Source organism: Lynx rufus, unplaced genomic scaffold (assembly GCF_022079265.1).
Source record: "Lynx rufus isolate CCGP_SWC_20201006 ecotype Redwood Valley unplaced genomic scaffold, mLynRuf1.p SCAF_25, whole genome shotgun sequence".
Classification (NCBI taxonomy): domain Eukaryota; kingdom Metazoa; phylum Chordata; class Mammalia; order Carnivora; family Felidae; genus Lynx; species Lynx rufus.
In genome coordinates, this window is record NW_025814840.1 from 18,368,336 (window position 1) to 18,504,075 (window position 135,740).

The following is a 135,740-nucleotide window of genomic DNA, read 5'->3' on the forward strand; positions in this document are numbered from 1 at the left end:
CTATCAACGTCCCTACCCACTCTTCCCAAGCCACCGTTCTGACGCTTAGAGAGGCTGGTTGTAACCTGTGACAGTGGCATGTAAGTTATTGGCATGGTATAAGGGCTTTTTTTGCAGGAAGTTATGCAAACATCAGCTCAGCCTGAGGAGTAACAGGTTGGTCACAGACAGGGTATAATCAGGGAAGACTGATAAGATCCTACTGTCTCTTCCAGGGCCAATCCTGTGAGCCTCCGGGAACAACATTCATTCACCTACAAACGTCTATCGAGCAACTACGGTGCCCTGGGCACCAGTGTATGTTATGGCACTCAGGAAGAAACCCTACTCGCCAGAAGAAGTAGGAAAGAAGGGGACAGGAATAGACCAGTAAAAAAGTGAGGAGGGGTGCCTGGGTGGCTCAGTTGGTTGAGCGTCCAACTCTTGGTTTCAGCTCAGCTCATGATCTCACGGTTTATGAGTTCAAGCCCTGCAAGGGACTCCATGGTGACCGCACGGGGCCTGCTTGGGATTCTCTCTCTCCCTCTCTCTCTCAAAACAAATAAATAAACTTAAAAAAAAAAAGGAAGAAAAAAATTAAAAACAAAATGAGGAGGAGATTGAAGGTGACATATGACCTCAGTAGTCTCTGTGGCTGCCTAGCACCGACCGGCCATCACTCAGGCTGGGAAGTCACTGGGTGCCATCCCGGGGCTCTACTCACTGTCCAGTGCAACCTCTCCCCTGCTCCTGGGTTTCCTGCTTCCAAACTTCAGAGGTCCTCCAAGGGTGATAGCCTTGCCCCACAAGGACAGCAGGGCTCTTAACAGAACCAGCAGGAACTTAATAAAATCCCTCATTTTAGTATAGGTCGAGTGGGAAATTGGGAAGGAACTTCAACTACTTTGTTTCTCAATGAACTCTGATTTTCTAGGCCACACATGGGCCCAGAAACCCATCAGGTGATCATTCTCCACTTGTAGCTTGAGATGGATTTCAAGGAAGTCATATCACGATCAGCAAAAAGACCAGAGAAAAGGGAGCCCTTGTGCACTGTCGGTGGGAATGCAAACCAGAGCAGCTACTGCGGAGGTGCCTCAAAAAATTACAAATAGAACTACCATATGATCCAGGAATTCCTCTTCTGGGTATTTATCCAAAGGAAACGAAACGACCACCTTGAAGAGATAGCTACGCCCCCGTGCACTACAGCGCTATTCGTAACAGCTAAGACCTGCAAACAACCTAAGTGGATAAAGAAAATGTGATTATATATTATGATTTTATATATATGATTTTTTTATAAAAACATGGTTTTGTATATGTGTATACACATATATATGTATACACATAGGTAGGCACACACACAACCGTCATAAAGAATGCAATTCTTGGGGCGCCTGGGTGGCTCAGTCGGTTAAGCGTCCGACTTCAGCTCAGGTCACGATCTCATGGTCCGTGAGTTCGAGCCCTGTGTCAGTCTCTGGGCTGATGGCTCAGAGCCTGGAGCCTGCTTCCGATTCTGTGTCTCCCTCTCTCTCTGCCCCTCCCCCGTTCATGCTCTGTCTCTCTCTGTCCCAAAAATAAATAAACGTTAAAAAAAAAATTTTAAAAAAAAAATGCAATTCTGCCACTTGCAACAACATGGACGGACCTTGAGGGCATTAGGCTAAGTGAAATACATCAGACCAAGAAACACAGATACTATATGATCCCACTCATAGGTGGAATCTAAAAAAAGCTGAACTCACAGAAGCAGAGAGTAGCCTGGGGCTTGCCGGGGACTAGGGGCTGGGGGAAAAGGGGAGAGTCTGGCCAAGGGCACAGACTTCCACTTCGAAGATAAATAGCCTTGGAGAGCTAATGTATGGCCTGGTGACCACATTAACAATGCTAGATTGTATATCTGAGTAGATCTTAAGTGTTCCCACCACACACACACACACACACACACACAAAAGTCGTTATGTGAGATGGCTAAAAAAAAAAATAAGAATAACCATTCTTTATTACGTTAACCAGAACCATTTTCTAAACTCTGCTCTACACAAAAAGCTAGCAGTCGGTGAGGTGGTAAATAAACACCCACACTGATCCTGTCTTGTTCACGTAGAGGAGGCAACCGCCCTGTGATGGAGGCCACGGGTCCCCAGGTGCCCCCTCAGCACCCAGGCTGCGGGAGGCTGGCCACGAACCCCACCTGAGGTCCTCTTTGAGAACTGCCCCTTCTTGAAGACAGTGCCAAGGCACCCAGGTTACACTTTCCCCCTCGGGGACAGCCTCGTTGTGTGGGAGTCCAAGGGCCCAGTCCCCTGGCCTCAACGGAGGACAATTCAGAGGACCGCCCCAGCTGCAGAGTCCCGGTGAGACTCACGAGGCCTTTGGTAGGATTCCGTCGCTGTCCAGCTTGCTCCTCTGTTTCCCTTCCTCCCCTCACTGGGACTGTTCCCCCGGCACGCACCCCCCCCCCGTTACCCTCCCCTCGACCCCCCGCGTGCTGTCTCCACCTCCCAGTCTGTCTCTCGGCAAAGGACCTTAGACAGCTACCCACCCACACCCACACCCAGCCCTGCCTTAAAGCAAAACTTGGTTCAAACATTTTAGAGTGACAGACAACAGGCACCCTTCAGCCCACAGCTTTCAATGAAAGGATGACTAACCACTTTCTATGTTCAGGTTAGGGTGTGTGTGTGTGTGTGTGTGTGTGTGTGTGTGTGTGTGTTTTAATCCATTCCAGAAGAACCAGAACAAACTGGGTGATGTCCTATATGTAATTGACTATGGGATTAGGTCAGCTTGGCTAATTAAGACTCACTCACTGCCATCTCCTGAGATGAAAGCTACCGTGGGGCTGGCATAGAAAACAATTAGCCCCTGCTAGAGTTCAAACAGCTTCTGTGCGCCCAGAGAGCCCACGTTCCCTTCTGGAGCCCTTAATTAGTGAGTCGACTGCTTTCCCCCATCCCTTATTCTTGTCATAACTTCTTTCACTGGTGGCCTCAATTGTCATTCTGCGCGATTCCCCAACTGACAGCACAAATGCAAATTTGGGGAGAATATCACAGGAAGAGGGCACACTGTGCCCGGGGACGTGAACATCTGTTTCTGCGGAGATGCTCCTTTTGCTCGGGAGCATATCACAGCCTAGCTAATGCGAGGAGCTGTGGTCTTGAAAGACACCAGCAAGAAACCCAGAGGCACTGAAAATCCTCACTAATATAAATGAGTGTGGCTCACATTCGGCATGGGTAGGAAAACAGTGTGTTTTTAAATGAGAAGAACTGAAGCACTGTAGGTAAAATGAGAGGCCTCCCCTCACAGGTAGGGATGTGTACCACTCAGATCCTGGTGATGAATGCTAGAGGCTTGTAATTACCCGCCCCAGCGGCTCTTTCGAATTGACCTGGTTATTTGCAAACAAGGTTACACTGGCTGTCGCTCTCATTTGCACTATTGCCAAAAGAGATGCACGGCTTTCTAAGGGTGCCTTTTTTTCCTCTGTGCCTGGGGTCGTGATGTGAGGTTTCTCCAAAGCTGTAATGGAGAACAAAGAGAGAAGTTGGAAGGCTAGTTCAGCTGGAGATCTCTAGGGAGTCTGCAGACATCAGATCAGTCTCGAGGGGAACTAAGTCACGCCAGCCAAGGCCGTGGGAGACCGAGCTGTAAAGCAGACGCCTGATGGACAGCTAGGGAGTGAGAGTGAGGTGGGAGGAAGGAGAGACACATTTGTATGGACTGGGGCATTCAGAGGAAGCTGACACTTGCTCACCGAGCAAGTTATCTGGAATAGTAATTGGGAGATTAAGCGGAGAATCAGAGCAAAGGGAGTTTTGTAGGTTATTTTATCCAGTCTAGGGAAGGCTGTGAAGAACGATCTCAATGCTCCCCTAGAGGTGACTGTTGTAACTGTAATTTTAATCTCTTCTAAGTTCAGAGTCCCTTTCTCTCCCCCATTAGACAGTGCTAAGCACAAATGCTTTGCTTCTGAGCTCTTCTTTTTTTTTTTTTATGCTCCATATAAACTACCACCCTAGAGTTGGCATTTATACCATAAAAATGTTGCAATTACTAAGATGACTATTTATCCTCTACAGTTGACCTTTGAATAACATGGATTTGAACTGCATGGGTCCACTTATACATAGATTATTTTTTCAATGACTATAGGGCAGTACTGTAAACGTATTTTCTCTTCCTTATGACTTTCTCAATAACCTTTTCTTTTCTCTAGCTTACTTTATAATAAGAATATAATATGTAACATATGTAACATACAAAATAAGTGTTAATCAACTGTTCATGTTATCAGTAAGTTCTCCAGTCAACAGTAGGCTCTTAGTAGTTACGTTTTGGGGCAGTCAAAAGTTACATACGGATTTTCAACTGCACAGAGGATTGGTGCCTTGAACCCCTGCATTGTTCAAGGATCAGCTGGAATAACTAATACACTGACTTTGAATGGTGACAATATCTGTCCTTGTTCTTCAGTTATAAGAGTTTACCTGTGTGACGTCTCTCCACGAAACCAAACACACCCAGATTCTTTTTCTAAATTGTACCATTGGGACCCACGTGGTAGTCTTTAGAATTAGAGAGTACTATTAAAATTATCAGAACGCAAGAAGGGACAGCATAGCAAAAAAGGAGGGTGGAGGAAGGAAGAATGGACAGATCAGTGGATATATGGTTGAGGAAGTGAGCCGAGACTTACACTCGCATGTAAAAGGAATTTGAAAGGCAGAATGAAGAGTGAAGAGTGAGGAAATCCTTGGGGTGGCCAACCTGGTCGCTGTAATTACTAAGCCCAAGGCCCCTTACCCCCGAATTCCATCTATTATCACAGTAGATTCCCACACGTTTCTTAGAATGGAGTTTAGACCCATGCACACTTTTGCCCCAAATCCCTATCGTATTTCCTATACTAGAGAACTAGGCTGTGAAAACCCCTCTAGCCTCCCTAGATTAAGAGCCAATTACTGGTTCCACATTTCCTTTCTCCAAGGAAGAGTCCTTGTTTCCACATGGCTTTCTAAGATGATGGGAAAAGAGGAAGCACTTCTGGACTGGCAAAGTTAAGGACTTCCAAAATCCTGCCCCTTTATAAAACAACTAGAAGAGTGTCAAAGCAACAATAACAACAACAAAACAAAACAAACAAACCCACACGGATCAATGTTTTAAACCTCTGGAAAATAACTAAAGACTTGAAACAATCGACTATTTATTCAAGAAAAACACCTGAATATTAGGAGGAAGAATAAGTTTCGTAGCACTTTAACTTATCCTAATTCCACTATCAACTTCTGAGATCCACAATAATGTCCTTGAACACCAACAGCCTAACAATACAGTAGCTGTGATAAATCAGCAGCCTAACAGTCACTGGAGGGGGCAGAGTGGAATTGGAGTGCCGTCAAAGCCCTATCCCCAGAGAATTATCACTATGTAAAGAGACTGATGGCTCAAAAGCCCCATTCTCAGGATTTGTCTTTACTTGACCTGACTCAGAGCTCACTCAGTGCAGGCAGCTTTATTCCCAGGGTATTCGTCAAAAACCATCAGCAGCAACTGTTTAATATCTTAGCTGCCTGAGTCAGCATTGCCAGTTGGAACTGACAGTAGGCTGACCAAAACACTTAAAAGGAAAAACAGGAGAATGAAATATTTGAGGGGCACTGAAATTTTCTAATATAATACTGGGAATCTAGAAGGCCACACACATATGCAGGGTTATATGCATGCCCAGGAAATATTGGGAGTGCCCTAATTTCTTCCTTCTGGCTAATTTCAGGCTTAGCACAAGCAAGAAGTGAAGACTAAGGAAGAGTTGTAAACTGCTTCATAGTACCATTGATGGCATACCTCAACACACACACACACACACACACACACACACAGCCACACGGCAAAGGCTGGGAGTCATATTAGATCAAAGCTTTTAAAGAAATCTCTGTCCAATCATTAGCTGACCACTAAGCTAACCAAACACAGACCTCAATGGTTTCACATAAGAAAGAATACAGATTTTACAGATTTAGTCTAGAAAAATCAATAAACAAATAGCAATAACAACAAACAGAAACAATAAACCCTGGGAAATAGAAAGAATATTATTTCCAGAGTTACCACATTATATTATTTAATGTCCAGTTTCAAAGAAAAAAAAATTATAAGACATGTAGAGAAACAGGAGAGTATGGCTTGTATACAGTTAAAATAAACAATATCTATAAATTTGGACTTACTAGAAAAAGCTTAAATATTGGACTTACTAGAAAAAGATCTTAGATGGGATATTATTAATATGTTCAAAGAACAAAAGGAAACTATGCCTTAGAATTTTTAAAAATCATGAGAATAATGTCTCACCAAATAGAGATTATTTATAAATAGATAGAAATTATTGTTTAAAGGACCGAAAAGTTCTTGAGTTGCAATGTTCAAAAGTTGAAATGAAAATTCACTAGAGAGGTTCAACAGAAGATTTGACCTGGCCGAATAAAGAATCAGTGAACTTGAAGTCAGGCCGATCGAGATCATCTAGTCTGTGGATGAGAAAGATAAAAGAATGAAGAAAAATGAATACAGCCTGTTAGACATCATCAAGCATACTAACATACACATGAGAGAGAAGAGAGAAAAAGAAGAGAAAGAATATTGGAAGAAATAATGGCTAAATACTCACACTTGATTAAAACAACTAATTGGCATATCTAAAATCTCAAACTCCAAGTAAGAAATATCAAGAGTTTCACACTGAGACACACTACAGTCAAACTGTGAAAAGACAAGATAAAGAGAGAATCTTAAAGGCAGCAAGAGAACCAAGCAACTCATCACATACAAGGGATCTCCAATAAGAGTGACACCTGAATTCTCACCAGGAAACATGGAAGCCAGAAGATAGTAGGATGACATATTCAAAGTGCTGAAATAAAAAAGACAATGAAGAATTTCACATCCAGAAAAACTACCCTTTGAAAAACAAAGAAGAAATTCAGCTATTTCCAGAAAATCAAAAACTGGGAGAATTCATCACTAGCAGACTGGCCCTATAAAAAATTCTAAAGGAGATTCTTCAGGATAAAATGAAAGACGCTAGACAATAACTTAAATTCACATGAAAAAATAAAGAGCACTAATAATAATAACTACCCAGGTAAATATGATAATATGAATGTATTTTGTTTGTAACTGTTTTCTTCTCCTATCTGATTTAAAAGGCAGCAGCACAAAGCAGCAATAATAAAACCGTATTGATGGGCTAACATGAATAAGGACATAATTTGTATTACAATAACAGTACAAAGGAATGGGGGACACAGACCTATACTGGAACAAACTTTTTGTATATTATTGAAATTGAGCAAATTTTAATCTGAACCATATTGTTTCAAATTAAGATGTTAATTGTAATCCCCAGGACACCATGAAAAAATAACTAAAAAATAGAAAGAAAGAATAGAAGGAAATAGAAATAACATATTAGAAAATACCTAACTAAAAAGAAGGCAGTAATGAAGGAATATAAAAACAAAAAATACATAAGACATACCAAAAAATATAAAAACAAAAAATACATAAGACATACCAAAAACAAAATAGGAGATGTCAATTCTACCTCATCAGTAATTATATTAAAAGCAAATGGACTAAGCACTTCAATCAAAAACAGAGATAATTGTCAGCATGGTTTAACAAGAAGCCAAAACTATGGTCCAACTATATATGCTGTGTGCAAAAGATACACCTTAGATGTAAGACACAATACATTGAAAGGTTGAAACTAAATAGATGGAAAAAGATATACCATACAACTAGTACCCGAAAGAGCACCAGAATGGCTATACAGACGAAATAGTATAAGGCAAAAATTGTTACTAGAAGCAAAGAAGGACATTTTATAACCCTAAGAGGAGCAATGCATCAGGAAAACATAACAATTATGAACTCATATGTACCTAACAAGGAAGCCCAAAATACATAAAGGAAAACTGACAGAACTGGAAGGAGAAATAAACAATTCAACAATAATAGTTGAAGACTTTAATACACTACACGCAGCAATGGGTAGAATAACTTCTAGCAAAAAGTCAACAAAGAAATAGAGGATTAGAGCTACTTCTTCCCTGGTTGGAAGACATTCTAAGTATACCTTATCACCCATGTCTTATGAGAGGGAAGAGAAAAGAGTGGTCCAAAGCAAAAAAGGGGATCTGGAGCATCAAAAGGGAGATATTCCCAAAAGAGTACCTCCCTTTGAAGGAACAAAAGCTTTTACCCTTTTTGTTTCTCCTGGAAAAGTCTCTCTACCCCCAGAAATTTACTCAGTTGCTGGTCCTTGATCCATATCAATACTTTTCATTACGGGGAGGAGAAAGCTGGGTGAGAAGTGAGGATCTTGACTTCCCCTTAAAAACTAGAGAGTACCCTGTCCTCAACTTTCTACACAAGATTGGCTAACTATTATTTAGAGAGATTGGGGCACAAAAGAATGACAACAGCCTCCCAGAACTTGTGCAAATGTTAGGCAAAATCATTTACCTAGACAGACAGGAAATACCTGGAAATGGTCATCAGCCTACCAACTTTAATTTAGAACCTTAGTCTGATATATATGTTGGAAAAATATATGAAAGAAAGGAGGGTATGCAAAATGTAATGAGACACCAATAGAAGAAAAAACTTAATTTAAAATTAATTTAAATTATAATAAATATTTTATTTTTATTAATACAAATGAAATAATTTTCCCTCATTTGAAGAGGATTATTTTTCTCTACCCATAAATACCTGAACAAAAGTTACTGCTTTTTTCTCTCCTCAAATATTGCAAACATTTTGCTATGTCACTGGGCAAGGAACGATGGATTGATTTAAGTTCAACACTCCACTGGGGAATGCATTACTGCATAAATTAAAGCTGAGCTTCTGTTACCTTGTAATTTATTGACCAATTCCTTCAATCAAGTCCACTTAAGGGCTTTAATAGATTTCCAATGTAGTTTAATGGCTTTTTGTGCTGCTCTCCTCAAATAGTACTTTTTAGCATTCTTTAAACACCTTTATAATCTTTAATTAGTTAATCTTCATAATATCCAATGAAGTTATGTGAGATTTGTTCCATTTTTACAGAAGACTCAGTGCAGTGATTCCTGTATAAGAAGAGTGCACATCAAAATCATCAAGGTCACTTGTTAAAAGAGAAGATTTGTGGACTCTACCCCCCAAAAACCTTTTTGTCAATAGGTCTGATGGAGACTTACAACCCTGTACTTTAACCAGTCCTGATGAGGATAGCAGAGAACCACATCTTGGGAAACAATATCTTAATCCACAAATATCTAGACAGAGAAATCTTTAGTTTTAAAAAATATAGCAGACTATCTACCTTGACTTCCAAGTAATCTTGCTTTCATGTTACATTGTAAAATATCTTCAGGGCTGGATAATGCATAAGACAACTTTTAAACACAATAAATCTAGAGGGAAATTAAGTGACACCTCAAGAAAGTGACAACTGAAGGGGTAGGTGAGGAATTAGGGCCAACTTTCACCTTGAAAGCATTTGCTAGACCAGTGAATTTTAGTGTCAGTTTTTATGCTCTGAAAGGACCACAAAACACAAGAGAAAAAGACCAGGGCCTGCCCAGGTGGTAAATTTATTAGGAGACGTCCCCATTATGCTAGGATCCCAAAGGGCTGTAGTCTCAATGCAAGGGTGAATCAGAAGTAAATCTGTCCTCATTCATAGCAGACTATAAAGAAAACTGCTAACTCACATTGGCTGTTGATGAACAAGGGGGAAGAACTACCCTAAGATTTATACCTTCATAATACTTCTCACATAGATGCAGCTCCAATCCATACTACCTGTACAGTTTGAAAAACCTCAAACTAAACATTTTTAAAAACCAGGTCCTGGGGTCAATCCAACAAGAGGGTATAACACTTCTAAGTATTTATACAACGAATATACAAAGCAAATATTAACAGACCTAGGCAAAGAAAGAAATAATAATACAATAATAGTAGGGGACTTAATACCCCACTTTCAACAATGGGTAAATCTGACAGAAAATCAACCAAAAACATGGGCCTTAAAATACTTCATTTAACATATGACTTAACAGACACATACATAACATACCATCCAAAATCAACAGAATACACATTTTTCTCAAGCACACACGGAGCATTCTCCAGGACAAAACGAGTCTTAATAAATTTAAGAAGATTTAAATCATATCAAGTCTCTTTTCTAATCTCAATGGTGTGAAACTAGAAATCAACTACAAGAAGAAAAAATGGGAAACTGTGCAGATATGTAGAGATTAGACAACATGCTACTGAACAAACAATGAGCCAAAGAAAAATTCAAAAGAGAGATAAGAAAAAATACCTTGAGACTAATGAAAATGGTAACACAACTAAAACTTATTGGATGCAAGTCCAGGACCAGATAGACTCACAGGTGAAGTCTACCAAACATTTAAAGAAAATTAGTATCCATTATCCTCAAACTATTTCAAAAAATAGAAGGGGAAGGAAAGCTTCCAAATACATTCCATGAGGCCAGAATTACCCTGATACCAAAACCAAAGACACCACACACACACACACACACACACACACACAGAGATTAAAAAGAAGAAGAAAGCTATAGACCAATATCCCCAATGAACACAGATGCAAATATCGTCAACAAAATATCAGTAAACCACCTTCAACAATACATTAAAAGGACCATTCACCTGATCAAGTGGGACTGATTCTGGATGCAAAGATGATTCAATAATCTCAAATCAATCAATGTAATAACATCACATTAACAAAACAAAGGATAAAAAATAATTTTATCTCAGTAGATGCAGAAAAAAGCATTTGACAAAATTCAAGATTCATTCATGATCAAAACTTTCAATAAAGTGAGTTTAGAGAGTATATGCCTCAACCCAATAAAGGCCACATATAAAAAAAAAAAAACTCACAGCTAACATCATAGTCAATGGTAAGAAGCTGAAAGCTTTTCCGGTAAGATCAGGAGCAAGACAAGAATGTCCACTCTCATCACTTTTATTCAACATAGAACGGGAAGTCCTAGCTACAGAATCAAACACACACATGCATGCAAAGGGAAAGAAAGAAAGAAAAGACATCCAAACTGGTAAACAAATTCAACTTTCGCAATTTGCAGATGACATGATACTATATATATAAAACCCTAAAGACTCCCACCAAAAAAACTACTAGAACTGATAAATGAATTCAGTGAAATTTCAGGATACAAAATTAACATACAGAAATCATTTGCTTTTCTATAGACTAATAATGAAGTAGCAGAAAGAGAAATTCAGAAAACAATTTGATTTATAATTGCACCAAAAAGAGTAAGAGACCTAGAAGTAAACTTAACTAAGAAGGTGAAAGGCCTGTACTCCGAAAACTGTAAAACACAGATAAAAGAAATTGAAGACAACACAAATGGAAAGCTATTCCATGCTCATGGATTGGAAAAACCAATATTGTTAAAATGTCCATATTACTCAAAGCAGTCTATAGAGTCAATACAAATCCCAACCAAAATACCAATAGCATTTTTCACAGAACTAGAACGAATAATCCTAAAATTTATATGAGAGAACAAAAGGCCCAAATAGCCAAAGCAATATGAGGAAAGAAGAACAAATGGTGATATCATACTCCAAATTTCAAAACATACTACAAAGCTAAAGTCATCAAATTACTATAGTAATTATAACCACTATTTACCATAGTAAATATAACCACAAAAACAGACCTAGAGATCAATGGAACAGAATAGAGAGCTCAGAAATAGGCCCATACATATATGGTCAATTAATCTATAACAAAGGAGGCAAGAATATACAATGGAGAAAAGACAGTCTCTTCAATAAATGGTGCTAAGAAAATTGTACAGTTACATGTAAAAACATGAAACTAGACCACTTTCTTACACCACACACAAAAATGAAATGGTTGAAACACCTCTGGGGTGCCTGGGTGGCCCAGTCGGTTAAGTGTCCAACTCTTGATTTCAGCTCAGGTTTCGTGAGATCAAGCTCCGCATTGGGCTCCGTGCGGGGTGTGAAGCCTGCCTGAAATTCTCTCTCTCCCTCTGCCCCTCCCTTGTTAGCTCATGTGTGTGCGCGCACATGCTTGCCCGCTCTCTGTCTCTCAAAAATAAATACATAGAGAGATAAGTAAAATAAAATAAGATAAAATAAAATAAGATAAGATAAAATAAAATAAAATAAAATAAAATAAAATAAAATAAAATAAAATAGATTAAACAGCAGCATGTGAGACCTGAAACCATAAAACTCCTAGAAGAAAACAAAGATAGTAATTTCTTTGACATCAGCTATGGCAACATTTTTCTAGATATGTCTCCTAAGACAAGAGAAACAAAAGCATAATTAAACTGTTGGGATGACACCAAAATAAAAAGATTTTACACAGTGAAGGAACTATCAACAAACAAAAAGGCAACCCACTGAATGGATAAAGGAACTTGCAAATGGTATAGCCAATAAGCGGTTAATAGCCATATAAAAAACTTACACAACTCGGGGCGCCTGGTTGGCTCCATCGATTAAGTGTCCAACTTCGCTCAGGTCATGGTCTCACGATTTGTGGGTTCAAGCCCTGTGTCGGGCTCTGTGCTGACATCTCAGAGCCTGGAGCCTGCTTCGGATTCTGTGTCTCCCTGTCTCTCTGTCCCTCCTCTGCTTACTCTCTGTCTCTCAAAGGTGAATAAATGTTAAAAAAAAATTAACAAAAAAAACTTACACAACTCAACACCAAAAAACACAAATAATCTGAATAAAAATGAGCACATCATCTGAACAGACATTTTTCCAAAGAAGACATGCAGATGGCAAACAGATACAAGATGCTCAACATCACTAATCATCAGGGAAATGCAAATTAAAAAGCACAATGAGAGATCACTTTACACTTGTCAGAATGGCTGGAATCAAAAAGACAAGAAATAAGGGTGCCTCAGTGCCTCAGTCGGTCAAGTGTCTGACTCCTGATTTTCCTTCAGGTCATAATCCCAGGGTCATGGGATGAGCCCATCATTGGGCTCTGAGCTGAGAGTGGAACCTCCCCCCTCTTGCTCTCTCTAAAATTAAAAAAAAATTTTTTTTTAAGACAAGAAATAACAAATGTTGGCAAGGATATTGAAAACAGGAATCTTCATGTGTTTCTGGTAGGAACGTAAATTGGTGCAGCCACTCTGGAAAACAGTGTGGAGGTTCCTCAAAAAGTTAAAAATAGAAATACCATATGATTGAGTAATTCCACTACTGGGGTATTTACCCAAAGAAAACAAAAACATTAATTCAAAAAGATATATGCACCCTATGTTTATTGCAGCAGTATTTACAATAGCCAAGATATGAAAGCAACCCAAGTATGCATCAACAGATGAATGGGTAAAGAAAATGTGGTGGAAAATGGATAAAGATAATACACACACACACACACACACACACACACACACAATGGAGTATTACTCAGCCATAGAAAAGGTGACATGTTGCCATTTACAACAACATGGATAGACCTAAGGGATATTATGCTAAGTAAGTCAGAAAAAGATAAATACTATGTGATTTTACTTATATGTGGAATCTACAAAACCAAAATAAGAAAATAAATAAACAAAAAACAGAAGCAGACCCATAAATAAAGAGAAATAAACTGATGGTTACCAGAGGGGAGAGGAATGGGGAAAACGGATGAAAGGGAGTAGGAGATAAAGGATTTCAGTTATGGAATGAATAAGTCATGAGAATGAAAGGCACAGCATCGGGAATATAATCAATGGTATTTTAATAGCATTGTATGGTAACAGACAGTAGCTACACTTGTGAACATAGCATAACATACAGAGTTTTTGAATCACTATGTTGTATACCTGAAACTAATGTAACACTGTGTATCAATTATACTTCAAAATTAAAAAAAAAACTTATGGGATGGATGCAGCAAGAGCAGTTTTAAGAGGAAAGTTCATAGTAATAAATGCCTACACCAAGAACAATCTCAAATGAAGAACCTAACTTTAGACCTCAAGAAACTACCAAAAGATCAGAGTAGTAACAAATAAAAGACTTAAAAAGACAATAGAAAAGATCAGTGAAGCTAAGAGTTGTGTTGTTTTTTTTTTATTTCAAATTATTTTATTTTATTTTCAAACCCAATATTTTTTTATTTTTTATTTATTCTTTAAATTTATTGTCAAGTTAGCTAACATACAGTGTATACAGTGTGCTCTTGGTTTTGGAGGTAGATTCCTATGATTCATTGCTTACATACAATACCCAGTGAAAAGCTGGTTTTTTAAAAGATAAACAAAATTGACAAACTTTTAGCTTGACTCACCAAGAAAAAAAAAAGAGAGGATTCAAATAAATAAAATAAAGAGTGCATATATCTTTTTGAATTAATGTTTTTGTTTTCTTTGAGTAAATACCCCAGTAGTGGAATTACTCAATCATATGGTATTTCTATTTTTAATTTTTTGAGGAACCTCCACACTGTTTTCCAGAGTGGCTGCACCAATTTACGTTCTTACCAGAAGCACATGAAGATTCCTGTTTTCAATATCCTTGCCAACATTTGTTATTTCTTGTCTTAAAAAAATTTTTTTTTAATTTTAGAGAGAGCGGGGGGGGGGGGGGTTCCACTCTCAGCTCAGAGCCCAACGATGGGCTCAATCCCATGACCCTGGGATTATGACCTGAAGGAAAATCAGGAGTCAGACACTTGACTGACTGAGCCACCGAGGCACCCCTATTTCTTGTCTTTTTGATTCCAGCCATTCTGACAAGTGTGAAGTGATCTCTCATTGTGCTTTTTAATTTGCATTTCCCTGATGATTAGTGATGTTGAGCATCTTGTATCTGTTTGCCATCTGCATGTCTTCTTTGGAAAAATGAATCACAATACTTAGAATACTAGCAGGGGTTGGAGAAAAGCATAGAATCCCTTTCTATGTGGTTTGCCACATAGAAAGAAATAAAAGAAGCAAAATCCAGTCAGGACAAAATTTAAAATGCTATAACCGACATGCAATCTCAAATGGATGCCACGGAGGCAAGGATGGACAAAGCAAAGCAGTAAATCAGCAATATAGATGGCAAAATTATGGAGAATAATGAAGCAGAAAAAAAGAAGGAAACTAAGGCAAAAGAACATGATACGAGAATTAGAGAACTCAGTGACTTACTTAAAAGGAATAACATCTCAATCATAGGAGTCCCAGAAGATGAAGAGAGAGAAAAAGGAGTAGAAGGTTTATGTGTGCAAATTACAGCGGAAAACTGTCCTAATCTGGGGAAAGACATAGACATCAAAATCCAAAAAGCATAGAGAACTCCCATCAGATTCAACAACAACAAAAAAGACAATCAACAAGGCATATCATAGTCAATTTCACAAAATACACAGACAAGGAAAGAATTGTGAAAGCGGCAAGGGAACAAAAGTCCTTAACCTATCTATAAGAGAAGACAGATCAGGTGTGCTGCAGAACTAGCCACAGAAACTTGGCAGACCAGAAAAGAGTGGCAGAATACATTCAACATGCTGAATAGGAAAGATATGCAAGCAAGAATTCTTTATCCAGCAAGGCTGTCATTCAAAATATAAGGAAAGATAAAGAGTTTCCCAAACAAAAACTAAAGGAGTTGTGACCACTAAACCAGCCCTGCAAGAAATCTTAATGGGGACTCTCTGAGGGTAGAAAAGATGAAACAAAACAAAAAAGACCAAAAGCAACAAAGACTAGAAAGGACCAGAGGACACCACCAGGAACTCCAAACTCTATAGACAACACAATGGTAATAAATTCATATCTGTCAGTACTCACATAACTCATGTCCCAATCAAAAGACATAGGGTATCAGAATGGATAAGAAAACAAGATCCATCTATATGCTGTTTACAAGAGACCCATTTTAGACCTAAAGACATCCTCAGATTGAAAGTAAGGGGGTGGAGAACCATCTATCATGCTAATGGGCACCAAAAGAAAGCTGGAGTAGCCATACTTATATCAGACAAACTAGATTTTAAAATAAAGACTGTAACAAGAGATGAAGAAGGGCATTATATCATAATTATGGGGTCTATCCACCAAGAAGAGCTAAGTTATAAATATTTATGCCTCCAACATAAAACACTCAAATATATAAATCATTCATCACAAACATAACAGAAATTCATTGATAATAATACCATAATAGTAAGGACTTCAACACCCCACTTACAGCAATGGACAGATCATCTAAGCAGAAAATCAACAAGGAAACAGTGGCTTTGAATGACACACTGGACCGGATGGACTTAACAGATATATTCAGAACATTTCATCCTAAAGTAGCAGGATGCACATTCTTCTTGAGGACACATGGAAAATTCTCCAGAATAGATACATAGTGGAACACAAATTAGCCCTCAACAAGTGCAAAAAGATCGAGATCATACCATACATATTTTCAGACCACAGTACTTTGAAACTCAAAATCAATCTCAAGAAAAAAAATGGGAAAAACCATGAATATTTGGAGATTAAAGAACATCCTACTAAATGAATGTTAACCAAGAATGAATGAATGGGTTAACCAAGAAATTAAGGAAGAAATCAAAAAGTATATGCAAGCCAATGAAAATGATAATGATAATACTGTATTTATATTTGAAAGTTGCTAAGAGAATAGATCTTAAAAGTTCTTATCATAAGAAAAAGAATTTATAACTGTGTGTGGTGATAGATGTTAGCTAAATTAGACATACTGTTGTGATCATTTTGCAATATATACAAATATCAAATTATTATGTCGTATACTTAAATCAAGTAATATAATGTTAATGTCAAGTAGTGATAATGTAATAACAAATAATATAATGTTATATGTCAATTATATCTTAAAAAAAACAGGTTCTGAGTTAATAGTGCCCCAGGCAACTGACATATACAAACCTTTCCCAGAGAAAACAACTTTCAATGGAGGACCCAAAGAATTTCCACAGGTACAATCTCAACAATCAAGAGCTCACAAAGAAAAATATCATTTAATACCCAGGAAACAAGTCTCCATGAGTTAAAGCCAGAAAAAAAAAAACAACAAAACAACAGAATCAGACCCACCAAGAATTCTAAAATTGGAATTATTAAACATATAAAAGCATATATGTAAAATATTTAAAGAATAAAAATTGTATAGGACCGAGGTTTGGAAAATTAAAAAATACAAGAATTAAAATGTGAAGAATTACGTTGGGTTTAACTGCAGATGAGACATATGAAGAGAGATTTATAGAATGAAAAATAAATCTGAAGGAATTACACAGAATGAGGTGTGAAGAACAAGAACAAGAAAATCTGAGAGATCAAAAGAAAAGATACTAAAGTCTAACAAATGTCTAGTTGGGATTTGAAAAGAAGAAATAAAGAAACAGAGTCAGAGGTAGTATTTAAAGTGAGAGTAGATTAAAATTCTCTAAAACTCATAGGATAACAAGCTTCATATTCAAGAATCTCAAAGAATCCCAAGCAGAATAAATCAAAAGACCCCCCGGGGGTACCTGGGTGGCTCAGTCAGTATAGAGACTGACTCTTGATTTTATCTCAGGTCATGACCTCAGGGTTATGGGATTAAGCCCTGTGTCAGGCTCTGTGCTTAGCGTAGAGCCTGTTTTAAGATTCTCTCCCTCTGCCCCTCCCTCCTGCTCACACTGGTTCTAAAACATTAATGAATTAATTTAATTTTAAAAGATACATCATAGTCAAGTTGCAAAACACCACAGACCAACAGCAAGCAACCTTCTCCTGAATAGGGTTAATTAGTAACAATTTTAGTTTTTTGGGTGAGAGGTGGTGTGTGGGCTAGTTTGCTGACTCCTGACACAGGCAAAAATAAATTAAACACAACTAGAGAGGAAAGACAGATTACCTATAAAGAAGTGACATTTAGTTTGGTATCTGACTTCTCAATAGCAAAAATTAAGACAGTGGAACCAGGTCCTCAACATGTTAACAGAAAAAAACACCAACCTAAAATTCTATCAGTCAAAATAACTTTCATAGATGGAAAGAAGAAAAAAAAGTTATTTCAGTCCAAATAACTTTCATAGAGGGAAAGAAGTAAAAAGCCATCTATTAAAAGCAAAAACTGTGGGAATTGCCAGGGCGGCTCAGTAGGTTAAGCATTCGAAATCATGAGCATTAAACTATAAGAAAATGATTGGAAATATGACAAAATTTGTCTTATGGCCCAGAATATAATCTATCTTAATGAAATTTGTTTGGGCTATTGAAAAGAATATGAATATGTACTGTGCTCTTCTGGGTGGAGTATTCAATAATTGTCAATTAGGTCAAATCTTTGGTCACTGTATTATCTATTGCTGCATGACAAATTACCCTACAAGAATTAACATTTATTATTTCACAAAGTTTCTAAAGGAATCTAGAAGTGGCTTAGCTAGGTAGTTCTGGCTCAGTGTCTCTCATGGAGTTGTCTTTCAAGCTGTTGCCCAGAGCTGCAGTCTCTGAAGACTTGCCTGGACCTAAGGATCCATTCCCAAGCTCTGTCACATGACTATTGGCAGGAGGCCATAGTCCCTTAGTTCCAGGCCCTCCATAGGGCTGTTCACATGATGGCTTCCCCCACAGTGAACAATCCAAGAAAGAGAGAACATAGGCGTGCAGGGTAGAAAATATAGTCTTAAATACAGAGAACAAATTGAAGATTGTTGGGGGAGGGGAGAAAGTCGGGGAGAGGGGGAAATGGGTGATGGGCATTGAGGAGCGCATTTGTTGGGATGGGCACCGGGTATTGTATGTAACTGATGAATCATGGGAATCTACTCCCAAAGTCAAGAGCACAATGTATACACTGTATGTTAACTAATTCAACAATAAATTATGGAAAGGAAAGAAAGAAAGAAAGAAAGAAAGAAAGAAAGAAAGAAAGAAAGAAAGAAAGAAAGAAAGAAAGAAAGAAAGAAAGAAAGAAAACACAGTCTTTAGCAACTTAATCTTAAAAGTGACATGCCATCACCTCTGCCATATGATATAGGGCTCTCAGATCAACACTGGTATGATGTGAAGGGGACCACACATAGGTATGAATACCAGAAGGTGGGACCAGACCCTGCAACTGAGTTGTTCCAGTTTCTATATCCTTACTGATTTTGTTTGGTCTGCTTGTTCTACCTATTACTGAAAGAAGAATGTTGACATTTCCTACTATAATTACGATTATGTGTATTTCTCCTTTTGGTTCTATCATTTTTTGCTTTATGTATTTTGGAGCTGTGTTTTTAAGTGCATACACATTTGGGATTGTTACATCTTCTTAAGCTACTGTACCCTTTATCATTATAGGAAGTCCTTCCTTATCACTGGGTTAGAAATTGGCTTTGTCTGATACTAATATAACCAGACTTGATTTCTTTTATTTACTCTTCTCATCCATTTACTTTGATCCTATATATGTCTTGACATTTACAATGGGGTCTCCCACATTCCCTGGCTTGTGATCCCCCTCCTCCATTTTCAAAGCAATGGTGGGCAGAGCCTTTCTTGTGCTGCCATTTCACCACTTCTCTGCAGCCAGAAAAGCTTCTCCACTTTTAAGGGCTCATGTGATTATATTCGGATAATCCAGAATAAATCCCATCTCAAGGCCCTTAAATTTGAGGACCTTCATCTCTCCAAAGAGCTTTTTGTGTGACTGATACTCCTACCTTCTGATCTCTCTAAGGTATGGGCAAAAGGTTGTGCAGCCACACCCTCAGTTTACCTGCAGTATTCAACAATGTCAGCTTTATGAAGAAGGCCTTTAAAAAGTTATAATTTTGCAGGTTATCCGGAATTTTCTCCTCAAGGTAAGAGCAGTATCCTTTTGCAGCTTTCTACATTTTAATTAATGGTGGAAACTCTACTTAATATTTAATAATAAAAAAAACACCTTTTTTAAAGAAATAGGAAAAAAATGAAACTATTGAGTGTGAGGTGAGCCAGGGTAGGTGCTAATCACATAACTGAGAAGTTGGCTACAAGACATACAAATACATTTTTTTTTTAAAAAGATAAGACTCTGGTAGTTTACTTTTGATTCATTTTTTTTTTTTTAAGCTAAATACAAAGATATGATTCCTGGTTGAACCATCACAAAGACTGGCATATTTGGAGGAGGGGCCAAGATGGCGGAACAGCATGGAAGTTTTCTTGCGTCTCTCATCCCTGAAATGCAGCCAGGCCAACACGAAACCATCCTGCACACCTAGAAAACTGATTGGAGGATCAACACAACAATCCGCACAACCTGAACCACAGAATTCAGCAGGCACCCAGCGCGGAGAGGTGAACTGGGGGAGAGAGAAGCCACGGAGGGCAGGGAGCTGTTTTTGCTTGCAGAGAGAGGACAGAGATGCGGGGGTGGCAGGGCGGGGGAGGGAGGGGAGTTCGGGAAAAGAACCCCCCATAAAAGCAGCTGGAAAGCAAGTGAAAAACTGGAAACGGCTACAGTCGACGCCGCAGTCCCTCAGAAGTGAGGGGTTGGAGAGAGGAGCAAACATGGCAGAGAAGTAGGGGGACCCGAAGTTCTCTCCTCTCTCAAACAAAGCAGTGTTGAGTCCAAAGGCCTTTGAACTCCAAGAATCCAGGAGGCAAAGAAATAGAGTCACTTCCAGGGACTCATTGGGACAACCTGATGGGCCATATGTAGGGCTTCAGGGAATAGACAGTAGGCCCACGGTGCAGGCGGGACATACCTACACCAAACCACGCCCCTCCGTGCCTGGTGGCTGAGTATCCACTAGAGTGGGATTGACGCTGAAGAACCAGACAGCCCCTCCTCCAGACCAGCGCTGTTGGATTGCCTGATTTAATTCTCCGCCAATTCTTATTATATAGATATATTCTTCCATCCTTCTTATCGCTTCCCTCCTCTAATCTTGTTATTCTGGTTGTTGGTTTGTTTGAGCGGACACATATTTAATCCATTCTGTTGATATATGTTCTACACCTCCTTCTTTATTTTCCTTTCTCTCTCTCTCTGGATTAAGCCAAATAGTTTCTCTGTCTGGTCAATTTTTATTTTTTCCCCACCCCTGTCATTTCTCTCTTTGTATGGGGTAAGGTCTCTGCCATCAGCTTCTCCTCGACCCTGTTGTTTACTTGTAGCTGGTGTTTCTGGTTTTTTTGTTTTGGGGGATTTTTTGTTTGTTTGTTTCTGTGTGTGTTTACATGTTTTTGTTTTCTATTTGTATTTTGTTTGTTTGTTTTCCTTTCTGGGGCTACTTCAATGAACAAATCAAAGTACACCTGGTGAAGGGTCCAAAACATCACTAAGAGTAGGGAGATAAAGTATCCAAACAACAGTGAGCAAGTAACATTCTTCAAAAAAAAAAAAAAAAAAAAAAAACCTCCTGAAGGGCCAGGCCCTGGACAATGTATGACCCTCTTTAATATAGTAATGCTATTAGGTGAGGGGCACATAACAAGCTTTTAAAACACATAAGGGACAGAAAACTAGCCAAAATGACAAATCAGAAGAATTCTCCTCAAAAGAAATTCCAGGAAGAAATGACAGCTAAAGAATTGATCCAAACAGATATAAACAATATAACTGAACAAGAATTTAGAATAATCATCATAAGATAAATCACTGGGCTTGAAAAAAGCACAGGAGACAGCAGAGAATCTATTGCTGCAGAAATCAAGGAACTAAAAAATAGTCATGATGAATTAAAAAATGCTATAAATGAGGTACAAAATAAATTGGAGGCAGCGACAGGGAGGACTGAAGAGGCAGAGGGGAGATTAAGTGAAATAGAAGATAAAATTATGGAAAAAGATGAAACTGAAAAAAAGAGAAAAAAATTCTGGACCATGGGTGGAGAATTAGAGAACTAAGTGACTCAATGAAGCAGAACAATATCCGTATCATAGGAGTTCCAGAAGAAGAAGAGAGAAAGGGGCCAAAGGTGTACTTGAACAAATCATAACTGAGAACTTCCCCAATCTGGGGAAGGAAACAGACATTGAACTCAGGAGGCACAAAGAACTTCCTTCAGATGTAACAGGAATTTATCTTCTGCATGACATATCATAGTGAAACTGACAAAATACAAAGATAAAGAGAATTCTGAAAGCAGCTAGGGACAAACGGGCCTTAACCTACAAGGGTAGACACATAAGGGTGGTAACAGACCTAACTACTGAAACTTGGCAGGCCAGAAAGGAATGGCAGGAAATCTTCAATGTGATGAACAGAAAAAAATATGCAGCCGAGAATCCTTTATCCAGCAAGCCTGTCATTCAGAATTGACAGAGAGATAAAGGTTTTCCCAAACAAACAAAAACTGAAGGAATTCATTACCACTAAACCAGCCCTACAAGAGATCCTAAGGGGGACCCTGTGAGACAAAACACCAGAGACATCACTACAAGCATGAAACCTACAGATAACATAAGGACTCTAAACCCATATCTTTCAATAATAACACTGGATGTATATGGACTAAATGCTCCAATCAAGACATAGGGTATCAGAATGGATAAAAAACCAAGACCCATCTATTTACTGTCTACAAAAGACCCATTTTAGACCTGAGGATACCTTCAGATTGAAAATGAGGGGATGGAGAACTATCTATCATGCTACTGGAAGTCAAAAGAAAGCTGGAGTAGCCATACTTATATCAGACAAGCTAGATTTTAAACTAAAGGCTGTAACAAGAGATGAAGAAGGGCACTATATGATATTTACAGGGTCTATCCATCAAGAAGGGCTAACAATTATAGATGATTATGCACCGAATTAGAAAGCACCCAAATATATACAACAATTAATCACAAACATAACCAATCTTATTGGTAAGAATACAGTAATTACAGGGGACTTTAATACTCCACTTACAACAATGAATAGATCATCTAGACAGAAAATCAATAAAGAAATAATGGCCCTGAATGACACACTGGACCAGATGGACTTGACAGATATATTTAGAACTTTTCATCCTAAAGCAGCAGAATACACATTCTTCTCGAGTGCACATGGAACATTCTCCAAGACAGATCACATGCTGTGTCACAAAACAGCCCTCAATAAACATAAAAGAATTGAGATCATACCATGCACATTTTCAGATCACAATGCTATGAAACTTGAAATCAACTGCAGGAAAACGTTTGGAAAACCTCCAAATGCATGGAGGTTAAAGAACATCCTACTAAAGAATGAATGAGTCAATCAGGCAATTAAAGAAGAAATCTAGAAATATGTGGAAACAAATGAAAATGAAAACACAACAATCCAAACCCTTTGGGATGCAGCAAAGGCAGTCCTGAGAGGAAAATACGTTGCAATCCAGGCCTATCTCAAGAAGCAAGAAAAATCCCAAATACAAAATCTAACAGCACACCTAAAGGAACTAGAAGCAGAACTGCAAAGACACCCCAAACCCAGCAGAAGAGAAATAATAAAGATCGGAGCAGAAATAAACAATACAGAACCCAAAACGACAAACAAAGAACAAAAATCAGTAGTACAAATCAATGAAACTAAGAGCTGGTTTTTTGAAAAAATAAACAAAATTGATAAACCCCTAGCCAGACTTCTCAAAAAGAGAGAGGATCCAAATAGATAAAACCACGAATGAAAATGGATTTATCACCACCAATCCCTCAGAAATACAGGAAATTATCAGAGAATACTATGAAAAATTATATGCCAACAAACCAGACAACCTGGAAGAAATGGACAAACTCCTAGACACCCACACACTACCAAAACTCAAACAGGAAGAAATAGAAAATTTGAACAGACCCATAACTGGTAAAGAAACTGAATCAGTTAACAAAAATCTCTGAACAAGTAAGAGTCCTGGGCCAGATAGCTTCCCAGGGGAATTCTACCAGACATTTAAAGCAGAGATAATACCTATCCTTCTCAAGTTGTTCCAAAAAATAGAAAGGGAAGAAAAACTTCTGGACTTATTCTATGAAGCCAGCATTACCTTGATTCCCAAACCAGACAGAGACCCTACAAAAAAGAAGAACTATAGACCAATATAATATCCCTGAGGAACACAGATGTAAAAATTCTCAACAAGATACTAGCAAATCGAATTCAACAGCATATAAAAAGAATTATTCACCACGATCAAGTGGGATTCATTCCTGGGCTGTAGGGTTGGTTCAATGTTTGCAAACTAATCAATGTGATTCATCGCATTAATAAAAGAAAGGATAAGAACCATATGATCCTATCAATAGATACAGAAAAAACATTTGACAAAATACAGCATCCTTTCTTAATAAAAACCCTCAAGAATGTCGGGATAGAAGGAACATACTTAAACATCATAAAAGCCATATATGGAAAGCCCACAGCTAATAGCATCCTCAATGGAGAAAAACTGAGAGCTTTCCCCCTGAGATCAGGAACACGACAGGGATGTCCACTCTCACCATTGTTGTCTAACATAGGGTTGGAAGTCCTAGCATCAACAATCAGACAACAAAATGAAATAAAAGGCATCATAATAGGCAAAGAACAAGTCAAACTTTCAGTTTTCACAGACGACATGATACTCTACATGGAAAACCTGAAAGACTCCACCAACAGTCTGCTAGAACTGATACATGAATTAAGCAAAGTCGCAGGGTACAAAAATCAATGTACATAAATCAGTTGCATTTTTATACACCAGTAATGAAGCAACAGAAAGAGAAATAATGATGCTGATCCCATTTACAATTGTAACAAGGACCAAAAAATACCTAGGAATAAACCTAACCAAGGATGCAAAAGATCTATATGCTGAAAACTATAGGAAGCTTATGAAGGAAATTGAAGAAGACACAAAGAAATGGAAAAACATCCCATGCTCATGGATCGGAAGAATAAATATTGTTAAAATGTCAATACTACTCAAAGCAATCTACACATTCAATGCAATCCCAATCAAAATTGCACTAGCATTCTTCTCAAAGCTAGAAAAAGGAATCCTAAAATTTGTATGGAATCACAGAAGACCCCAAATAACCAAAGCAATATTGAAGAAGAAAACCATAGCGGGAGGCATCACAATCCCAGACTTTAGCCTCTACTACAAAGCTGTAATCATCAAGACAGTATGGTATTGGCACAAAAACAGACACATAGACCAATGGAATAGAATAGAGAATCCAGGGTCAGACCCACAAAAGATGGCCAACTCATCTTTAACAAAGCAGGAAAGAGTATCCAATGGAAAAGACAGTCTCTTTAACAAATGGTGCTGGGAGAACTGGACAGCAACATGTAGAAGAATGAAACTAGACCACTTTCTTACACCATACACAAAAATAACTCAAAATGGATGAAAGACCTAAATGTGAGACAGGAAACCATCGAAACCCTAGAGGAGAAAGCAGGCAACAACCTCTTTGACCGCAGCTGCAGCAATTTCTTACTGGACACATCTCCAAAGGCAAGGGAATGAAAAGCAAAAATGAACTACTGGGACCTCATCAAGATAAAAAGCTTCTGTACTGCAAAGGAAACAATCAAAAAACCTAAAGGTAACTGATGGAATGGGAAACAATATTTGCAAATGACATATCAGAGGAAGATCAGAGGATATTTAGTATCCAAAATCTATAAAGAACTTACCAAACTCAACAACTGAAAAACAAATAATCCAGTGACAAAATGGGCAAAAGACATGAATAGACACTTTTCCAAAGAAGACATCCAGATGGCCAACAGACACATGAAAAGATGCTCAATGTCACTCCTCATCAGGGAAATACAAATCAAAACCACACTGAGATAGCACCTCACACCAGTCAGAGTGGCTAAAATGAACAAATCAGGAAACTATGGATGCTGGCAAGGATGTGGAGAAATGGGAACCTTCTGGCACTCTTTGTGGGAACGCAAACTGGTGCAGCTGCTCTGGAACACAGTGCGGAGGCTCCTCAAAAAATTAAAAATAGAACTACCCTACAACTCAGCAATTGCACTACTAGGTATTTATCCAAGGGATACAGGTGTGCTGTTTCGAAGGGGCACATGCACCCCAATGTTTATAGCAGCACTTTCAGCAATAGTCAAATTATGGAAAGAGCCTAAATGTCCATCAACTGGTGAGTGGGTAAAGACGTGGTTTATATATACGATGGAATACTACTTGGCAATGAGAAAGAATGAAATCATGCCATTTGCAGCAATGCGGATAGAACTGGAAGGTATTATGCTGAATGAAAGAAGTCAGTCAGAGAAAGACAGATATCCTATGTTTTCATTCATTTGTGGATCTTGAGAAACTTAACAGAAGACCATGGAGGAAGGGAAGGGGAAAAAATAGTTACAAACAGAGAGAGAGGGAGGCACACCACAAGAGACTCTTAAATACAGAGAACAAACTGAGGGTGAATGGGGGGGGTGGGGGAGAGAGAAAATGGGTGATGGGCATGGAGGAGGGCACTTGTTGGGATGAGCACTGGGTGTTGTATGGAAGCCAATTTGACAATAAATTCTATTTTTAAAATAAATAAAAATAAAATAATAAATAAGTTTTGTTTTTAGAAAAATTAACAAAAACAAACAAAAACAAAAAAAATTTTTTTACAAAAAAAAAAAAAGACTGGCATATTCGATTCCATCTGGTAAACAAGATAAATGGTCCCTGGAGGGGCCTTAGCGCCACTTACCCTCATTTACCAGAATTAGCACAATACAAGCATGGATGAACATACAACACATCCTTCTTCCTGCCCCATTATGGACACCACCTGCACCCCAAGGGTGGGGACAAGGTGAGTCCAGCATTTACAACAAAGGACAATACATGTTGACAGCTAGCAAAATCTATCCTAAAGTCTAGGAACCAGAGACGATACCTTCCCTCAATCCTATTTTTTGTCCCTAAAAGGAGACAAAGCATCACATCCTAATCCATTACCAAAAGGGGCAGGTATTCGTTTCTGTCACAGAAATAGGGTTCGAAGGAACCCCAAATGTACTTCCTTGCCCCAAGCAAAGTCAACATAAATCGGTTTGTGGAATACCTAGCAAGACTGGAAGGTGTGTTTTCTATACATATAAAAATAGCAAATTTGGGGGCGCCTGGGTGGCGCAGTCGGTTACGCGTCCGACTTCAGCCAGGTCACGATCTCGCGGTCCGTGAGTTCGAGCCCCGAGTCAGGCTCTGGGCTGATGGCTCAGAGCCTGGAGCCTGTTTCCGATTCTGTGTCTCCCTCTCTCTCTGCCCCTCCCCCGTTCATGTTCTGTCTCTCTCTGTCCCAAAAATAAATAAACGTTGAAAAAAAAAATAGCAAATTTGTTCCTCCTTTGGGCTGCGTCTCTGTGCAAAAAGAACTATTTGTTTTCATGGCATCCTTTTTCTGCTATTTTTCCACATTTTTAATGGAAATAACTAAAATGTATGTAAACTATAATCAGTTATTACACGACCTCAAGTCATTGCTACACGGCGGGGACTTTTTTTTCCTCTTAAAACTTCCAAGACCCTGTTGGGTCAAGGCAAGGAACAAAGAAACAACATCAAAAATTAAAGAGGGAGTTTAATCTCTGCCAAGCATACTCCTACAAGTCACAATCAGGGGCCCCAGCTGGCCTGAAACCAGTAAGTGGTTCTCACTCATTGGTATGGAAATTTCTTATTTCCTCAGCATTTCTGCTCCTGGGGAAGCCATCTAGCAAGGGGCTCTCAGAAGTCCCGGGGGACACAGGGTCTTGTGCAGCATGTGTTTACAAAATTGAGGCCAGCCAAGGACGAGGGTGTTTGAGGTCACCTGGGTCCGTGCACAGCATAACTTGGAGGATGTGTCTTCGGTCCCATGGTCGTGCCTGGTTAAGTCTGGCCTTGCGTGGGGTCTCAGAGGAGGAAAAACTTTCAAAGGAGGAAGGAGATACAAAACAAGAACACCTCCTCCCTGGTGCCCCCATGATAGGCTTGCCAGCTAGTGCCCAGGGTGTGTTGGTTGAGCTGTCCAACTCCCTACAATAAATGTGTGGTCCAATGCTGTGAAAAGGACATAGCCCGTGCAGATGAGGGAAAGCGGGATGCCAGCACTACCTGCTCCATGCCAGGCACGGTGCCCATGTCTAGATGTGTCTGAACTCTAAATCCAACACTATCTAATAAAACTCACACTGTATCCCTATTGCACCAATGCAGAAACCAGCTCCCAGAGGGGAAGTCACTTGTACAGGTAATACAGCTAGTAAGCGGCGAAACAAAGATTCGGCCCCATGAAAGCCCTCCCAGCTGCCTCTCTCCTGAAGAAGTACGTTTCCACTCTCACCTCCCCGAAGCAGCTCTATCCGACCAGGAGAAAAGCTGCATATGATCCTGTATCGGCCTCCCTGGGCCGGTCAGGTTGTGCCTGGGGTATTTTTTGGGGTCTCCAATGACGCGGTCTATCGTCTGTCCTGTTTGAGGCACTCTGTCAAAGCTAGTGTTTCTTCAGAAAATGTCAAATGCTAGCTTTGTCCCGACACTCAGTTAGGAAATGAAGTTGAGACGCTTGGCCCCAAGATCGCTCTGCTTCTAGTGAGAGAGCCCCTCCTGAGACCCAAGGCTCCCGAGTTCTCCAATGAAGCTCCTGAGGGAGCCTCCCACAGCCAGAAGCCTCAAGCTTCGGGCTGCCTTCTGCAGGATGTCAGATGTCAATACCAGATTGAGTAAGAAAAATCTTTCCCTTCGAACTGGAGCTGTTGCGTGAAGTCTCAGCTTGGGAGGTCTTTGCCGTAGTAGAGCTGCCTAAGAGCCTTGAGGACAGCCAACACCTGCTCAACCAGAATTCTGCATTCCTTCCTTGGTAGAAGGCAATGGGTGCCTTAGGCACCCACCTCCACAGCAAGGACTAAAAATCAGGTGGCGACTTGAGGAATGCCCCTCCCAGCTTCGCCTACCTGAATCCTATCCTTTCTTCAAGACCTGGGTCAAGGTTTGCCCCTTCCTGATGTCTTTCTTGACTAGCTAGACCTTTTCAGTGACTCCTCCAACCTCCAGCTACATGGCTTGGGGCAAAGCCTCACTTTTGTTTCCTCGTGTCTAGACTGTCAGTACCAATGGTACCTCCCAAATCGGCCTTTTGGGAGGGCTAAAGGACATAATTCATGGGAGTGACCTGCACAGAGCAGTGTTTGATTCGCCTCCCTTGCATGTATCATTGTTTGCCATTGTATATTCGTTTGTGTGGTCGTTTGACTAATACTGTCTTTTCCGTTAAAAGACGTGCGTGGTGAAGCCAGAAGCTCTTCTTTGCTCATCTCTGTACTTAACGAGTCCCAGCACACTATCTAGCCCATCACAGATAATTGGTAAATATTTGGTGAAGATATGAATGTATGAGTGAATAGAAGGCACTTCATAAGTGTTTGCTGGATTATAAGAGCACGATGCCCCTGGAAATGTTGCTAATGTTATTTCTTGACTTAGGTGATGGCCGTATCCATAAGGCAATACCCGTGTTTCAAAATGTAGGTTTTATTATTATTCAGATGGGCAAGTCCAGAAGATCAGGAGATACCTTCTATTGAAAAGATACTTTGTTACGGTCCCCAAGAGGAAGGGACTGGCCGTGGGGAAGGGGAGCACACGGTTGACCTTTGAGCACACTGTGCACAGGGCTTTCTGTGATGGAAATCAACCCAGTGAACTTTACCAGATAAGGGAGGAGAGCACCTACAAAGTTTCCAGGAAACATGACTCCTGACCTGAGTTTTGAAGGATGCATAGGAGTTCTTCGGGCACGGGGCTCGTTAGGGTGAAAGTGATCCATGCAGAGAAAAAACATGCACAGAGTGGAAATGCAGGGCAGGCATATGCCTGGAAGACCCCAATGTGTCTATGAGATATAAGAGATGATACTAGGGAGGTGGAAGGGGCCAGGCCGTTCTCTAACAGACTCTAGAAGAGTCCAGAGTTCATTTTCAGTGGTCAAATTCCATTATTTAGTATACGCTGGCCATTTGAAATAGCCAAATTCCAAACACAAACACGAGATTACTTTCCATCGCTTGTCCTTTCAGGTGCCAGCGGTCAAATCTTAAAACCAAAAGGCTTGCCTTTGGCTTTGATGGAAACACCCGAAGCGCTCTGTCTCTGTAGGACCAGACGTTCGTCACACCCAACTGTCTCTCCCAAGAGAGACACTGCTCACCAAGAAGCAGGATTCTGCTGGGGACAAAGGGAGGCAGGGGGTGAAGGCTGGCCTGACCCCTTCCCACCGCACATCAACCCTGGCATAACCACACCAACTCACCATCTGGCAGGGCCACTCCAACAGCTGCAGGTTGTTAGTCCTGATGACATCTCTGTCCTCCTGGTTCTCATCAGTGTGACTGGCAAAGGGGAAGATGGGCATGTTTCTGTGCTCAGCGCGGCGCTCTGGCTCTTGCTGCCTCTTCCTTCGGCTCTGACTTCAGCCTCCACCTGCCTCCCAGAGTTCTGCCCTCAAAGGAGACAGAACCCCAGAACAGGTTCTCATCCCTGGCCTCCTACCAGCGCCCAAGGACCTTCTGATTCAGAGGGACTCGGTAAGCAGAGCCCCTCTGGGTCCTTAAAGCACCACCGTGATTTGAAGCACAGCCAAAACTAAGATCTACGTTTCCCCCAGTCTCTGTATCATCCTCCAGCCGTCCTGCCAGTGTGCGTCTTTGACAGGACAAATGGGAAAGAAGTTGGCCCTGTCCGGCTCCCTCCAGCCAAATACAGTTCCTCACCTATCTGAGGATAACACACGCTGCGCTTTTTCAAAGAGCTTTCGTATACTTGTCTCATTTCACCTTGTGCATCAAAACCCCACGCTGTGGGTAAAGCCACCGGTGCTACAAGTCAAGAGCCAGTTATAGGCGGATTTGGAACCGGGCATCTGGTGTCCCCGGCTCCTGGCCTGGTACATTTCATAGACCACCGCACAGCCATGTGTCGACTCTTGGTACAGCTGTGCTTTGAATTAATGACTATCTCTTTGTGCGGAAGGCAATCCAATGGCTAATCCAGAGCTTATGTGGAACTGCCCGTAAGTGGCATCGACCGGAGTCTCATCAACCACAGAGACTTCTCCATGTCTGCGGGAAAAGTCAGGGTCACCGCCTCCAAGCCCCGGTCAGGGTTAAATGCCTTCACACCAGCTAGGAAAAGGAATTCACTGAGGGCTGACAGACTCTCCCTCACTCTGAGGGAAAACATCAGCCACTGGGCCTGGGGAGAAACCGATGTGCACCGGACGGAATCGGGAGCAATTTTCACGGAGGGATCAGAAGCCCACAGAAGCTAAGGCAAGCAAAGGGTTCACTGTTTAAGATACAGAGAAACCCGGGGGCACCTGGGTGGCTCAGTCGGTTAAGCTCTGACTTCGGCTCAGGTCATGATCTTGTGGTTTGTGAGTTCGAGTCCCACATCGGGCTCTGGGCTGACAGCTCAGAGCCTGGAGCCTGCTCCGGATTCTGTGTCTCCCTCTCTCTCTGCCCCTCGCCCACTCGGTCTTGCGTACTCTCTCTATCTCAAAGGTAAATAAGTATTAAAAAAAAAAAATTTTTTTTTTTTTTTTTTAGATACAGAGAAACTTAAGAGAACTCAGCTTGACCAAAGAAGCACAGCTGGGCCTCAAGGAACACAGAAGAATGAACAGCAACATCTCTCTCTCTCTCTCTCCTCCTCCTCCTCCTCCCCCTCCTCCCCCCACCCCGTCATCTTTCATCTCAGCCTCTCTCTGTATGCCTGGTCACTAACCTTCTCTACATACTGGTTTCTCTGGTTGCTCAGGGCTCCTACTCTATTATCCTTTCATCCTGTCTATTGCTTTGTCTGACCTGCCTCAGCATGAAGCTTTGGCTCTATCTGTACTTGACCCCTACAGCTACCAAATAAATCCTGTAGTTGGGCATGTCCCAACTCAAGAACTGGGAGAAAGGATCCAGGGGTTCCGCTAGGCTGGCAAGGCCCACCCCCAATCCACTCATCTGATTCCCGGGGCACTGAGTCCCATGGGATGCCACCAAGACCCCCCCCCCCTTCAGGAGAGACCGATTTCTTAGGACTGAGCCTAGACAGGCACGCCCACGGGTCTCAGAAAGGCAAGGCCTCATTTCTAGAGGCCACCAAGCTAAAGTCTGCCAAGCAGTGTTGGAACATGGGTCATAACAATAGCGAGTAATCCGTTAAAGACCAGAACACGGAGTCTATTAGATGACATCCTCACCAAGGAAGTGGTTGTCTAGAACAGTGATTATGTAATCGCTTTTAATAAATGAAATTCTGCGAGTAGAGCAAAATGCCACAAAACTTACTAGGAAAAAAAAAAAAAAAAAAAGCCCCACCAGATTCAATGAGAAGACAGGTATGCTTTAGGTGAAACTCTAAAACTTGGATAAGCACGAAACATCCTGAACCGGGACTCAGGCAACCCGAGTTTTCATTCAGGCTGTGTTATGAACCTTCCACCTGGCAGTCCCTCCTGCTCTGTCTTGCTAACTCCTAATTGATTTTATTTTCAAGACTCAACCCCAGAAAGTCCCTGCTCTGTGCTCCCCTGGGGCCCTCCACATAACCCCATGATGGAAACTTCACATTGTCCTTAAATGGTTGGCTCACCATCTGTCTCTCTCACCAGAAGTAAGTTCCTTTAGCACACAACTGCTATTTGTATCCCCAGTTATATCCCAGTGTTTTCCTGACATACAGCAGGCACTCAATAAATGTTTTTCAACTGAACTGATTTTACAACATGCTTATCTGTGCCGCAAACAAAGGCACGCATACTGCTCCCTGGATGAAACCGTTGAGACCTCTTGGGACAGGCGGAGGGTCATCGCTGGATGGACATCGCAGAGGTGGTGAGACAGCGGGTATTCTAGAGCACAGCCAGCCCTTCCTGGACGTGGAGGTCTCCGCCTGTAATACCAGGAAGAAATCGCATATTCCTAAGCTCGAAATCAATGCAGTTCTTTCCAAGGCACATTTTATTACAAAAGGAAAGCCTGCATGTAAAAACAAATAGCAGAGCAATGTCAGAAAAATGACAGATAGGAAGCCCCAAGCTCTCACCCCTTCCCCAGAAACATTAAAAAACAAGCAGAAACTGTCAGAACACATTTTATAAGAACTCTGGAAAACGGTCAAAAGTTTACAGCAACCAAGTGAAAGCTGGATCAAGAAAAAGGCACTTCAAAATTCCACACATCTTTTCTGCTTATTTTGGAGGCCCTTCCCCCATCCCTTCCCCCTTGACTGGAGTCTTAAAGTGGCAACAGCCTTAAAGTGGCCCCAGTCTTAAAGCAGCAACAGTCTTAGTGACGACGACGAGCTTAAAGATGCAGTAGCCTGATTTCCCAGGCTGGGACACTTTTTCTGGTTCTGGGAGGGAGAAGAACACACTTTATTTGCAAATTCTTGTGTAGGTCACATATATGTGAGCCACATGTGTCTTCTTTTTTTTTTTTAATTTTTTTTAATGTTTATTTATTTCTGAGACAGAGAGAGACAGAGCATGAGTGGGGGAGGGAGAGAGAGAGACACACACACAGAATCCGAAGCAGGCTCCAGGCTCCGAGCTGTCAGCACAGAGCCTGATGTGGGGCTCAAACCCACGAACCATGAGATCATGAACTGAGCTGAAGTCAGACACTCAACTGCTCAACCGACTGAGCCACCCAGGTGCCCCCTTTTTTTTTTTTAATTTTTTTTAATGTTTATTTATTTCGGAGACAGAGAGAGACAGAGCATGAGTGGGGGGCCACATGTCTCTTCTAACCTGTCTGAAGATTACCTGAAGGGCTGATACAAAGTGCTTCTCTCTGCTTGCCTAACTCAGAAATCAGACCAAAAGAGCTCAACAACATGACAAGCTGAATTAACAACCTTCAGACGCCTGGAAAAAAAGATTATAGCCCAACATACAATAGACAACATAAGGCAAAGCTGTAGAGAGTTCTTCTAGGAAATTAGGACATTTAAAGCAACCAGGCATCTATACAGGCACACGGATTCCTAAAGCAAGATGCAATCTCAGAAAAACCTGAGAAGATTCTAAGCTTTCACCTTGAACTGATCTTTAGGCACGGTGCGGGCCTGACTAAAAGAGGAGAACCCAGGCACAGAACCAATTTGCAGAGTCAGAGAGCTCCTGGCTTTTAAAGAATTCTCCGTCAAACCATCAGCTGAATGCAAGCTAAGAAACAGAGACTTTGGTCACCACATGAACACGAAACAGTCTTTGAAATAATACTTTGAGAATGTCACTAATGAAATAGACTACTACAGCCTTCAACAACTGAAAAAGCCAGCAAATCCTTGGGAAGGGGAAGAATTTGGTTTCCAAAATCACCGCGTAATAACAGCCAAGTGTACAATTTTCAGTGAAAAATCATAAGGGCATGCAAAGAAACATGAAAGTATGGCTCAGCCAAGGTAATAAAATTAATTGAAACAGTCACTGAGGAAGGCCAGAAAACAGATTTACTAGACAAGCATTTTTTTAATGGTCTAAAAGATCAAACCACCAAAGGAAAACATGGACAAAGAATGAAAGAAAATCAGGAATACAATGTATAAGCAGAATGACAACATCAAAAAGGATATATAAATTATTATTTTTTTTAATGTTTATTTTTGAGAGAGAGAGAGAGAGAGAGAGAGACAGAGTACAAGCAGGGGAGGGGCAGAGAGAAAGAGAGACTAAGAATCTGAGGCAGGCTCCAGGCTCTGAGCGGTCAGCACAGAGCCTGACACGGGGCTCGAACCCACGAACTGTGAGATCATGCCCTGAGCCGAAGTCGGACGCTTAACCGACTGAGCCCCCCAGGCGCCCCAAGAGATATAAATTATTTTTAAAAACTGAAATTTTAGAGCTGAAAAGGACATTAAACTGAAATGGAAAATTAAATAGAGGGCTCAAAAGCAGATTTGAGCAGACAGAAGAAAGAATCAGCAAACTTGAAAATAGGATAATTGAAATTATCGAGTCTGAGAAGCAGAAAGAAAAAAGAATGAAGAAAAGTGAATAAAGCCTAAAAAAACCTTAGGCCTTACACTATCAAGTAGAGCAACATACACGTTATGGGAGTCCCAGGGGGTGAAGAGAGAGAAAGAAGCAACAATATTTGAAGAAACAGTTGTTGAAAACTTCCCAAATTGGGGCGCCTGGGTGGCTCAGTCGGTTGGGCGGCCGACTTCAGCTCAGGTCACGATCTCGCGGTCCGTGAGTTCGAGCCCCGCGTCAGGCTCTGGGCTGATGGCTCAGAGCCTGGAGCCTGCTTCTGATTCTGTGTCTCCCTCTCTCTCTGACCCTCCCCTGTTCATGCTCTGTCTCTCTCTGTCTCAAAAATAAATAAACGTTAAAAAAAAAATTAAAAAAAAAGAAAACTTCCCAAATTCAAGAAAGTCAAACGTTAGTAGGATAAACCCCAAAGAGAATATTAAAAGAAAAGAGAGAAGTGACTCTCTCTCGATTTAGCCCATAATCACACTAGAGAGTAATTCAAAGCCATTAGAAAAAATAAAAAGCATCGATAAAGGTAACTACAGAGATAAATATGAGAGACCAATAACTATAAAACCCAGTATTATTGTACTTTTGGTATGGTTTTTAAATTCTCTTTCTCCTACATGCTTTAATAAGCAAATCTATTAAACAATAGTTATCATTCTATGTTAATGGGCATAACAAATGCAAAAAGATGTAATTTGTGACTTTCGCGATATAAAAGGGAGAGACAGGTGCCTAGGAGCACGGTATTTGTACATGATTGAAAATAAGTTGGCAGTATTAAAATTAGGTTGTTAAACGTTTAAGCTATTAATAATAATCCCCATTAATCCAGCGATATCCTGATAACAGAGCCAGATAAAGATATCACAAGAGAAAACTACAGACCAACAAGCTTTACGAATGGTATGCAAAATCCTCAAAATACTAGCAAACCAAATTTAGCAGCATATTTTTTTAATGTTTATTTATTTATTTTGAGAGAGAGAGAGAGAGAGAGAGAAAGTGAGCAGGGAAGGGCCAGAGAAAGAGAGGGAAAGAGAGAGAGGGAATCCCAAGCAGGCTCCACAGTCAGTACAGAGCCCAACACAGGGCTCGAACTCACATTCAAAAATGGGCAAAACCCTTGAACAGACATTTCTCCAAAGAACATATACAAATGGATGATAAATACCTAAAAGGTATTCAACATCATATTCATTAGGAAACCGCAAGTCAAAACCACATTACAACGTCTATTATTAAATTTTACAAATACAATTAGTGTTGACAAAGCTGTGGAGAAAGCGGAACCCTCTTGCACTTCTGATGGGAATGTAACACGATGCAGCTGCTGTGGGACACAGGTTGGCAGTTCTTCAAACAGTTAAACATAGGCTTGCCATGTGGCCCGGCAACTCAGCTCATAGGTATGTACTCAAAGAATCAAAAGCAAGTGTTCCAACAGATGCTTCTCCTCCAATATTCACAGCAGCAATATTTACGACAGCCAAAAGTTGGAAACAACCTAAGTGTCCATCAACAGATAAATGGACAGACAAAATGTCATATACACATGCAATGGAATATTATTCAGCCTTAATGAAAAAAGAAAAGAAGAAAATTCTCAGCCATGCTACAACATGGTTGTACCTTGAAGACATTTTGCTGAGTGAATGAAATCAGACACGAAAGGACAAATACTAAATGATTCCACTTATAGGAGGTAACTAGAGAGGTCAAATTCATAGATAAAAGTATAATAGTGATCACCAGGGGCTTCCGGGAGGGAGTAATAAGGAGTCATCGTCTGATGGGTATAGAATGTGAACTGGGGATGTTGAAAAGGTTTTGGAAGTAGATAGTGATGATAGTTATACAACCCAGTGAATGTACTCAATGTCCCTTATTTACACACCTAAAAATGGTTGAGATGGTAAATTTTATGTTATGCGTGTTTTACCACAATATTTAAAAATTAAAATAGTATTAAAGGATCACCCCAGGTGGAAGAGTGGAGGTTGGTGCTTCTTCTCAGGACTATTCAGGGCACAAAAAAGGCATCTGTGAGAGCAGGCTGCTGACTCAGTCTGCAATCAGGGAGCTCTGCGCTTACGTTGCACCCCACGTTTCGGCTGTTGTGAATAATGTTGCCATGAACATTGGTATACAAATATTTGAGGCCTGTCTTCAGTTCTCTTGGGTATATACCTTCCACGCTTGAAGTCAAGTGGGGTGTGTGTTAGGATCTTTCAGGTTATAGCACTCACCAAAACTAACTTAAGACACGTCCATTAATGCCTCAACTATACCCTTACTAAGGGACAATAATTGGCCTACATTAGCTGCCTTCTTCTGGTCCAATTACCTGTAACAGGGAGACAGGATTATATAGCAGAGAGCTACAAAGAGCCCCCCATGGCTATTGTGTGTATTTGAGGGCAAAACAGACAAACCAAGAGGTATCCACAGCGGTGGGTGGGAGGCACCAGAATATAATTAATAACACAATGTACTAAAGGTTGGTGGGAGCACAGAGCTACAGGACTGTATCAGAGGGACTCTAGAATTTACATAGTAGGGACAGAAAGGAAGACGCCATATTGAAACAGCAGCTACATACAAGGTTGAACTATATTTTTGTTTGTTCTTTATTTTCCAAAGCCAAAACCAAGAAGGACAATTCTAGCAAGGTGGAGATGGGAAACAACAGGACCTGAGGTGGGTCAGAGGGACTTGGAAAGTTTCAATTCACATAGCTAGTAACAGGCAGATTGAACACGAAGACCAAATGTATCCAATCCTAAAGCCTACCCTCTTCCCTTTACTTATCCAAAAGCCTACCCTCTTCCCTTTACTTATCACTGTAATTCTTTGGGTAGAAAAATATTTTGCTAGTCTGAGCAAGTGTGAAAAAGAAAAGCTCATGTAGTTACGATTTTGTTTGTCTGCTGATATATTGCCTTGTGTTTATTAAGTTTCTGAGAGGCACATAACAATACATTGTTTTCAAAAATAACTAATCAAACATTGACCATGTGGCAAGTACGTGCTAAAGCTTTTACCTATACTGTTATATTTGATCTGCAGTAACCTTTTACAGTAGGAAGTATTATTATCTCCATTTTTTGGATGCAAAAAAACTGGGATTTGAAAAGTCTTTAAGTAATTGCACAATGTGATACAGCTAATAAGTGGTAAGCTAGAATTCAGGTCAACTATGAGCCCACAAGCTCTCAACTGTTATGCTAAATAGTTGAGAAGTCAAGGTTAAGGGAAACCATGATTAAGAAATTACATCCTGATGGGGCGCCTGGGTGGCTCAGTCGGTTGAGCGTCCGGCTTCAGCTCAGGTCATGATGTCACAGTTTGTGGGTTCGAGCCCCGCATTGGGCTCTGTGCTGACGGCTCGGAGCCTGGAGCCTGCTTCGAATTCTGTGTCTCCCTCTCTCTCTGCTCCTCCCCCACTCATGCTCTCTCTCTCTCCTTCAAAGATAAATAAAAACACTAAAAAAAATTAAAAAAAAAAAGAAATTACATCCTGATTATCCCCTAGAATTATATCCCATAGTGTCCTGATTAGAAGCCAGGAATAAGTCAAAGATATTAAAGATTCCTAGTAGACAAATAAAAAAGGGAAGAATACTAGTTTTAAGAGTCACAATATCCTTAAGCTAAATTTAGGATAGCCCCAATTTTTCTGATACTGGGAGAATTTTACCCATGAGTCATCAAAAAGAGAACACAGTGTGATATCATAGATAATGTCCTGACGACATCTTTACAGTTAAGACTATGATGAGTTTTAGAACTCATACACTTGCAACTCACACACTTAATTGTAGTCAGCATAAAACCAAAGAACATGTGAGTTTAGGAAGTTTTTTATAAGGCCAAACTAATGGGGTCCAGTTCACAGCTCCCTGAAGAATTAGTTAGAACCAGTGTGTGTGTGTGTGTGTGTGTGTGTGTGTGTGTGTGTGTGTGTGTACATGGGTTCCTCCAGGGACTCCTCCACACATATTTGAATAAGAATTATACAGAGAATGCTAGTTGGGATTTCTGAGATGAATCCGGAGTGGAGTCTATGTTGCTAATTAAAAGCAGAGCCCCAGAGAGGGATGTGGGCTAAAATTATGGCACTAAGACGCATTTACCTGGATGGACGGTCACCCTACCTACATGGAATAATTTGGGTTTGATCAATAGTATCTCATAAAAAAATGTTACAAAGCAAAATTCTATGGAAATTATTTTAAGAACGATATGTGAAGTGCAAATTTACATGCCAATGCTACTTTGTGATCCCTCGAGTGTTTTGAAAATAAACACGGTGATTCTTACTGTTTAAACGGCAAGTAGGAGAAAACATTTTAATAATCTAATAAACAACAACCAGTTCCTACCATCAGAACACAGACAGAAGTTAGTAAGGCAGCTCCCCGTTGACGCCATTTTGATCACTCGATACAAATCTGTTGTTTGAAAGATTGTCCTCTCTTCTTTAAAGTGGAAATAAAGTGCCTTATAAATGAAGTTTTCATTAGGTATTGAAAGAAAGCGATGACAATTTTATAAAGAGCTTCGAATGAGGTGAAATTGGTAAGCAAGGAGTATTGGTGGCACATACATCAAAATACATGAAGACGTCAAATAAAATATTACTTGGAATGTCAGCCAGGTTAAAATAGAGAACGAAATATTCAGATGTGTCTATTTAAGCTAGGAATGGGATGGACAGTCAACACGCCTACTGCTACAAAGAATTCAATTTGGCTCATTAAAACGTATCCCTGGATTGCAGCATAAAAGCTGAACTGTTGAGTCCATTTGAGAATCATCTGTGATAGTTCTTGCTCGTGACAAGATTTTCATGAGACGGTTTGAAATTAATGGTGGCTCAATCCAAGGACTCGGCCAAAAAGGAATGTTTTGCGTGTACATCTTAATGAGAGAAGAAACCAGGATGATACAATTAGTGAAAATTGGTTCTTTATAGAACTAATTAGAGACACCAGAGAAAGTTCCCTAAGGGGAAATGGGGACCTGTCCCAACGTTTTACAAACCGTTTTTAGTGCCGTGATAGAAAATGGTACATCAACCCATTGCCTCGCAGCAAGATAAGCTCCATGAGGGCAGACTGGTCTGTTTGTACTCCCAGCACCCACAACAAACAGCATGGCACCTAAATGCTGCTCAAGAGGTATCTTTTAAGAGAATGAATGCTTTTGAGCGAGTGAATGAATGTCGTTTAGATGCAGAAGTAAATGCCTGCCAAACCTTGGGAATAAGGTTACCCTCTGGGAATTAAACTAATAATAAGATACACTAAAGATCGGGGGCGCCCGGGTGGCTCAGTCAGTTGAGCCTCCCACGGCGGCTCAGGTCATGATCTCGCGATTTGTGAGTTCAAGCCCCACATCAGGCTCTCTGCTTGTTGTCAGGGCAGACTCCACTTCAGACCCTCTGTCCCTCTCTCTCTGCCCCTCCCCTGCTCGCGCGCACTCAAAAATAAGTAAAACAATTTTTTTAAAAAAGATATACTGAAAGTCCATAGCTATCTGTAAAAAAAAAAATCCAAAAGATTGCCTAGATAGGGGAGGTGGGGATTTGGGACTTCTAGGTATAATTAAGCTATGTGGGATAGTATCAGGAGTCATGATATAAACATGATTTCAACTCAGAAAATAGAAGACTAATTTTTTATATGCTGCTGGGGAAAAAAAAACTATAGAACTGAATGGGATCTGGGAAATAACAGATCAGAGATGAAGAATTTTTAATTTTTCTGTTGAATCACTGTATTGTACACCTGAAACTAATACCTTAATTATATTGGAATTAAAAAACAATACAATAAAGAAAAATAAATAAACAACCACGTTTTACAAGTATATTTGATGACAAAACAGTCACCATCTAATGGTAAATAAAATTGGAGATTACAGATGGTATTTGCTTAATTAAATTAAATTAAACCTACACATACCTTGAAGGAAAAAAAAATCTCAAATTATGAAAGTGATAATGTCTAAATATTAAAAAAAAAGGGGGGGGGCACCTGGGTGGCTCAGTTGATTAAGAGTCCGACTTCAGCTCAGGCCATGATCTCGGAGTTCACGAGTTCGAGCCCCGCACCAGGTTCTGCACTGACGGCTCAGAGCCTGGAGCCCGCTTCACATTTGTGTCTCCCTCTCTCTCTGCCCCTCCCCTGCTCGCATTCTGTCTGTCTGTCTCTCAGAAATAAACATTAAAATTTTTTTTTTAATAATAATTTTAATTTTTCCAAATCCCTTCCTAGCCAGAAAGTAGGCTCCACGAGGGAAGAGATTATTTTTCTGTCGAGATGGATGGGTCGGCGGGTAGGCAGACCAAGGGAGAGACCGTCCTTTCACTCGTTTCTTCACGCGTGGACGAATTAGTCCCTGTTAATCCAGCCATGATCCGGGAGAAAGAGTTACTGACTCTGTGCAACAGAGGACTTCTCACGTGCATCTAGACCACATTGTGGCTCTGCTCCACGGAGGTCAGGGTGCTAGTCGGGTTAGACGAAGCTATGCTGCGGGGAAACAACCCGGAAATCTCAGTGGCCGAAAAACTACACGTTTTCCTGGTTCTTTCCCCCTGCTCATGGCGCAGCTGCCACGGGCCTGACTGTTCTCTAGGGAAGCTACTCAGGCAGTCGTACGAGGATCCGGATTGAATTCATCTTTTGGTCAAGCACCAGGCCAAGGCAAGGCCCAAGGCCTGGCGGGTCGGCTGGTAAACCAACAAAGAGCTCTTTGTCGATTCTGACAGTTTGCTGCTTGCATGGACAGTGAGGAAGCAGAGCCAAAGCCTGGACCTGTCGCAGAAGAGACCAGGGCACGGCAACACCAAGCTGTGGGACACCCCGTGGCTGCGGAGTTAACCGGAGAGGGCAGAAGCCATCACAGATGTGTCGGGATCATTTGTAAGGTATTCTCTGGGTACCCGTAATCTGGCTACAGCAGAAGTTAAAATATTGCTGTTTGTGAAGGATCGTTTGCAATTTGCAGATCACATCCCCCCCTCTCGTGTTTGACACGATTCTGAGCGAAGCACAAGGCACGGAGCGGCAGCCACCACATCCGGGTAGACGAGCAGAGCTTTGGTGGACCCGTGAGCTCCATCAGTCGAGTAGGCCACAGCAGGGGCAGGGGGGTGGAAGGGGGGAGGTGGGATAAACGCAGTAAGAGCTTGGGGGCTTCCTTAATAGATCGAATCTGGTAGTCACTGTCGGTGGCTCGCGTCCGTGGTCAAGCTCTCTCAGGTTTGGTGATGAGGACGTTATGAGCGAGACCCGAGAACCTGGCGAATGCCGGGTTCACGGGTACGGCGGGGTTTCCGGAACTGCTAAGTGAGCGCATGTTACCAGGACCTAGGGATCCTGTTATTGGCCTGCCCCATACAGCTAGCCACGCGGCACCCCCTTAGCGTTTCTAGCACGGGCACGTCTCACGACAACAGGCTCGCCTGACAATATGCGGTCTCGTGGCTTTCATGTGTCTGTTCACACCAGAATGACTGCCTGAGGACTAAAAGGTGCGGCCATGTCCATACAGCTATGCATTTGAGACAGAAGGTGCTACTGAGGTCACCAGGAATCACAGAAACTCTTAGGGCAAATACGCACAGAAATCCCCAAGTGCCTTTTCCCTAGCACTCAAAAATAAGATCACCAGTATTTGGGTGTTTTTTTTTTTTTTTATGTTTATTTATTTTTGAGAGGTTGGGGAAAGGCAGAGAAAGAGAATCTAAAACAGGCTTTGCACCGTCGGCACAGAGGCCGATGCGGGGCTCGAGCTCACGAACCTTGAGATCATGAACTGAGCTGAAAGCAAGAGTCGGGCGCTTAACCGACTGAGCCGCTCAGTCGCCCCGAGACCACCACTATTCCCGATTTAACATCTCTGATTTGTAATTCATGTTTCAGGGGAGAAAAGGGGAACAGATCTCCTGCCAATAGCTACAATGGAAATAAAATAATAAAACTTTACAAAAAAACAACAAGTCAGAAATACATGGTAAATATAATCAAAGGTACACCGTGCCCTGCCTATCAGTTTTCTTAAGTGATCTTTTCATGTTTGGTAGAGATTACAGACATAGCTATTCTCACAAATGTGTGATTTGGATGGAGAAAAGCCCAGAGGTGGGATAAAATTCATCTCTATCAGTTGGTGTTTAGATCTTTCTAAAATGAAATAGAGCAGAAACAATTTCAAAGCTCCCAGAAAGTGAGTTGTTTCGAAGAAGTAGCAAATAAAAATCAAACACTTGCAAAACCTTCAGGGAAACATCTGTAGCATCATAAGCTCCCAGCCACCTCGGAGGATATTTTGATTCCAGTAGGATTGTGTCCACGTCAGGAAACCAAAGAGGCTTTCTTTTTCTGTATTAAAATATCCTTCATTGGGGCGCCTGGGTCCCTCAGTCGGTTAAGCATCCAAGTTCGGCCCAGGTCATGATCTCGCCGTTCATGAGTTTGAGCCCCGGGTCAGGCTCTGTGCTGACAGCTCGGAGCCTGGAGCCTGCTTCGGATTCTGTGTCTCTCTCTCTCTCTCTCCGCCCCTCCCCACTCGTGCTGTCATTCTCAAAAATAAACGTTAAAAAAAAATAAATAAATAATAAATAAATAATAAAAATATCCTTCATTGCTTACAGCAAGGGATATAAACTAAAGTCTAATGACTCAAGGGCAAAGACCACAAAAAGAACAATGGTTAAGAAGGTCAAGACTCTTTAGGGTCACCTGGGGGACTCAGTCGGTAAAGCATCCGACTTCGGCTCAGGTCAGGATCTCACAGTTCGTGAGCCTGGAGCCTGCTTCAGATTCTGTGTCTCCCTCTCTCTCTGCCCCTCTCCTGCTCACATTCCGTCTGTCTCTCAGAAATGAAGAAACGTTAAAAACAAAATAAAAAAAAAAGTCAAGACTTTTCTTAAATTTTACTATGTATTTGATTCTTGCTGGTGCTCTTATAAACCCCGACTTCTATCAAGAGTGGCTTCGGTCTCCACAATGAAAGCCCACCAAACCCCACCTCCGTGTAACGTGAACTCTCAACATAAATGTCCTTCTCCTCTGTCACTCTGTCCCAAGGGAAGGGGATGAGCTTGTCTGATCACCCAGAGTTTCCCAATCCTTGACATCGTCAAACATCAGCATCCCCATTTCCAATGGAAATCTCAAGAACCAGATCTAATAATAAGCCCCTACTAGATACTTGAATTGTCTTCATCAAAATACAGCGTCTAGTCCTTGCTTATCTTTAATAACAATAGCTTGTAAAAATGCCCCTTATGACTTACCTGGCGATGAGACTGGGGAGATGTTGGGTCTTTTTTGTTGTAGGGTCTAATCCAGATCAAGGATTGCTTTTTCTATCTCAGCAGTCTAAAACAACCCCCTTGTCTTTTTCTTTCTCTCATGACACGGACTTTCTGAAGAGTTTGAGAGAATGCCCCCGAGACACACGTCTCCGTTCCCTGACCTGAAAGTCAGGTCTAGAGCAATGCTGTCCACTAGAATCATGATGCATGCCATGTATGTAATTAAAAAATTTTAGTGGCCATAGTTTAAAAACTTTAAAACAGCTGAAGTTAATTTTTATATTATTTTACTCACTGTATCTAAAATCTTATCATTTCAACACTTGATCAGTATTTTAAAAGTTACTCATGATGGGGCGCCTGGGTGGCTCAGTCGGTTAAGCGTCCGACTTCGGCTCAGGTCACGATCTCGCGGTCCGTGAGTTCGAGCCCCACGTCGGGCTCTGTGCTGACCGCTCAGAGCCTGGAGCCTGTTTCGGATTCTGTGTCTCCCTCTCTATCTGACCCTCCCCCGTTCATGCTCTGTCTCTGTCTCAAAAATAAATAAATGTTAAAAAAAAATTTAAAAAAAAGTTACTCATGAAATATTTTACATTCTTTCTTCATAATAAGTCTTCTAAATGTGGAACATATTTTATGCGTAGAACACATCTCAGTGGGTCCTTGTCACAGCTCGAGTGCTCAGGAGCACACACAGCTAGCTGATGGCTACCATATTGGAGAGGAGGTCTAGAAGCCTGATTACAGGCGAAAATTCTGGTGGCAGTATCTCTTGCGTGATGGTATGTAAGCAGACCATCGCTAATGATACTATGCTTTTTGTTAACGTGGCCGGATCGCTCTATGATAGAGACACCTTCTTCCTTCTTTGTACTAAGTAATCCCTGAGGTGCTACTTTGGTTTCATACAAATATTCTTGGGATGACTGGAAAATCTGAATATAGACTGGACGTTAGATGTTTTCAGGAATGGAACATCATGAGGTCGGCAACTTATTTTCACGCTGTCTTAGCAAAACTTTTATGTAGGTGTATGCACAGCTATAGACAAGTTGGTATGTTTAAAAAGAGATAAAGCAGTCATGTCAAATGCTTACAATTTTTAAAAATCTAGGTACAGAGTATATGGGTATCTATTGTGCTATATTTCCAATCTTTCTATAATTTTGAAATTCTTTACGCTAAAAGCTGAGGGCAACATTTTTGAGTAAATAATAGCGCCTATTTTTTTCCAGGTTCTGTACAAACAAGTGCTAAAAGTCTTTCACACATTATCACATTTCATCCCTTAACCAACCAATCGAGGTAGGTGCTCTAATTACCCCACTTTTCCTGACAGAGAAAACAAGGAACAGAGAAGTTAGGTGATTTGCACTACGTCACACAGAGTGTGGAATGGAAATGCCACGACTGAATCAAGTGACTTGGAATCCCAGTTCTGAATCACAAAGGCATACTGTGTCCTCAGCATTCAAAAGAAGGAATTCTAGTTCAGGAAAGTCCTTTTTTCTAGGTCTTTCCAAGCTCAATCTTTCTCCTAAAGACCCAGAAACAGCGGGATGTGAACTCAGAGAAACTATAATCTCGATTCGGGATCCTGACGGTGAGGTCATGGGAGTGAGAGTGCGGACCTACTCCCGGGACCAGACCTCCTGGGTCTTCTCACTTATAGAACAAGCCCCTGGTCAGTCTGATGCCTCCAGTAACTACCATGATTTTCTCCAGGTACCCACAGGCAAAGGGCCAGCACCAGTCCATTTCAAATACTACTGGCAAGGTTGGGTTTCCACGCACTCCTCTTTCCTTGGTTACAGAATAACGAGGATGGTAACTCTAAGCTACTATTTACTGAACGCTTGCTACGTGCCAGACCCTGTTCCAACTGCTCTTCACGCAGGCCCTGACCAAACTCTTCCCACAACTCTGGGAGGCACATTCTAGAAGGAACATGAGGCACAGCAGTTGTGGGTACTAAGTACAGCTTGGATAACATAATCCCAGAGCACATAGTACCTACCACTGCGTGGCAAGGTGGGAGGTGGCCTCCCCGGGGCTTGTACCACTGGAACAGACATGAGGGCGGGCCTGGCCTTGGAGGCAGCCACTGTGCCACACTGCCCCCCGGGGAAGGGAGGGGAAGCCTGGCAGGGGAGAGCATTCACACCCAGTGAACCCCTTCTGCGTGCCGGTGTTGGGTGAAGCCCTTGAAAATCCACTGTCCTGTTTAAGGTCCACGACCATTCCAGGGGTTAGATAATAACTATCTCCATTGCACAGATGAGAAAACAGAACTCGGGAAATTAAGTCACTTCCCCAGAGCCTCACAATTAAGAAAGGCTCCCTGCCATATAGCAAAAGTTATTAAAAAAAAAAAAAAAGTTTGCTAAATGAAAGCACACGTAGTTTCATAAGTTAAAAAATAAAAATACACAGACTGCCGTACGTGCCATGAGCTAGATGTCACCGTTTGTTGAAAGGAAAACCGTGACCCGGAGCTTGCGGGTCCCCCGTCACACCACAGGCTGCCCTGACCCTGGCCGTGCTGGGGGTGCCTGGCTGAAGCAGGGAGTGAGCTGAGGGAAGCACCTGGAAGGAAAAAGAATGAACCTAGGGCCAAGTCCTCACATCGGAGCATGAGAAATCCAGGGCAAAACCAGCTGCCAAGCGTCGGGAACAAAACTCAGGGGCAGGTGAACAGGAAAGGGGGCCCCACGAGCAGGGACTGCTCCAGAGGGGGTATCTGAGCTGTACTTCAAGGCTGGGTCACAGGGTCAAGTGGCTCGGGTGGACCCCTGGTCACTTTGGAAAAGCAGGTGAGCAGAACTCCCCCCGGAGCCAAGGGAATAAGGTACCTGCTCTGGGTGGACACAGGATCCTGGTACGAGGCTCTGCAAACAGAGGTCGGGTCAGAGTCCAGCCCTGTCCTGCTCCCTCAGCCAGGAGATTCTGGGCAACGTGCAAACTGAACAACTGTATATACTGGCCCAGAAATTTGTCAGGTTAGACAGAGATTCTGGATCAGACCCAGAGCTCTGTGTAGATTTCCAACGCTGGGAATTTTGAATTCTTGCAGACACAGCCTAGCCTCCCATCCCACTGCCTCCCTCGATGGATGTCTCCTCCTCATCCCCTGCTTGATGCCCAAACAATGCAGGTGCCGTCCTATTAGCTCTCTCTCTCCTCTGCTTCCCAGTCAGTGCCCCCCAGCCCCTCTCCCTGAGTCCAGACATAAGACCATACACGTTCTCTGTCTCAGTCTGCTTTCTGGGGAGCCCAGGCAAGAGAATAAATGAAAGCCACAGAGCCACTCCTCAAAAAAGAACGTGGCCTTGAAGAGAAAGGTAGAAAGGGTACCTGGGTGGCTCATTCAGTTAGGCATCCAAGTCTTGATTTCGGCTCAGGTCAGGATCTCACGGTTCGTAGGTTCGAGCCCCGTGTTGGGCTCTGCGCGGACAGTACAGAGCCCGCTTGGGATTCTCTCTCTCTCTCTGGCCCTCCCCTGCTCTCTCTCTCTCTCTCTCTCTCTCTCTCAAAATAAATAAACAAACTTTAAGAAGTAAAATAAAGAGAAAGCTAAAGGTTACGCATTCCACGTAGAAGCACATTTTCTTTTTCTTATCCTGGGACACACCAGGACATCCAGGACCTCTGACTCCAGGAAAACTCAAGTTGGTCATGAAGAAGAGAGCTCAACCTAGCACACAGCAGCCTCAAAACATCCACCGGAAGCTAAAACCCAAGGAGAACGAAGCACCTGTCAAAAATCCCCGAAGAACCGGTTTTCGAGGTAGGAGAGTGTCTCTCTCCCCCACCGCTCCAGCTCTTGACCAGCGGCCCAGTCTCAGCTTATCTAGTCTTTTCCCCAAATGCCCTCTGTATTTTAGCAAAAAGGGTCCAAATTTTTCAGGAAGATAAAAAGTTCTTAAGAAAACCTTCCACGGTCCAGAAGCCCAGGGGCAGGAAGAGCTACTCACCCAGATCGCTGCAGGCATCTGTCCCTGGAAGGCAGCCAACTGAATCATCTCACTTGCCCCTCCCCCCCAACCCCACCCCTGCACAAGGAAGGAAAAGGCCACCGGGGCTCAGGGGGGGATTTCTGTAAGTCACCTCCAGCCCGGGTATCCTGAAAGGAGAAGCGTCTGCCCTTCTGGAGACTTTGAAAGGAACCTTTGCAGTTCTCCCTCCTCTCCTCTAGGGAGGAAAGGCCACATGCCTGCATCTGCAATGGATATGCATTTAAGGGGCTGGAGAAAACCATTAGCAATCGCGGAACGCACAGCTAATGCAAGTCTTTGGACACGCCTGCTAACCATTTTGACAAGCTGTCCGCTGAGAACCGAGAGTGCCATCCAAATGCCACCTAGGGAATCCTAAGAGGCAAGGAGGCCGTTAGGTCTGTGCGGTGCCCCCGCTCCATGCGAAGGCACGGGGGACAGGGGAATGGCTGCTTTCAATGCACTCCGGCTGGCTCTCTTCGGGGCTCTCATTGCAAAGGGAGCCACCGGTCCCCGCATTTCCAGCACCGCACGCCCGTGCGAGCAGCAGGACGCGTTGCCAGGAGCTTCCTCAGAATATCAAATCTGGCGGAACCGTCTTCCACCTGCTCTCAAATCTGAGTGACGGCCGAAACGAGATGCTGGCAAACAGGTTCCAAAAACCTCAGCCTCTGGGGCTTAAAGCGGCCCTCTTGACACGTGCTGGATCAGGGACGACGCATCTGGGAAATTGTGACTACCGGGAAACTAAAACACAAGAACCGAACACCATGCTAGCGTCGCATTCCCCAGATTTTGCTAAAATGTAAGCTGCGGGCGGTACGTGGAATGAGGACCCAGCTGGGAAGGTTCCCGGCAGTAAACAGCGGCCTCTGCAGATCCAGGCCGCGACGCTGCACCCGGGGGAAGGAAAACCTCATTGGCCACTTCACTTGTTCTTTCAAATATTCTACAGAGACGCGTTCGCTGACATTTAGGAGGCAGGAGGGTGGAGCACGGGTTTTTGAACTGCTCTGCTGAAAGCCCGGCGCTCCCAGGGGGCTCCCTGTAACAAACAGGAATTGAACACCTACTACGTACCAGGCACTGTTCTGGGTGCTGAGACACAGCAAATGAACGGCACAAACATCCCCGTTCGTGTGGCTCTTAACTTTTGATGGGAGAGAGGGCACCAGATGAATTTAATAGGTAAAAGACACCGTAAGTTGGAAAGCAACAGCGATAATAATTAGCAGTAGTAGTAATAATAGGAAGAAGTCACCAAGCAGGGAAAGCGGATAGGATGGTCAAAGGAGGGAGGCTGGGACTTCCGTTGGGTTTCTAGGGAAGGCTTCAGAGAGAAAGAGGCTCTCAAGTAAAGCTCTGAAAGAGAGACCCTGCTAGTCCAGCCGAGCTAGGGAGGGAGGACACGGGAAGGCAGAGCCCGGGATGTTCGGGGCCACGGGGGCGGAGGTGGTAAGGGAGGGGAGGGGAGGGGAGGGGAGGCAGATCAGAGACAGAGGACAAGGGAGGGAAGAGAGCGAGCTCTGCCAGGTGGCCCAGTGCTTCAAACTATGGCAGCCCTATTTTCATCTGTTCAAAAATACTCATGTTCTACATCCATTTTTGTTTGGGGAAAATCATTCACTGCTAAAGAGAGCAGGGGCCAGGGGGTAGGGTTGAAAACAACCCCCCTGTGGTATAAAAAGGCTGGGTTCAATTCTCAGGCCGGTCACTCGTGACCTGAGTTTTCTGGAGCTCTCACTTCTCGTTGTGCGTGCACCCGGCAGAGGGAGACTCGAAGAGCAACTGGAGTAGGGTTTGGAACCTACCAGAGCCCAGTGGAGGGTTTCCCTGTCCCTACTCTGGTTTGGGCTGTGCTTGAGGGAAGTGCGGACACTGGGACCCGCCTTCAGGGAACGCACCAGCCAGTGAGCAAGGTGCAATGGCGCACATGAAAACATGGTGGGAGGCAGCATCGGGCCGTGGCCTAGCTAGAGCTTTCATCTCCAGAAGCCATTATTTTCACCTACAGGGATCAGGAGAGGGCAACCCGGGCATGAGCCTGCGAGCAAAGGGCGTCATTGTAACACAGGATATGAATCAGGGAGGACACTGCGGGTGGAGGGGACAGAACACATGAGGTTCAGGTTTAACAAGCAGGATGTGTGTGAGGGATGGCAGAAAGGCCACTTTGGGGAAGGTCCTTCCTTGACAGCTGGGAAGGCTGTGGAGGGACTGCAGTCTGACCACAGAGAGCCCCCAGTGCTGGGATAAAGGGGATGTTTTTAGAAAAGAAAGGGTCCTTGAAGGTTTTTAAGCAAGACACAGCGATTTAGAAAAATACATGGGATTGATGAGCGGAGGCAGGAAGACAAAGGAGGACAGACAGGGGCCGGTACACCAACACAGATGCAGGGAACAACCGCTCAAGCTAGAAGAGTTAGACAAGAATCTGGAGACGGAGCGGGACAAATCCACTCTCTCCTCTCAGGCAGTCAACTCAAGAAGCAAGACAGGGTGATTCAGTGTAGACATTAGGCGATTTGAGAGGGTCTTGCACAGAGGCAAGTGGTGACGTCAGAGGAACGGAAGGGATTGGGGTGGGAAGAGAAGGTTGAGAGAGAATTGCCAAGGTCTGATCCTGGATCCTGGGTGAGGGAGACACCAGCATTTCAGGGTGGGACTGAGAAAAAGGAGCCAGTGAAGGTAAGAAAGCATTGGCGATATGCAAGTCCCTAGAGACAGAAGAGTAGGAGGAGCCAATGGCGGGCCCAACAAACCAAAGGGACCTCGAGACGAACAAGGTCAAAGATCAACCCAACAGCCATGATGCTGGGTAGTTAAAATTGACCCCAGGCCTTCAGAGGGCAGTTTCAATTATCAAGATCAAGGGTGGCAAGGTATGAACAACAAATGTAGGCTATTCCTTGTTCTTGGCTGGCAGTCAAGGGAAGGGACTGCCAGCGATTTGGGAGGATAACAGGAATAATCAAATTTTTTAGATCAAGGATGTTCTGTGTCTGTAAACAGAAAGTGACAGACATCCAAGAGGCAGAAAGGGTATGGTTAGAAGATTGGAAAAGAGACTGTTGGGCTCATTTCCTCTGTGACAAACAGCTCAAAGAGGACTTAGAAAGAATACCAGCACAGTGAGCCGACAGAACACCGGGCACGGAATGCTGTGGGCATCCACGTTCACGCACGCAAGGCCCATCACCCCAGTCTTCAAAGTGGCCACGGTTGGGAAACGTGAGCATGGCCGTGTCCTCCAGCAGGACACCGGTACATCCCTGCTCATTTATTGGCGTGGCTTCCCTCAGGACTCTTCCTCTGGGGGTGTATCGCCCGTGGGGCATCTGGCCAGGCATTCCCGGGAGGATCTTCCATGGTCCTGTTTTTCTGAATGTGTCTCTCACCCCACCCACACACCAGGTGAGCCTGGTCCCACTGCGTGTGGTGTGGCTGGTGCTGAGTCACGTCCCTCAGGCCCCTTTGTAATGAAAACCCTGCCTCATCACATCGGTTGTGTCTGTTACAGAGCCTGTTCCAAACCTCCTTCTCTCATCTGTAACATTTATGTTACACAATCAACCGGAACTTTGCACTAAAACCATTACAATAATCCAATCACCACTAAATCATAACATCTCACAGATGCTTCTCCCTCTGATTAAAAAAAAAGGAGGGGGGTGCAGGGCGTCTGGGTGGCTCAGTCAGTTGAGCATCCGACTTTGGCTCAGGTCATGATCTCTCATTCCTCGAGTTCGGGCCCCACATCGGGCTCTATGCTAATAGCTTAAAGCCTGGAGCCTGCTTCAGATTTTCTCTCTCTCTCTCTGCCTCTGCCTCTCCTCCACTCATGCTCTCTCTCTCTCTCAAAAAGAAATAAACATTAAAAAAAAATGCTTTCCTCTAAAAAAAAAAAAAAATCTTTTCCTTCAAACAGGTGGACGCAGCTGAGGAGAGAGGAGATTTTATGGCGAATCATCACCAGGATTCTATTACCTTCTCTAGCCACAGAGCTTGCCCCCTTGGAGCGGAGGAAGCAGTGGGATAACCAGGGACATCTCTGGAGCTTGACAAAGTCACAACAGCCAAAGGAGGGAGCCGCCAGATGCAGGAATGGGAATACGGGCATGGTGACACAGTGGCCACAGGGAAGAAGCTGGGTGGGGGGACAACAGGGCAGACAGGCTGAGACCAGGTGGTACAGAGCGGGAGGACACACTGGTCCTTGGAGTGAGGGGAGCCTTGGGGAGACGGATGCTGAAGGAGAGCAGAAGCGGAGGCCCCTGGAAATGTGAGGGCCAGAGTGTCGGAAGGGTGTTCCGCGTGGGTGCTGGGGCTACAGAGGAAGCCAGGAGGAAACAAGAGGGGAAACCGGGTGCAGTGGAAAGGGCTGGGAGCTGCAGGCGTAGCCACGGTCAGCTGGCCAGAGAGCCCGGGGACAGATGCTGCTGAGGGCTGATGCAGAACAGTGTCTGCAACAACCCTGGGGACAAGACATTCCTGCGGCCCCCTGGCCCAGGGGAACACACGTCACACCCATGAAGAGTGACAGTAATCACCTACAGGCTGAGCAGGAGAGGAAGAGCCGTTAAAGGAATAGAGAAGCTTGAGCCCCTCAGAAAGGGAAGAGGAACGAACAAGAAAAAGTAAGAGTGTTGAGAAGACAGAAGACACAACGGGGAACAGCGACTCAAGCCCTGACTCAGCTGCTGTCTCGGCGGTGGATCTTACGAGACTCAAAGCACAGGGATGTGAGCTCATCAGACGCGAGAGACGGGGCTGTAGCCCGGCACCTTGGCAACAGGTCAGTCACCTCTGTGAACTGTTTGGAAGACTCACCCCAGATCCCTTCCAGGTACACACACACACCCTCCTTGACGTGTCTTTTCTTCTTAAGCCTTCACACCCTTCCACGGCATCGGGCAGTTTCCACAAAGGAGCAGCAGGGAGGGTGGGGCAAGCAAGGAGGGGAGATGATGTGGAAGGTCCACATTTCAGGAAGCCGGAGAGGAAGACAGGCTGTGAAGACCTACCCACTGTGGGGCCTGGGTAGCGGTCAAGGTCAAGGCTGGGAATGGGGCCGCTGGCGGTCTGTGTCTCCTTTTGGGCCGCTTGAGGTGCTACCGTCCACGGCGGCTCCTGCGAAGTCACCTCCCAGGCAGAGCCCCCCGCATCAAGCCTTCTCCCTTCCAACTCCCCCCACATCTGCCCCTCCCCTCGGGGGCCTTGTCTCTGCCCAAACACCTGACAAGAGAATTCAGAGCAGGCCTCCTTAAAGGCCCCTGCCCTTCAACTGGCTGGCCCCTCATCTCAGGCAGGTATCAGCTGAAACGTCTCCTCCAGGATGGCCTCCTCCTGCCAGCCCCTGCGCTTCCTTCCTTTGCTTCCCATCCCTGTGACCACCCCCTGGAAGGATCACGGTTACGTGACTGCTGGCTCCGTGTCGACGTTACAGCAGTCCCCGAGCGATGACGGTGAGGAAGGGGGACAGCGTTTCTCAGAACAGGCATCCTGCCGAGGCAGCATGTTGGAACTGTGCCGGAAGGCCGCAGGGTTCAGCCTTCTTTTCCTCATTCCCTTTCCTGCAAGGCAGTGAGCGCTTCACATACAGGCGTCTCCAGGCTTGGGTCGAAGCAGCGCACGGCCTGGAGTTGCGGCCCACAGTGCCACCGTGAGGACGCCGGAGGAACTGCTCCGCCTTGGCCCGCACTCCGCAAACATTCCCAGCGTAGGAGAAAAACAATTACTGCTCATCTCCGGCCTCTGTGAACAGCTGGCAGAAAAAAATAATAGGTACAACTTTGTGAGGGAATTCTGAATCCAGCGACCCTCCTATCTGGGCATGTGACCAAAACGGTAAAAGCAAGAACATGGTTTTAATTCCAGCTTCATTTACAGCCTGTGTCCTTGAAAGGTCACCTGCTTGCTCCAACACATCATCTCCAGGTGTGAACAAGAAATCACGTCACCAACCTCTCTTAGAGTTAGAGGTTCCTGCAGGGAATTGGGCACGGAAACAAAATTTCATCAATACAGAGCATTAAGCAAAAAGATGCCAAGCCACCTGAATCCACTTCTGGTTACCAGAGCTTAGAAGCCTCTACACACACTGTCTAGACAGAGGGAAGGAAGTGGATAAAGCATGCAGCATACAAAGCAGAATCATCTCCCCAACTCAGTCAGCCAACGCAAGAAACAAAAAATCAAATCTGGGGCAGGAAAAGTGAGCTGTTTCTCACAGGTAGCCCAAAAACTCCACTTTATAATGTCTGTTCCAATCATATGTGCTAGAAAAAGTAGGGTAAAAGAAGCCTTTTGTTTAGGGATGACCTTCAAATAATTTAAGTCTGTATTTCAGGAGAATTCCAATAGAAATTCCACAAAGATAGTAAGAAAAAAAAAGCAAATATCCCAATTGAGAAACAGGCTAATATTACATAAGAAACATAATTACATAAACATGGTCTATATAAAAAATAAAAACGGTAAATATGAAAAATGTATAAGCTCTTGGTAGCTAAAGAAATTGAAGAGAAAATAACGTATCTCTATCAAGGAAGCATAAAACCAAGAAAATCAATTACGTTAAACTTGATTCACTAGTAAGAAAATAAATTAGTACACTTTCTGGAAGGCAGTTTGGTAATATTTATATAAATCTTTAAAAGTGAATAGGATTCAAAAAAAAATTTTTTTTAATGTCTATTTGTTTTTGAGAGAGCATGAGTGGGGTACGGGCAGAGAGACAGGGAGACACAGAATCTGAAGCGGGCTTCAGGCTCCAAGCTGTCAGCACAGAGCCCAACGCGGGGCTCGAGCCTACGAACCAAAAGATCATGACCTGAGCTGAAGTCGAACACTTAATCGACTGAGCCACCCAGGTGCCCATGAATAGGATTTTTTTTTTTTTTTTTTTTTTATGGGGCACCTGGGTGTCTCAGTTGGTTAAGCATCCGACTTCAGCTCAGGTCATGATTTTAGGGTTCGTGAGTTCAAGCCCTGCATTGGGCTCTCTGTCAGTGCAGAGCCTGCTTTGGATCCTCTGTCTTCCTTCTCTCTCTGCCCCTCCCCTGCTCATTCTTTCTCTCAAAAATAAACAAGCATTAAAAAAATATTTAAAAAACTAAATAAAACAAAGCAAAAACAAAAACAAAACCTGGATAGGACGTTTTGACCAACAATACAACTATGGGAGATCATCTTACGGAAGTAACGACAGAAGGAAAGAGTCAGCTGCAAGCACCATCTGAAAAGGAAGTTTAGAAAGATCCTGACGTCTAACCAGGGAAGATTCATTAAGTTAAACAACTGTATCTACTCAACGGACTACTATGTAGCCATGAAAAAGTGTGTCAAATGTCTTCATAGACCCAAAGATGTTACTGCAATAGGGAAAAGGCGAGGTAACTAAAACAAAACAAAATTGTATTTAAGATCCAATTTGGCAACTATATATTTACTTACACGAACATCTAGATAGACGCACAGGGATGAAAATAAGGTACTCACGATGACACGTACTGTCTGTGTAGCCGATACTAGGAGTGTTCTAAATTTTTTTCTTTTTCTTTTCTGAGGTAGCCACAATAAAATATATTGCTTAAGTACCTTAAGAAGACGATTAAGAGTATTTCTTAGACTGAACAGAAAAAGAAAATTCTAGAAGAAACTTCAGAGAGCGGAAGCAGGAAGAGCAGGCGGAAGAAGGGAGCCCTGGAGAGGTCCATGCACGTGACACAGGCTGACCACCCCCACTCGGAGCAGGCGCCTCCACTAACGCCGGGTCTCGAAGCTCTGACATTTCCCGGCTCCATCAGAAGGTATACTCCGAGGGAAGGTAGATCAAGGGACAGTTCAAGAATACTTCCCAAGTTACCCGAAGAACATAAAAGGCGATGATATTTACCTGGGACTTAATTACGCAGCCATGTACCTACATAGTGTCCAGTGGGGAGAACAGACATCAACCCCCTAGAACCACATTTGGAACATCCACAATGACCATCTTTTATTAAATTTGCCTTATTCCAGGGTCAATTATCAGGATTCCACAGCAATACATACTGCATAAAAAGACACGTTAAAAAAATATTCAGTTTGCAAAACATGGCTGTAGAGTGTGTATTACACAAACCCACATTATCTCAACATTACAAATTAGGATGTCTGAAGTCTTTCATTCTCCAACTCTTTCAGAGCAGAGGGCCAAAGCCGCCGCACAGGAACACTGGCAGCACTTCTGGAACACAGCTTCAGGCGGCGTATCTTCTCTCGCCTTCGTGTTTCGCCTTGTGGTACTTCGCATAATCGTTGTACAGCTCCTTAAAGATGTCTCTCACTCCCGGCTGCAGTGAGACCCGCAGGAACTGGACGTCTGGCTCAATGCAGAGGTCCAGGATCAGGTAAATGCCCTCCTGCAGGAGATCTTTCACCGCCGGATACAAGGTGACCTGGAAAAGGAGGACACGCCCCTCCGTCAGAGCAAACACACAGAGAACAAGCCCTCGGACAGCCCTACCCTAGCAGCAATTTCCACTTCGGCCCCCAACGTGGGGGCAACATTTTGCACGTAAGTATTCGTATCTTAAAAAAAGTTTGTATTTTAGGGAAATAAAAGCCAACTCAAGTGACAAAAACCTGGAATAAAACATCACAGAATCACAGAGGTAGCTTTGCTATTCAGTAAATGATGCCTACCTACATATCTACCGGGGCATATAAAAACTGGAATCCTTAAATTTAAAGTCTTGTAAGAGCCACATGCACATTGTGCCACATTCTTCAACCTGACCGATCACACTGGAAGCGACGCTAACGATGGGATAACGGCAGCGATGTTCACTACGTGACTGACTCTCACTCCCACCCCCGGCACACACAGCAGGGCAGCCGGGGGGCAGGGGGGCAAGGGGTAGGGGGCAGGCTCCAAAGCGCTGCAAACAGATCAGTGATAGGCCTAAGTCAGTAATTAGACCACATCATATCCAAATAAATCAGATGTAATTTATGATTACACCTAATGCATCTTTTTATTTCTACCAACAATAGCTCAATGGGACCTAAATTTCTAACATCCCCAGAATGGCCAGATCAGTCCTTGAGCCTAGAAAGGCCTTTCTTCCCTGAACTTCTGGGTTAACTAAAATCTGGGGCACAGCAGGAAGGCTGGGCAGTTGGCTCCACCTTGGCTACATCGGATGTTGCACACAAACCCTCAGATCAGAGGTCCAGACTAATGTCTAGACAAACAGGCCAAGGGACCAGGCTCTACTCGCGTCTGCCATACCCACTCAGGTTTCAGCTGAACCTGGTGCTCAACCGGCTGAATACCCCAGGAGTTGTAACCAAAACGAACAGGAAATTTCTGGCAGACAGGTCTGGGATTTGGCAGATTCTTTAGAAATGTCTTAATGGCCTAGGAGAGTTAAACCGCAAACACGTCGCTTCTGGTGAGGATACACCGTATTAACTGGAAGTCTGAGTCACCAAAGCCACCGCTGGGACGCAATCTGTGGGGCGCCTGGGTGGCTCAGTCAATTAAAAGTGTCCGACTTTGGCTCAGGTCACAGTCTCACGATCTGTGGGTTCAAGCCCCACATCAGGCTCTGTGTTGACAGCTCAGAGCCTGGAGCCTGCTTCAGATGCTCCCTCCCTCTCTGTCCTTCCCCCACTCGCGCTCTCTCTCTCAAAAATGAATAAACATTAAAAAAAATTTAATAAAAAAAAATTTAAAGATGCAATTTGTTTCTGTCACTAAGATGGTGACAAAAGTTACGGTCATTTTCACACGATAGCTCAAAAACTTTCTGACAGATGATCGTCTTAAGTCTTACTGTTTACAGATGATAAGAACATTTAAGGACCGGGGCACCTGGATGGCTCAGTCGGTTAAGCGTCCAACTTCAGCTCAGGTCATGATCTCATGGTTCCTGGGTTTGAGCCCCACATCAGGCTCTGTACTGACAGCTCGGAGCCTGGAGCCTGCTTTGGATTCCGTGTCTCCTCCTCTCTGCCCCTCCCCTGCTTGCACCCTCAAAACTAAATAAACATTAAAAAAAAAAACAAAAAACCACTCAAGGACTGAAGGTGGAGCTGTGATTTTACTGGAAGGTATTAGGGACCGAAGGAAAAAACAAAACGAAACAAGCAAAAAACAAGTCCTGAATCGTACCAGCTGGCTGTGGACCCCTGTAAGTTCACCGCTCATTTATTCATCTACTCATCACTCACTAAACAAACAATTCTATCTCCAAAGGCAAAGAAAGTGAAATAACTGTCCCAGTGGCAGAACTGAGACCTGAACTCCGGCAGTCAGAGGCCAGGTCCTGTGAGTTCCACCGCCTCCTCGCATGGGGACTCAATAGTCAAAGGACAGCACGGGGCACACAGCTCTGCTGGGTCACAGGAAGGCCAGCACCATCCAGCCGACACAAGCACCTCGCATCTTTGTGTTTCAAACAGCTTATTTATAAAACAAGGGGGGAAAGTCAGTTTCTACTCCACCAGGATCACGGACCTATGAATGCGCAGGTCTCTAAATCGCATAAAAGGACCTTATGCAGGATGGGCAGTACAAGCTATTTACTCTAGGCTATCAAAACAGACAGCTGTAAATTTGATCTATGGATAAAAGAGAAAAGCAGGGGCGCCTGGGTGGCTCAGTCGGTTGGGTGGCCGACTTCGGCTCAGGTCATGATCTCGCGGTCCGTGAGTTCGAGCCCCGCGTCGGGCTCTGTGCTGACAGCTCAGAGCCTGGAGCCTGTTTCCGATTCTGTGTCTCCCTCTCTCTGACCCTCCCCCGTTCATGCTCTGTCTCTCCCTGTCTCAAAAATAAAAATAAAAACGTTAAAAAAAAAAAAAAAAGAGACAAGTGGCCGTGATTTCCCTGGCACATCCCCACTGTGACACATTACTTCACGGAGGGTACAAGATCTGTAGGAACCACTGCGTGTCCTCACGGACACGCCCTCACCAGGTCACCTGCCCTAACCACTGTCAGGTCTTCACCCATACCCTCTCCTCATTTAGCTGCACCTGCTATCTAGCATTTAATTAAGCTTACCAATGTCTTTCTGGTCTGGAAAAGATTTACAGTGCTCAGTAGAAGCCTCTGATACATATGGAATATTTTCTTCATTACTTGAATTAAAAACTAAATGAAAGATAAGACGTAGACTCTTGCCAATGAATTCTAGGATGCTACAGCCTTAGAGAATTCCCAAGGCCTTGGGCTTTCCAGATTAAAAATTAAAAAATAACTGATAAGCATAAATTAGACATGAGTAATGAGGCCAGGAAATCAGAGACTTCTCATAAAATAAATCTCAGAATAATAATTAGTGACTTAAGGGTTCAAATCATCACCTCCCTTCTTGGCCCTTAGTTACACGATATTACTAGCTCTCATTTTATTCTTCACTGAAACAGAAAATAATGCCAGCTTTTCTTTCTGCAAAAGCTTACATATTAATGACTTGGGTATTTGGGAAATATGAAGATTCTATAAAAATGCTAAGTAATTCCAAGGAAACCAAACCCGAAGCCCATCTCTCACTCAAAGGCTGACTTGAAGGGGTCTTCCCAGGTTGTCACCGCTCCTTCCCTGCCTGGGGGGGACCCTGTGCACACCCACGGGGCCGGGCTGCACCCTGCAGGGTCCGCCCCACCCACACCCCATCTCCAACCCAAGTGCCCACCCACATGACAAGCATCTCCACTCACCGAGAGTAAGGCTAGTGTGTTTGAAAATTATTTTTATAATTAGACTCGCCCTGAAAAGGGGTCGGGATGAAAACGGATACACCAGATTTTCTGAGAAAGCTCATTCAACCCCATCTCCCTCGAGAAATCTCTAACATGACAAGTTTACCAATGGTTTTAAGTTACTCTTACGAGAGTTACAAAGGGGGGGTATTCTATAGAAAGCAATACAAACAATACAGATGTACATCTACACCTGCAAAAGTAGACAGATATACACACAAACACACTGGACTTCAAGCCTCTGATGTCCCATTTAAATACAGTTAGATACGAAGTCCTGTAGTGCACTTTACCACGTGGGTCACACAGGGCCTCGTGGAATTTTGAAAATAACACACTGACGTTCCAAAGTGAGATCACTGCTGAACAATGAATGAACCATCCACAATATTGAGTCAAAAAGTCAGATGAAATAGGACAAAAGTATTTCTGTTTGACGTAGTTGAACGCATCTGCCGCTGTCTCTACCCTGAGTGTCCGAGAGCAGCTGATTCACATGCACGATGCACTCCAAGAGAACTCCTACTGCTGGGGGTCCCGAGACCCCTCTTCCTGATCACCATTAAGCCTGGCCCTATGCGAGCTCCTGTTCTTAAACCTGGAAGGCATTTCACCTTGCTTACTCCACAGACTAACCAAAACAGGCCCCGTGGCTTGTGTCGAAGCGAGAGGGGAGAACTGACGGTCCCTGGGCGCCTTCTGTGTACCAGACACGCCAGCCCTCTGACCATCACCTCACTCGGTGGTCCCGGGAACCCTGCAGGGGTGCTGCTGCGCCCGGAACACGGGCAGGTCAGCCCGCTACCACGGATGGTTTGGGACCGTCAGGCCAAAACGTCGCTTGCCACTGTGGTTGAGGAGCCCTTCTACAAAGGACTAAGAATGAAAGCACCGGGTAAGAGTGAGCTCGGTTTACCTTCTGCACCTCCATGACATACTGGGCCACCATAAAGGGGGAGAACACCGTGAACTCTTCGGCCCGCGACGCGATGTGGCTGTACATCCTTGCCACCAGGCGGGCACACTCTAGGACCACTGACAAGCCATCTGTGCTTCCTGTGGAAGGAAAGTGTTTCCAAATCGGATTAGTCCAAAACATGGGCGTTTTGACCCTTCTAATGTTAAACATTTAACACAGCTGAAAATTATTCAAGTCTTCCCTTTTTTCCAAGACTCTTTAATTGGCTTATTTTGCAGACAGAATGAGGGAGACAATATATCCAAATATTTATATTATAAAGGAAAGAACACATAACATAGTCAAGAGTATGTGGGTTTGTTTTTTAAGAAGCGTAGAACAATCAAGATTTTTTGAATGAAATCTGACTGCTATTGTATTTAAAAAGGAGATGGGGGTCTATAAGTAAAGTATAAATTGAAAAATTATCTTTAAATAACACTGTTTTGACATCATACGATTTTAAAGATCAGATGGCTTAATTAATTATGCCTTTGCCTGCTTATGTTTCAGAAATTGTGTAGGCAGATAGATATAAGACTCAGCTACCATTACTAGAGATCTTCCTATCATCCCTGATTTACTTTCGATTTCCTAGTTCTTTCCACCCTATGGTGCCAGGACCCCCAGGCCTTAACAAACTACTCTCAAGCGTTCTAACAGCCTACCATGTCCCCAAGGCCCTGGTCACACCCGCTCCCCCAGGCCTTCACAATAGAGCCAGGTGGGGAACCCCAACACAAGCCAGAACACCTTCCCCAACTTCCATTCAACAAGAAATATATCCATTTTTATAAAACTCTAGAAGCCGCGAACAAATCTACAGCGACACACAGATCAGTGGTTGGTAGGGGCAGAGGCCAGAGCAGGAATAGTCTACAAGAGGACTGTTCTGGGGACGATGCAAATACTCTGTATTTTGATTGTGTTTACCTATCAAAACTCATTCAGGACACCTGGGTGGCTTAGTCGGTTCAGTGTCTGACTCTGGATTTTGGCTCAGGTCATGATCTCACAGTTTGTGGGATCGAGCCCCGTGTCAAGCCCACTTGGGATGCTCTCTCTCCCTCTCTCTGCCCCTGCTCCACTTGTGTGCACTCTCTCTCTCAAAACAAAACCTCATTCATTTGTATACTTTAAACAGATGCAGCTTGTTACACATATTTTACGACTCAATAAACTTGAGTTTTAGAATGCACAATGCCTTTTTTAAAACCTTGTTTATATGTACAAACATCTTGAGTTTTTTCTAGATACAATGTAACTTTATGAAATTATGTAAATTTCTTCAGGTTTGAGAGAGAGAGAGAGAGAGAGGGAGAGAGAGTGCATGAGGACGTGCACGCATACACGCATAGTGGGGGAGGGAGGGGCAGAGAGGGAGAATCTCAAGCAGACTCCACGCTGTCAGCACAGAGCCCAGTGTGGGGCTTGATCCCATGGCTGTGAAATCATGACCTGAGCCGAAATCAAGAGTTGGACCCTTAACAGACTGAACCGCACAGGTACCCCCAAGTTATGTAAATTTCTAACATTCACTGGACACTTCAACACAAACGTACTTTAATGAAGCACCTGAATATCTACTACGTACCGTTTCTTCCCTGTTTTCCCACGGCTCAGTACACATCCAGTTCACGTGAATACCTGGCGTGAATCATTTCAGCCACATATTTCACGCGTGGTTATCGCAAAGAGTGCATTGGATGCCAACAAGAACAGAGTACGTAGTTAAAATTCTACTTGGCTAATCTGTGAGCACATCTGAGAACCGGGTCTTGGGAGATGGGAGGTCACCGAGCCGCACCAGCACAGACGTGGCAGAGCCACGCGCATGACCATGTCCCACGCCCCTCAGAACATAGGACAAAGGACACATTTTCAACCACACGTGGGGCACGCCCGAGGCAGTGTGTGCCCAGGGCTCTGCTCCCCCAGTGCTCAGCCGGGGGTGGAACAGGGCCTTCCCATCTCCCATCTCCTGTGCAGGCAGATGTCACTAGTAAAACAGGGGTTCTTCCTGCTGTGCTCAATCATGACTCCGGGGGCCCTGACACAGCGCCGCAGTTAGCCACCACCAAGGGACCAAGGCTAGCACGGGAGACGGAACCTGTTTCCCAATCCTGCTCCTAAACACTCTCACAGTATCACACTGACCCCAACATTACGTGGCTCCACACCAGGCTGGGAGAAAGCACGACACCTCGTTATGCCACCGACTTATCTCAAAACCAGGCAGAATAACCTCGGGAATCACATGCCAGCAGACCTCTTCTCTCTTCTCAACAGTTACTGAAATCTACGGGTCTGAACCCACGAACCCATTCAAGTGACTCACACTGGACGGGGAGGAGCTGAGTACCACTCATTTGTTCCTAGTCCATCTACAACTGCGGCCCCAGGGTCTTCCCTGACACCCTGAGTTAGAGAGCCCTCTTTTGTGGTTCCAGAGCACTCCCCCAGGTACCCACTCCTTGTGTTTAGCAGCACCTCGAACGCGAGGAGGCTGTTCCACGCTAGGCAAATTTGAAATAGCGCAATACAGACTGCCTCAATTTATATGCAAATTTTTAAATAATGAGAATCTCCCCCAAATTAGAAAGTTAGCAAGAACCAACAACCTTCAAGGCTGACGACAAGCTGTACACGTCACTTGTGCCGTCACCGTGTGGCAGTTCGCTTCAGCGGCGAACAAACACAGCCCTGCCACGACAAGCTGAAACGGTGACCTGCCCGACCTCATCCCTCTAATAAAATGGAGCAGCTCTGTAAATGCCTGTTCTTTTGCAGCTTCCCCATCAAACTGGGGACTCCTCCAGGGCAAGAATGGGATTGTACTCACTTTACATCCTCCTGGCCGCAAACACTTCTTGAATCTAGATCCTTTTCTTTTTCCCAGAAAAAGAACTATTTCAATTAAATCACAAATGCACTCACTGCTTTGGACACAGCAATAAATAAATAAATAAATAAATAAATAAATAAATAAATAAATAAAAGTGACAGCTTGAAATTTTAAAACACTATTTGAGGTCTTCATCTAGTGATCTGAATGTTTCTTATTTAAACTCAACTGGGTGAGGGGCACCTGGGGGGCTCAGACAACAGTTAAGTGTCCGACTTCGGCTCAGGTCATGACCTCATGGTTCGTGAGTTCAAGACCCGCACTGGGCTCTGTGCCGACAGTTCAGAGCCTGGAGCCAGCTTTGGATTCTGTGTCTCCCTCTCTCTCTGCCCCTCCCCGACTCACACTCTGTCTCTCTCAAAGATAAGACATTTAAAAAAAAGTTTTAACTCAACCTGGTGGTTTTACTTTCAATAACATAGGAAACCAGAGACACCACAAGATAAACACATTTGAAATCATGTATCTGATACCGTTACTTTGACATTTACCTTTGTCTTTCTGCCTCCCTTCGTGCATAACTGAAAACACCAATCTATTAAAACAGTTCAAGAAAGAAGGGATGGCTTTCAGCATTACCTGGAATAATAGACAAAAGAATATAAACACATGTAAGTAACTGTTTATTTCAAGTTCTACTTTAAAGGTGCTCATATTTATTTCCTTTTTTGTTTGTTTCTTGAGACAGAGCACACAACTGAGTGAGGGGACAGGAAGAAGGGACAGAGGGAGGGAGAGAGAGAGGGAGAGAGAGAGGCAGGGGGAGAGAGAGAGGCAGGGAGAGAGAGGGAGGGAGAGAGAGAGGCAGGGAGAGAGACAGGGAGGGAGAGAGGGAAGGAGAGAGGGAGGGAGGGAGAGAGAGACGGAGGGAGAGAGGGAGGGGGAGAGTGTGCAGAGCCCAAAGCAGGGCTCAAGCTCACCCAAAGCAGGACTGGCACTCGTGAACCGTGAGATCATGACCTGAGCCGAAGTAGGATGCTTAACCAAATTCTTGACAGCATAACATCCCGTTCTTTACATCAACCAACTGTGCCACTCAGGTGCCCCTGATTTATTTCCTTCTTACCCGTGTCTATCAGGATGCTCAAAAGAGTGTGGCCACCTCTTTTTTGCTTGATTTCGGGGGAAATTGCTCACCCACCTTACTTGACTCTTTAGCATTTGTTTTAATGGTTTGGGATAGGGTTTCTGTGCCTCAAAACTTTGGGAGTCTAATGGGGTGATCACCGCTTAGAATTTGCTCAATCTGTGTCTGTTATTGTAAACTGTTACTAATGCATTCTGGAAATGGGTAAAATAAATAACAGAAGAAACAAAAGAAACCACATATTCAAATATAACTGCACTAGAAGGAGATGGCATAAAGCAAATCCATTTAAAGTAAGGATCAAAACTTCTCATTTTTTCGTGATGAAGAGGTCTGGCTAGAAAGTCATCTTGAAAAATGATACAAAAATTTTAATTTTTTTTTCTTTTTTTTTGAGGGTAGAGGGTAGAGGGCAGAGAGAATCTTAAGCAGGCACAGAGCCAGGTCAGGCCTCGATCTCACAACCATGAGATCACGATGAGCTGAAATCAAGGTTTGGATGCTGTGGATGGAACTAGAGGGTATTATGCTAAACAAAACGAGTCAAGTGAGAGAAAGATAAATGCCATACGACTTCACTCAAATGAGGACTTTAAGACACAGAACAGATGAACACAAGGGAAGAGAAGCAAAAATAATATAAGAACAGGGAGGGGGACAAAACAGAAGAGACTCATAAATATGAAGAACAAACTGAGGGTTACTGGAGGGGTTGTGGGAGGAGGGATGGGCTAGATGGGTAAGGGGCACTAAGGAATCTACTCCTGAAATCATTGTTGCACTATGTGCTAACTAATTTGGATGTAAATTTAAAAAAAATAAAATTAAAAAAAAAAAAGAGTCGGATGCTTAACCAACTGAGCTACCCAGGAGCCCCTATATTCAACCACTTGTAGATCGTGATCAAAACAACACGCTATCCCATAAAGCGACCATACGCTGCATGAGACTACTTAAATGAAGTAAAATAAAAATTCATTTCCTAGTCATACAGCTCCTAGGCCACATTTCAAGTGGTCAGGACACGCGTGGCCCGTGACCGCTGTGACCAATGCAGATACAGACCATGCCCCACAGTGCTTCAAAGATCTACGGGACATCACTGCTCTTTTCTCAGAATTCTTAGAATGAGCAAGAGTGAATCAAGTGTTGGGATTTTTTTTCTTTGGTATTAATTTATCCAACCAAATTCTTGACAGCATAACATCCCGTTCTTTACATCAAATTACTGACCTCACAGCATGCTCAGAAAGAACTCGTTTTTGCACAAGTATTCCAGAGCTTCATCAAATTTCCCAAGGACCCCTCATAATCCTCTATCATACTGATTAAAAGCACACGGAGCCAGAGCCAGACTGAGTTCACACCCTGGCTTAATATGGCACCAGCTGCTGACCGGTCTGCTGGGCACTCTGGCTGAGGTGGCCTCATGCTATCCCCTTGAGATTCACCTACGCAGACTCTAGCCTGGTGCTTTTGTCAACTCAACCATGCACACGGCCGACAGCGTGGTCACGCAGCATGTGGGCCCGTCCCCCACCCCAACCCAAAGGCAGTGAGTGACAGCTACTGTTATTGGTCACATCACTCTTGATTGCAACACACCGTTATCCCTGTCAATTTTCTCCTTTCGTTAAATGGTCTAATTCCGCTACGTGATCATTTGTTAATGGTTCCGCGGGAGGTTCCCACAGCTTTCTAATATTGCTTTTCATCAACTGCATGGAATCCTACATCTTTTGCGAGATCAGCAATTCCAGCTTATAACTGATTTGTACTATGTGCATGTCATACGGTCACATAAAAAAAAAATCTAACCATCAGCAGAGAGATCTAAAACAAAATGCTCACAAGACAGCCACGGACAAAGGCAATTGTTCAGTGGGGAAGGGCTGGAGTAAGGCCCAACATCACGAGTGCTTAGTCTACCAGAGAACTTTTTTTAAAAAACTACATTGCTGTCAGGTCTCTAACTCGAGGACATGAAAACACTTAAAAATATTTGCCTGTGTCTGTGTCTATGTGTACACAGCTTATCTGTAAGTTCCCACACATCCCATGTACTAGCACTGGTGCACTGGGAAAAACACAGGCCAAAGAATCAATAATCCTGTAGCTAAGATTTAGACTCAGCTGGGTGGCTTTGGCCAAATCCCTTAGCAGCTCCCAGCCTCAGTTCCTTTACCAATAGAATGAACTCCCACCTACTTTACACGCTTGCTGTAAGGGTGAAGTGAGACACAGAGCAAATGTTCAGTACAGGTCGGCTGAACTGGAATCTTTTCTATGGGACATTTAGTTTAATTTCAAAGATGGTATACTATAAAACTGGAACTCCGGATGCCTCACTCCCTACACCCATCTGAGTCACAAACCTGTAAAGAGACCTAAGCAAGTGAGTGACATTTAGATATGCAACCTGCAAAAAGAGAATCATTCGTAACGAGCTTCCTTAAATAGCTAGTACACAAACGCCGTTCCAAGCGTCAGACCCAACAAAGATGAAACTCAAACAGCCTGGTGTGAAGATCCAACATTTTTGTGCCTGAGAAACCACTGTGTCCCTGGAAAGTACCGGAACCCAGAAGTTTGCTTAGCAGGTCGCCATTTTTATCGTCCTCCCACAGTAGGGCTCTCTCTCGCTGCTTTTCTGCCGCCCGGCACCCTGCCCCACCTCCTCACCTTCGGGTGACACTGCAGGATGGAAAAGAGCACGTTGTGCGTCCTCAGGAAGATGCTCCCATACTCAGGGGGCTTCAGGTGGTCCAAGGGCACGGTGAGCAGGATGCCGAAGGCCAGGCTGACGTGGTGCGGGTTGCCGATGGTCCCCTCCCCCCGCCGCAGCAAGGCTGCGAGCACGTCCAAAATGGACTCCACCACGGCCAGGGGCACAGTCTGCTCCCGACAAGCCTCTCGGTTTTGCAGCTACAGAAAAAGACGGAAGAAAGGAGAGAAAATGAAGGTGATTCTCTACAGAGAAAATACAACAAGTGAAGTAGACGGAGGTAAGAACTAACGCGACAGCGGTAAGAATGTCCAAAATGAACTGATGTGGTCAGAGGCACTCTTCTGAGGAGACCAGGAGCCCAGCGTTCCATCTCCAACGGCGACCCACGGTGGGACTCTTTGTTGGACTCATCGACCACAAAGAGAAGTAATTCCTTATAAGGACTCACTCCTCCAATTTCTCAGAACAAGGAAACTTCACACCAGATACACCTAATAATATTTTCCCAAAAAGGTCAATAGTTCTACGTATCTATATAAAGTTTCTTCGTTATGTGTCTTAAAAATCAGCTCCAGATGTTTGATAATTGTTCTAGAGAATAACGAGAATGGACTCAAAATGATGAGGGGCAACTCAAGGTCTGACCTACGTAAGCTGGGAGAGCTCACCAGTGACCCTCTTCCTCACGCTGCCATGTGTCACCAGCAGCCCTGCTGGGGCCTCTCACAGCGCCCATCTGTCTGGGGACACCGGCTGTGCTGACTTCACGCCGTTAGATTTACGAGCGTGCATATTAATGCAGCCCTACTGTGCACAGCACCAACACTGACCGCGCACCGCACGAGCCCCTCTTCCCTCCAGCCGTCACTCTCCCTCCTGGTCCCCACTACACACACTGGGGAAAGATGAGGGTCACCCACCAAATGCAGATTCCCAGGAAAACGAAGAAGCAACAGACCAGAACCCAGAGCATTAAGTCCACTCCTTAGATCCTTCTGCGCTGAGAATGTGCTAACCCAAGCCAATTCTCTCAGGTAGCACAAGAGACTTACAGCGGGTGATGATGTTGAAACAGATAAGGCTCTTTTGAACCCCAGTGCAAGAATACTGACTGGAGACTCTAGAGGGCAGAAACACTGGGACAGTCCCAATCGAGACGAGGGTTTTGTGCTGGTCAAACAAAGTCATGGGACTGCCCCACGTGTCCACCAGGTGCCAAAATCTAACAATCGGGTGCGACTGTGACAATAATCTATCTGCAACACTACTATCCCATTCTATAAAGCCACTTTCCTCTCACTGTATCACACACTGTAAATGTACACACACCCCTGCAAATGAATGAATGCACTAAACTGACCCCAGAATTTGTGGGGACAAAAGAAAGCCCCAGAATTCCTTCTCATCTCATCTACTTTAAACAGGCTTCCACAGGAGCCCCATCTGATCGCCGCGTGCCTTCCTGTACCGCCCGCCGAATGCCTCCCGAGGCTCCCCGACACGCCTGCACACCGCCGCTGCACCCCATCTGCAGGGGCCACACGACAGCGCGGACGGCACGGGCACGGACAGAAAAGCGCTCTGCCAGCAGCCGTCTTCAGGACGCGGCGCCCAGAAACACACTCTGCAGAAAGCCAGAGACGGCAGAAGCCAAAACGCGGCCTACAGGAACAGGGGTGAAGAGTCGGAGGGCACGACCCAGGGGGACTCACGGTCAGAGCCGTGACTATCTGGGGGCTCGCACACCAGAACAGACTCGCCTTCTCTCCACCGAGTGGGCAGCTCAGGAGCAACTTGATCAGGGTGATGGCTGACAAAGTGGCCTGAGGGGGAAAAAAACACAAAGTTAGCAGAAACGGCCAGCTCTCTCCTAACAAGTCTATCTTGGGAAGAAGCCGGGTCACGGGCGTTGAAGAGATACAGCAGGGCCCATTAGCACCCCGGTGTCACGGGCATGGACCAGACCTGGTTTAAGGCTAAATCCTGAGGGGGAGGCCCTTTCCACCCTCAAGCAATCAGGAAATAAAGAAGATGAGCCCAACTGTGGCAAAGTAGAGGCCTCTGCAGTAGCATCTCACTAAACCAAGCAAAGGCACCAAGAGAGTAAAATAAACAAGGCCACAGATCGGCGAAGCAACCTAATTACACAGACCTCGTCTCGTCCAGATGGTGTGGAAAGAGGCAGCGAGCCGTAAGTCACCTGTACAAGAATCGTATGTGCTCCTGGGGAAAAGGAGGAGCCAGGGGAAAACACGGACACAGTGAAACCATTAGATTACAGGTGATGGTTTTAAACCAGGAGAAGGAACTCTGTGGGAAAGGAACTCACTTTAGCGAGTGCCTATGTCAACAAACGTCTGACCCTAGGCTGGCATTTTACACCATCGATTTCAGCCTCATGCCAGCCCTTCCTCCCCTAACCCCGGGGCCCCACAAACCCACACAATTCTGGCCTCTGCCCTTTGCTCTCCCTCTCCCTCTCTCAAGCCCTGACCAGCCACGCCCCTACACACTGCCTCACCCCGAGGTAGCCCCGCCCCCTGCCCCCGCTCATCTTCTCTATTTCCTGATTGCTTGAGGATGGAAAGGGCCTCACCCTCTCTCCCACCCACCTGTACCCACCAAGGGCCTGCACACTGGCGCCTCCCTCGCTGTCCACCTTCTCACACCGACACAACCTCTGCCCTGCTGCGCACACAACACCCTCCTCCCTGTCTCCATAGCAACGTCCCCCCCAGCCAAATCCTCTCTGGCCCTGAATGCTCAGCCTCCAGTTTTGCCTCCTCTGTAAACCAGCCTCTGACTGAGACTGACCCTTCTCAACGCTGGGGCCCAATCATGCTGCACATGCACATGATGGAAACTTCCAGAGGGGCAAGTGCCACGGCCACATAGCAGTGGCCCTGGTCCAGCCTGGGCCTCTTGCTCACGCACGAGAGACGTGAGCTCTCCCACTGCCCCTCTGTGGCCTCAATTACCCTCTCCAGCTCTCTTTCCATCCAAATCAAAACCGAAGCCAGTGTGCTGATTACAACCACAAGTCAAGAAGCCACTCATGAGGCAGAGAAAGCTCAGAACCAGAAGGCATGGGCTGCACGGCTGGCTCTGTGGCATTCTTCCTCCTGTGCGAGCAGGGACAGCTGACCAGTCCAGTGCACACGGCTGCTTGGCAGAAATTCCAGCACGTAAGCTCCATGCAGAGGCTCTCCAAAATATGTGATGCCAAATGCAAATGCAGGGCTCCATTAGCAACCACCAAATACACGAAGTGCAAAGGACTGCAGGGCAGCTTGCCGATCAGAGTGATTCTCAAACGGGATCGGGCCCATGTGACCGAATCAGTTTTTAAACGGTATGACGGGAGATATCTTAAGCAAAGAATGAGCAGAACTTAGCTTTTTTATATGCCAAAATTACGAGGATGCTACGTTTAATATTTCATATGATAGCACACAGAGTTGTACTTTGAAAAAGTTCCCCTTTGAAAAATAAGGCCCCTTACACTAAAGCCCCAGGCCTCTCCGCAGGCCACGGTTCCCTCCATAAACCCCCTGGCCCAGTCTCTACCGGGTAGATTTTGCGTGTTCATTTCCAGGGGTGATACCACAACTCGAATAAGTTTTCCCCTTCGAGCGGATTATCATTTATGCCCCTGCCATACAAGGGAGAACGGGTACCCACCTGCACATCTCCCTTCCACACGTTACTGACGTCTAATCCTTGGAGAACATACCGCATCACCATCCTCAAGTCCTCTGTCGTCCCAACTTCTAACATTTGGGTCAACAAGGCTCCCAAATGAGGCTCCAAATCCTGAATTATCTGACCCGAAACTGCAGGATCTGTGCGGAAAAGAAACCCAAACGGCTAAGATGTGACAGGAAAGGGGCAGGTGAAATACACCAGAGTAACCACATGATGGAACAGAGTCCCAGCTGGTGAAAGTCACCATTTGAGGGGTGTGGAAATACTCGTGGGGCGTGTGGCACGGTGTGACAGCGCTCTCCCGCACACGGCTGACCTGTGCAGAGCACACACAGCGCGGAGGGGAGAGGACGACAGCGGTTAGCAGTGCTTCACGCCGGACTCTGCACGCGGGTGACTGCTACTTTCTCTACGTGCTTTTCGACGTTCCTTGTACGGGCAAACCTCAGAGATACAACAGGATTGGCTCCAGATCACCGCCAGGAAGCAAGGGTCGAAATCAAGTGAACCAAATGAATTTTCTGGTTTCGCGGCACAGATAAAAATTATGTTTCCACTATGCTATCGTCTATTTGGTGGACAACAGCATTATGTCCAAAATGCGATGCACATACCTTCATTTAAAAATACTTTTCCGTGAGGCACCCGGGTGGCTCAGTCGCTTAGGCGTCTCACTTGGGCCCAGGTCACGATCTCACGGTTCCTGGGTTTGAGCCCCGCATCGCGCTCTGTGCTGACAGCTCAGAGCCTGGAGCCTGTTTCAGATTCTGTGTCACCCTCTCTCTGCCCCTCCCCCACTTGCGCGCTCGCGCTCTCTCTCTCTCTCTCTCTCAAAATTAAATACGCATAAAAAATATATTAAAATAAATAGATAAAAATATTTTTAGGGCGCCTGGGTGGCTCAGTTGGTTGAGCATCTGGCTTCGGCTCAGGTCATGATCTCAGGGTTCCTGAGTTCGAGCCCCGTGTCGGGCTCTGTGCTAACAGCTCTGAGTCTGGAGCCTGCTTTGGATTCTGTGTTTCCCTCTCTCTCTCTGCCCATCCCCCACTCATGTTTTGTCTCTCTCTGTCTCTCAGAAAATAAATAAATGTTAAAAAAAAATTTTAGAAAATACTTTTTTGCTAAAAAATGCTAACCACCATCTGAGCTTTCAGTGAGTCATAATCACTGATCACAGATCATCATAACAAATGTAACAACAAAATAAGTTTGAAATATTGCAAGATTTACCAAAATGTGACAGTCGTGAAGTGAGCAAATGCTGTTGGAAAAACGGTGCCAACAGACTTGCTCAAGCAAGGTTGCCACAAACCTGCACACTATGAAAAATGGGAGTATCTGTGAAGTTCAATTAAGAAAACCACAATGAGGGGTGCCTGGGTGGCGCAGTCGGTTAAGCGTCCGACTTCAGCCAGGTCACGATCTCGCGGTCCGTGAGTTCGAGCCCCGCGTCGGGCTCTGGGCTGATGGCTCGGAGCCTGGAGCCTGTTTCTGATTCTGTGTCTCCCTCTCTCTCTGCCCCTCCCCCGTTCATGCTCTGTCTCTCTCTGTCCCAAAAATAAATAAACGTTGAAAAAAAAAATTTTTTTTAAATAAAAAAAAAGAAAACCACAATGAGGGAGGGCGCCTGGGTGGCTCAGTAGGTTGGGCATCCAACTTCAGCTCAGGTCATGATCTTGCAGCTCCTGAGTTCAAGCCCCACACTGGGCTCTGTGCTGGCAGCTTAGAGCCTGTAGCCTGCTTCAGTTTGTCTCTCTTTCTCTCTGTCCCTCCACCGCTTATGATCTCTCTCTCTCTCTCCCCCAATATGAATAAACATTAAAAAAAAATTTTTTTTTTAAGAAAAGAAAAGTGCAATGACGGGGGGTGCCTGGGGGGTTTAGTCGGTTAAGCGTCCGACTTCAGCTCAGGTCATGATCTCTCCATCTGTGAGTTCGAGCCCTGCATCAGGATCTGTGCTGCTGAGAGCTCAGAGCCTGGAGCCTGCTTCAGCTTCTGTGTCTCCCTCTCTCTCTTTGCCCCTCCCCCACTCATGCTCTGTGTGTGTCTCTCTCTCTCTCAAAAATAAATAAATGTTTAAAAAAAAAAAAAAAAGAAAAGTGCCATGAAACAAGGTGTTCCCATATTCTTTTACAAAATCAGTAGGGACACAGGAGCGGCATGGCACTTTTAGAGACATGAAAAGAACTCCAAACTTCCGGGTTCTGCCTGTTGCAATCATCAGGCTGCTTCCCACTTAACGTGGGAAGGCCTTCTGATGTCATCAGGGCAGACTGGTCCCCCAGGTCAGGGCATTCAAGGCCCTCTATAATCTGAACCCAGCCTACCTTCCCAGCCACATTTCAGCTCACAGACTATTCCACATTGCCAGAATACCTTCCCAGTCTTTGCTCACTACATAAGCATCAGGGGTGGAGGGGACCACAGGCTTTGATGGATAAAGACCTCAGCCCCAGCGTCCAACAAGGTGTAAGATCCTGGACCCCTGAGCTCTCCGAACCTCCATTCCCTCACCAGTGAAATGGGCAGAAGCGCACCAACTCCTGTGGTTGGCAAATGAAGGAAAGAGCAGCGTGGGGCATCTGCCGTGCGGAGGGCTCGGCATCAGCTCCCCCACCGTCTCCGCCTACCCCACCTACTCTTCGAAGGCCACTGCTTTTTGACGGTTTGCCCGCACACGCTCTAACCCACGGTCCCCAGGTCCGGGGTCCCGGAGAGCGCTGCACCGTTGTGCGATCTGTGTGAACGCCTGCTTACTTGATTACACAGGTCAAAATCAACACTTCAGGGGCACGGGGGTGGCGCAGTCGGTTAATCGTTCGACTTTTGGTTTCAGTTCCAGTCATGATCTCACGGTTCGTGAAATCGAGCCCCGCAGAGGGCCCTGTGCCGACCGGTGGAGAGTCTGCTTGGGATTCTCTGTCTGCCCCTCCCTTGTGCGCACCCGCATTCTCTCTCTCTCAAAACAAATAAACTTAAAAAAAAAAAAATCAACACCGCATTCATCTCCAGAGTAGGATGTGGTTCCACATGTGTATGGAGCATTTGTAAAAGCGATGGTTTCTCGTAACTGAATTGAGGCAGCCCTCAGTAGGCACTCCTTCCAGACCTCTCACTCCAGTCCCTCTTCCAGACAAAGCCTAGCAGCTCAAGAAGAGGAGGCCCCGACCCAACAGCAACGCCTGAGCCTGCGGTCTGAGGGACAGTGGGGCAGGCGGCCTCGGTCCCCCGATTGCCACAACAGAGGCTCTGTCCCTGGGCTTCTAACCCTCAAGTCCAGGGACACACAGTCAGGACCTCGAGTCCCCCTCAGGTCGAGAGGGTTGGAGGGAAAGAGACACACACGATATTCTGTATAACAAAGGGGAAGAGGGGCCAGAGCTTCAGGCCACCCGCTGCCATTTCTTGGATCACTCATTTAGGACACTGTAACCAGTGTTTGTCAAAGACTAAAATTCTAGCCTCCCCTAAGGTGAACACCGTTCCCTGAAAGAATCGCTGACAGAATAAGATAGAACATGTGACACCAAAGCCTTTTCAGTCAATCCACAATCAAGGCAGGGACAGAGAGGCTATTGAAAGGGAGACAACGGCAGTGTTATTCTGGCCTCAACACTCCGGTTCTGGCACTGGTCCGGGCGGCTCCGCTTCCTACAAGGTCCTACTAAACGCTTTTGTGTCTGATCACGCCTGCAGCCCCAGCTGCGGCTCCCTCCCGCCTGTCGCAGCTTTTCCTCCGGGACACAGAAGTCGGCATGCCTTCTGGGGGCTACGCCCGGCCGACACGCTCCCCAGTCTCACCTCTAAGGACTACCCTAACTAACCCCGACCCTCGGTAACAAAACCAAAAGAAAAGCAAACCACGCCAACCTGAAACAGAGACGACCTCGGGGACAGCAGCTATCAAATGCTTCTGCACACAGCCATTACGAGGTCTGTGGTCTTGACTGGCTGGCCCAGGAGGATGACATCAAACTAAAAGACCGTGAAGACAGCTAAGCTCCCGCCCAATTAGCACCCGCAGCCCGATGACGGCCAGGCATCACACTGAGACCCAGGGGTGGAAGTTCACTGAACTGCCTCGAGGAATTTTATGAGGTTCCCTATAAATTATTTGCGGTTTTTTCTTTGACTTGGCTTAACGTCGCCTTCAGTTACTGGAGATGGCACTGGAGATTGGACATGGGAAAGCCTACCAAGAAGAATGAAATTTATGTGTTAACCATCAGGGCCAGGACAGACAAAAGGTAAAAAAGATAAAGAGTAACAGATTTCAAAACTATAAACCAGAACAATGCCCCAAATAAGTAAAAAACTAAGATGTCAAACAACATACCTAGAAGGCCGCAATCTGTGTAGAAACCAGAACCGTGAGCTTTCTACGGACAGAGAATGCAGACACTGGACATGAGTTCCTGGGAGCGGGGCAGTGGGGGGATTTTCTCACTGCCCACAGCATGTACCTTCCACAGTGAACAGCTGCTCCACAGGAGTGTCGGGGGGAAAGGGGCACTCACCTTGCCGGTGGCTTACCAGCTTTTACCAAAAGCTCTATGGTACAGAATTAGCTCAAGAGAAAATACCTTACCTGCCAGAACTTTCGTCACAGAATGAAACACGGAGGCAAAAACAGAATCCTTCTTGGGATGGAGTTCTGGGGCCAAAAAGAACAGAGTTAAAAACCGCATGGCCGCCTGGAAAGACTGCTGGTCTCCTGCAAGGGCCGCTAACCCTGACAGCAGTTGAGAGTAAACGTTCTGGTAGAAGGCGGCATGGGAGGTCAGCATCTCGCCAGTCATTTGGGAACCCTGGGCCCCGTGCCTGGAGTGCTGGCCCACATCCGCCTCCAAGAGTGTGCTGACCGACGAGATGAAGGTGGAGGGAAGGCGCTGGCCCCGGGCCCCGCGTGCCCAGCACAGTTGCAGCACGGCTCCTGTCTGGACAATGGCCTTCTGCAGCAGCTCAGGCAGCGCTTCTGAGGCCTCATGGTGCTGCCTCCGCTCTTTGACCAAAGGCCCCAGGACTTGGCACAACTTGGTTAGAGACACCAGAAGGAGCTGCTGGCCCAGAGGATTCTGGTTTTCCACCTGCTTGCCTGACGGCGCTTCGGTGGACAGTTTGCAGAGGAATGCAATGATTTTCCCAAAATTGAGCACCAGGCTGAGCTTCATCTGGATAAGCATCTGCAGTAGCTGTTCCAAGAATGTCCCTGTCAGTTGGAGGAATTCCAACCAGGAGGGGTCATCCGCAGCCACAGAAAATCTACTACTGGCTCTGAACGAGGAGGTCAGCATGATCTCGAAAATCTCACTAGCGTACATGGTCTTGAGGACTGAGCGGGCACCTTTCCCTCTCTGCAGGTGGCCAAGAAGCCGGTAGCAAGTCTTCAAAAACCTGAGGGTCAGTGAGGAAGGGCAGGAGCTCCCCAGCCTGGTGACGGCCACGGACAGTAACAGAAGAAAGTAATGCACGTGATAGGGAGTCGAGAGGCTGTCCAGTTGCAGAGCAGAAATAACTTCCAACAATCCCAGGATGCTCTCTAATTGTTCTCCCTCCAGCTGAATGGGGAAGCCACTCTTGACCAAGGACAGTAAGTTTTGGGCAGTTTCTCCTTTTGGTTCTACACCTTCGGGTCCAACTTTTGCAAATCTGTTTTCCCAAAGAGCCACACCCATGTGCTCCTTTTCAAAGAGCCAGGGCAGCTGCTGACTGAGAAGACTCGGGTCACCCTGGGCCCCAGAACACAGGATGCCCGCACAGCCTTCGGACAGGCGCATTAAGAAAGCAGAATGGAGGGGCTGCATTTCTGGAAAGAGAGGGCTGTGAAGGACGGCACTGGATATTCTTTCAAGTGTGAGGTCTGCCTCTTCTTCTGCTGAGACCTCCTGGGCTTTGCTCGTCGGTAAAGTTCTCAGCAGCACACTGGCCAGGGATCCCACATCATCCGGACAAAGATAGGATATTAGAATTGTGAGATTCGACACGATCAAGTGCCAGTGCGCTACAGGGTACGTGAGTGCACTCACTGTCCCCACCTGGCCATCCCAGGAGGCGGTCGTCCTCCGATTCAAGCTTTCTCTGCCAGACCCAAGAATGTAGGCAGCATCACGCCTCAGAGTGCAGAGAGCTTCCTCAGACCGGAAACTAGTTTGCATTAAAGTCCTTTTCATTTTCTGCAGGTAGAGCTGTTCCAAGCAATACCTGCTGAGAGAGTCAAAGCGAGCCACAAACTTTTCTATCTTCTTCCAGTGGTGCGTTTCTACCCCGGGGAGCAACGAGGGGAGGTTTGCGGTCTCCACAGCAATGTCCGTAAGAGCCCCGGACACAGAGCGATACTGGCTGCAGTTCATGCTGAGCATGGTGTCAACCTGGGCCCAAGTGTAAGAGAGCAGGAGTGCAGAGTCACTGACCTTCTGCAGCCAGAGCTCAAGCTCCGGGCCCGGGGGGTCCAGGAGAAGGTCCAGCAGGGGCTTCACGAGCTCCCGGAGCATCCTCTCCATGGTGCGCTGCATCCGCCTGATGACGGGCAGAGGCGTGCTGCCGTCCAGGCTCCTCATGTTGAACATGATGCAGTGCAGCAGTGAGCTCAGGGACAGCGACTTCAAGGCCATGTCGGCATCGCCCCGCAAATAAGGCAAGACCAAAGACTGGAACTTCTCCAGCACGAGCGACCACGTGTCCAAGATCTGACTCGGAGGCAACTCCAGGAGGCACTCGCAGAGCACCCGGGAGGGGCCCGCGGCCAGCACGGGCTGCCTCAGGGCCTCGGCGGCCGGGCGGCAGATCACCCCCAAAACCTCCTCAAACAGCCGTGGCACTTGTCGGAGCTTCGCGTAAGTCTGGAAGAGGGTGTGAAGAAGCGCCTCCTGTGCTTTTCTCGTTCGAGAGTCTGTCACCTCTGCGTCAATCCAAGCTGAAGCCAACAGGTCGTCGAGGTCTGGCTCCAAAACCAGATGGTTCAGAGACATCAAAGCCTTGAGGCAGCGGAACCAGGCCGGCACGGACGCTTGCGAATGGTTTATCAGCAGCTCAGCCAAACGGCGGTAAAAGCGGAACTGGGCCTCTCCGTGCCGGATCCTGTCGGCGGCGATGTTGTAGATACCGCTCTGGGCCACCGAGGTCAGCAGCTGTTCCACAACCAGCAGTTCTGAGGTCCAATCCGACGCGGCCAGGGCGGCCAGGTGCTCCTCCTGAAGCTGTGCGATCCTCAAGCAGCCGAACAGCCTGGGGAGCACCTGGAAGCAGAGAAGCTGATTCCCCTCCCTGAAGTAAGAGTCCAGAAAGAGCTTATACAGCAAGGCCACTGAGTTGGCTACAACGGCAGCATGCAGTGACGGTTCACAGTAGCCCGTCTCCACCAGCCTGGCAATCACAGTGTCCGTAGGAGCGAGAACATTCTTCAGGGCCCCTATCTTCGCGTCACCTTGCTGCTGGTCCAAGAGCTCCTCTTTGTAGGACGAGAGCAACTCGGGCTGAAAGGCCCCGCCTTGAAGCACGGCCTCGATCTGACTCTTCACATCCCGGCTCAGCGCCTGCCGCAGCTGGCCCTGGCCAGCCTGTGTCCACGGGCCCCCCGAGAGTAAGTGCCTCAGGACCAGGCAGGGCTGGAGCAAGGGCCCAGTCACCTCGCCAAAGGCACGCCGTGGGTTGACTTGCTGCTGCTGGATCAACAGGTAGTGACCAAGCGCCAGGTGAATGACTTCGAATAACTGGGCGACCTTGGCTCCTTCTGGCTGCCTACAGGCCAACCAGCACAGCTGGCTTAGCAACGCCACTAACAGCTCCTGTTTAGCCGTGTAGATGACGGCGAGGGCGGGTGTCGAGAGGATGCCCTGGCAACAGCTCAGCACGGCACACATACTTCTTTGGGATTCCAAAGGAGAGAAGTCAGCTATCCTCTCGTTTATGATCTGAGCGTTAAAAAAGCAAGAAAACTCATTACTACACCCACCCACACACAAGAAGAATACAACTGAATCAGTGAACTCACTCTTTGTCCTTATCTTGAGGAGGAGGAAATCCCCAGATCACCGTATCTAAATCAACTTGACATTCGCTTACTGCACCAAAGGACGGCAGAGAACCTGTTTTAAGTCCTTCACACAGCCATCTCCGACCAATATAAATTCAGAAAAGGGATCAGTGCCTTTGTAATTCTGCTGTCCCTTCTAAAGAGCTTGTTTTTCATAAGACTTGAACTCCAAAGATTACTTTTCCTTATATCCTAAGCCTGAAATTCAGCTTAGAAGTTATACGTGGATGGACAGTGGCTTTGGGCTATGATCCTATGGTCCGAAATACGTTTTTACAACTACACTTTATATTAAAAAAAAAAAAAAAAAAGCAAAAAAAGCAAAAGATACTCTTAAAAGAGAAAAGCAGAGGGGTGCCTGGCTCAGTTGGTTAAGCATCCGACTTCGGCTCAGGTCATAATCTCACGGTTTTTGAGTTCAAGCCCCGCGTCGGGCTCTTTGCTGACAGCTCGGAGCCTGGAGCCTGCTTCAGATTCTGTGTCTCCCTCTCTTTCTGCCCCTCCCGTGCTCGCACTCACTCTCTCTCTCTCAAAAATAAACATAAAAAAAAAGTTAAAAAAAAAAAAAAGGTCATCAGGGCCCCTGGGTGGTTCAGTGGGTTGAGTGTCTGACTCTTGATTTCAGCTCACATCACAATCCCAGGGTCGTGGAATCAAGCCCAACGTCAGGTTCTGTGCTGAGTGTGGAGCCTGCTTAAGATTCATCCCCCTCCCCCTCCCGCCACCACCATCACTCTCTCCCGCTTGCTTGCTCACTCTTTAAAATTAATTAAGAAAAGGTAATCGACCACCACCCTGAAATAGTTCTAAGCTTCCCTTTAACATTAAATAACACAAAGTGCTTAGCACAGTGTAGAGCATACAAAACGCGTTCGATAAGTATATTACTAAAATTCTAGTAATATTATTTCCTTCTCGTCTTTCTCTACCTTGATACTTCCTATATCTTGAATAATTAACCCCAAAATAAATGAGCCTACAGCATTAACAGAAATCAAGAGATGCACGTTAACACACACAAGATAACACAAGAAACAGATAATCACCTTGACTAGGGAAATCTGAAGGTTAATTGTCTTTCCATTCTTGAGGAGATTCTGCAGTTTTTTGCTGTGTAGAATATTATCTATATAGATCCAAAGCCTTTCAACAATGTCTTCCTTCAGTTCAAGTTTTTTCTTATAAAATGCAACCAATGACTGTCTTGCCCAATCAAGTAATACCTGAATTTGGAAGAAATAGGCTCTGAAAATATATATTTTCTTACCAAGAAAGAAAGATGCTGAACATTTATAAGGATGTTCCATGTATAACCAAATCCAATTGCCAGAGAAAAAGCTGTCTTTTAAAACCTACCTTTAGTATTGAGGGCACCTTTTGGGATGAGCACTGGGTGTTGTATGGAAACCAATTTGACAATAAACTTCATATATTGAAAAAAAATAAAAAATAAAAAAAAATAAAACCTACCTTTAGTAATATTATTTTATATATAATAGAATGTCCTAGTAACTTAAGATGCTTATTATTATAAAATCGATAAAAAGAAAAACTAGGGGCACCTGGGTGGCTCAGTTGGTTGAGCGTCCAACTCTAGATTTCAGCCCAGGTCATGATCCCAGGGTCGGGCTCCGTGCTGAGAAGGGAGCCTGCTTGGGATTCTCTCTCTCTCCCCTTCTGCCCCTCTCCCCTGCTTGCTCACTCTCTCTCTCAAAAAAAATAAGTAAATAAACAAATAAACAAATAAATAAAATAATAATAACAGAAAAAACTAATTTTGTCTTCATTCGAGGCCAATAAAAAGTTTCAAGTGAAACTCTAAACAATTTCTTCTAACTCTTCTCGAGTTATGCTAAATTTCAAAAGTTAGAAGCACAACAATTGCTCAGAATGGCCGCTCAAAATGAATCACACCCAGAAGCAAAAACAGAGTCAAAAGGCAGAGGTTTGTGTTCTGGCTTTCCCACGTTACCTGTAAAACCTCTAGGTCTATTTAGCTCATCCAGAAGATGGAGACGGTCTTCTATGAAATAATGCACGGGTGCTTTATGAAAGGGGGGGGGGTCAGACATGCATAGTTTCCATTACTGTAACACGTTCATCAAAGGGGTGAGGCCTCAGGTCATGACAGGAGAAATGTTGTAACAGTATGAACAGTGACAGATGCTAAAAGGGAAAATAGTTCTCAGCATAAGACTACGGAGACCTTGATCCAACCGCCACTGCTACTTCCGCCTTCGGCTCACCCTGGGTAGCACCTGCCAGGTGACTATCAAGCTGCTAAGATGATTCTCAGGTGCAGCCAAATTTAGAACCCACCGGATGTGAGAGCGCTCTACATCCTGGACCTCATCATCATCTTAATAGATGTAACCCATCTTTGATGCATTTTGTGCTGTCTTCTTTAATATTAGCACATGGGTGTGTGTTAACACAATTTCATGAGTTCAACATCCTGGTGTCTCTAGTATATTAACAGGATTTTTTTCGTTTGTTTTTTGCCAAATAAGCTTGAAAAATGTTAACAAGACATGCCTTTCTTGGTTCCTAATCTACTTCTAGAATGGCTTACTACAGATACTAAAGCTTCTCTACTTCCCACTGGGTCAAATTCCAAAGCTGTTTAACAAATCACCAAAAAGCAGTTGCTTATGGAGCATTACCTTGGATTCACAAACAAATGCAGCTACCTACAGACTCGGATCCTAATTTTTGTAACCCAGTTCCCAATTCGTTCACTGATGCATATAGGTGATTTGAAATATGAGAGGCGTTTCTTTTTTTTTTTTAATATGAAATTTATCGTCAAGCTGGTTTCCATACAACACCCAGTGCTCATCCCAACAGGTGCCCTCCTCAATGCCCATCACCCACTTTCCCCACCCTCCCACCCCCCATCAACCCTCAGTTTATTCTCAGTTTTTAAGACTCTCTTATGGTTTGGCTCTTTCCCTCTCTAAGAGGAGTTTCTAAACACACACAAAAAAATACTGACTTTGTAACAGAAAATCTCTGTTAATGAAATATTTGACTCATTCATTTTTTTTTTACTGATATTACTTTTAACCTCTAACCACGTTTTATTTTCCGACCTTTTTTCTTTCTAAATTTTAATTAAATTTCAACACATAATTTATATAAGTGACTGTTCTTTTTAGTAGTAAACAAAAAGGTAAATTTCACATTAAACTTACTTGCTCTTTATTTGGAAGAACGCACTGGTGGGAAATCCAAGCAAAATGAGCTAGTTTTAGTTTATCTTCCCAAGAAGTTGTCTTGCTTTTGAGCTTAAAGGAAATGCCGGAATAAATAGCAGCCATTGCTACACTTTATCTAAAATTTAAGATGGAAAAAAATATTATATTAAGGCCAAACTCAATAGGCACCAAAAAAGAACATCATGTATCTTATTATCTACATAATACATATTCCTTGAAAAAAAATTTAATGAACTAAAATACATCAACAGAGTTATTGGGCATAAACCTATACATAAAATGCTTTAGCCCATGAATTTTCTGGGGGAAATTGACAAAAGCAGGCATAAAAAGAATTACACTCACATATGTACCAGTATTCCTGCTGTGATCAAACATCATATCCTCCGATGTGAATGTGCAGGAATACAACCGGGCAAAACCCAAAGTATTCAAATTATTTGTGAAAGGAGATTCACATGAGGTTTTAGACTGAAAATGTCTGCATAAATCACCTGCAACTATGTATCATCTATATGACTATCATCTATGTGACAAGCCCCACTAGTTTAGAGAGAGAAATAAGCAATCTTTGGAGAAAATATTTCACCAAGTAGAAAAGAAATATAGTATAAAACCAGTCCCAACAGATGTATTGTTATTTCAGCTGCAACAGTAACTTTCCACTGTAACTTTATTCTGTTTATATACATGTAAGCTTATAGACATGCTCTCCTTCCAAAGACTCGATACAGTTACACAATTGAAACTATAAAAATGAGATATAAGAAAATTATAAAGGAAGGCAAGCATACTGACCAGCTATAATTCCATAAGCCTGAAGTAAATATAGCTTTGAGTTTCCTAATCGTCATTTAAAAAAAAAAAAAAAAGGCGGAAACCTATCACATTAAGTCATATTCATTATACACAAGAAAACAAGTTCCTCAAAAGTGAACCATTTTCCTACTCGGTACTGAAATTAAAATACTGTAAATAAAATCAAAATAGGACAATACCCAAAAAAAAAAAAATCGCAGTTTCCTGATTCTGACATACTACCAAAGGGAAAGAATTTGCTATGCCAAGGGCTGGATCACTTGTATTTCTTCAATCTACGGAGCCTGAAATCCTACAGACCTACCTTCAGAATTATACAAGGAATGAGCGACCACCACGGTAAGGACACTAATATCAGCACAGCATCCTTCCCTCTATGAGAGAACAGAAGAGTCAAGGGCTGTCAGTTTTCCCATTTTGTCAACAGGTCCACACGTGCCCATTCAAAGAAGAACTTACTTGTAACTTCAGTGTGTCAGAAAGCCAACGTACCAGCTACAAAGTACTTAAAAAGTGTTGGCAGAATTGGTTACAAAGACCCTCCCGGAGGCTACCAACTTTCCGCTCCCGGTGCCATCCGGCGGCCTACACGAGGGGGCGTGAAGACCACCAGGCCGAACGCGAAACCGTGTTAGTACCCACGCAAAGGGAGCTTAAGTGCGGCCACACTCGGAACCCCGCGGCGCATCATGAAAGCAAGCAACGAGAACCAGAGAGCAGCGAGGAGCGACGTAAGGGGCTGCCGAAGGAGCGAGCCCAGGCGGCTCTCCGCAGCGCTCGCTGTCCGCGGCGCGGGGACGGACCCGGGGCGGAGGACCCTCCCCGCTTAAGGAGCCCACCTCGAGGCCAACCCCGGATAGGGACGGCGGGCCGGGACGTAGCGCCCGCCCCGCGGGGGAGGCTCACCTCGGGGCCGGCCCTCGGTGAGGGGCACACCTGGAGGACGCCCCCAGGGAAGCTCACCTCCCGCCCCGCCCCGAGCAGGGCGGCGGCGCGGCCGGAGGGCAGTCCCCAGGTTAAGGAGCTCACCTGGCGGCCAGCCCCGCTTAGGGACGGCGGGCCGGGGCGCAGCACGGTGGCGGCGGCCGCAGGTCCGGACTCCCGGACTGGCCCACCACGTGGGACCGGCCCCCGCGCTCCTTCCGCCCGACGCCGGCGGCGCGGCGGGGCGGGGCGGCGCGCACGCCAGGCATCGCCAGCAGAGCGCCGAGGCGCCTCGCCCATTGGTGGAGACGGTTGCGCGTTGGAGGCCCGAGCGGCCCAGCCCGCGGCCCGCTCCGTGTCAGTCAGTCATGGAGCGGCCGCCCATAGCCGCCGCCGCGGGGGCGGCAGGGCGCGGGGCGCGGGGGCCCGGCTGAGCCGGCCGTCGGAGCGAGACCCTGCGGCAGAGACGACGGAGGCGGAAGCAACCCGATCCCGGAGGCGGCGGCGGCGGGAGGAGCCGGAGCCGCCTGGGATGTTCAGTGAGTGCGGGGCGCGCGGGCGGGGAGGGCCGGGGGAGGGGGGTCGCGAGCCGAGCGCGCGCGCGGGCGGGCGGGGGCCGGGAGGGAGGGCGCGCGGGCGGCGGCGCGGCGGCGCGCGGCGAGGCCTAGGCGGGGCGCGCGCCCGCAGCTCCCGCCGGCGGGGCGGTGGGGGCGGGGCGGGCGGGCGGGGCCGGCTGTGCGCGGGCGCGGCGGCCGCGCCTCCGCCCTCGGCCTGCGAGTCCCAGGCGGCCGCGGGCGGCGTGGCCTGCAGTCGGCAGCTACACCTGGAGGGCTCCGCGTTCCTGCTCGGGGTGGGTCCCGCCGGGGCGGCTGCCGGGCACCCGCCGGGAAGGGGTCCTGAGCGCTGGGCAGCCGGGGCAGGAGCACAGGTCCGCATCTCCTTTTCATTTAAGGAAAAAGGAAATGCCTTTTGGCCGAACTCACGATTAAACTTCGCACATGGTGCTTGCGGGTGGCCGGGTGTGAAATCGACCTCTGCGTGTGACAGGGGGGCGATCTCGAGTTAGACTAGTTGCTGCTGGAGGATACCGACCTGCAAGGCTGCCTTTGAGGTTGCTTAACTCATGACAGCAAGAGGTTTGTGCGCTTAGGCGGTACTCGCGGAGCTCCAGGGCTTTTTGAAAATGTATCAGGGGAGGCGTCGGTCCGAAGTCGGTTGATGGTTAGAAATAGTGGGTGTCATTTTAGACTTAGCGGAAGTGGAGGACTTGAAAGCTTCATGCAGTTCTCCCATCAGTTGTGAAAGTGTCGTTATACTGCGGATCTCGCAGCTTGTATGGTTCTGGGATCAGAAGGTAAGTCTGCCAATCCCATGCGGCGTTCGTCTTCAATTACCTAAACTCTGACCTTGCAGATTGAAATCTTGGAATGGGGACTCCCGCGAACAAGCAGTTGGGTGCCGTGTCCGGAGGAGCAGTGAGGGTGGAGTTTGTCTGCTCTTAGGTGATACAAGTGCGTGACCTACCTGAGTTGTGGGGTGGGAGGACACGGCGGCCGTTCCCCATGCTCACGGCCCTGCTTGAAAGTGAGAGTAGGAAAGGGAGTTTGTGCCACATCTTTAAACTTCCGAGAAACTTCAAGTAGTGGATGGCGCTTGATGACCCTGTAGACCTAAGGTTGAAACCATGTAACCTCTTTGAGCCTTAGCTTCCTCTTCTGTAAAACGACGTGAGGACTGATACCTTAAAAGTAGGTTTCTTAAAGGGTGCCCCCCCCCAAAAAAAAGGAATAAGGAATGTGAAAATGCCTGACATATAGAAAGCACTAAGTGGTAGCTATTGTCATTTCCTTTTGGGGAGAATACCTTTTAGATTCCTTGTGGGCCTAAATTCTTCGTGTAAAATGTGAAGCCTGCTAACTTTGATTTGCTTTGCCAATTACAAATCCTTCTTGCCTCTGAAAATGCAGTGTTAAACTAGGAAGCCAATGGGTGGGCTTGCCTTGAGTGTTTTTTCTTCATCATCAGACAATAAATCAGGTTCTTGTGTCTTGGAATGATTTTGTTGCTCCTGCCTATAAATGTGAGGTTTACATGTGCTTCTGTCCCTGTGAAGCTAGGCGAAGGCCTCACTTAACCGCTCAGTAACTGGTTTGGGGGGTTTTGTTCTTACAAACAAATGTCCTTCGTAACACCTGTGAAGGACATCCCAGGAGAAAGGGAAGGGGTTCTGGTTTCGATGATTGGTCTTAGCTGGAAGGGAGCCCTAGCGGTCCTCTGTTAAACCAACATCACCCAGTGGATGCTACTGGAAGTCGTTTCCAGCCTCCTTGCGTGTGAGGGGCAGCTTCCCAGGTAGCAGTTGTTCTGACCATTCTCTCAACGAGCAACTGGGAAGCCTTCACTGTTGTCAAGAAGCCTCTGCTTTCATGTGGAACCTTCTCAGGCAGCAGGACATTGTAAAGGGTCAGGGCCCAGACCCTGAAGCCAGGTGACCTGAGTTTCCATCCTGGCACTGTGAAACCCTAGGGTAGTGTCTAACTTCTCTGGGCCTCAGCTTTCCTATCCAAGGAATGTTACCTAGTTTCCGGGGCTGTTGAAGCGTACGGGAGATGATCTACGTGTGGCCCTTAAAATAGTGTCTTGCCAGTGGCATAGGCTCAATAAGTATTAGGTGTTAGCAGTGGTAGTGTAGGAACCAGTGTGCTGAGCAGTGAAACAGGTTGGTCCTGGGTTTGGCAGTGGACCGGGCTGAGCTGAGCTGTGTGGAGGAGTAGGCCTTAACCAGGTCGGAGTGCCAGTGCGGGGGGGGGGGGGGGGGGGGGTGCCTCCCGTCAATGGAGGAGTCTTGGCCAGAGCCCCTGACACGAGCAAGCGGGGTTGGTACCCACCAGTTGGGTAAACAAAGGTGGATCAGAGTAACCTAGAGATGACACGATGGAGGTTGATGATTTTTTTTTTTTTTTATCCTCCACGCTGGTGGACGCAGTAGAAAGGTTTTAAGCTGAGCACAGTTGCCATCAGATTAGCTTTTTGGAAAGAGTGTGCCTGCAGGAGCACGGGGTTGGATTAAAAGTAGGGAAGGCCCATCCATACACTTGTCCCGGCAGCTTTTTGTCTGCCTGTGACTCAAAAAGGAAAATGACTGCTTAGCAGACAGGCATTTCTTTCCAAATCTGGAAGCTTAGAGAGCATTCGCAAAAGGCACGAAGAAACCTTTAGATCATCCCAGGCAGCCTTACCTCTTAAAAGTTGTTTTCAAGGATATACTGTACATACCTGATTACGAGGCCAGGCTCCCCGCAAACATCTGTCTGTAAAGAGGGTGTCACCACGTGTTCAAGTCTTTCCTATTTATTACAGGGCACTCTCAGTTATTCTGTTTTTGAACAACAGGATGCTGTTTGGGAAATACATAGTGCACTACAAAACCTCAGTTGCTGCTAATTTGGTATGTTTATACAGTGAATCAGTACAGTCAGTGATGACTGAAAAGTGTTCCGCCCTCCTGAATACGTATTGATGGCTTCGGTTGGTTGAGATTTCCAATGAGAGCACCGTGTGTGGATTCAAAAAGCATTCTTTCGCAGCTGATTTGGCAAACGTGAAGGTGATGTGCTCTAGAAAACGGAATTCAATCGTTCAGAGGGGCTTAAGTGACCACAGAGACACTGATATGTGGAAGACGAAAGTGAAATAGAATAAAATTGTTTCATGAATTAACCTACTGCCTTTTATAACGTATTTTTTTTTAATTTTTTTTTTCAACGTTTATTTATTTTTGGGACAGAGAGAGACAGAGCATGAACGGGGGAGGGGCAGAGAGAGAGGGAGACACAGAATCGGAAACAGGCTCCAGGCTCCGAGCCATCAGCCCAGAGCCCGACGCGGGGCTCGAACTCACGGACCGCGAGATCGTGACCTGGCTGAAGTCGGACGCTTAACCGACTGCGCCACCCAGGCGCCCCTATAACGTATTTTTAAATACACGTAGGTTAATAAGTTAAAGATTATAAGCAGACATTTGAGTATTTCATCTACAGCCCTCAAAGGTTTTATTTAAATTAATCCTCAGAATTTCTTCTTAATTTTCTCATTGCAAGGGTATCATTGTCTTAGGTTTGAGATTAACCTCCTATTTGGACATTTCACAGAAATTGTTGATCTTTTTCTCTAAAACAGATTCCCTTTTCTCATTTTTTAACTTTTAGAAGGTTTAAAGAACATTGTGTACCGGCAGGGTTCAGAAAATATCACGGAGAACTTCCATTCATAATTCTTTGTTGAGCAGTCAAATAAGCTACTCTTCTGGTAAAATGTATTGAAATGTATCTTAGTCATCTTGCAGTGTTTGGTTATAATAAAAGGTAGTTGTGTCTTACTAGCAAAATGCAGCTGACCTTTGAACAACACAGGTTTAACTGTGCGGATCCACTTATATACAGATTTTTTTTCCCGTAAAGATAGTACAGTACTATAAATACTTTCCTTATGGTTGTCACCACATTTTCTTTTCTCTGGCTTACTTTATTGTGAGAATACAATATGTAATTCTCATACGAAATACGTGCTAATCGACTGTATTTGTTATTGGTAAGGTTTTCAGTCTACAGGATATTAGCAGTGAAGTTTTGGGAGAGGCAGAAGTTATATGCAAATTTTTGAGTGGGGGCTGGGCAGGGTCAGTTATGTTGTTCAAGGGTCAACTGTACTAACTTTTGGATATTTGGTAATTTAGTAATCAGAAGTGTTTTGTCCAACTTTGTGAATCAGCGTTTTTAGATGCTGATACATGAGTTTCACAAAGTAACGCCATGCTCTAGAACCGTGTTGTCCACTACAGTTAACATCGGCCACGTGTGGTTACTTAAATTTAATTAAAATAAAAGTTCAGCACTAGGCACAGTTTAATTGCTCGTTAGCCCTTTGTGACTGGTGGCTACCGTACTGAACAGTGCAGACTTAGAGCATTTTTATTATTGCAGAAAGTCCTGTACTGCTCTAGAATGAAAAATGGACATCATTCCACTTGAGACACATAAATGTCTTAATGTCATTAAATTGTTCCTGACATAATCCCCCTATTCTCTGAGAGTAAACCATTCTTTTTTTTTTTCTTGTCTACAATAGTGTTTGCGAACAGAGCACGTATGAAAGTTTTCGTTCTGAAGTCGTAGTAAATGTAGATATCCATTCTCGTTCCATACTCTTCCGTGTTAGTGAAGTTTTGATAGAAATAGTTTTTCTGTGCTGTAAAACAGTTTTAAAGCAGGAGGCAAATATTTGTGGCTCGTAAAAACTCAGAAAAATCACGAACCTACAGTAAACTGTCACGAATTCCAACAAACAGAAGAAAGACAGCACTCACTTTATTCTTCATGTACGTTTCAAAGATAAGAAAAGCTCCATCCTCCGGGAAGTCTCCCGTCTGTCTGGGCGAGCTAAGGAACGGTGATGGCAGGATTGGACAACCTGCACTAGGGCAGAGGGATAGCAGTTTTAAACCTGGGAGTAGCATAATCAGATCTGTCTTCTACTCTGGTTGCATTCTAGAGGGTGGTTTGAGGTAGGGCCAGAGGTGGGGGGGATATTGGAACATTCCAGTTGAGAAGTGATTTGTGCTGTCACATTGCAGTGGATGGGGTAGCAGCAGTGGCTGCAAGAAAGAATTCTATATACAGTAGGAGCTGGTGGCCTGTTAGAAATGAGAGGGAGAAGGAAAATCTCAAGACGATGGCTGGGTTTTTTGCTTCGGTGGTAGATGATGGCATCACCAAGCTGACTAGGAGCAGTAGGAGAAGGAAGAGGGTTTGAAGGAAGACAGTAAATTTGAGCATGTTGAACTTAGATGTTTGCAGCATCTAGGTAGAGATGTCCCTCAGACTGGAGCTCAGGAAGGTGGTCTGACTAGAGATGGTGTGAGTCTTGTCTAAGTAGGGTCATGATGTAGGGAATGTGAAGAATGAGAAGCAGACCAAGAATGGGGGAGGGGGAGCGACCAACGGAGAGGGAGCTTCAAGGGAGGAGGCGCGTTCAGCAGCCAAGAGACCTTGTGGGGTAGTGTGGAAAGGGACTGTTTGATTTGGCAAGAGTTGAGGAATCTCAAGTCTTAGTAAATAGCCTGCTGAGGTGGGAAGCAGGGTCAGTTGGTTGGATAAGGAGGCTGGTGCCGTTTTGGAATGGCTGGGTGAGAAGCTATAGGGAAAGAAACTAGTTGGTGAGAAAAAAACATCTGGAACATCGTAGAGGTCCCAGCTGATGTTGGAGAAAAGCAATTCCTAGGGGCATCTGTCCACCTAGTTGTGTGAGTTCTGCTCCCCATCCCCCACCCCAGCCCCAGAGAACCTCCAGGTGCTGCATTGCATCCTGAGCCCTCAGCACTGAGCCTTATCTTCGTGCCGTCCGTTTCTTGGGGCACCATAAGAAAGAGCACAGCTTCTCGTTCAAGTATATTCGTGTCAGTCTGGGAGCACAGATCGAATATGAAAGGCCATCGTAATGTTAACATTATATGAGGTATTAACTAAAACTGAGTGTACTGTGGCTCACTTGTCATCTGTGCTTTATATTTTCACAAAGGTAATTGAATACACTTTACCATGATGATTAATGCAAAAGCTAGCTTTCTAAATCCTCCTTCGAATGACCTTTTGATAGATACTGCGTCTATAGTACTGCAAGTAAAGAAAAAAGAACTAATATATCTGAGTACCCAGGAGGCACTTTACATGCCATTTAACAAAAAATGCACAATCATTTTTACCTGTTTGAAGCCTAAATGTATAATTGGAATACTTTTGCTTCAGAGCACACTCACACACACCCCTAGCCACCTGCCAATGGACTCATTTAGGGAGCTGACTGGAGAATGGGGGTGGTGAGTTTGCCTGGATTTATTTTGATGTGTTTTGTTTTTTAATTTTTATTTTTGAGACAGAGACAGCATGAGCAGGGGAGGGGCAAAGAGAGGGGGAGACACAGAACCTGAAGTGGGCTCCAGGCTCTGAGCTGTGAGCACAGAGCCCGACGTGGGGCTCGAACTCATGGAGCGTGAGATCATGACCTGAACTGAAGTCAGGCGCTCAACCGGCTGAGCCACCCAGGCGCCCCTGCCTGGGTTTATTTTGAACTCACTCAAAGCTGCCACCTTACCCAGGAGGTGCTGTGCAAGCAGTAGTCTATTGGCCTTTCATGGAATTGTGAGTCCTTCGCCCACCTAGCCCTTGACTTGGTGGGCTGGGGTGTCTCTCCTAGCACCCCTCACCAACATGTATGTTTGAACATAAGTGGATGGGGGTAGGTTGCAGTCTGTAACCAATAAGAAATTTACTTGGCTGCAGCCCCATCTTCTTAAGAGTGTGCCTGGGTTCCAGGTGTCTTTGCCTCTCCCTATTTCTGAAGTTAAATATCAAGAGTGTGGCTGTGGTTTTTCCTGGGCTGTTGCTACTTCGAGACAGGAAGATGGTCACGTCTTGATTTTATGTAGCAACTTTGTTAAAGTATTAGTTAAACAGTATGCAACTATTGATGTACGAGAAATAGATACATATTGTGTCAGAATCCCCATTTTAATTTCTAGAAATACAAATATGGCGTGAAAAGGAAGGTATGCAGTCATCTGTTTTTGCCTTTAAAAGTTAAGATATTATGTAAAACGGAATGTTGTGGGAAATCTTGAAGTTTTAACAAAGATGTAATTGTATCCAAATTTACTTTAAATTTAAAAGATTGTATAATTCTGGGAATAGCTAAGCAAGTAACTTGAAATTGCAGTGTTCGTCTGATGTCTGTGTCTCTCAAAAGACAGGTCTATTTTAAGGAGTTCTCTCTCTCTCTTTCTCTCTCTCTCTCTCTCTTTCGTGTCCATGTATGGGTATTGGTATTACGGAAATCAGTAGGGGGAGGGGAACTGGTTTCTCCACAGAACTCTTCATTATTTATCTATTTCATCTGAAATATGTGTGCATTGGAATCAAATTCAGTTAAGTCGATTGGATCATGTCTCTGGTATTTCTGTTGAGTGCAGTTGTAAAAGAGAGTCAATGCCAGCATTCTTGCTGTTAAGGTCCTTGGCCCTACAGTTGGCTCACCGCCCACCCTCAGGAAAGGTCCCTTGTCATACATAGTGGTTTGGGTTCAGAGAAACTGCCATTTGGGGCAGCTAATTGAGACAGATTCATTAGAATCAATATCTATAAACTAGTTTCTAGCAATTCCCAAATATGGCCATTTTTTTTTTGCTATTGTTCATTCTCCTGTTTGCTCTTCCATACCTTTCATATTTTGTCCCCTCCTCCTCAGATGTGCATAAGCATGGCCCCGCTGTGAGGACATGTGTCATTGCAGGGTCTGTTCTCTCTGTCGGTTTTTCTGTGTCTTCCACATGTGTGGTTTCTTCCCATTAGAGAGGTGATCTCTTACTCCCACCTTGTTTGGAGCACTAAGGGACACCCATTGATATAAGCATGCATTCCCGTGGTGACAAGAGATTGGCAGTAGGAAATCTGAAAATGTTAGTCTCAGCTAAAACACAAGGAATCGGGCTGCTTTCGAAGAGTTTGGGGACTCTGAGCTCTTGAAGTTAGATTGAAAGCAGCTTTAGCAAGCATCCTGGGGCATGGGGGCGTGTCACGGGTTGGGAAATTGGGAGCTGGTTGGATTTGACTAGTCCTGACTTTGGGCCAGACTGGGAAAGGGCAGTATCGTCACAGTCTCTGTGTGCATTTCATTGTTTTTCTCTAAATATAACATCGAATCAGAATCTCCAGGGCTGAAATTATTTACACACACAGTCACAAGAGGTTCTAGGTATGGCCAGGTTAGAGAACCAGAGAGAATCCCTGATACAGTCAAAATGATACAGTAATGCCTATTAGTAATCTCCAAAAAACAATTATCTACCTCATGATAGATGAATGCTTAGAGCAGTGTTCCTGGTTGACATTCCTTTGCCCTTTTTAGCGAGTGATATTGTACTGTCTTTGGTAATCCAAAACTGAAATGCATGGGGGATGTAATTTTTCTATAAATGGAGTTAAACATATTTATAGTTTATACATATTTATGATGTCCTAACATTTATATTTTTGTATAGATGTATATGTTTTAGTGCGTGTATCCCCAGCCTTCCCTGTTTGCTCTGTTGTCTGACTTTTCCGGAATTGAAAAGCAGACCTTCAGAGTTTATTTTAAAAGGGCCACCACAAATCAGTTCGGAAAGAAAGAAATATTTTTGCAAATGACTTTAGAACAGTTTGTTGCTACGGTATCTGTGTAAATGTTTGGTTATTCACCACACATTATACACTAGAATTGCAGACAGATAAAATTAGATGCAAATAAAATATTTTGAAATGTTTAAAGGGGGAAAAAAAGGCAGATTTCTGGAACGGGAGGAATTTCAAATCCTAAAAGAGAACGGAGGAAATCACAAAGAAGGCCAGTGCATGTCATTGAAACAAAAAAACTCAAACACACCCAAATGAGTTACCAAAAGCGGATCTTCCACAGAAAACACTGGGAGCCCTTGGTTTAGAGAAGATCGCGGTGATAGGGACAGTCCCATGTGTGTGGCTAATGTTACATGCGCTCCATTTTTACGTGACCAAAGGGAACATGCAGAACTCATGGGGGTCATTGGCCACATGGACTACGGTGCCGTGTACTCCTGGCAAAGTAGCATCTGAGACCATGGCACGTCCCGTTACTCGTTATAATCAATTTAGTAGTCAAGGAAAATAGTACTTTGGAGGGGAGCCCTCAAATTGGCTTGAATTATCAAAAGTCATTTACCCCTCTTTGGTGCACTTCATTTCCTTTCCTTTCTTGTATGAATTCGTGAGACATTTACCACGTATACATACTCTCTCACCATGTTGATGCTTTTCTGTGCCCGAGGTTATAAATAAAGAGTAAGAGAGGTCAATAATGTGATTACAACGAAAACACATTACTCAAATCTTGGACGTGGTGCTGCCAGCCTTCTCCTATTTGGAAAAACACAGCCTTCCTTTCCTCCCTATAAATTTCTCACTTCCTCAACATCTATTCATCCAGTTTCTGAATTTCTCAGATCTTCAATTTTGCATTGCCTCCTGCCCGCTTTATTAGCTGGTTCACTGCCAACTAACACCTCTCTCCCCGAGTAGGCAGGAGAAATAAAAGACTCTGGAATTGACCTGGTCCCCTGTTAGCAACCCTGATGAAAAGCTCCACCAGAAAGAGTGAAATCATAGTATAAAATGAAGTTTGGGGGGGGGGATCCATGGGGTGTTATCCTCAGTGACATTCCTGTTGTCCGTAATTGAAGGTGACCGTATGACTATCGAGAAAATGGACAAAATGGAGAGTGCCCCAGGTTAGTAATGAAGGAACTTTGTTTTGTCTCAACTAGGTCACTTGGTTAGCCACGTGGCTAGTCTGTCTCCTTATTTTACCCATGTGATGTCCTCGTTGGGTTGGACGATCTCGCAAATGCCTCAGTGTTCTGTGGTTCCCTCTGAAGGTCATGAAACGAGTGCGCACCGAGCAGATTCAGATGGCAGTGTCCTGCTACCTCAAACGCCGGCAGTATGTGGACTCCGATGGTCCCCTAAAGCAAGGACTGCGGCTGTCACAGACTGCTGAGGAGATGGCAGCCAACCTCACAGGTACCCACGGGCCCGCTCTGGGGGTGGGCCGGAGTGTCCGTGACAGGTCACACTTCTCCGGAGGCCTCGGTGGGCACCACCAGATGATGGTGCTGGCCTTCAGAGATGCTATCTATCCTTCAAAGCCGCTCCTAGAAGCCTCCTGTCGTAATCCATCCCGCCTCGGAATTCTAAGTGGTTTTGTCTGTATCTGATGTTACGTGCGACCTGTCCTTCTGTGAACTCCTATGCTACAGGACCCGGAGGGCCAGGGTTTCTGTCCCCTTTCTGCACTCATCCCTCTGCTGTAGCCCGGAGCCTGGCCCACGGGAGTCAGGTTTGCTGGGTGAACAAATACTTTGGGACCAGTGGTTGGAAAGATTGGCATCCTAGATATGCTCCTGAGGTTCTAAGTTTGGGTGTTGTTTCTTGTTTTGAAATCAGATGCTTTTTCGGGGGGAAAAAAAAAGTGTCTTAAATCTGTCCAGAATAACAAACACTTATTACTTAGCTATGCTGTCAGTTCGGTTTTTATGTAATAGAATTTTCTTCTATTGGATTCGTGTACTGGAGATTTGGGGGGGAAAAACGAACGGCTGCAGTGTTTTTAGGGTGACTGTGCCCTTTAACGGCTGCAGGTGGAGTTCGACACTGCAGTGACTTCTCCAGCTCGGCCCTGATTCCTCTTATCTGCTCAGAGTGGACTCTTCTCTTTTTTATTCTTGCACTTCGTTCTGCTCTTCTGAGTATCTGCCTCCACCTCTTCCTTCCCTTAATGGTTTCAGCCTCCAAACCGGTGGCAGCAGCTCCCTCTGCCTCCCTGTATTACCTCCAAAATCATGAAGCCAGACCCTGCGTGCTCTTAGGGTATGTTGCCATTGCTGTGGAGGAAGAATGACGGGACAGTAAAAACCTGAGGGTGTCCTCAGAGGGGTGGTTCCTGACTCCCCCCTGAGACCGTAGAAGTAGCCCAGTCAGGCATTTGCCTTCCTGTTCCTCAGCATCAAATCCACTCCGTTCTTCCTTTCTTTCGGACTGGGTTACCCTCGACAAGAACGGAGCCAGATGACAGATGTGGAATAAATTACTAAATGCCTTATTATTTCTAGTAGGATGGCTAGTTTATAGCGCCAGAGTAATTCCTTGTAAACTTGCCATCATAGCCCTTGGTGTGCATTAATCATCTCCGGCTGCCCTGTATTCATTAGAACCTGGGAACAGTAATTCTCTGCAGTTGTTGGTAGAAGATAGAAGCAAGAGCTATTACACAGACTTCCAGAACATGACTCTTAGTTGCCTTAGTTAAGACATAATGGCTTCCTAGGAAGGTCTCTGTTGTCCCTGGAAAACCACCAGGAAATGTGAGAAACATGAAATGTGATCATCCTAAGATTTTGTCCGAGGTCTTTCTGTCAGTTGAGCCATCTGAATAACATTATGTCTTCATTCAGCAGACCACCTATTGAATATCTGCTATTGCCAGGTGCTGAAAAGTCCTAGAGATAACTAAGGTTAGGATCCTAGCTCCTAAAGAGCTTAACATTGTAGCCAGGAAATGAGGCAGATAAATCACTGATGATAGGAGGGTATGATGTAGTAAGTTCCGCAAAGGGAGAATGCCTCAGGTTCTGTAGGGACAAAGACGATGGGCATCTCAATTAGCCTAGCAGGTCAAGGATTGCTTCCCAAAGGTCTCGTGGTTGGGGCGCCTGAGCGGCTCAGTTAAGCATCTGACTCTCGATTTCAGTTCAGGTCATGGTCTCACCGTCATGAGATCAAGCCCCGCATCAGGCTCCACACCAGACATGGAGCCTACTTAAGATTCTCTTTCTCCCTCTTCGTCTGCCCCTCCCCCACTCACATATGTGCACTCGCGCTCTCTCTCTCTCTCTCTCTCTCCCCCTTAAAAATTAATTAATTAAAAAGGTCTCGTGGTTCGTAGCATACAGTCAGGGGTTAGTAAATAGAAGGGATGAGCTAGGTTTCAAAAGAACCATTAGGAGCTCACCAGGGTCCAGTGGAAGGAGGGTATCTAAATTCTCAAATGTGAATTATGGAAAGATCACTTTGGTGGCTGTGGTGTTTGGGGAAGGCCCAGAGTAGAACCAGGGAAACCACTTACAAGGCCACAGAATAATCCAGTGAAAAGTGAGGACGACCTGAGTTAAGGACGCGGTAACAGTGGAGAGGAGAGGAAAGATTTGAGGAACCTATAGGACTTGGTGACTGGTTAACTCAAGTGGGGAGCCTCATGGAGGACAGAAAGGAGTCCCCTTCCATGTGCAGCATAGTCTCCTGCTTTAGGCTGTCGCTCTGAGTTCCAGTGGGGCACACTGACTTCTCATCTGTACCCCCTCCCTGTGCATTAGATTCCACTCCTACATTATATTCCATCTTCTGAAATCTGTTAATGTTTCATCCAGATTATTAAAGATGGCTCCCGCAGCCCCCAGCCACCTTTCCCCAGTGTCTCCCTCCTCCCACAGAAAGGGTGAGGGAATGTCGTTTTTCTTCTTAGAAAGCATAAATTCATAGCATGGAGACTAAGTGCATGTCTACGTACTGAATATCAAGACTCCAGCCTTCTTGGGGCGCCTGGATGGCTCAGTCGGTTTTAAGCATCCGACTTTGCTCAGGGCATGATGTCGTGGTTCATGGGTTCGAGCCCCGCATCGGGCTCTGTGCTGACAGCTCAGAGCCTGGAGCCTGCTTCCGATTCTGTGTCCCTCACTCTCTGCCCCTCCCCTACTCATGCTCTGTTTCTCTCTCTCTCAAAAATAAATAAACATTAAAAAAAAAAAAAAGAATTTAAGACTCCAGGCTTCTTGCCCACATTCTGCTGCCCAGAATACCAGTAGCCAGTCACATATCCTTCAGGAAGGTGATTACAGATTCTTCCCTGGTGAATCTGACCTGCCCAAGACAGAAGACCTACAAAGACATTGACATTGGGAAATAGCCCATCCAAGTCATGCTGGGTGATAAGCATACGAAGTTTCTGTCAGCTCTGTAGGGCCTCACTTTCAGCCATGAAAGAACCTACCATACCCTCTGTGAAAAGGAGATGTGGAAAGAAACCGTGAGAAGCAATTTGGATGAAGCAGACAGCTGAGAGAAGAAAACTTCAAAAATACCCTCAATGATCGCCTCAAAACAAGAAGAGAATGCTACTTTTAAAAAACAAAGAACATTCAGAGAACAGCAAGAAATTTGGTAAATTTAACTACAGGGTAGTAAAAATGAAAAATCAGTAGGAAGGCTGAAAGTTGAGGAAACGAGATCTAACCTTGCAATCGTAGGGTTTCCAGGGGTGCATAGCTGGCTCAGTTATGTGACTCTTGATCTCGGGGTCGTTCGTTTGAGCCCCACATTGGGCCTGGTGCTTACTTAAAAGGAGGGGGGGTGGAAGAAGAAAGAAATAGTAGGGGTCCCAGAAAGGAAACGGAATCACAAAATTTCTCAGAACCAAGAGACATGAGGGGGTACCTGGGTGGCTCAGTTGGGTAAGTGTCTGACTTTGGGTCAGATCATAATCTGACAGTTCAAGCCTCACATCGGGCTCTCTGCTGTTAGCACAGATCCTGCTTCAGATCCTCTGTCCCTCTCCTCTCTCTGCCCCACCCCTGCTTGCTCTCTTTCTTTCAAAAATAAATAAACATTAAAAAAAAGAAAAAAGAACCAAGAGACATGAATTTTAATTGAAAGGGCCCACTAAGTGTTCATCACGATGGTTGAAAATAGACCCACACCAAGGTACCTCCTTGTAGGATGTCAGAACATGGGGTCAGATGCTTTCAGATAGGTCTCTCATGAACTTATGGACCTGTCCTCTCACTCACCTTTCTCTGTGCTTTATACCTTTTCATTCCTCCACTGTCATTTTATTTTGGGTATCAGGAAGGAGAGGAGATACATAGGTGTCATCACTTGGTCATATTTAACCAGAAGTCCCAGCATACTTTGAAAACGTACTGAAATGTCCATTGCTACTGATGCGTACTCAACACCCTCGTCCATCCATCCTGCCACATATTGGATTAGTAATTGTGTTTCCCATCCCCATCTCATGTATCTTTTCCGCCTTAGTCCAATCCGAATCCGGTTGTGCCAACATCGTGTCCGCAGCCCCTTGCCAGGCAGAGCCCCAGCAATATGAAGTACAGTTTGGACGACTACGGAATTTTCTCACTGGTAAGTACTCAGCACTAGGAGCTACTTCTTATCAAGAAAGAATCATGCAAATTTCCCTCAGAACCTAGTATATTCCAGGTATGGTGTACATAGTAGAGATTCCAAGGTGGTTTCGCACAGCCCTTGTACTCAGTATTACAATCTATTGGAATTCGTAAGAGACTTAAATCGCAAAGTTAAAGTGTGCAAGAACAAGGGCTCCAGATGTTTTGTTCACCGTTTTATCTGTGGCTGTCAGCAGAGTGACTAGAACTTGGGTTGAAACAGCAAAAGCTCAATCAGCCATGTAGAGAAACATACTTAAATGTAGAGAATTTGAAATGTACATTGAAATTGCTGTTACTAATATAGCACATCTCAGGATGAGCTTTTCCCCTTATTTCCCCAAGTGCAAGGCTGTTGTTCTCATGAATCAGCAAGATAAAAAATTAGAAGTAATTTAGACCATTCATGGGTGGTGTAATGACCACTAGAATGCAAAATCAGTAGATATGAGTTCCAATCAGTTCTGTTAACTCCCTGTATGACTTTTTAAATTAATCACTTAAAAAAAAAATGGAGTTGCTTGGCCTGTCTGGGGCTCTGGTTTCCTTGTATTTGAAATAGAAAAGGCGATTCAAGGGGCGCCTGGGTGGCTCAGTCGGTTAAGCGTCCAACTTCGACTCAGGTCATGATCTCACAGTTCGTGGGTTCGAGCCCTGCGCCGGGCTCTGTGCTGACAGCTCAGAGCCTGGAGCCTGCTTCGGACTCTGTGTCTCCCTCTCTCTTCGGACTCTGTGTCTCCCTCTCTCTCTGCCCCCCCCCCACTCATGCGCTGTCTCTCTCTCTCTCTCTCTCTCTCTCTCTCTCTCTCTCTCTCTCTCTCAAAAATAAATAAACATTAAAATTAAAAAAAAAATTTTTTTTTTTAAGAAAAAGCGATTCAAAGGTATAACCAAGTGTTCTCATCCATCCAGTCCTAAAATGACTGATTATAATTTTAATGTTGGAAAGATTATTGCAGTGAGGGAGACCAGCTTGATTCAGGTTATTAATCAAACTTTCTTGAGTACTTTCTTCATACACGATACCTTGAAGTACAAGAAATACAAAACTCTCTGCCCTCAAAGGATTGAGAGTAACTGGCAGATAAAATGGTTAATAGTAAATGTAGTTAAAACTCTTTGAGGTTGTTTTCTTTTTTTTTATTTGAAAAATCCTCAATAATAATCTTTAATGGTAAAGATGCATACAATGCAATCAGTTATAAACCAAAATAATACATCTAGTTTTATTTCACTTAGGGTTGTCCTGATTTTACTTGACCTTTAATAGTTTGTATTTTAAAGGAGAGATTCCATATTTCCTGTGTCCTGCGGTTGGGGAAAATGGCCAAAATGTTACAGGGAATAAACGTTACGAAATAAAACCTTAGAGAGGGTTATCTTATCAGCCTCAGTTGTTGATTGATGGAATTCAGAAGTATAGTCTTTTAAATGGTTACAAAAATGAAAAAAATCATGAAACTTAAAGGTTTAGTAAAAAGAGTCTATTATGTTTAAACTGAAAAGAAAGAAATTCCATTAAGATCCTCATATCATATGAATGTTAAATATCTCAGAACAGTGATCAGCTGCTCTCCGTCTCCAGTAAGGATTAAAAAAAAAAAAAAAAATTGAATTTATAAGAAGGATTTCATTCAGAGGTAAGCAAGAACTTGGAGATAATTTAATCATTGGCATTCGCTTTGGAGGCTTAAAGCAGTATTTCAAAATTTTTAATTCAGTCTGTAGAAAGACGTTTTACTCTGTTTTTAAAATAGGGCTCTATTTCTCTCTCCACGATAGATTTGTCTCTCTGTGCTATTGGTGGGAAAGCTGGCTTGGAAAGGAATGCCTAACTCTTCTCAGCCTTTCTCTTTCATCCATTCAGCCGATATTTATGTTAAGCAGTGGTATTGCAATAGAGAGTATTGATGTGGAGCCCACTGTCTAATGAGGGAGACAGACAAAAGCATAAAGCCCCAATGTATCATTACAATAGTGATGCCTTCCCTGTACTCACCCCGTGAGATGACTCTTGTCATAGATACGACTTATTTCCATTATGCATGACACTTGTGACTGTAGTGATACTATATAGATTTTTGTTTACGTTTTTAAATCAATGAAGCATAGATATGATAGGCTCATTGGAATAATTTTATGATACAGAACTGTGGTTACTTCTTGCAATGGAGAATTATTAATACATTTAATTGCTCACTGATGTGATTTACCCTGGTGCAGAGTTTTCTGCTTCAATTTATTTCTTTGGGCTCTCGATGTTATTCTTAAATATTTGCGGGGCGCCTGGGTGGCTCAGTCGGTTGAGTGTCCGACTTTGGCTCGGGTCATGATCTCATAGTTCATGAGTTCGAGCCCCGCGTCAGGCTCTGTGCTGACAGCTAGTTCAGAGCCTGGAGCCTGCTTCAGATTCTGTGTTTCCCTTTCTCTCTGCTCCTCCCCTGCTTACATGCTGTCTCTCTCTCAAAAATAAAGATTAAAAAAATATATATATACCTGCTCAAACTCTTAACATGGAGTAAATGTTGACTCCTTGTATTTGAGGATGCTGGTTTTTTCCTAATATGTGGTATCTTCTTTATTCTCATCTCATAATTTCTTTCACCCAGAACTTTACATTGTAGTAAGTTGTAATCTATTAACCCTCTCCTTTGTCTTGTTTAAAAACTAAGGAAGTTATCTGTTATTTTACCTATAATTCCTTAATCCACTGGGCACAGGTTATTTGGAGGGGGTGAATATATGTTTTGTGGTGTGTTTTTACAGACTGCTTTTCCTGAAACATTTTTGCATACCCTCAGGCCTCTGAAGAGTAGTCAACCAAGTCAAATGAACAAGTGTTTCCTGAGCACCAAAATAAAGTATAAGATATAGTAATTAATCTAAGTAAGAAGCAATCCTAACCACAGAAGTCTAAAACTAAAAGTTTTTAAATAAAGTTCAAACATAGTGGAAGAATTTTCACAAGCCAGTGTGAAATCAGTGTTGAATTTTGTACGTCTAGGAATCGCATTCTGAAAGAAAGGTGAACGTTGGTTGGGGTAGTCGAGAAGGCCTTCCTGAGTAGGGGGTAGAATTTAAGTTAGCATTTGGAAGGTGGGTTGGATTTCAGTAAACGGTGGAAGAGGAGGAGGAGGAGGATTCGGGGTGTGGGCAAAAGATAGGAACAAGAGGGTAGAGATGGCAATTTTCCCCTCTAGGAGCAGGGAGAAAACGAGCTTGGTTGAGAACAGGGCTTTCCGATTGCAGAGAAAGCCAGACACCCTGGAGCCGGGCTAAGGAGAGACCTGACCACTGGGCCTGGAAGCGTGAGCCTCTTCCTGTCTCCTGGCGGAGACAACCAGCAGGAATGTCAGTCTAAAGGCAGTTGGTGACAGGGTTTGCAAGTGGGATGGCACAGAGGCCAGCCTGAAGTCCGCTGCAGTACTTGCTTGCGAAGGGAGGTGAGTAAGGACCAGAACTCAGCGGAGGTGTGAAAATGGAAAACAGGGTCTGGATGTCATAATTAAATTTCCAAGGTAGACTCTCCAAGGCTCAAGATCAAAGGAGGATGACTCGGGCTCTGTGACAAACCGGGGCTTAAGCTACATTGGGCAGAAATAAGTCAGGTTGTGCCTTGTACATCACGATGATGGTGGCCTCCCACGGTATAGACTGCAGTAGGAAACCGAGGCTAGTATTTAAGAGAAGATACAGACTTGTGATAAAGAGCTCAGCATCAGCTTCACGGAGGTGCAAATTCCAGTTTTAGGAGATGATAAATCTCGAAGATAGTAGGAAAATAAGAGCCTCTCAGGCTGGAGCACCCGGAGTGTTTTTTTCCTCCGTTAAGTTATCTGTGGGCGAGAGATTCTGGGAGCTCACCTACTGCTGTGGGCCCTTTTCTTCAGGAGGCACAGTAGGAAGAGCAGAGGCTTTGGAACCATTCGGTCCAGGTGTGAATCTGGGGCCGGCCGTGACCCTTAGACACAATGACGGATGTCAGGTGCCTGGGTCACAGGAAACACACACTCCGTGTTCACTCCTGAAAGTGAAATGAGCATTTGAGGAACACGAGGGAGAAGCGGAGCCCAGGAGAGAGGGACGTGAGAAGTCAAGCTGGGCAGTGTGGTGTTTCAGAGTAGAGGCCGGGGTGCCACGTAGTGGGGTCAGACCACACAGAGACAGGCAGGAGGACACGGACTGACAAGCTCGGTTTTCACTTAACCTCGTGTCCTTTTCGCTGCTGATTTCTGCAAACTCCATGAAAAGCTTCCTCTTCTTTCCCACCAGAGGAGTGTGGCTCCAAGTAGGCATTTGTTACGTAGCCGGCGGGTAGATGGATGGGAGGAAAGAAAATCACGCTTTTCGGAGGATATGCTCCTTCTGAAATTAGAAAAAATCTATTTTAAGTGGGTCCCCCTTGAGCAGAATCCAAAGTGCGTGTTATGATTGCAAGGAAACAAGATTGATCATGTGGGTCTCACCTTGTTCCACATAATGAGTATGTTGATCAAAATGTTATTTTATACCTGACCGGTTCTCTTCAGACAAGAGAGAACAGCTAAGCAATTTTGAAACTGAGCTGAAACAGCAGTGAATTTCAGTCAGTTTTGAGGCAGTGCAGCCCTGTTTCTTGCTGGCTAGGTTCTTTCTATAAACTTATTAAACTAAAATGCCTCTCATTTTGAAAAGGAAGCCTGAAACTAAGATTTTAAGGAATTGCAAACAATTCTTCATCCCCATCGTATATTGGAAGTCCAATTGATAAGGATTGAGCTGTTTTGGTTTTGGTTTTTTCATTAGTATTTTGGGGAAAAAAATTTTCCAGAGCTCTTCTAAAGAACTACAGCATTTAGGGGCACCTGGGTGGCTTAGTCGGTTAAGTGTCTGGCTTCGGCTCAGGTCATGATCCACAGTTTGTGAGTTCGAGCCCCGCGTCGGGCTCTGTGCTGACAGCTCAGAGCCTGGAGCCTGCTTTGGATTCTGTGTCTGCTGCGCTCTCTGCCCCTCTCCCGCTCGCGCTCGCTTGCTCTCTCGAAAGTAAATAGACCTACAAGAATTAAAAAAAAATTACAGCTTCTAAAGAAAAAATTTTCGGGAGCTCTTCTAAAGAATTACAGCATTTACGGAAGAAGCATTTAAAGAATTGGGGTGCCTGGGTGGCTCAGTCGGTTAGGCATCTGACTTCAGCTCAGGTCATGATATCACAGTTCGTGAGTTCAGGGCCCCACGCCGAGCTCTGTGCTGACAGCTCAGAGCCTGGAGCCTGCTTCGGATTGTGTGTGTGTGTGTGTCTCTCTCTCTCTGCTCCTCCCCCTCTCCTGCTCTGTCTCTTTCAGTCTCTCAAAAATGAATAAACATAAAAAAAAAAAAAAAAGAATTAAAGACCAAAGTCTGTATCTGGGCCCTCCATAGAAACACAACTGATAGGGCATATGTGCAGAGAGATACGTTTCAAGGAGTCAGTGCATGCAGTTCTGGAGGCTAGCAAGTCCAAAATCCACAGAACCGGCAGGCAGGCTGGATACCCTGGGAAGCGTTGCAGTTCAAATACAAAGATTTCCCTCTTCTCCTGGCAGAATTCCCTCTTCCGGGGAGAGCAGTCTTTGTTCTTATAAGGCCTTCAATTGATTGGACGAGGCTCACCCACATTATGGAGGATAATCTGCTTTACTCAAAGTCTACTGACTTAAACGTTAGTCGCATCTACAAAACAAAATACCTTCACAGAACCATCCAGAATAATGTTTAACTAAGTATCTGGGCATTATGACCGAGCCAAGTTGACACGAAATTCACCACCACAAGTCCACCCCCTGTCAACTTGGCACCCGTACCCATCTCCTGAAAGCGTACTTACTCTCCAAATAAAGATTATTAACAAGGTCATTATTCCACCTATCATGATACAGCTCTCCTGAGGACAATGAAGAATGCACTAATCCTTCCCCCAGAAGAAAAAACAAAGTCCTTAGGTGATTTACTCTTTTCCTTGATATCCTGAAACTTAAATACTATGGCATAAAGTTAACGATACTTAAATACTCTGATACAAAATCAGAGTAACTTGTGTACATGATAAGGGAATAAGAGAGGAAAGAAAACAAAGATATTTGCCTATAGATACACACACACACACACACACACATATTCACAACAAAATAGGGAGGGTTACATAAATAATCTTCATTTCTGTAACTGGTCACATATTTCATTTTTGGTGGGTAACTACCTTCTTCTACCCGTTCTGTATTTTCTTTCCTTTCGGCGATCCCCTCAGCTGGTCCTGGGTCTTTACCAGATGGGATGATCCATACCTTCATTTCTGAAGAGCCTTGGGCCATTACTGGACCTGCCTCGATTAGAGTTTTGTAGTTTTCCATTACCTTTAACCACAGGACAGAATGAGACCAAGAGATGCCCTAAGGGATCTCCTGTGGTCCAGACATACCCTTCCTTTCCTCCACTGTGGAGTGACCGTCCAGTGTCCCCTTGGTAGTCAGGATCAGTCGGCCCAGCCAGCACTGCAACTCCCTTCTTTGCCTGCTGGAGACAGGAGGAGCCCAGAGCGGCCTGGTGACAGTCGCAATTTCAGTTCATTTTCTAAACATGTCTTGCAGTAGGGACGCCTTTATTCTAAACTGTACGTATTGTGCAATTAATTCACCTGCGATAAAGTGAAGTAGGGTGTTGGGTAGAGATACCATGCGGGTATCATTTGTCATCAAATTAGGGAGGCAAGATTCTCCGATGTTCCTGATTTTGAGCCATGAAGGGATTCTTTTTCACGGAGGGGAAAAAAAGATGCCGGCAGAAGCAGCAAATGCTGACTTAAAGCATTTGGGTACTTGTTTGTTTGTGTGCAAACATTACACTAGATATAAAACCCTTATGGCTGCCGCGTTTCCGAATGAAACCGAAACTCACAAATCAAGTACAAGCAAAACCACAAAAGCATTAAAGTTCACATTAACAGCAAGTGAATATATCGGATGGATTTTGCCGGAACTAACTTGCCGCTCCAGGTGGAGTTGGGGACGGTGCTGCTGGCTGTGACACAGGCTAGTCTGCACTCAGCTTCCCGGAGGCCCTTGCACCCCGCGTAAGGTCCTGCCACCCCCACTGGCCTCTGGCTGAACGACCTTTGTGCCTTCATGGCTCACTCTGCCCTCACTTAACGTAGGTGTCAGATACACCTCAGGGCTTTTCTCGTTCGCCTGTGACATTTAAAGCCGGACACTTTTTTGAACATCCTTTGTCACGTAGCTTCCTGATGTTAAAGTCTCAAATTAGTAAATGGTTTAGCCTTAATGACATGAAAATGTCTCATCTGCAAATTATCACTGCAAAAGAGAAGTTTTATTTTGTAGTCAACATAAAATGATTACACTGGCAGATATGGGACAACAAGGGATGGATGTTGTCATCTTAGTGTTAGGGCGTGCCAGCCTGGGTAGGGAGACACGGTAATGAACTCGCAAAAATGAGTACTCCCTGATATCACTTTAGGTGACGGCTGCCAGAAGTAATCACAAAATTAAATCGAGCACTAAAATCGTATGTCAGTACACTTGTGTTCGTTTTTTTTTTGTTTGTTTTTTGTTTTTTTAATCATCATTGAGTTAAAAAGTGTCTGTGAAGAACTCACAGTCTCCCAAGAGTATATCTAAGGACCCTCAGAGGTCCGCACTCCCCAGTTTGAGAAACAGATATTGAAGGGAAAGTACTGAACCTCGAAGACCCGGGCACAAACCCCTGAAGTGTCGTGAGGACTTAGGCAAGTCACTTAACCTCTCTGGGCATCAAAGTCCCGATTTGTGGCCGACTTCAGACCCAGTTTTGCTGGACTTCAGAGTCCCTGCTCTTCCTTCTTCGGTCAAAAGGCTTTGAATTTGCACAATTCCACGTTGGGCTTCTATGTCAATCGATAGTCCTGACCAGAAAGTGTTCTGTGATGGTGGGCTCCCCGGGAGAGTCCCATTATTCCTTGAAATTATACTGATTATAAAGCCCTCGTTTTTTGTTTTTTGTTTTTTGTTTTTCATTGTAGATTCTGATTCCCAGCATAGCCACGAAGTGATGCCTCTCCTCTATCCTCTCTTTGTCTACCTCCATCTCAACCTGGTCCAGAACAGTCCTAAGAGCACAGTGGAAAGTTTTTACAGCCGCTTCCATGGGATGTTTCTGCAGAACGCTAGCCAGAAGGATGTCATTGAGCAGCTACAGACCACTCAAACCATCCAGGACATCCTGTCTAACTTCAAGCTTCGAGCATTCCTAGATAACAAGTACGTGGTCCGTCTCCAGGAAGACAGCTACAACTACCTGATCCGCTACCTCCAAAGTGACAACAACACCGCCCTGTGCAAAGTCCTCACCTTGCATATCCATCTTGACGTGCAGCCTGCCAAGAGAACAGATTACCAGCTCTACGCCAGCGGCGGCTCCTCCCGGAGCGAGGGCAACGGCTTAGAGCCCGCCGACATGCCCGCCCCTATCCTGCAGAACGAGGCTGCCCTGGAGGTCTTGCAGGAGAGCATTAAGCGCGTCAAGGACGGCCCTCCCTCCCTCACCACCATCTGTTTCTATGCCTTCTATAACACAGAGCAGCTGTTGAACACTGCGGAAATCTCCCCAGACAGCAAGCTGCTTGCTGCGGGGTTTGACAACTCCTGTATAAAACTGTGGAGTTTACGATCCAGGAAGTTAAAGTCAGAACCCCATCAAGTAGACGTGTCCCGCATCCACTTGGCTTGTGACATTCTGGAGGAGGAGGTATGAGTATCAGTTTTCTTGCCTACACCTGCCTTACTAATTTGCTTAGAGTTCTTACCAAACGTGACAGATCTTATGGAGAATGGACTTCGTTATTTCCTTCACCGTATAGCCGCAGCCAGACTAATGCCCATGTAACCTGTAGCCATTGAATTCCTGCTCATGCCTAACCTTGGAAGACATGAAAACTATCCTTAACAACATTAACTGAACATCATTAATGATCGATCAGTGTTTGTTACTGTCTGAATGTGGATAACATTGCTAAGCCTAATTAAAGACCTTTAGCTAATATTGAGATTTACAGTAAGTGTGGGTGTGGGTGTGGGTGTGTGTGGTGGTGGCAGCCAGGGTGTACGTTTGTGCAAACATAAACATTTAGAAGTAGGATTGCTGGGTCAGAGGGTCTGCACTTTAAATTATGATAAATATTCTCATTTTCCGGTCCCATCAACAGTAAATGAGAACTCCGGTCTCCCTTCACCCTCACCAACACTGGGTGTTACTGGCCTTCCTGAGGCCAGTGCACGTCCTCTGGCTTCATGTCCCCCGGGGTGTTCCCAAACCCCATTTTGAAAAGTACACAGGAAGTGTAGTTGACATTTCACCCATCAGTCGGGGTAATGATCTTGTTCGGTTTGTTTAGGGATGGTTACCGAAAAGGCAGGCCGAGTGGCCCGAGTTTCAAGTCCCTGAGAGTTACTGTCTTAGAAAAAACATGTGGGCAAAGAGAGAAATTTCATAGAGTTCGCCTTCCCTGAAAGTGGCCCCACAACAGCTGGGGGCAAGAATATTTTTGTCACCACTGAAATTCAGGGAGCTGTGGCTCAAGTTAGTTTCGATGGAAAATTCTTTGCATGGGGTTGAACAATTAAGGAGTTTAGAAAAGTTCAACTTAATTTCCATAGGTGATAAGGATATCAAGAATATTGGATGCACAAAATAAGCCCTTTTTTCCAATTCTTGTTTTGTTAGTCAACTTCCAGTTAGTATGATCTTTGAATTTTTGTTTCTTGTGACTGAGATGATACAGAGGAGTTTGTGGTGATGAGTAAAAGGTTTAAATTCCAATACACACCCTTTGATTTCTAGAATCTTACAGTACCCTCCAAAATATCTTTTTAACTTTATTTATTTATTTATTTTGAGAGAGAGAGTACGAGTGAGGGAGGGTCAGAGAGAGAGAGAGAGAGGAAGAATCCCAAGCAGGCTCTACCCTGTCAGAGCAGAGCCCAGTGTGGGGCTCGATCCCCCAACCATGAGATCACGACCTGAACTGAAACCAAGAGTCAGACACTCAACCAACTGAGCCACCAAGGCACCCCCGAGATATTTTTTATTGCTCATGTATTTGAATTTTTAGATTTCTTTTCCTAGGAGACAATTCTAGCCTGTTGAGCGTTCTTCACATACAACTGAAGGATGCTGCCTTCATTGAGTTACAGCCTTCTGTAAATACAAGGAGAGAAATTATTCCTGCCGACCTTATTAGCTTGATGATATTGTTTGGAGATTATTCTAGGCATTACAAGTTAACATAAAGGAAGATAGCAAAGAGAAAGGTAAATACGAAGAAGGAAAGAACATTAGGTTCAAAAAATGTTGTAAGATTCTACATTGGTTACCACTGAGAATTAGCTTTGTGATCCATTCTGTAGAGATTTCCAGGCTTTGGAAGGCGTGCGTTTGAAGACCCAGAAGCGAAGAATAACATGATGAATTCCAGGAAGTGATAGAAATTAAATGTAGCTACCGTTGGGAGTGGTAAGACAGGAAGCAGTATGGCGCCACAGGCTGCGTGAGGGATTATGGGGGCCTGAGCAAGGGGAGTGGCGGCAGGAAGGGAGCACAGTGGACAGGTTAGATGAGAGCTCCCGCATTGGATTCAGTGGAGGGGCTGGAGGGAAAGGAAGAGTCGAGGAGGACATCTGCGTCTAGACTTGACCACCTGGGTGGATGGTGGGACATGCCATTCAACTCAGAAGAAGTGATGTCAGGGGAGCGCTTGTTTTGTTTAGGTATCTTCCTGATTTATTCGCCATTATCCACATGGAAAGTACCATAGATTCTGCTCCAGTATGAAGGCACTGCTTTCCTTGTGAACAAACTTTCTTTTACCTTTAGAACTAAAGTTGAGATCGTCCCATTATGTTGTGAGGGGTTTCCTGTTTGGGATTTCTACCCGCCCCCCCACCCATTTTGTCATAGCAGTTTAGGGAAGTTTTTGTTGTTATGGTGGGGAGGGGGGTTGTTTTTGGTTTTTTGGTTTCTGACGAGGAACATTTTGGGGGAAAGCAAGGTATAAATCAGTTCTGATAGTTTTTAATGTTTCTTCAATGAGAACTTGGACTTCTTTGTAGAATTCACAATTAAAATGGAAACCCTTAAAAAAATTTTTTAGTGTTTATTTTTGAGAGAGAGAGAGAGAGACAGAGTGCGAGTGGGGGAGGGGCAGAGAGAGAGAGAGAGGGAGACATGGGATACGAAGCAGGCTCCAAGCTCTGAGCTGTCAGCCCAGAGCCCGACATGGGGCTCAAACTCACGAACCACAAGATCATGACCTGAGCCGAAGTCAGATGCTTACCCGACTGAGCCACCCAGGCACCCCTAAAATAGAAACTCTTTTTTTTTTTTTCACATTGATTTATTTTTGAGAGAGTGAGACAGTGCATGAGTGGGGGAGGGGCAGAGAGAGAAGGAGATACAGAATCCGAAGCAGACTCCAGGCTCTGAGCTGTCAGCACAGAGCCTGACACGGGGCTCGAACCCACAAACCGTGAGATCATGACCTGAGCTGAAGTCGGACCCTCAACTGACTGAGCCACCCAGGTGCCCCTAAAATAGAAACTCTGAATGCAAAGATCACAAACTCACATGCTTGTAGAAGCCAAGCAGGTAAAAGTAAATGGTAAAGCTACCTGGATCAAAGAGCTGGTAGGAAGTACGAAAGGACACGAAAACCCAATCAAAACTCCACTTTGCAACCTCTGCCTTAATCTTTGTGAAGCAACAGTCGTTGCACAAATTAGTGGGTAAAATGTTTTAATGGTAGGCATTTAAAATATTGATCAGACCCAGCAATTCCATTTCCAGATATAGGCCCAAGAGAATTGAAAAGACATGTCCACACAAAAACTTGTACATGAACGTTCATAATATCATTATTCATAATTGCCCCAAAGTGTGAACAGCCCAAATGTCAATCAGCAGATTAATAGATACACAAAATGTGGTATATCTGTGTGATGGAATACTATTCAGCCATAAAAAGTTATAAAGATACATATGAGACCTGCTGTAATGTAGATGAGCCTCGTAAATAAACATTTTGCTATGTAAAAGAAGCCAGCCACAAAGGACCACATACTATAGGATTTCATTATAGGAAATATCCAGAATAGTCATATCCATAGAAACAAAGTAGATTGTTTCCCCAGACCAGAGGCTGGGGACAGGGAACTAGGCAGCGATTGCTAATGGGGAAAGGGGTTCTTTTTTGAGGTGATGAAAATGTTCTGTACTAGGTAAGTGGTCATAGTTGCACAATTCTGTGAGTATACTGAAAGCCATCGAGTTATGCTGTAAAAAAAAATTTTTTTTAATGCTTATTTTTTGAGACAGAGAGAGACAGAGCATTAGCAGGGGAGGGACAGGGAGAGAGGGAGACGCAGAATCCGAAGTGGGCTCCAGGCTCTGAGCCGTCAGCACAGAGCCCAACGTGGGGCTCAAACCCATGAACCACAAGATCATGACCTGAGCTGAAATGGGACACTTCACCAACTGAGCCACCCAGGTGGCCCGAGTTATACTTTTTAAAGAGAGCGAATTTTAGAGTATATGAATTCTGTCTCAGTTTTAAAAAATCAGAAAACAAAAGCTCCAATGAGGGCATAAAATGTTCTCTATTAAGTAAAACTGGATTTACGGCACTGCCCCGATATCTTCAACTTGGAAGATATTCTGGATTAACCTCTGAAAAGCGGTTAACTGGCATGGCAGTGCCCTTCTTCCCAAAGGTAGCAGCGCCCCCCCCCCCAACCCCCGCCTCCTCTGAGACCCTCCATCCTCTAAGTTAGCGATGAGGTCCAGCGTTTACCCTTGTTGATTGGTAACTGTGTCTTTTTAATATTCGAGCAACATGGCCAAACCACAGATACCAGATCAAGGATTTTCTCTGTGTTTCAGGTATGTGTACACGATCACCCTCATCCCTGCCAGCCTCCCGCCCTCCTAGCAGCCCTGCACTACAGCGTCAGTTCACGCACTGTCTAGCGAGCCTTGCCCCAGTCCAGCAGTCTTTCAGTCTGAAAAGGAAAGCAGTCAGTGTTGTGAATGACACTCAGTTCTGTGATTTGTGTATACAATGGTCGTTTAGGTCTTTGCCGGCCTGTAAGAGTGTAACGTGAGCCTTGTTTGTACTTTTTATTTTTCTAGTAGCCACATGAAAAAAAGTAAAAGGGAAGAGTCAAATTAATAATGTATCTTATTTAATCCAGTGTGGCTAAAGTATTATCATTTCAACATGTAAGCAATATTAAAAAAATTATTACCGAAATCTGTTATATTCTCCTTTTTTGTCCTAAGTCTTGGAAATCTGGTGTGTTTTACGCTTACAACAACGTGTTCAGCTCCACGAGCCGAGAGCCGCCTTCTCTCGCTCCCAAGTCTTTTTTTTTTTTTTTTTAATTTTTTTTTTTTTTCAACGTTTATTTAGTTTTGGGACAGAGAGAGACAGCATGAATGGGGGAGGGGCAGAGAGAGAGGGAGACACAGAATCGGAAACAGGCTCCAGGCTCTGAGCCATCAGCCCAGAGCCTGACGCGGGGCTCGAACTCACAGACCGTGAGATCGTGACCTGGCTGAAGTCGGACGCTTAACCGACTGCGCCACCCAGGCGCCCCTCTCGCTCCCAAGTCTTAACCAACTCCCAAGCCCGCCATATTTAATCTCTTCCTGTTCCATTGGCACCTGATGATGGGAGAACAGCCCAAGGCCAAATCTCAGACCCCAAAGAGTACCCTTGAGCTAAGAAAGTCTGGAGTGTGAGCTGAGGCACATCGAACCTCCTAGTCCAGGAGCAGACATCCATAAGAAGTCCGAGATTTGTAGGGCCTCCGTGACCTAAAGCAGGGTTTAGCAAACTGTGGCACAGGGGTACGAAACACAATATTCGAAGACCTTTTTATGCTTCCTTTTCTTATTTTTAAATTTCTTACGCGTGTTTTATAATGCACACGGTGTCATCCAGTATTACACGAATACACTTTACGAATTAAAAATTCCTGTTTGGGACCAATGCGCATTTGCTGTCGGTTCAGCCGATTGTAGGGAGTTTGGGGTTTTGTCCTGTTGGCACGAAAGGAAGGAGAGGGAGAATTGGGCTGGGCATGTGTGAATCAGCTGCTTGTTCAGAGTTTCAGCTTGACTATGCTGAGGCCCTTGTGGGACTGGGTTGAGCCACAGAAGAAAATGTGGCTGGGTTATTTTAAGCTGTGGTCCTGGCATAGGGCTGATAGTGATAGCCAGCAGGAATGCTCTGGTTTCCCCATCTCTTGGTCTATACAGTCAACCAGGCACTTTTCCATGTGCTCGGGACAGTCGTCAAGACCCCTGGAAGTGCCAGCTTGATTTTAGGGTCCCCACCTAGGAGGCGAAGACCCAATTCCCTAACTTCTTGCTCCAAATGAAGACCACTTAAGCCTCAGAGATGGTAACGTGCCCTGTGGATTACCTTCAAAGGGTCTCTGTGTAATTCATCCGGGGTCGTTTTTTGCTCCCACAGTTTTTATATAAACTTTCTGGTGTACAGCAATGAGTCATTCTTGAAATTTTAAAGTGTTGTTGTAACCTCTTTTGAAAGGAAAATTACTAATATTCTTGGTAACGCTCGGTAGAACGTTGGGCTCCCGAATGCTTATGTATTTTTAATGTTGAATGTCTGGAATAGCCATTTTGAATATTCATGGATGTCAGTATTTATTTTCTCTTACCTTTTCCTCAAATATGTACACATTGAAGGCATTTGTCTTATTTTGATTTTCATCGTGTTCAAATGGAAATGAGAAAGATGCCCTTTTCCTGAACCAGAACCTAAGGCTCATAGACCTTTTTATTTCTAAGGTAGCAAAGCCAGTTGGTTCAAAAATCTCCTTACTCCCCGTTCACCTGGGGTTTAATTAAAACCCGTGTTAATTTATGAATTCCTGGACCGAGAGCTGTAGTGCTAAGTAAGGTGCTTGTCTACGAGAGAATGAAGGGAACCGGGATTTTGAACAGAGATAGTGTCCTTGGGGGGAAGAGGGTGAGGAAGGGGACTTCCCTCAGTACTATGAGTGGCTATCTTCTTTTCTGTCCCCACACACAGGAATTTATTTCCAAGAATCCCATGAGTCTCTTGGCTTTGTTTAAAGCTATTCTAAACCCATGCTTTGTTTGGGAAAATGTTTGAGACCCTCCAGAAAGTCTCAGTTTAACATTTCATCTTAGGGGGGCGCCTGGGTGGCTCAGTCAGTTAAGCATCTGACTTCAGCTCAGGTCATGATCTCCTGGCTCGTGAGTTCAAGCCCCGCGTCGGGCTCTGTGCGGACAGCTCAGCTCGGAGCCTGGAGCCTGCTTCAGATTCTGTGTATCCCTCTCTCTCTGCCCATCTCTCCTCTCTCTCTTTCTGTCTCTCTCTTTCTCTCAAAAATAAATACACATCAAAAAAAAAAATCCCATCTAGGGACACGTGGGTGGCTCAATTAGTTGAGGATCTGACTCTTGATTTCAGCTCAGGTCATGATCCCAGGGTCGTGGGATCCAGCCCCGAGTTGGGCTCCGTGCTCAGCATGGATTTTTCTCTCTCTCTCTCTCTCTCTCTCTCTCTCTCTCTCTCTCTCTCTCTCTCAAAAAAAAAAAAAAAAGAAGAAGAAGAAGAAGAACAAAAAAACCCTTCATCTTTATTTCTTTTTGGACACCAGCAGTTTATGGTTTATGCCTGGTCGCAAGGTGTGAGCGTCATTTATTGGTAACTGCACCTTTCTGGTTTACTATTCGTTCCGATGTGTCTAGGCTTTATTGTGACAGCCCTTACGGTGGTTTTGTATTAATTTCGAATCAAGACCACATCTGTCTTCGTCATTGACCCCAGTCATGGGAATGCCAGGAATTTTCTTAGTAGGGTAGAAACAGGGAGCGATGTGGTTTATAAAGCAGCTAAAACTGACCGATGAAGACCTGCCCACAGAAGAAAAGAACCTAAGAACGTAATGTGAATTCAGAAGTAAATCTTTCCAAATGATGCCCATCCGAATTAACAGTGGAAATTACCATTGACTTGTCTTTTGACCAGCTTTTGAAATCTCTTCTCCCCAGCCTAACGGAAAGGTCCACAGTATTATAATAATAGCCTCGCATCTGTATACTTTTAATATAGTCTTAGCTGCAGGACGAATGTCAGGAAGCTAAGTTGTAGGAGGCTTTTTATGCAGTTATGCAGTCATGCGATGTTTTCCTGGGCTCACCCTTAAGCGCGAGGCCGCTGACACTGGGCAGATGCTCTGTTTTTGCTGGACTCTTTGGTTTTCATGGCAGACCACTAAACATTTTTTTTCTTGTGTGTCTCTTTGCCATCCCCCCCCCCCACCCCCACTGTTCCCAGGATGATGAGGATGATAATGCGGGCACAGAGATGAAGATACTACGGGGACACTGTGGACCAGTATACAGCACAAGGTTCCTCGCAGACAGCTCAGGGTTGCTCTCTTGTTCTGAAGACATGTCCATTAGGTACTGGGACCTCGGGAGTTTCACCAACACTGTGTTATACCAAGGACATGCCTACCCTGTGTGGGACCTGGACATTAGCCCATATAGCCTGTACTTTGCCAGCGGGTCCCATGACCGCACCGCGAGGCTATGGTCATTTGATCGGACGTACCCGCTGAGGATATATGCCGGGCACCTGGCAGATGTGGACTGTGTCAAATTCCACCCTAATTCGAACTACTTAGCCACAGGCTCGACCGACAAGACTGTCCGGCTGTGGAGTGCCCAACAGGGGAACTCAGTGAGGCTCTTCACCGGCCACCGCGGCCCCGTGCTCTCTCTCGCCTTTTCTCCCAACGGTAAGTACTTGGCCTCGGCCGGCGAGGACCAGCGGCTGAAGCTGTGGGACTTGGCCTCTGGGACCCTTTATAAAGAACTGAGGGGCCATACGGACAACATCACCAGCCTCACCTTCAGTCCGGACAGTAGTCTGATCGCCTCCGCGTCCATGGACAACTCGGTGCGCGTCTGGGACATTAGGAACACGTACTGCAGCGCCCCTGCCGACGGCTCCTCTGGCGAACTCGTGGGCGTGTACACCGGGCAGATGAGCAATGTACTGAGCGTGCAGTTCATGGCCTGCAACCTTCTTCTAGTGACTGGAATCACACAAGAAAATCAGGAACATTAATTTCTTTCTTCCTTTTTTTTTTTTTTTTTTTTTTTTTTATCTTTGTTGTAACGGACTGGGGCAGTAGTGGAAAGGCTCCAGGTTGCAAGTCTTAGGACGAATTGAGATTGAATCACTGACTGACTGTGAAAGACTCCCCGCTTCCCCCCCCCCTTCTCCCATGCAGACGTCCCGAGCGCGTCACCCCTTCCCTCCCTCCGTCCCCCCGAGGGTCGAAAGACTGGGGGCGGGAGAGGTGCTGTCATTGGACATGAGATGGAGAATCAAGAGGCTCTGGAGGTCGGATTGCAAGTTCTTACAAAGATCCCCCCGCGTCCTCGCCCGGGCACCTTCCGGTGTGTGTCTCGCTTTCCCCGCGTGTAAACCCGAGATGCTGCTTCCCTTGCCACCACCACCGCCGGGTGCTGCGTTGGGCCCTAGGATGGCCGCAGGGCGCGCTCAGGACAGTGCCCCAGGATCATGTGTTCTCGGTCGCCTGGGTGGAAGGGGGCTTTACTGGGGTAGGAATGAGGGGGTGGGAACTAGGAACGGGGCGGGGATAATCCTGGCAAAAAGTCTTTCCTTTCCCGTGATTACAGAGAACCAGGATTTTTTTTTATTATTATAATTATAATTATTATTATTATTGAGAAGAGGAAACCTAGCACTGGCAGAGGGGCTTTCTCTGCTCTCATCTTTCAGGTTTTACTCCTGGCACTGGCTGTGATACTTGGAATCTTGAGGTTCAGGGAATTCAGAGAATTTGGTAGCACAGTGTTTTGGGAGAAAGGGAAAATTTCTGGGGTGACGGACTGATCACTCCGGCTGACATGTTTCTCGAAGCGGGCGGGGGGGGGGTGGGGGGGGTGGGGGGTGCGTGTGAGCAAGTCCTGGGCTCTGGCGGTGATGGTGGGAGAGAGTCTCCTCGCGGCTGCCCTTCTGTGAACCGTTCTCTCCCCCCGAAAGGACAGATTGCGGCAAAGAGATGAAAATAAATCGAAGCGATAAGGCAAAAGATAGAATTAGCAAATGTTAAATTTCCAAACGCCCACCTCTTCAGAGGCGTGGCTCTCTCAGCATCCTTTTCTCCTGCGATCGGTGGCTCCCACCTGCGCTGCAACAGCGGTTTAATGAACAGTTTGCGGAACAAATCGTTGAGTACGCCCGCACGCATAGCCAACTGTGCTTTGAGGATAAAGCAAGTTCGAATTCGTGGAAAAAGGATTAAATATTTCTGTTTTCTGAAAAGAGTTATTTTGTATTTTGTTTTCTATTAAAATGTATTTAGTTTCAAAAAAAAAAAAAGTGTCGTATCTCATTGAAACTGTGAGGACAGATGGGCGTGCGGCCTGTCCCGGGATGGCGCGCAGCCCGCCTCTCCCGGGGATGGCAGCCAGGGATGTAGGCCAGGCCAGCCCCGATGCAGGTGTACTCTTCTCTGCCCCTGTGTCCTGTGCAGCTTACTGTGAATCATGATTCCTCTTCCCATTCACAGGAATTATTGGTCGCACTTAAGACTGATCAAATTTCTGGGGCTCCTGGGTGGCTCAGTCGGTTAAGTGTCCGACATCAGCTCAGGTCATGATCTCGTGGTTTGTGACTTTGAGCCCCGCGTCGGGCTCTGTGCTGATGGCTCAGAGCCTGGAACCTGCTTCACGTTCTGTGTCTCCCTCTCTGTCTACCCCTCCTCCACTCACACTCTGTCTCTCTCTGTCTCTCCAAAAAAAAAAAAAAAAAAAAAAAAGACTGATCAAATTTCTAAGGGGCATAAGAGCTGTGTTGTTTCATTAATTTAAACCATTTATTGAACAATTCCGGATAAAGGTCTTGTGCAAAAATTTAAATGATGTGAGAATTTTTTAAATGTACTGGTGAAACATCAAAAGCTCTCAGGAAACCAAATAGGAAGATTCTAGCATTATGTGTGAAAATTCTGTTTTTACTTGAGCCTAAGATGCTAATAATAATAGGAAATGTTTCTTAATCATAAAAATCTGTATATTTGAGATACCGTAAGAAGGATCCTATGGTAACTTAGCCAGCGTCACCTTCCACATGGTCTGTGGAAGAGCCTAGATAGAATTCAGATGTGTTCTTATCTGTAAGAAGTGAACTCTCAAGTTAGATTGTATGCTATATTGCTAGAAGCAATAATCCCTAAATTGAGCTGAATCATTCTCCAGAAGTGAAAATACCACTGATTAGGGATGATTTGGAAACGGTTTGTGTTTGTTTTTGAATACAATATTTCTTTGATTAAACACAAAAAATGTATTAGGTTGGTCAGTCTTAAAATTACCGATCATGTATATGCTTTGTAATTTCAGTTGAAGCTCTTAATCCATATGTTTGGCCTCTTTTTGCTGTTTTGAACTAACTTTAATGTGGAGTAATTTAACTTAATAGAACCCTCCTCACAACGTCCCCCAGATTCTTAGAAATATCATATGTGTGATTATGGCCACGAGGGTGCATATGAACATAGTTCTACTCTTAACGTTGCTCTCCTGTGTTGTTTTATTTTCTCTTCAGAGCAGTTTTGTTCGGCGGACAGGACTGGTGATATCACCACTTGGTACATGAAATACCTAAAGCCCAGAGAAGCTATATTATCTACACCCAACAGGGAATGATCACATGTCTTGGATGTTTTACAGAGAGGAGCTCTATTTAGTATCCTCAAGTTCTAGCTGGAGGATATAGCCTTGAAGATAGAAAAACCTTAAAAAAAAAAAAAACCTTCAGGAAGGAAATATGCACATTAAATATATATCTATGTATATGCAGTGCTTACTATCTCTCAGAAATCATTCTATGATCTCCATAACGACTCTGGGAGCTAAGTGCCATTTTTATCCACATTTTACCTTGGGGATTTTGAGGCCCTGTTGGATTAAGTCACTTGCCAGAGAGTCTCGCAGCTAGTAACCAGAACTTGAACCTGGGCAGTCTGGCTCCAAAGTGCATGTTCTTCCCCACACTCTCGTCTTCCTTCGTTCCCGCATTGCCAGGTAAAGAGTGACCTGAGGTTACTAGTAATTAAATATTCTTGCCAATAGTTGTTAGACTCATGCTTCCCTTTGCCAGAGAAATCAGCAAGCAGATCGAACTGACACTAACTGCAAACAAACAATATGTACAAGTTTCTAAAAGAAACTTGAGAATCTTCAATTATTTTGAGCCACGATGATAAATCTCTGTAATGTGCGTCAGGTAGGGGAAAAAACAGCTTGAGATTTCTTAGACTGAGAGGCTCAGAAAACCTGACTGTAATTTCAATTTAGCAGTAGACAGGCCAAAAGAAAGAGAAAGTTAAGATAAAGGAAAGTAATAAATTGAGATGAAACGGGAAACAATTTGAAGTTTATGTGTGTGTGTGTGTGTGTGTGTATCCTTAGCTTCTAAGTATAGCTGTGATTAGCTTTTCACTTGTTTTTATTCAGATATTAAAAATGTCATGGATGTATAAAAAAAACCCATTGAGTATGTAGGCTTCTAAGTTTGCTATTGCCCAGATTGATATTTAAGTATATGGATTAAAAGATTAGTCTGTGGGCGCCTGGGTGGCTCAGTTGGTTGAGTATCTGGCTCTTGATCTCAGCTCAGGTCAAGGTCTCACGGTTCATGGGATGGAGCCTTGAGTCACGTTCCATGTTGACAGCAGAGAGCCTGCTTGGGATTCTCTTTCCCCCTCTCTGCTCCTCCCCTGCTCATGTGCGTGTTTTCTCTCTCATAATAAATGTTAAAAAAAAAAAAAAAGATTAGTCTATACTTCAACTTGTCTTTCGGTTGCATGTTTTAGAAAAGTGTCCCTTATATCTATGCCCGGCCCACAGCAAGGATTCATGTTATCGAGCCCCACATGGCAGCCAATTAATTCTGAAACTGCTTTATGGTAAACAGAAAATCTTCACTATAGAATTTGAGGAATGCAAATGTTCCTTGTCAGTTTGGCCCATCGAAGGACAACTTAAGATACTTTCCCATGATTGGCTGAAATTTCTATATGAAAGATTTTTATGTTAAATATGTGAATGTCTGTTATGATCAGATAATGTGTTAGTGGGCAAAAATGCAGCAGTACACAAACTGATATAGACCCTGACTTGAATTTATAGTTTAAAGGGGGAAGCGAATATTGATCATACAATACCATAAATAAATATATAATTTCAAGCGGTAGGGAGTGCTACACTGGGTGCAATGAAAGAATATGCCCCAGGAATCGAATTTACACTAAGCATTCAAGCAAGGCCTCCCTGAAGAAGTAACAATGAAGCTGAGACCTGGAGGGGAAGTAGGAGTTAGCCAGGCAGAGCTCAGGAAAGAATGGTCCAGACCCCCAACTGGGGAAGGACCTGGTACGCTCAAAGAAGTCCACTGGAACTGAGGCAAGGTGAGTAAGGAGCACAACAGCTCGACATGAGTTTGGATAATTGGCAGGGTTTTGGGGCACTGTCAGGAGTTTGGCTTTTATCCCAGGTGGGATGGAAATCATTGAACGGTTACTACCTCAGCCAAGTGACGAAGTCCAAGTTGCACCTTAATGTCACTGCCAGCAAGAGGACATAGACACATTTGCAGCGGACTTGCACTTCAGCATCAGGATAACTAAGCAACATTTACTGGACCTGTCTGTACCGAGCACTGCAGGGCAGCTGAATGATGGAAGCCAGCGACCGTGTGCCAGGCAGCCCTACGTGGCGTGACCTGTGGGGCAACGAACCAAAAGCAGCCTCTAACCAACAGCCTGTGAGGACCCGAATCCTGCCAACTACCACACAAATGAGCTCCAATGCAGATGCTGTCCCGTTTGAGCCTTCAGATAAGACTGCAGCCTCCTGATCGACCTTGCGACAGAGACATCCAGGTAAGTCTGCCTGGTTTCCCAACTCACAGAAACCGTGAGATATTAAGCCACTCAGGTTTGGGGTGATTACTTCTGTAGAGTCGATAACTAACCTATCAGTCCCACTCCATAGTCCATTCTTTTAACTGCTACGCTGTAGAAAATGAGATCATTACTGATTTAAAAAAAATCACTGGCAGGTGTAAGGAGCATGGATTGAGGGTATGAGAGTGAGCGAGGAGGCCAGTTAAGATCATTGCAGATGTCCAGGGGAGAGATGGGGGTGGCATGGGCTAGGGTAGCTATGGGGGAAATGGGGAAATGTGGACAAATCAAGTGAATGTTACAGAGGTGGATTGACTAGACTTTATTGGGTTGTATGGGGGGAAGAGACAGAAATAGATGACCCACACGTTTCTGGCACGAGCAGTTTGGTGGGTAGAGTTGCCATTTATTGTGATGAAAATCCTAGAGGAAGAGGAAGTTTGGGGCAAAAGGTCGAGAGGTCGGTTTTGTACCTCTAAAGTTTGAGGTGTGTACGAGAAAACCAAGTGGCAATCCCGGATAGGCATTCAGATAGAGACGCGTGGGGCTTAGAGCAGAGGTCTGGCCCTGACGTGCTAGTTTGGGACTTCTGTTCATTAGAGGACTTTCTGCCACGGGCAGAAATCTGACTCCAAGTGGTTTGCGAATAAGGCATTTTATTGGTTCCCATAACAAAGTGTACAGGTCAGGTGGGTTTCGCCTGCAACTCACTAAGGGCCCCGCCTGTGTGCTGCAACTCCTCTGTGTTCTCTTCCGCAGTTGGCTTGTTCACAGCCTGGCTTTTCCCATGGTTGTGAGAGGGCCGCCAACAACAACGAAGGCCAGGCTCATCCTCAGTCATGTCAAGTGGGGATGTGAGCTCACTTTCCATTCCGCGCTTTTAAGAGCAAGGAAAATGTATCTGGAAGCTCCAGCAAACCTCCCCGATTTGCAGTAGGCCTGCTAATCATGGAACCTGTCCCTGATGAGGGCAAGAGTCATTAGCATGTAGTTGGAATTTGAAAGCTCCAGAACAGATGTGATTACCAAGGTTAAGAGCATAGAGTAAGAAGAGATGAGGGCCTACAACTACGTCTTGACGTTGCCCAACATGTACAGTTTCAGAAAGGGGCAGCAGCCAACAAAGGAAGGAAAATAGGAGAGGGCCCTGCCAAAGGAACCAAGAGAAGAGAGCACTTCACAATGGAAGCAGGGGTGGCCTGGCTGGCTCCGTGGGTGGAGCGTACGACTCACTCTTGATCTTGGGGTTGTAAGTTGGGTGTAGAGATCACTCAAAAATGAAATCTTTGGGGCGCCTGGGTGGCGCAGTCGGTTAAGCGTCCGACTTCCGCCAGGTCACGATCTCGCGGTCCGTGAGTTCGAGCCCCGCGTCAGGCTCTGGGCTGATGGCTCGGAGCCTGGAGCCTGTTTCCGATTCTGTGTCTCCCTCTCTCTCTGCCCCTCCCCCGTTCATGCTCTGTCTCTCTCTGTCCCAAAAATAAATGAACGTTGAAAAAAAAATTAAAAAAATAATTTAAAAAAAAAAAAATGAAATCTTTAGGGGCACCTGGGTGGCTCAGTCGGCTAAGCGTCCGACTTCAGCTCAGGTCATGATTTCACGGTTCATGGGTTTGGGCCCCACGTCGGGCTCTGGGCTGACAGCTCAGAGCCTGGGGCCTGCTTCGGACTCTGTGTCTCCCCCTCTCTCTCTCTGCCCCTCCCCTGCTCATGATCTGTTTCTCTCTCTGTCTCTCTGTCTCTGTCTCTCTCCAAAATAAATAAACATTAAAAATTTTTTATGAAATCTTTAAAAAGAGATAGGGTGGTCAGCTGTCCTGATGCTACTGAGAACTTGAATAAGGATTAGAGAATATCCGTTAGCTTCAGCAGATGGCAGGTGGCTCACAATCTGGGCCCTAGCAGTTTTAGTTGAATAACGGAAAAGGAAAGGACGTTGAAATGGATTGAAAAGTGGAAAGGTAAGAGACACACACAAATATGGATACCTCATTTGTGACAGGTGACATATACAGCAATGGAGGAAGAACTTGGCTGTTACTAGAGGGCAAAGACAACTGGCAGTCCATTAGGGGGGAAATTAAATTGGACACCTCCTCTCTACACACAAAACCAGTTCCAGATGCGTTACAGAACACCCTCATGACTTTGGGGTAGGAAGACATTTCTAAAGAAAAAAAAAAAAAAAAAAAAGAAACCAAGAGCCCTCACCAAAAAAGGAAAAGTTTGATTAAATCCAAACATCCGTTCATCAAAAGAACCACGGGAGAACTAATGGGCAGGTTGTGAATGTGGGAAGATACTTGTAACACACGAGGGACAGAGAGGAGAGTCTAGAGCAACATCGTACAGTGGAATGGGCTGTGCAATGAAATGCTCTCTAGTTCCGTCCTGTCCTACAGAATACTGTGTGAGGAGGGAAAGTTTCCGTAGTCTCTCCCATCCTGCAGAAAGTGCTTTGAGGAAAGAGGCTCTACAGTTCTCAGCTGTCCGATAAAGTAGCTTCTAGCCACAGGTAGCCTGGAACATTTGAAATATGGATAGTGTAACCGAGGAACTGATTTTTTTAAAAATCAATGTGTATTTAAATGACCACAGGAGACTAGTAGCTAATTTATCAGGTTACAGAATTCTAAAATATATGAAGAACTACAAATCAGAGAAAAAGCCTATATTCAATGGCAGGGAGAGGCAAAAGTCTTCAAGGGAAGGAGGCACTTCATCAGGAATCCAAATGGCCAATAAACAAATTCAAAATCACTCAAGGCGCTTCTGGGTGGCACAGTCAGTGAAGCATCCAACTCGTTTCAGCTCAGGTCATGTCACTGGTCATGAGTTCGAGCCCCACTTTGGGCTCTTCACTGACAGCTTGGAGCCTGCTTGGGATTCTCTGCCTCTCCCTCTCTCTGCCCTTCTTTCTCTCTCTCCCTCTCTCTCTCTCTCTCAAAATAAGTAAATAAACTTAAAATGCGTGTTTAAAAATTACTCAACCTTGTGTTACTCAGGAAAATGCAAATGTAAAACAATGAGATACTGTTAAACACCCGTCAGACTAAGACTAGCAACAATGTAAAAGTCTAACAGTGCCACGTGTTGGTGCATCTGACCCGCCTACACTGGTGAGAATGTAAATTTGTAACCTACTTGAGAAGCCATATGGTATTGTGCAACTAAGCTGAAGAGAGGTGAACTCTGTTATTCCCGGCATTCCTTGCAGCTGCCAGGATACATATATGAAAATGTCCATGGCAACATTGTCTATCATTTCCCAAAGCTGGAAACAAACTAAATGTCCATGAATAGAAGGGATAAATACATTATTGCATAGTCATGCAACGACAACCTTGACTCTAAGAAAACACTAGAGCTAGGGGGCGCCTGCGTGGCTCAGTCGGTTAAGCATCCGACTGCGTCTCAGGTCATGATCTCACACTCTGTGAGTTCGAGCCCGAAGGGCTCTGTGCTGACAGCTCGGAGCCCGGAGCTGCTTCGGATTCTGTGTCTCCCTTTCTCTAACCCTCCCCCGTTCATGCTCTGTCTCTCTCTGTCTCAAAAATAAATAAACGTTTAAAAACAATTTAAAGGAAACACTAGAGCTATAAGCAACAACGAGGATGTAGCTTACAGTGCTGACTGAAGGGAAAGACACATCATTCCTATAGAATGATTGCATTTACATAGGCCTGAAATCAGACCAAGCTAATCTGTATAGATGTTAGTATGTGTTCAAACATGACAGAGCTGTAAAGGGGGAAGGGTCCTGATCAGCAGGAGGCACTGGAGGGCCAGGAATGTTCTACTTCTTGACTTAGGTGGTGGTTACCCCTGCGTGCGCTTGAGAACTCTTCGTTATGTGGTACAATTTTATTTCATTATAATTAAATTGAAAGAGTAAAAAGTAGATGAGAAAGTGGAGTGCGGGGTGCAGATAGCGTGAGACACTTGAGAAGGGGCAGAGAGTGAGATCTGTTAGTTTGCCTGTTTGCTTTGGTTCGGTCTCTAATGGAAGTTCCTCAAGCAGGGGCTTTCAAATGTTGAGGCCTCAACAGACAGTAAAAATGTATTTTGGGGCGCCTGAGTGGCCAAGTCGGTTGAGCATGCAACTCTGGATTTCGGCTCAGGTCATGATCCCAGGGTTGTGGGATCAAGCCCCTCATCAGTCTCCTTGCAGAGCATGGGGGCTGCTTAAGACTCTCTCTCTCTCTCTGTCTCCCTCTGCCCCTCTCCCCGCTTGTGCTCTTTCTAAAATAAAAATAAACCTGCTTCAGGTGAACACGAACCCCGTTTTGGGTGAGCTAGTGCCCCTCTTTGGATAAAAATGAGCCCTGGGTGAGATCCACTTCTCTCTCTCTCTCTTTCTCTCTCTCTCTCTCTCTCTATCCTCCCTCTCCTCCCTTCCTCCCTCCCTCCCTCCTTCCCCCCTTCTCTCCCTCTCTCTCTCTCTCTCTGCCCCTCATGGGATTCTTTCTCTGCCCCTCACTCACTTGTACCCCCTCTCTCTAAATAAATAAATAAATAAAATATCACATATACAATAGATACACAATATATATTATATACATATATAATAATGTATATATGTACATATATATGTATATAGAGAGACATATATACATATATATGTACATATATATACATACATATGTACATATATAATAATTATATAATGACATAATAATATATCATATACATATATGATATATATTTATTTATTAAATAAATATATATTTTATTTTACATTGTGACCTAGTATGCACATATACTGGGTTTTATTAAATTAAGACTCCATTGACTATAGGAGGCAGCATTCTTTTATACACCATTTATTTTCACTGCCATCAAATGTTGAACAATGCTTTCTTGTCGCTTAGAAGTTTTGTCTATTTAAAACGTTATGTTCATTTAAAAACTTTGAGACTTGCATAGTTCCTCTCCCTTGAGTGAAATACGTTGCGATTGTGTTCTGAAAACTTGAGCTTCGGTTCAACTTTTTGAGTCAGCCATCAGGATTGAAGTTTTCCCTTCTGTGCCCCTAAATAAATGTTGGATAAGGCATCCTAGAAGAGGGCGGGCACGCTTGTTGCCCCCAGGATTTCCTTCCAAGCTATTCTGCAAGGTTTGATGTTGGCCCCTTCTTTATCTTAGGTGTCAACAGAAGGCTTCCAGAAAACACCCAGGCTTCGCATCCCTTCCTCAAACTGTCCTTAAGTAGTCTGCCGATGGAAATAATGGGCGGTCGCGGTGAGACGAGACCGTCCTGACACCGGGACTGACTTCATGCGTCACAAGTGCCACCTGGCCAAGAGCAGCTATAGTGTCATCCGGCTGTAAGTCCCGTCCTCCCTTGATTCCAGAAATGTTCAAAAAAAAATTGTCTTAATTAAATCTTAGACTCAACAGAGTGTAGTGCGTAACAACTTCCTATGTGTGTTGTACTGTGATATATAATTGTTAGTACTGGTCACAACCTACTGGTTAATTTCATGGCCCACTAACGAGGCCGGTGCATAGAAACCGGACAGCACTACCCAGGGCCCCTCTGAATGCTGGGAAGGGGAGCCCAGATTGGGGGTGGTGGAGGCAAGGGGTGTTGCCCATGGAGATGAGTAGGTAGGAGGGCTGGGATCAGAAGTCCTGGCTCCAGGCCCTTCCCCAGTGCTTACAAGCAGGAGGAAAGAAGGGAAAAGGAGGAAGGGGAGGGAGGTTATAAATAAAAGAATGGGCTTATGAACCAATATGATTTTTTTGGTTCACTCGGGTTTGTATTTTTGCATTAGGTTTTGTCCACAACACTCAGCTTTGACAGAGATATGATAACCAGAGCAAGCTGCTTAGCCTCTTTGAACTTGAGATTGATTTTGAAAACATGAAGAAGGAAAAACAAACAAACAAAAAACCCGGAGAGTTCAGTGAATGCTGGCTATTTTGTCTGGGTACAATCCCGGCAGCTAGACCTGATCTTCCCCTAGCCCAGCGGTGCTGCTCAGTCTAGCTTCCTGGAGAGGCAGTAGGATGTACAGCTTACTCCCTCCAGTAGTGTAGACACCGAATTCAGATGCTACAAAATGCACATACCTGTCAGAAAGCAATCTGGGCTTTTATTGGGGGATGGGGGGAGGGGAGAGGGTATTTTAATTGGCTTGCTTAGTTTGAGCTGGTGCAAAGGAGGGAGCCCAGGGTTTATTTGCAGAATGTGGAACACTGTGGCCTGAAGAGGTGAAGGGTGCTGTTGATTCCCAGCTGCAGTGAGGTATGCCATGGGCATGGGTAAGTTACTTGGCTTCTCGGAGCTTGTTTCCATCCTTGAATGTGGAAAAAAAGAATTCAATTGGTATTTAAGATAGTTAAAATTTCATAATCAAATGGTGTCATGATATAAACTTAGTAATACTAACCGAAAAATCTAATTTGGTAAAATATCTGTTACCAAAAATATGGAAAAGCCAACCAGTTTTGCCTAGGGAAATCAAAGATAAAATCAAAAGGTAACAAGGGTTGATGAAACTCGATCATGATGATTGCACAACTCTGAATACACTAAAAACCATTGATCTGTGCACTCTAAATGGGTACATTGTATGGTGGGTGAATTAAATCTCAATTGTTACCAAAATTTTTTTTTCAAAAGATACGATGTATATCCAAATGATGTAACTGGCCTATAATTGGCACTCAAACATTTACTAAATGAATCAGTAAGTGAATACATAGCAAATGATAGCCACACAATCATGGGAGAAAACATGGCTCCTTTGGCCCTTGACAAGACTTCAACACAACTGCCTACGGGATTTTTTAGGCTCACGTCTTCACTGGAGCAGAGTCACAAATATCAACTCAAGGTTTCAAGTTTTATACTTTGAATTGTTCTAGTTTCTTTTGCTATTTCTAAAACACGAGATTTATGCTTCCTAAAAGTGTCTCTAAAATTGATTTGAAATGTGTTTCTTGGCTCAGCTAATATCCCTAGGTTTATCAATGAGAATAAAACCACAGGTAAGTATACCAAAAGCAACTTTTACTTCAGAAGAATAAAATAAAGTGATTTGCAGTGATATCAAGCTAGAATTCAGTGTCCAGAAATGCACCATACTCTGCTGTGCACTTAATCTACCTCCTAATCATAGTCTTTGTTAAGGGCTAGTCCTAGAAAACAGAGAAATTGACAAACCCACCTCTTAAAGGACAGAAAACTAGTATTTCCATAATTAGAGACATTTCTCTTTAATTGTAAACTCTTTTTTAATCCCCCCCCCAAAAGAATCCGATCCCTAGATTTCAGTGCTACTAAGAATCTGTCACCCCCAACATTTTGCTCACTCTTTGGAGAGCCTTCTCCCATCTTAGCTTATCTCATCTTTCTCTGTTAGCCAGTTTTCCCACATTGGTTATTATTATTTTTTTTTTCAACATTTAATTATTTTTGGGACAGAGAGAGACAGAGCATGAACAGGGGAGGGGCAGAGAGAGAGGGAGACACAGAATGGGAAACAGGCTCCAGGCTCTGAGCCATCAGCCCAGAGCCTGACGCGGGGCTCAAACTCACGCACCGCGAGATTGTGACCTGGCTGAAGTCGGACGCTTAACCTACTGCGCCACCCAGGCGCCCCATATTTTTTTTTTAATGTTTGTTGATTTTTGAGAGAGAGAGAGAGAGAGACGGAGTGGGGGGGGGTGCAGAGAGTGAGGGAGACATAGAATCCAAAGCAGGCTCCAGGCTCCCAGCAGTCAGCACAGAGCCTGACGCGGGGCTCGAACTCACAAACCGTGAGATCATGAGCTGAAGTCGGACGCTTAACCGACTGAGCCACCCAGGCACCCCTTCTCCCACGTGGGTTCCAAGCCTTGTCTCTTTTCTAGACTTGCTAAGAGTTCCCAAACTATGACCGTCACTTTGACTCTGACTCGAGACTGTATGACCAGTCAGATCCCACCACCTGAGCACACGGCAAGGCCAGGATCAGGCATGTGGCTCACAGCCAGGGCTCTGAAGACATCTCGTCCTCAGCACTCTGCCTCACAGCACAGTGCCCTGTGCGTCCTGAACAGTGAGGACAGAGCTGCTCGGGCTTCCTCCCAGCCACAGTCAGAGCACACAGAGGGCCTGCCGACAGCCGCTGGGGAGTCCTGAAATGGCCTTCTATCTGTGCACGGTGCCCATATGAGCTGCGGCCCGAAAGCGTGCCACGACGAGGCCACCTGGGAGTCTCCCATCAACTGCAGCAGACAGCTTACTGTCCGCATCGTCTCCCTCTGCTGGGCGCTGGGCGATATTTACATGAATTAGAGGCAGGCCATGAGTTAATTTCCCCTCTCCTTCGCTCTATTTTTGGACTTGTCTCTCAGGGCTTCTTGTTCTGATGACATCGTTCTTACAGCCAGTGGTTCGTACATTCGTTCTGAAGGTCCCATCGATCTTCCCTCACTCCGCCATTCTCTGACCTTCTTTGTGAATAATGAAGAACGTGAAAAGTGAATCCCTTGAGGAGCAGGCAGTAGCTTCTCCCTCTCTCGGCCAGCTGTTTCTTTTCTGTGGGACCCCCCCCCCAGTGCAGCAGCAGGATTCAGAGACTCTTTGGGGGGCAGTGTTCTTCTTTTGGCCTCTGGGACATTTGGAGGTGGGGAGGGGAAGGGGGGGCGGCTAGAAGCCTAATAGAATAATAATAGAGGATAATAAGCACAGGCATCACTTACAGAATATATACCGTGTGCCAGGCATGGTGCTAGATGCCAGAAACTCCGTGAGAAACTAGACAGAGATGCTCCTTCATTTTTCAGTTAACAGGGAGGCCTTGCTCATGGTGGGTGCTCAGACATCATTGATCTGAAATGTTTGCCTGTAGGTTGAACATCAGCATTGCCGCTTAAGATCTGCCTAGCTTCTTGTAAGTGTGCACAGCCCCTCAAGAAGTTCCTGAGAACAGTAATGCCATGGATCTAGCCTATGAGCAAATGACAATAACCTAAATTACTTCTCCCCGGTCAGGTGGGGTGACGCAGCATGGCGCCCTGCCCACTGATGCGATATTCTGCAAGTTCAAAGAAGGTGATGTTAAGTGTGGCCCAGGAATTTTAAGATCATATACAGTATTTCATGACACCGAGCCCTACTTCAACCGTGCTCTCTAAGCAGTCGTAGGTAGGACCCACTTCTAGAAGTTGTCAGGACTGTTGGGTGTAGGGTGAAGATTTTACACTTCCGGGTTTGTTCAACTGGTTACCTCCAGTTTTCAGGTAACAGAGAGGCCAGGCTTCATATAAGTGCTCAGACACAGGAAATGTTTGCCTCTAAGTTGAATACTAACAATGTGTGCTGAGCCTGCCTGGTAATGTTTTGTTTTGTTCTTGGTGAGTGTGCCCAATATGTCAGGAAATTCCTATGCACATTAATGCCCTAGATCTAGCCTATTAAGGAAAAATCCTTCCTTTTTAAGTTCAACTTATTAAAACAGTGCTCAAGAGGTGCCTGGGTGGCTCAGTCGGTTAAGCGTCCAACATCAGCTCAGGTCATGATCTCACAGTTCATGGGTTTGAGCCCCGCGTCGGGCTCTGGGCTGACAGCTCAGAGCCTGGAGCCTGTTTCCGATTCTGTGTCGCCCTCTCTCTCTGCTCCTCTCCCCTGCTTGCATTCTGTCTCTGTCTCTGTCTCTGTCTCTCAAAAATAAATATTAAGAAAAAAAGTTTTTTAAATAAAACAATGCTCAAAATCCAGGGTGGTTTGGTTAAGCATCCAACTCCTGATCTCAGCTCAGGTCTCACGCTGTGAGTTCAAGCCCCACATTGAGCTGGGCATGAAGCCTACTCAAAAAAATATATTTTTTTAATAAAAAAAAAAAACCTCAAAATCCAGTTTTATGGCAAATTTCAACACTTTGTCTAAAACTTAAGGCTATTTTTACTGTGTTAGACGTTACCTGATCTGATGATTTGGTCTCAAACAAAGCCAGAAAATTGGCAGGGCAAAATGTCTTCCTTAATCATTCTTTTATTGCTTTAAGACCACGTATTTTTATATTGGAGGTCTAGATCATGGTTTTCTACCACTTTACGTGGCTGGCCCAACACATGGGAAGGTAGCCGACCTTTCTAGGTATATAACCGTATGCAATGCTGACATCGTGCCGGATAAGCTTAAGCAGGTGCACTGCTCGATGTTCTGCCCATAGGGAAGATTTCCCCTGTCTACTTTCAAGGTTGTCCCTGAGTGTTGCTACAATGTGCACTGGATAAGCAAGAGATTGCTAGTGTGCTGGAGGCTGCTTAAGCCACGTGATCCCAACAGGCCTGAAGCTACTGCAGGCGTCAGTGGTAGAGAAGATACAGTAAGAAAGTGATGGCAAGCTCCAGAGGGAGAGTCACAATGCAGGCTCAGGGTCTGGAACAAGGCTGTCCAATCTGCTACTTAAAAAAAAAAAATCGTTCTTGGGGCACCTGGGTGGCTCAAGTCAGTTGGGTGTCTGACACCTTCAGGTCATGGTATCATGGTTCGTGAATTCGAACCGGGCTCTGCACTGACAGTGTGGAGCGTGCTTTGGATTCTCTCTCTCCTCCCTCTGCCCCTCCCCCATGCGCGCACACGCGCACACACACGCTTTCTCTCTCTAAAAATAAATAAGTAAAATATTAAAAAAAAAATAGTTCCTGATGTGCTACAGGGCTCTGGAAAAGATCAGATGTTTGACCATGGACACCAAGTGGCCATGCGTTCAGAACTGCCTATCATAACCTGGCTTCCGTCAGACTCATTAACTCACGGGATCAGGTGAGCCCAGAGACAATCCGTCATAAGATGGGAATGGTACATCCAAATCGAGCCCAAACAGGACAAGGGAGTATAAGTAAACCACATGAGCAAGTAGCCAGACCCCTGCCACTCACCACGGTCGCACCTGTACCCCTCCCTCAATTTACATGAATAGCCATTGAGGTAGAGGGTCCCCTATGATCAGGTGAAACGGGAGAAAATCCCCAAATCGTGATTCATGACGGTTGCCTCAGTGAGTAAGTTCAAGCCAAAAATGGCAGCTACATCGTAGCCACACTCAGGGGTGACCTTGAAAGTAGACAGGGGAAATCTTCCCTGTGGGCAGAACATCGAGCAGTGCACCTGCTTGCGGGTGGTGTGTGGAAGGAAGAAAAGCACAAGATGAAAATGCACATGGGCTTATAGGTGGTGTTGAATGACCTGGCTGATCGTGTCGGGAACCTGGAGGCCCACGACGAGGAGGTCTTGGATGGAGGAATGTGGACGGCCATGAGGGAGTGGACACAAGGTGGGAAGATCTCTGAAGTACATGCTGGGCTCAGCAAAAGTATCCACCTCGGAAGAAGGGCCATTCAACTACACAGACAAAATGACTCGGCCTGTTGACGTTAACCAGGCTAATCAGCCACCCCAGAGCAGAGTGGCATAGTGCCAGAGATGGATGCCCGACGTGGGCCCAACTGCATGGATTGTCACTTGCCAAGGCTGTTCTAGCTACCATTGCTTCTAAACGCCCAACCTGTGATCGAACCCATCTCTGATCCCCCAATATGGCACTATTTTTGATGCAATCAACCACCCGCTTGGGAAGTTTCCAGCATCGGGCCTATTCTTTTTATTTTTTTAAGTTTGTTTTTTTAATGTTTATTTATTTTTGACGGAGAGAGAGAGACAGAGCATGAGTGGGGGAGGGGCAGAGAGAGAGGGAGACACAGAATCCAAAGCAGGCTCCAGGCTCTGAGCTGTCAGCACAGAGCCCGACGTGGGGCTTGAACCCACGAGCTATGAGATCATGACCTGAGCCGCAGTCGGACGCTCAACCGACTGAGCCACCCAGGCGCCCCAGCATTGGGCCTTTTCTATCCCGGAAGGGTCCACAGTTTGTCCTCACAGGAGTAAACACTTATTCCAACCAGGAGGCCCACTTCACCAAACCCATCCCAGAGCAGGCACAACAGGGCACCAGAAGGCCTGCTCTGGCATTGCTGCTAAGTCAGTATGGAAACAAGGATGCTGTCTTCCAGGTCATGTGCGCTGAATCTGAGGTCTCTGTACTGCGTTGTATCCGATAGAAAGAATGCAAGGGTCAAAGAACCAAAGGACAGAAGTGAGAGTGGCCCCCTTATCATCTCTTTGACCCAGGGGAGATCTTTGTGCTTCCCATCTCTCCTCCTCTGTGCTCTTTGGGGGTTGAGGGACACATTTCAACCCATGCACCTCCCAATAACCTGCTGTACTCAGCGTCTGCTTCTCAGAGGCCCCAAGTGACACAGAAGGTAAAAAGGTGGGTGAATTGGCCACCCAATTCAGTTTACACGGAGGATTAAGTTAGTCGTCTAGAGGAATCCATTGTCTGATTTCACTGTTTATTATTTCCTTACAGCCCAGAGTCTTTGGAGCATTTTACTACATAGATATCTCTGTCAGGTAGAAAAGATAATCCCAGAGGTTAGAAGGAAGGAGATTTGGTGCCAAACTAGAGCTGTCTGTTACCTGAGAAAAGTGCTGACTTTTCTTCCAGGAACAAGGAAATTTACTTTTTCTCAGCAGACTTTACAAGTGTTGTGGGAGACTATTGCAAAATCGAAACAGATCCATAAATACAGAGAACAAACGGATGGTTGCCGGAGGGAATGGGGTGGGCACAAATGAGTGAAGGGGAGTGGGATGTACAGGCTTCCAGTTAAGGAATGTAGAAGTCACAGGGATAAAAGGTACAGCATAGGGAATACAGTCAATAGTACTGTGACAGCATTGTATGGTGACAGATGGTCGCTACACTTGGGGTGAGCACAGCAGGATGTATAGACTTGTCGCATCACTACATTATACATCTGAGACTAAGGTGGTGTGTGTGTCAACTATATTTCAGTTGGATGGATGGATGGATGGATGGATGGACGGACAGATAGATGATAGATAGAATTTTTGGCATGTTAAAATACTGCTTGTTTGACATACCAGTTATATGCACATTAACATATTAACTGAAGACATCCAGTGGGAAAGAAACCTGTTTAGCTTTGGTTTAACTTGCTCCTAAGAAAAATGATCCAAAATTTGGAAACAGGCAAAAGGGATCACTGGGTATCCTTTCAGTGTCCCACTCAAAGTTGGTAGCAAGCTTGCTGGAAGAGCCTTTGTTTGACTTGCTACTCACCTTTGATTAGGATATTTGCAACTCGGAAGGAGATTAACTTGAAGACAATTGATGGTACAGCAAACAATATTTGTCTTATTAGAGTAAAGATAACCTCCAAAAATACCACGTATTGCCTTGTGGGAAATTAACCATGTTAACATAGTAATCTTATTCTACATTTTTTTTAAATTTTTTTAACGTTTATTTATTTTTGAGACAGAGACAGAGCATGAACAGGGGAGGGGCAGAGAGAGGGAGACACAGAATCTGAAACAGGCTCCGGGCTCCGAGCTGTCAGCACAGAGCCCGACGTGGGGCTCAAACTCACGGACCGCGAGATCATGACCTGAGCCGAAGTTGGCCGCTCAACCGACTGAGCCACCCAGGCGCCCCTTATTCTACATTTAAAAAAAAAAAAAAAACTCTTTTCCTTGTTCTTCAATACTTCTGGAACTAGGTTTACCATCCTGCTATTCCCTCATCAACAGTGTAGTTAATAGATCTTTGACACATTTTGATTCTATATTTGTAAGAGGTAGTCATGCTTCATAAGTTATCGGAAATTGTACTTTAACAACTGTTTCCAAAAGTTACTTAGTTGCAGGAACACCACTGGTTTTTGTTGTTGTTGTTTTCTAATCTCTTGCTGCCCATCCCTAGTGTTTTCTTCGGGCTAACTTCCTAAAAGTGAAACACTAAAAGGAAGTGTATTTTTCTTTTTCTTTTTTTTTGGGGGGGGGGGACATTATTGCCAAATAGTCCTCCAAAAGATTGTACAATTAAGAATACCACTGGGGCGCCTGGGTGGCTCAGTCGGTTAAGAGTCCGACTTTGGCTCAGGTCGTGATCTCACCGTCCGTGAGTTCAAGCCCCGCGTCGGGCTCTGTGCTGACAGCTCGGAGCCTGGAGCCTGCTTTGGATTCTGTGTCTCCCTCTCTCTCTGCCCCTCCCCTGCTCATGTTCTGTCTCTGTCTCAAAAATAAACAAAACATTAAAAAAAAAAAAAAAGAATACCACTAACAGGTGTATGAGTGTGCTGTCCCTTACATTCTCCACAATAGTGGGCACCACATTTTTAAATATATTGATCCATTTAATACATTGGTTAATATAATTGGTTAATTTAATAGAGAGATTAGAACCTCATGGTTTTGATTAGCACTTAATTATTAGTAAGGTCAATACTTGTTCATA

General features: G+C 44.8%; 2 protein-coding genes across 9 annotated transcripts; one reads left to right on the top strand and one right to left on the bottom strand.

Moving 5' to 3' along the window:
• Positions 1-56,337: 56,337 nt before the first annotated feature.
• On the bottom strand, positions 56,338-84,689 carry URB2 (URB2 ribosome biogenesis homolog). Of its 4 annotated transcripts, XM_047088595.1 has the most exons (11): positions 84,601-84,684; positions 83,876-83,945; positions 82,729-82,867; positions 80,581-80,757; positions 76,091-79,412; positions 71,478-71,638; positions 69,509-69,619; positions 67,751-67,993; positions 64,473-64,560; positions 61,035-61,174; positions 56,338-56,805 (listed from the first exon to the last, which is right to left on the bottom strand). In XM_047088595.1, the coding sequence occupies exons 3-11, from the start codon at positions 82,852-82,854 to the stop codon at positions 56,608-56,610; spliced, it is 4,566 nt and encodes a 1,521-aa protein (XP_046944551.1). In that variant the 5' UTR covers positions 82,855-82,867; positions 83,876-83,945; positions 84,601-84,684; the 3' UTR covers positions 56,338-56,607. The 4 variants fall into 4 exon arrangements, 2 of the variants coding, with proteins under 2 accessions (XP_046944551.1, XP_046944552.1); XM_047088596.1 differs by lacking the exons at positions 56,338-56,805; positions 64,473-64,560 and having other exon boundaries at positions 61,051-61,174; positions 84,601-84,687; XR_006963707.1 differs by lacking the exons at positions 56,338-56,805; positions 64,473-64,560; positions 71,478-71,638 and having other exon boundaries at positions 61,094-61,174; positions 84,601-84,689.
• A 120-nt stretch (positions 84,690-84,809) lies between these two features.
• Positions 84,810-117,058, top strand: TAF5L (TATA-box binding protein associated factor 5 like). Of its 5 annotated transcripts, none has more exons than XM_047088597.1 (5): positions 84,812-85,034; positions 94,997-95,141; positions 99,207-99,311; positions 107,388-108,112; positions 115,752-117,058. In XM_047088597.1, exons 2-5 carry the CDS (start codon positions 95,000-95,002, stop codon positions 116,547-116,549), a joined length of 1,770 nt encoding a protein of 589 aa, XP_046944553.1. In that variant the 5' UTR covers positions 84,812-85,034; positions 94,997-94,999; the 3' UTR covers positions 116,550-117,058. The 5 variants fall into 5 exon arrangements, with proteins under 5 accessions (XP_046944558.1, XP_046944553.1, XP_046944555.1 ...); XM_047088599.1 differs by lacking the exon at positions 84,812-85,034 and adding an exon at positions 85,329-85,423; XM_047088598.1 differs by lacking the exon at positions 84,812-85,034 and adding an exon at positions 85,484-85,849.
• The last annotated feature ends 18,682 nt before the right edge of the window (positions 117,059-135,740 follow it).

Excerpts from the sequence above, each read along its gene's own strand:
- TAF5L (XM_047088597.1), top strand. The coding sequence starts at position 95,000 with ATGAAACGAGTGCGCACCGAGCAGATTCAGATGGCAGTGTCCTGCTAC. Across the intron at positions 99,312-107,387 it reads ACTACGGAATTTTCTCACTG|ATTCTGATTCCCAGCATAGC; the intron begins GTAAGTACTCAG and ends TTTTCATTGTAG. Across the intron at positions 108,113-115,751 it reads GTGACATTCTGGAGGAGGAG|GATGATGAGGATGATAATGC; the intron begins GTATGAGTATCA and ends CACTGTTCCCAG.
- URB2 (XM_047088595.1), bottom strand. The coding sequence starts at position 82,854 with ATGGCTGCTATTTATTCCGGCATTTCCTTTAAGCTCAAAAGCAAGACA. Across the intron at positions 80,758-82,728 it reads TTCTTCCAAATAAAGAGCAA|GTATTACTTGATTGGGCAAG; the intron begins GTAAGTTTAATG and ends TTCCAAATTCAG. Across the intron at positions 71,639-76,090 it reads TGTGACGAAAGTTCTGGCAG|ATCCTGCAGTTTCGGGTCAG; the intron begins GTAAGGTATTTT and ends TTTTCCGCACAG.